The sequence below is a fragment of the Struthio camelus genome, chromosome 1, assembly GCF_040807025.1.
Source record: "Struthio camelus isolate bStrCam1 chromosome 1, bStrCam1.hap1, whole genome shotgun sequence".
In the NCBI taxonomy this organism is placed as follows: domain Eukaryota; kingdom Metazoa; phylum Chordata; class Aves; order Struthioniformes; family Struthionidae; genus Struthio; species Struthio camelus.
Genome location: NC_090942.1, coordinates 52,170,462 through 52,280,497, shown reverse-complemented (window position 1 = coordinate 52,280,497; position 110,036 = coordinate 52,170,462). Strand labels below are relative to the sequence as shown.

At 47.5% G+C, this 110,036-nt stretch overlaps 1 protein-coding gene across 3 annotated transcripts; it reads left to right on the top strand.

Moving 5' to 3' along the window:
- Positions 1-27,075: 27,075 nt before the first annotated feature.
- On the top strand, positions 27,076-78,015 carry NTN4 (netrin 4). Of its 3 annotated transcripts, none has more exons than XM_068938053.1 (10): positions 27,076-27,170; positions 30,302-30,822; positions 50,089-50,367; positions 59,429-59,555; positions 61,581-61,769; positions 67,694-67,907; positions 68,601-68,713; positions 70,529-70,597; positions 72,744-72,914; positions 76,429-78,015. In XM_068938053.1, the coding sequence occupies exons 1-10, from the start codon at positions 27,107-27,109 to the stop codon at positions 76,563-76,565; spliced, it is 1,884 nt and encodes a 627-aa protein (XP_068794154.1). In that variant the 5' UTR covers positions 27,076-27,106; the 3' UTR covers positions 76,566-78,015. The 3 variants fall into 3 exon arrangements, with proteins under 3 accessions (XP_068794154.1, XP_068794144.1, XP_068794164.1); XM_068938043.1 differs by having other exon boundaries at positions 27,092-27,224; XM_068938063.1 differs by lacking the exon at positions 27,076-27,170 and adding an exon at positions 27,739-28,114.
- Positions 78,016-110,036: the final 32,021 nt, after the last annotated feature.

Here is a 110,036-nt window from a genome sequence, read left to right as displayed (position 1 = left end):
AAAAATTGCATAAAGACTTAATGTGGAGATTAATGTGATCGGGCAGAATTTATAAAAAGTCATTCAGTTCTGGGAAGTATAACTGGAGAAAAGGAAGCCAAATATATTGATCTGGGTTTTTGTTGCTCCTCAGGACACACGCAGCCTGTCCAGGGAGCTGGTGGAACGTACCTCTTGTAGAAATTGAGGCCCAGCAGACTTGCATTAAGGTGAGATCCCATGTTGGCAAGTGATAGATGGTACTGTCTCACTGACCTAAAAAAAAAAAAAGCTGTTCATAGAAAAAGTTGCAAAGAGAGAAAGAAACTAAATCAATGCAAGTGAAAAGGCTGGCTAACATAGTCTGAAGGCTGTAGTGAGGTGCTGGTAAGTGAACAAGACACATTTTGTTCCCTAGCCTGTGCCTTGCTTGAGAAAGACACAAAAAAATCCCCAGATGTAGTCCCTGATGGGAGACTGGAGGAGGAGAGTGAAGAAATAGCTGTCAGGGCTAATCGGCCCATGCCTTCCACCTGCAAAATACCTGCACTTGAACAGCAATGCTGTAGTCCGAAAACGTCAACAGAGTAGGTAAAATCAATAAATCACTTAATAACCCTATTATTTGCTTTGTGGATGTGTGCTTTGTCAAAGGCAGAGAAAGTCAGAATCTGCAGCTGGAAGTAGCACTCACAGCACTCACTCTTCCTTCCCCACCAACGAAGGTTAATTACTAGAAGGAGAAATGGAAACTTTGTGGAGAAGGAATTATGATTGGTGATGTAGGCAGGAGTGCACCTCGGGTTTTTTCACATTTTAGCAGTCTTGGAATGGAGGCAATCACACAGATCTGACAGCCTTTCCTCAGGAAACGTTCCTCCAGGAGTTTCACCAGGGGTGCCTGTGTCCAGATTTCTGCAGCAAGCTCATATTCATGAATTACCTTTAACCATGCAGTATGGAGTATAAAATGAGCTTTACTGTCTATTTCCAAGGACCGCCAGCTTACAAAACTAATATCAAGGAAGTGTTCTTCAAGTACTAAAATATACAGTAAGAAAAAAAAAAAGCACATCTGTGAAAATGCACAATCTGTTCAATTTATTTTTCTTTAACTATTTTGTATTTAAAATAATCTATGAAAATTTCTTCTAGGATGGAAAATACTGATCTTCCTGGAGATGCCTTTGTATTTTTGAATTGCCTTCAGTTTTGAAAGTTGGTTGACTGCTGCTAAAAGCTAGTGTTTGGAGTGGTTACTGCGAGTGCATGGATGAACTGTAGCTAATGGTGCTGCATCTTCTGACATTACAGTAGTAACTAGAGTAAGGATGGCTTGCTTCCAAGTGTCTTATTCGTTTTCAGCACTGAATTTGAAATGGGTTCAAAAAGGCTGACAAAAAGGAAATGCAAAACTTGACTGGGCCAAAAGTGACAGACAAATGGCCCAAAAGAGCAAAGAAGTCCATGCTGCATCTGAGTCCTTGGTGGAACTGTACCGGTTTAAGTCCCTGGTGACACACATATCTTAAAACTTCAGATGAAACGATCTGCACCAATACTCTCCTCATTGTCATTCAGGCGAAAGATCTGCAAGTGAGAGGGAATCTAACGTTTGAAGCCAAAAGTGCCTGGTAAAGCATAGCAGTCTGGAGGGAGGCAAGTCGGGGTGACTCCCCAGAGTCAGTTAAAGACTAATGCCGATGGCAACTTTTGCAAACGTGACCAGGTGCAACTCATCTGATATTCCTTGGGACAAAGGGAAGAGCTGATATTATGTCTCCTTATGTGTGAGCAGCTCCACTTTCTGGGTGTGTGTTCATATGGATGTATATATAAAACAAAGAAAAAAAACATTGCAGATGGTGGGCCTTCCCACTTTATGTTATGGAGGCTCCATATATAACTTCTTTTAATAGTGTATGGAAAGCCTTCGCAGCAGCCCACTTCAACAAGTTCCTCTGGAATTACTTTTGAATGGAGAAAAAACATGTAAGGAGAACAAGAAGATGTTTTTCAGACTCTCCAGGAGATGTTTTTGGCTTTTGTACCCTTCATTCCAAGACCGTTGAACACTCATTCCCAGAGCTAAAGCTCTTTCACTGCAGGAGGCTGAATGAGTCCTAAAAAGTGGGCCAGTCCTAAGTTCTCATTGCCATTACTAACCCCTTTTATAATATCTTAGATACCTTTCAGGATTAAGATATTTGTCTGTTAAGCTCTCTGAGGCAAGACCTGTTAAATCATATCTGTAAACTGCAGCATGGGGAATTCTTTACATGTGTAAAATTCCTTCTCGTTCGTTACATATAGGGAGAAACACTTTACAGACTACTCTAAGTGCATAGCAAATAACTCACTAGAACAATGGGAATAGTATATGCAAGCTTTTTAGCCTTAATGATCCTGTTTGGCAACAAAAGTCTGGATGGTTTGACTGGGTTGCTTGAAAGTAACTAAATTAAATGCTGCCTTTTTTCGTCAGCTGGAAGGTTTCTTCTAAGTACCCTACTCCGGTCCTGAAATGTCTTCAGATAAATGAGAAAAAGAAAGGAGGACGAAATAGTGCATAAAGGAGTTTTAAAACTCAAGAAAATGCAGATGAAGGGATTCTGGCTAGCCTAGGGAGGTTCCTGCTCAGGGCGTTGATGCTGGGGACTGCGCAAGGACGATGTGAGACATATTTCTGCACATCCATGTCACCATACCGCAGAAGTAGGGAACATCCATGATAATATTCAGAGGCACGACAAATCATTATCATTTAATATTTATATAGAGAAGCGCCAAGAGATCAGATCAGAACCTGGATTCCCATGTGCTAGAATTTTACACATATGAAGCCAATCTCCTCCCAAAAGCTTGAATCTCTCTCATGAAACTGTACTTGAGACACATGCAACATGAGGAGCTGTATACATCTGTCAGTGCAGAGGTGTGAGCGCTGACAGATCTGCAGTCCCATCAAGCTACATGCATCCTGTGTGCACTCCTGCTGAAACAGAAAATCCTCAGATAAATACATGCCTATATCACATCACTGAGTGGAAGACCCTTCTATTTTCTCTCCTCCAGCACTCCCCCACCAGCATGTCTGTACTGCGGGCTGTGGCAGGGCAGCACCAGGGCTGCTGTGGCCTCTGGGGCCAGATGCAGCCAGGCAGTCTGGTCCATGATCGCCAATATCTGGTGACAGATGTGTCCCTGGACACATCCTTTTTTCCACCTGGAAGTTTTGCCTAGGTGGATTTTCCAACTCCCTGCATTGGTGCTGGGCTTCCCGACCTCTCTCAGGTCTGTGCTCGGCAGGGGTCATCAGCAGGCTCCCTTCCCGGCTGTGGCTGAGTGCCACTGCCCTCCCAGGCGCGTTGTCCCACCTGCAAGTGCTGACGCCCATCACGGGACCCCAGGCATACTATGTCCTTACATGCTCGGAGATGTATGTTGAAAGGTGTGTTTTTAGAGTTACTAGCCATTTTTAAAGAAGCATCTGCTATACTGTGTGTTTCCTCACTGTCTCTTACTCCCTCAGACAAGGAAGAAGCCAAGGTTTTGCAAGCCAAGTCTAATCCTGTTTACCTGGTGCTTTTAACTGCTGTATTACTAGTTCAAAGTGTGCGTGCAAATTTAGAAGCAAGACTAACACAACCTCAGGGTTTGCACTCATCAGATTTCACTAATTAAGCATGTTCAGGCCTGGTCAGTACTTGGATGGAAAGTTGTCAAAAATCTCTCCGTCTCAGCTAGGAGTGGTGTCAGAGACTGCAAGGGATGCACTTCTCTCAGGAACCGATGACTGCCCCAGCCAGGCTCAGCATGGCAGCTCTGAACGTCTGGAGCAGTGGTGGGTTTAATTATTTCCGTAGCACTTTTTTGCTCATTTTCAGGGTGGAGGGGAAAAGCCACCCTGATTTTGAAGTCTAGCACAGGACTACTTAGCATTTAGGTCCCCACGTTCCTATTCAGGGGACAGAGGGGGACTCTGATGCTACAAAGCATCTGTACTGGCTCTCTGCACAGTGTGAATTCCTAAAGCCGTCCCCTGAATACATAATGCAAATGCTAGTAGTTCAGGCTGGGCTGCTGCAGATGCTCTTTTAATCAGATGGGAAATGTGCATTGTTCATTTATGATCATTAAAATACCAACTTTCTTTTTGCTGGAGAAAGGATGTTGATTGAAGGTGTCAGGTTCCCAAGAGGAGAGCTACGCTCTTCCTTCCCATAAACTTCGTCCTACTTCGCCAGCTGGTGCCCATGGTCATCTATGCTGTCGGTATCCACTTCTCATACTTGGGTGAATTTCTCTGAAAAGGGCTAGCATGAGACTTGTGAAGTGCTTCAATAAGACTTCAGGACGAACTGGATCTATCGCTGCATATCTGGTAGCTGAGTTTAGCCCTAAAGAAGTTTTTGCAGCAGCTTGAGGATGGTTCATTACAACAGGAGTGGTTGTAGTAAACCACTTTACGTAGAAGATGGTATTTTGCCAAAAAGAAATGCTCTAAAATTAGAGAAAGGTTAGTGCATATCCATGTAAAACTTTGCAGCAGATTTTCAGCTACGAAGTTTACCAACTCTAAAACTCCCTGCTTATGTCACGAACACAAAGTTCAGACCATCCAGTGACAGAAATATCCACAAGGTCCATGATCTTTGCCGTAAAATCGGTGTCTAGTCTAAGGCAAGCTACGGTCAATGTCTTGAAATCCCAACGCCCTCCTTGTTTCAGCTGAATGTCACTCAAGCTCATACTAAAGCCAAAAAGAGCGATAGGAGGTAAAGGGCAAAGGCAAATTCCTGCCTTCAGCATCGTGCCTGGTACTATCTTTTAACTCTTTGCAAAGAAACATTGTCACATTCATCACACTTTTGAGTGTCAACCTATTTGGCTTTTCAATGGCCAGTAAATAGCAAGAGTCATCTGATAAAAAATGCAAAGTGAAAATCAAGCTTTTGCAAACAATATCTGGTTCTCTTTGCATAATGCTGTCAGATTTAGTAATATCAGTGCTCCACTTGCAGCTAATTGCTAATACTAGGTAAGCAGAAACTATCAGTGTGTTTTCATTTGAACATAAAAAAGCTCTCTCTTCTTTGTTAGTAATGTACATAATTAGCACAGCATTGGCCACATTTTCCATCATTTGCTATAGTTTCTAGGATATCTGATCGAACGAGGCAGCGTACTAGCATAATGACAGTAAATTATAATGACAGAGAGGTCTACTGTGTAGTATTGTAATATTTATTTATTATTTCCATTTCTACTTCTCCCCAGTAAGAAAGTATTCATCAAGAACTTGAGTGCCTTTGGCAATTGTCTTTGTACTGTGTTGTAAAACGCACACTTCTTTCTCAGTTATCATAACTCTCAGAGCAAAGGGACATCTCACTGTCAATGAGTATTTCTATCGCCCCACTGGGAATGCAAAAAAGGAAAAAGAAAGAAGGTCTTAGTGGTATTAGCAGTTTGTCTTTGTAATTATAAACTAGCTTTGCTGTTTCACTGAAATACCAAGATTTCAGCAATAACCCCAAGCTGAGCCAAAGCACGTATGGAAAAGTGTAGCTCCTGCAGGCTGAGACTGTCTCGGCTGCAGCAGGCACATTGCTACCTCAGGCTTTCCAAACAGAGGCATTAGCATGCTTCTGATAATGTGCTGGCCTTGAAGAGGGTTGGGGGGGAAACCTCTCTGTTGTGGATTCCTTCTTCTCCTTTGCTCTGCCCCTGTGGCCTTCAGCTTAATCCAAGAGCCTTGCTGTGAATCCTTACTGTATCCTTACTCTTTCGATACAGGTAAACAGCACCAGGACCGCAATACTTCATTGCTGCCCCTATATCCGTTGCACCTGTAATCTGCAATTACAGTTGCAATTACAATTACGCCTGTAATCTGCATGTGGGGAAGATTTTGCAGGAGGGTCACGGGTGCTTACTAGTCCCATAGGGCATCTGATTTAGGCCTGTGGGTGCCCGGCAGTGGCACTGGGGCAGCGTCAGCTGCTCCCCGAGTCTGCGGGCAGCTCCGTTTCTATCCAGACCCACCAAACACCCACCCTGCGTTATCCTGCAATCAGGCAGCGAGTCGCAAGCTCGCCAAAGCTGATTTTCCCCTCAGCAAAAGGCTCCCGTCTCTGCACAGGGGAAGTGGAGGCCTGGCACCGGAGGAAGCACCCGGCACCCTCTCGACCCATGCGAGGGAGAGGCGGGTGCAGGAGGGCTCCCCCCACCCCAGCCCCACGCCACCCCCTTGATCTCAGGTGGGCTCCCTGGGCCTCGCAGCCCACAGCACGCACTGTCTCCTTTTGTAGACGTGTCAATCAGGATAACTTCCTTGACCAGGCAAATCGCGGCCACTTTTCAGCTGGAAACAATGCTAAAGCTGCAACACGTCATTGTGCTCCAAAGGGATTACACTAGCGGGGCTGTCTGCCTGGCATGATATTATTATATCAATAGGACTTTTCTTTCTCCTGAAAAACGTAAGCTCTGTCATCTTTTAACAAAGAAACCTAATGCCAACCTGCTGCCAGCCGGCACTTTTAGCAAAACACTGCTGCTTTTCTTGGAAAGGGCTAACAAACTGAAGGCTGTTCGGGACCAAAGCGTCAGGGGCTCCGGAGGGGAGAGAGAACTTCAGCAGCCGCCGAGGTTTCTTTTTCCAAATCTACGGTGAACAAACAAAAAAGGTGTTCGTATGAGCAAACCCTGTGGTCTGATGCTAAATCTCTAAATGTAACCTGCCCCTGCCCCGCCAACCTGCTTTGGAGAAGTCCCAGGGACCGCGGGGTCCGCTTCCCTCCGAAGTCGGCAGGGCTCCGCGTTTGGTGCCGCTTGCAAGGACGGGCTCTTGCGCACGGGGCGAGGAGGGGGCTAGCCGTTGTAGCAGCAGAAGAAAAATGGCACTTGCCAAGAAATATCTTTTGCTATTTCAGTCCCGCGGCCGCCAGCGGGCCGCCTGCAGCTGGGGAGCGAGGCCAGCTGGCGCTGGGAGACGAGCCGGGCCCGGCACACATCGCTGCGCGGGGAGCCGGCCGTCTGCTCTCCTGCTAGGCAAGGTGGGTTTTGAAGTCTTTCCTGCCTTTCCCTTGAAGTCACATCTGGCCCAAATGAATTTTCTGTACAACGGCCCAGCTCACGCTTTACCACCTCTGGGTTTTTTTTTTTTTCTGGGAAAAACCCCGGAATCTCATCATTTCCCCGCACTCATTATGGATGCCCCAGACTGCTTTACTAAGGTGTGTAAAGATCCTTCTTTGCACATGCTGCAAGGGCAAACACACGTGTGCCAGTGCGCGCTGGCCTCGTCCCACTCCTACATGCTGCAGAGACCTTCCCTGCTGCCCGACGGGGGGTCACCCGCAGCCAGCGAGTCCCCCCGTTCACATTTATTCCTTTCAGCTTTTGGTTTTGCTGTATTCAACAACTTCTAGAAGCATTTTTTTCCCCTGAAGCAGCGTTTTGCTGCCATTGCCTTGCACTCTCTTCTCTCTGGCTCTAGCTGGGTTATTTATTTCTCATGACATAATTCTAATCAAGTTTCAGAGCGCTTGATTCCTGTAAAGCAGCATGAAAAGCTGTCGCTGCTGTGCCTACTGATTGTGGATTAAAACAAACACGATTCCATCTGGCTACATCAATCTTTCATGTTCGTCCATCTGTGGTTTTGCCTGTCAGTTAAATTCATTTATCATTAGAATAAATCCCTTTCAAAGAAGGGGAAGGGAAAGTGAGGCCATTTGTTGGGCTGAGCTTAATTTAATTTGAGATGCCTGCATGAATCTACCCAAGAAAATTTGTGAGTAAGCATTCCTAGCCCATCCTGGGATAAGTACCAGTTTTCAGAGATATTAAATGTATCTGCTTCCCCAGGAGGACTGGAAGATAAGCCAGACATGTATCTAACAATACAGGAAGGTTGTCTAAGGGATGTGCTGATCGTGTTTATGTTTGTGCATATCAAGAGAAACCCTGCTGAAATCAGCGCATGGCATTGACATAAACCTTGTGTATGCCTCCTTAGGAGGTAATAGGCTCAAAAATGCTTAAGTGACCCCATGTCCAGTTTTCAAAGAAGACCCAGTAGAAGAGGCCAAGATCTTTGGGTACCTGTCACCATCTGTAAACACACCAGTCTACCATTTACGAAAAACAGGAGCTAGGACAAAAAGGGACCTGTTCTGTGTACTTTCTCCTATCAAAAACAGCTATATGAAATCACTTCAGAAACATGTCAGGTTTTCACTTAACCTTATATAAGTTTTTATCCCATTATTTCTACTGAAGAGTTGGACCAGGACATAGCTCTGATGGCCTGAAATTCTCGGTTAGTAGCTTAATACTTAACACCTTATTTTCTCTACTCAGCATGGCTCTTTAGCACAGATATTTCCCTTCCTTCTCTGTTGTTCATCCATATGATGCATTTCCAGAGAATAATCCTCTTCACAGTTTGAAATTGCCTAAGTCAAAGTCTTCTAGCCACAGTCGGTCTGGCAGTTTCTCCATCTCCTTCATCAAGGAGAAGAGTCAGAGAGTCTCTTCTCTGTGCTGCTCCTTGAATACCACCCATGTTTCCTAATTCGATACTCAGTTTCTGCCTCCCCTGAAGGCACCTATGCTCCATGGGTCAGCTTTGTAAAGCTGCTTATATGGCTTGCCTTACAGCTAGGAAGGGACTTGGAGCCCCTACATGTGTCAAAAATCTAGGCGGCCTTGCAATGGAGTATGCCCCTGTGACGCAGCAGAGTGCAGGTCCTTCGGGGACTGCCATCCCGCAGCGGTGCTTGTAGCATGCCCAGGCACCCGCTGCCTCCCAGACCCCGGGAGGGGACCAGAACTGGGCCAGAGAGGCTGGCTGTACACGAGAATAAACTTCTGAACCTCTGAACGTGAATAAGCCATTCAGCTCTGGTTCATTACCACCTTAGTCATTACTTTGCAAATATTTGGACTGCTGCCAGAATTCATCAAAATATTTCTGATTCCAGGAGCGTCAAGAATTCATACCAGCTGTTCATTAGTCACTGATCGCCATTTTAACTCGCACAGCCTAGGAAGAGTCGTCGTTTGCTGAGGGGATCAGCAACAATACTAGGTGACCAGCCACGCATCCTCGGTCACAAAGAGCCATTAATAAAAGATGGGAGCAAACATTTTGTGAGACACCCATAGCTAGAAAATGATTTGTCCAGATAGCCAGCTAATGTTTAAGAAAATAAAAAAACAGCCATCAGGATCACGTCCCCAAATGACACTCCCTGTGTGCTGTGTGGCCAGGCCTGAGTGGCTCTGACCAGCGATGTGCAGAGGGCTGCCCCAGGGTTAAACCTGTGGCTCACTTGCCGCTCAAGACCTTTTTGAGTGGCTACATGGCATTTCAGTGGTACTCCAGGGCCTGAAGTCCGTGTTCAGCAGGGCTCTGAAGCAGAGCCCCTGAATTGGCTCCCACTTTACTGCACTGCTGCTATGTGGGGCTGGCTCATGAGGTGATCCGATGGCTCACCAGGGTTTGAAGACCAGCCTGTACGTTGAGGTGTCGCTGAGCAGGAGCTAGCTGCTTGCTAGCGAGGGCTCCCATTTGAGCACGACAGCCGCAAGGCTCACTGCCAGCCAGGGACAGCACTCCGTGGAACGTCAAGGCAGAAGAGGAGAAGCACCACGATCAAAATAGGGTTTTCAGTCTGACACAGAAGCGCATCAAGGTCCGCAGTATGGGACAGGACACACAAGCCTTGCACAGACAGAGTCCCCAGAGACTTGCACACTTCTCTGAGGCTTTTCTTGAAACCGAGGAGGCTGCAGCAGCTGCTCCTTTTCTGCTTGGATTTGAAACCAGTAAATGGCCATCTCTGATATGTGAAGCTTGGCCAAAGCCAAGCTCTGCCTTGAGTCACTGCATGGTGGTAATGTCAACTGGGACATGGCCTCTCCTGTCAGCTGGCCCCGGCCAGGATCCCTCCTCAAATACAGTCCTTCCCTGTCTGTCTTCGGTGCCCGCGTCTCCTTTATCCCATTGCACGTACTCCTCAACCTTACGAGCTGATCTGCACAACTCTGACTTACCGCTGAGCACCTGCAGGCACTGCCCAGGGGAATAAATTTTGCAAATGGGCACGTTGCCCCATTTAGCTTCCTTCTCTTTTTTTCTGAGCGTTGTTGTGCCAGTGGGATGGTACCTTCTGTCCTGGGACTCCTGAGAATATATAAATGAGGAGGTGACATCTGAGAAATCTCTATGTTAGAAGATTGTGCTTCAATACACGTTATCAGGTGTTTTGGTTTGGGCCATTGACTGCATGTTCCCAGTGCCTAGAGGAATTTTTTTCCATAACTGTCACTCATGCCCATCTTTCACTTCTAAAAGATCTCAAATGGAAAATAACTGAGGAGAAGCTAAATTGTGAAAGTGGAGGTCAGACTACTAAATATTTGTGCAGATGAAAGGAAATTGTCTCTATTACAGGGAGATAAAGAAGGTACAAACATAGGATTTAACTAAATGGCTGATTTTCTCCAGTCATTCAAAAGGAAAGCTTCAATTTCCCTAAAAAGGACAAAAAAGGGGGGAAAAAGTACAGCCCAAGGGAAGGGAGGAAAGAAAGACATTAAAAAAACATGAGACAGTATTTCCCATTATGAAAGGGGCTTTTTGGAGACATAATGCTCAGAACTACATTATTACAAGATTTCATGTGATTCATGACAAATCTCATAGCTGACAGAAAATGCTTGACATAATTCAGTTAATATTACAAAAGGTCTTTGGAACAAGCTAGCACAAGCTTTAAACTTTTATCTTAAGATAAATTAAAATTCTTACACCAAGAGCCCATGATATCGTAAAGACACCACATGTCCCAGCAACATCATGAATGTTACCGTTGTTATGGAAATACTCAAAACCGTTGCTGCGTTTGAGGGATTGTTTTTATTGGCTCCGCTCTTCTTCTGCAAAATAATTTTGAAAAAAAAATTACGAAAAAAAACCCCTTGGGCTTCCTATCCATTCTTGCTTTCAAAAAATACAAGCAATCATTGCTGCCCACTGAATACTGTAAAATCTGCTGTCGTACAGTTCAATGTTAAATCACAATGGGCATCGCTTTTTGCAAAATATTGAGCTTCTGTGCATAGGAGGGCAGAATCAAACCCAGTTTTTTCTTCAGACGGTAAAGCTCAAGAATTAGTTACTGGAAGAAAACATTGTGGCAAGATAGAAAATGTAAATCACTGAGCTGAAGATGAAAGCTGGGAACGAACCTCTCATAATTTCAATCTAACAAACCTCTCAGAGGTTAGCTTTTCTCCAGGCTTTGTTTGAACCTGTGCTCTTGCTTCTGCCTCAGCCTCCCTGGCTAGGCTGGGATCGTCTGAGTACGTCCTTTGTCCCTGTGTACCTGTTCACAAAATGTAGAAATAACATGTTCCACATCTACTTGCAGATATTTAGTGATATGTTGCCGCAGCAACTGGGTACATGGGTGTATGGCAATTAAAATGGTAGATCAAAACAGGTATTACTTTTTGTTGGAACATTTTAGAACAGAATTTCTAGTGAAATGGCTCAAACTGAAAAGCATGCTTTCAGACGATTAGAAAACCTTCTTTATTTCAGCCCAAATAGAATGATAATAAAAACAAGCGACTTTCATTTGAAGGTCCTTTTTGCTGACCTTTCTACACTAGAAAGAAGAACTAAAGAATACAGGGTGGATGATATGCCTCGGTTTAGCTTGCCAAACGGGAAGGGAATATTACTCTGTAGATTGGAGGCTGGGAGGAGAAAGAAATATGGTCCTTTAATTCCCTTTAAAACATATCAAGCAACAAAACTTCTTCTGCTTCCATTCAATCTGGAAAGGGAATCCAGGGTTTGAAATACATTTAAACACATATTTTCATTTCTTCTTAGAAAGAATTATCCTCTTATTAAAATCAGAGAAATTTCAAGCACCTGAACATGTTTGTATGAACTATAAAATCATTTTTCATCTGACCTCATTAGACCCTCTAGCGCTGACATGGCAATCCTCTGCTCAGATCTCTGTATTGAACTGGTGGCTTCATGTTTTTTCCGTTCTCGCTTTCATCTCCTCCTTCTCGTCTTCGTTCTGCAGAACGTTTGCGAATGGCAGCTTGCTTTTCTTGGCTGGCTCTCAGGAGCGTCAATCGACACTGGATCATTGGATCTTGCCCTCTTTGATTTCAATCCTATTTTAAACCCATTAAAAATCCGAATCATTTGTCCTGCACTGTCCCCATTCCTGCTTGGTTTCCAAAAGTGCAGATGCACTTTGGCAATGGCAGTCGAGAGCCAAAATCCCTTTGAGCTGGTGGTGTGAAGCCCATCCTGGCTGTCCCTGCACTTGCAGGAGGCAGCACCATGGCATGGCACCTCCTCACAGCGCCCAAGAGCCGCATTGTGAACCCCCCAAAAAAACTGGTGGTCAGCCTATAAGGAAGACCCCAGGCACCCCGTTTCACTGTGAGGGTCATCCGAAATCAGCTCCCTCAGGCAGCAGATTTCTCCAGGCAGTGCAGCAAGGGGCATCTGGGGCTGATACATTTCAGAGCTGATTTCAAGTTCTCTGTAGACACCTCCATGTCAGGTACACTTGGTTCATTTTTTCAAACGCTAACCTTGCCACTGGGAGAAATAGAGAAATGAGGCTTATGGAAGATTATTCAGTGAAGATTTTATGACATCATTGGCCTCCAGGCCCTTGTTCCCCAGACAGAGGTCTGCAGTGGTCAGTTCAGGACATGGGGAGAATTTCATCAGCTCCTCACACTGCCTGAACCAGCTGCACACGGCCAAATCCTTCCCTTCGGTTACGAGGCAGCTCTCACAGTAAAGCACTGGTCTCCAGTCTGCGAGACTGTTTCTTTTCTTAAATGCCGCCAGCTTACGTCCACAGCTCTGTCCAAGTCTTTCAGTCAGTCCAGCTGTTAGAAATTGCTAAATTTATCCTTTATGAAAGGCTAATAAGTGGTTTCTTATCAGCTCCTATCTCTGCAGATGTTTGGTGATCTCATCTATCAGGAATGTATTCAGAATTTTGTCCAGTGCCAATATTACAAAGCTATAAAAAATATTCTCAGCCTTTTTAATTCCTGGATCATTCTGAATTTTCCTCTTATATGTTACTTAAGCTCTCTCCATGATTTTCTGGTGCTTGCAGTTTTTAAACTGATGAAGAACTTTATCTGAGTCCTAATTCAGTCATTTAGTGTCCCATCTCTGAGAATGATTGGGTGAAGAGACCTGGTGAAGAGTCAAGTAAACCTAGAATGGAAACCTATAGAATTATTTGCCCCTAGTCAGAGAGGTTCCTCAGAGTTTAGTGGCTGGCCTATTTCTTAAAAACGCTTTTGAGCCTGCCTTTTCCTACAGGCCGTTCATTCATTTGCAGCTATATATTTATTTGTTCATGTTAAAGAGATCAGTTTGCAGGTCAGCACATTCTGTCTTATGGTCTGTCAAGCTACAGAAACTGGAAATGGCAGAAGAAATCTTTCCTCTCTCTCTCTCTCAGTGCAGTGATATTTCTATATTACCCATTCTTATGTCTTTTAGTGGAGCTGGAAATTCCCTAAAAGGTGCAAATTCTTTCCTTTCGCTTAGGACTTTTCCCTGATATTCAGTTAGGATGTTCTTTAGCTTGGTTGCATTGTGCACTATACTGTCTTGAACAAGTGTACCACGACTCGTACAACACCAGTTCTGTGTAGAGGGTTTCTCTTCAGTTGTTGTTTACACAGATCAGTTTTAGTTCTTTGTCCACCTTGCAGAAGCCTGTTCTCCCCTCTCATTTTTGCTGCTCTTGTATTTGAATCCCTCAAGCTTGTCAGCGCCTTTCCAGCAATGAGGTCCCGAGACTGTGCTCCGTCCTTTAGGTACTGTCTAGCAAGCTTTTTTAGTATAGACTAGGTCTAAGGGATAAAGTAGATTAATTCACTGTCTATGTGATCAGTGGGCGGTGAGCCCAATCTCCCTGGCATCATAAAACTTAAGCTAAAGGACTAGAGATGAAAGGCTTAGCGATGTTTCAGAGAGTAGGAATGCAATTTCCACTGGGACTAGGGCCACAAATAAACATAACTGTTGCATTTGCTTTTTAGGCATCTTGCCACTGTCTGGTCCATATAGCCCTGAGTTGGCTCTCCATGCTCCCCATTACATGGGTGAGGAGTGCTAGGTGCCCGGGAGCGGGAGCATAGGGCTTAGGACATTAGAGGGATGTCTACATGAGCAGCTAATTTCTCATAATAAGACAGATCAGTTGATTAAGCAGCATCTGTCCTACCTGTGTCCGAGGGTTTTACTTTGGACTGTGATGTCTCTGTCATGCATGTGATTTAAAGCCGCCCGAATTACCAGTCCTTAGTGTGAACCCATGCATCTCCCTGGGCGTGAGGTGCAGCTGATGCTCCTTTGGAGCAGTGCTTCCAGTTTAGTGCTCTTTAAAGGAAATCTAGTTGTTGTGTACCAAAACTGCTCTGCAAATCAAAACAATATGCAAAAAGTAGAAATTATTGGGGAATTTGCTTAAAAACTTCACTATGACCCTTGCAGTGCTGAGACTACCCCCAGGTTTATCTTTCAGATATTTTATGAGTGTAATGGTGCAAACACGCCACTGTACTGCTTGACTTCATAGTTTTCAGATGCTAAGCCCAAATCGGGATAGAAAGGCAGAGATAGTGGTCTCTCCAGCACCTCTTCACAGGCAAACTTCTAGGCACAAGGTTCCACCAACTTCAGTGAGACTATGCCCAGTGATTCAAGCTAAGTATGTGGGTAAGGTTTGAAGAGCTAGGACCTACCCTGGGCAGTTTGGAAAATTACTCCGTCACTGCAATACTGTCCTTGTCTTGTGAAGGAAGGACTTCAGGTCTATCAATAGGACACTTCCCAAAAGGTCTAGACTCATTTTCATAAAGGTAAAAATCACAAAGAGTGATTGTTCCACATTTTGGAGTTCCAGAAATAATCTGGTTTTTGGACTCATACCTTATAGCACAAAGCAAGGGATGTTTTAATGACCTAGACAAGTACTGTCTGTCATGCATTAGCATTTCTTTTATTATTGCATTGACTTGTATTCTTCAGAGGTAATTTCTCCCACACAATTTTATACCGATTTGGCAAAAAAGATACCGGCAGAGAGGAAATCAGAGAAAGACAGACAAGAAGAGTGAGTGAATGAAAGACGCGGGACTGAGAACACAGTTGGAAATCAGGTGTGAGCTAGAGGAGTAGGAATGGTTTTGTGAACCAGAGAGAATTAAAGACCACAATGTCAGGAAATAAAGGATGGATTTAGACTGCAACATGAAAAAAAGCAAGAAGTTTGAGAGTGCAGAAGAAGAACTGGTAGTGAGAAGAAAACAAGAAGAGGAAATCAAGAAAAGACACCATAGAAATGAAAGCTCATTTATGTTTATTTTTCAGCTGAAATAGACCAAATGTTTTCTCCTTATTGTTGGTGGTGAAGAGAGATGATGTTTTGCCTGATCAGTTCAGGACAAGGGGAAAAATCCCTGTCAAAGCTTTTATCCACTGAAAAATGCAGTTTGGAGCTGCTGAAAATATTTGTGGATTAACCACATAGATCTGACTATGATAAGAAATAATGATCTCGAAATGCTGAAATAAACCTTTTCGTGATATGCACAGTAATTTGTATCAGTCATTTGTAACAAAGGCAAAAGTTTAAATTCAAGCAGTAGCCATATCTCAACAGTGACTGCTGTTGGTGTCACCTCTGTGGAAACTACAGTGCATGCAGGATGCATCCTTCAGGATGCAAGAGACTGGGGTCTATTCTGGTTGAGAAGTGGCTGCTCAGGATGAAGCTGAGCAGACTTTTCCTTCTCCTTCAGGAGCTTCTAGGATCCCTCTCCTAAACGTCCTGTGGCCAGTGTGCCCTCTGTCAACAGTCTGTCATTTTACTGATAGGTACTGCAAAATGTCACCCGATCCTCATGATCCCACTGAATGATGTGGAATTAGAGACACACATATTTGCTCCTGAAAGTCTGAGCTGCTTTAAAGAAGATGGAGATCCTCCCTGGAGAATGCCCTCAAAGGAGATCAGGCTTGCCACTGGCAGGGCTGATATTTCCTCCCAGGATAGGGAGAGCGTCTGAAAGACACATCTACCCTGCTGCCTGCAGCATGGTTTAGAGATATCAGAGCTACAGCTTAATACAGGCTAATTTAACTTAATTGCTCAATTTTCAACCAGAGCAGAAGTCATAGGTCCCCCAGCATCTTTCATATATACGCTGGAGCAAGGCAGCTGGAACAGCGTTACTCTGGCTGGCTCCATGGCTGTCTTCCCACTCGATATGTGTCCTGTGTCCATCTACATGCTGAAGAACCAAGGTCACCATATTTAAGAATCTATGAAGCATGATGTTTAAAATCTCCCTGATGATCCAAGCCTGAAAACAGCCAAAGGGTGACTAGGCTAAATGCAGACTCATATGCATAAGCCACTTATAGCCATAGCTCTGTGACATTATGCTGCCATAACAATAAAGACACAGTACATTCCACATTTATGGAATAATTCCACATTTAGTTTAAAGAATTCAAAAGTCTTGCATTTCCACTTACCAGACAGTAATTCATTTAACTACATGGTGCACTCCAGATATTTTTTTTAGAAGTGTGTTAGGTGTATAGGAGAAGAAATTCCCCTTTTTAGGTATATTTTCCATTATGAACTATGCCAACACACAGTGATACTCACACTCAATAATCTCCACCATGAAGTCCAACTACAATGAGCGCGCTTAGGCTAGCGTGAGCCCTTTCTGGCATCAAGTCATTCTATTGCATCCCAATGCAATGGGTTTTACCGCACACATTTTCCTGTACATCATTCTCATAAGGCCCAAAATCTTAAATACGAAATGGCTTTGTCCTCTCTCTGTCAAAAGAAAGAAGATTGCTGTCACAGACCAGAAATAGCCATGATGTCATGCTGCTTGTATGCCCAACAGAAAGCTAAACAATGTCTCGAACACAGTGGAAAGGCTGCCAAGACCCATAGTAAAAGCAGCAGTTGAACTGAGGTTTTGATACTAAGGAAAGGCATGCGGGGATAGACTGGCATGTCTGACGTGTTGGAGTTCAAGGTTTTAAAGACAGCCTCGTGGTTCAGTCAAGAATCGCATCTCTTTACCCTATGCGTTGTTCACATTCTCCTTAGTATATGCATAGTACCTCTTCCAGTGAGGATACTTCCGTCCCCTCAGGTATAAAGAACATAGGAAGCACTAATGATGCTATTGTACCACATGCATTACTTTTTACAGTAACTGTACAAATATTAGTGATTTTGCATAGGAAGAAATAGATGCCTAGCCAAATTCTAGCCTCGTCTGTCTCATAAGAGCTTTAGCTCTCCAGATACATAAAATGGTTTACCTGAGCCCATAAAGAGGCATGACCAGCATACCAGGATTTCTGTTTGCTCTGGAGCATCTACACACCAGCGTGGATATCCTTTTTTGTAACTGAGAGGTTCCAGTACATCTCCAGGCTGTAGTTTCCTGGTTCCCACTATGCCCACTCCGCATGGCAAATCCATAAATGCCGCTGTTACAGCAACGTTTCAGACCCCAAGCTAGTAGAATACAAGATGATGTTGAGTCAGGAGGACAAATTATGCTGCAAATATGACAAATTATGATGCAGTGCCCGGTGCTCCACCACAGCTGTGCTGCCATGGGACCTCTCTCTTAGCCAATGCTGCATGACACTGCCAATGCTGAATGGACTAAAGGACCAAACCACAAAACACTGAATTAAGACTTTATGTGTGTGTGTGTGTGTGTGTGTGTGTGGAAAATGCAGGGTTTCTTCTCGAGTCTCTTGGAAAGAAGCAGCACTGGCAGGAAAACTTCCTAGCAATAGGCATGTTTCGCTGTGCTGGGCTTAGGGGACAGCAGGGTAACAAGACTGGGACTAGTAAAAGTGACTGAGTGACCAAACTGATGATCCAAAGAGAGATTCAAAATCAACGAAATCATCACACAGTTCTCAATAGCTATAAAGTACAGCAAGCAAGGAGTGGAAAGGACCAAGACTGAGGTTTTCCAGCTGAGCAAGTGATTTTAAGTGCCTGGTTTTTGAATGCCCCACCCGAGACACAAGGTTGTGGGTACTCACACACTGAGTTATCTGTGTATGGGTTGTAGGTACTCACACACTGCTGTGGGTACTCACACGTTGTGATGTGTGTTTGTACTCATTTTGGATGCCTGAAAATGTGGACAGTGTCATGTGCTGGAAAGCCTTGGTGGCAAGGTGCAAACTTTCTACTGTTTCTGGTACACTGAAATCAATCATTTAAGTGCAATAACTGCTCTTACTGCCAGGACACAGAGTCACATCAAAAGGAGTAGTTTGAGTCTCTGAAGTTAATGACTTCTTTGGGCTCTTTCTAGTGTGGTAGCTGCATATTTTTTATTTTCTAAAGAGGAGACAAAATAGATCTTCTGTGACATCCTTTCTTCTCCTCAGGGAGGCTTTCCCACCAGCATCATTTCTGTCATACCTTCGCAGGGTCTCTGCTACAGGCAGAGGAATGAGGGCATCAGGCAGTCGTGTCTCTGGCACCCTACCTGCCGACACCGGCCCGGCTCTCAAGCGGTCTTTCCCAGGGCCATAGCTCTTTCCATCGGTTGGCACAAACTGTCTGCCGCGGCTGCACCGCGCGCCCAGTAGGGCTCCTGAGGAAGTGGAGAGCAACGCTCGCAGCATCGCCGAGACCAGCGAGGTGCTTCTATTCCAGCTGCTCATTCAATTAAACCGCATTCACTAAGTCAGTGGTTTTGCACATTTTGCCTGACAGTTATTTCTCTTATGGTTTTAATGGAGTCCAACGAGATCACAAAACATTAAACTCCTCCCCTCAAATGCTGCCGGTGCTGCTCTTTGGGGTAATTTGATTATTTATGTTGACCCACTACTTTTGAAGCAGGTGATTTACAACCACTTTAATCCCCTAAGTTTGCCACGAAAACGCTGCCGGATGCTACTCCGGATGTTTCTAAACTCAGTCTGTCAGATTTTCATCGCTCATCCTGTTGACTTTGCAGACGGAGGCACATTTTTTCATTCTTGATTTCTGCTCACACCTTCCTACCTCGGAATGAGCAGTGATTATAACCGAAGGGTAACAAACCTCATTTAATTCAAATGTAACATAGTCCTCAAACCGTCCTACTTGGGAGGTAGGTTCAGCGGTGCTTCAGTCTTGCAGAAAGCCCTGACTACCCAGTGCCTACTGCTGACTTGGTAAGTTACATTTTAAGCCCATTTTCTAAGTGCTTGGTGTTCTGCGTGGGCATCTCGGGGTCCCTGCGGCTGTCTCGGCGCGATTAGCTTTCCGTTTGGCGCAGTGCAATGGGCTTGCCCAGATCCACAACCGATCGCTTGCCGGTTCCCTGGGGAGCAGCTGGCTGTTTTGTGGAGCAGCTGTGCTCCCTGGGGCGCCCGGCCGCCTCCGCCGCGCCGGTGTTTGGGGGATTACGGAAGAGCGACGCTGAGGAACAGCACCAAAAGGCAAAGCAAAGACGCCGGAGTGGGTGGCACGGCCCTGGCAACACCTGCGCTCTCGTACACGCTGGCTCCTGGGGAAAGGTGCTGCCAGCAGATCCCCGGGATCGGAGGTGGCAGCGAACGTCCTCCCGTCTCGCTGGAGAAGACGTGGAGATGGTGGCACCACACAGTGGTTTCGTCTCCATGCGTGCAGCAACGCCAGCTGGCAGGGGGCACCTCCCGCGGTCACAGTTAACCCCAGCTTGGGGGGATTTAGCTCATTTTACATCGCTGATGTCCCAGGGCAACGCTGAGCGTTACTGCTGTTTCGTCGGAGGCTGAGGACTAGGCTGCGGCGTGCTGGGGCAGCCCGCCGGCTCTCCCCGCTGCTGCCTGCTCTCCGGCGGGAAGCAGGGGCTCTGCTCTGCGCCAGGACCTGCGTTAGCCAAAAAAGAGAGGTGTGCACAGGATCAGCACGGAAAAAACGGGGGAAAAATCAGGTGCAGCCCTGAGTGAGGGTGGCACTGTGAAAGCGATAATAAGCTACATCGTTTTCTGTTGCTGAACGTCGCACCGCTGATCATCCGGCTCTTCACGGCTTGGAAGCAGGCACTATTTCCACATGGTGGATGTGCTATGGGGCGCCTTAAAATGCAAGGCCTTGCCTGGGGGCACACGGGCAAAGACATTTTCTTTGCAGAATAACGCGCTGAAGGGGTGGGGGGGGCAGCAGCGGGGAAGGGGGGGGTACCCAAAGCCCGCTACATTCCCAACAAACAGCAGGGCATTTCTCAGAGAGGGGCTGTCCGAAACGGCAGACGCTCCTCGCCTTGCCCACGTCTCCAGCCGCCGAGGTGCCGGCCGCAGCTGGCTGCTGCGGCTCCCTCGCCGCTCTGCCGGGTCGCCTCTCACCGCTGCCTCTGCTTTCCTTGGTTTCGGAGGCTTTCTGCCGGCTAGATGCTGAAGTTGGCAGCAGCGGCATTCAGGAAGTAGCCAGCAGGTTAATCCCCGTAGTAATTTGTAGTACGCAGGACAGAGCCGACAACTGACGTAGAAAGCATCAGTGCTGCGGGTTTCTATGGCGCCTTAATTTCATCATTGTCTTGATATCTGCATATCAATAACCCAGAAACGTAGGGAACGATGCGGGGCAGAGGTTACACGGGAGCTAACAAAACAATGACGGCAACAATCCAGCAAGCGCAGGTTCTATTGCAAAATTACGCCGACTGCCTACCAACCGTTTCCTTTCTTTAACGAGTCCTCCCCACCTCTTTCTCTCTTTTTCTTTGCTTTTTTTTTTTCCCCTCCTGATTCCCTGTAAATGGAACATGTGCAGATTAGCTGGTTCCCCTTCATTCCTGCTTGTCCAAAATGTGTGGTAAGAAGAGAGCGAGAGAAAGAAAAAGAAAAAAACTCTTAAAATGCCTGGAGCCATAGCTTGTGGATAAAAAACAGCTGCACGTGAAAAATAATTGATGTGCTTTTCAGACTACTACGGTTTGGAGAATAAAATGCCGACTCAACCCTTACTTCCAGAAGGAAGACAGAGCCTAAAAGAAGTATTGTTGAAAATTGGGGGTTTTTTTGTTTTGCTTTTTAGTGATAGATGCACGTAATCTGATGCACCTGGATCCAACACCACATGCAATTCCCTTCTGTACTGGGATCCAGGGCTGTAACCTCCTTCATGTAAAATATCCCTGTCAGGGCATTTTGATGCTGTTAGTGTAGCAGCTGTCAGATCTTCTAGACACCAGGAACAAATCTTAACCCCACCTTTCCCTACCGTGAAGCTGAAGAGAGGGCGGCAAATGGAAATGACACCTGCTCCCACGACCAGGTGACCAATCTCTGCTGGAGTGCAGAGGTCCCTTGGACTGGGGCAGGGAGACCCTTTCCTGCATTAAAGGGACCAATGCTATAACCAGAGGGAAAAAGGGGTCAGCTCTTTGAGAGACTATATAGTAAATGGGCTTGTGCTCGATAAAGGGATTTATTGTTACACACAACGTGCAGAAGTATACCTAAGAGACTGGGGCTGCCTCAGCTTTGGTCCGCTGTATAATGCACTAAGATTTCAGTGAATAACTCCAGGATTTCTTTTTCAGGGTCCCTATTGAACCTTTGCATTTTCCCTCGTGGCAGGCAGAAATAGGGTGCATTCCCTCCTCATTACCGACTTCTGAAGAATAGCGCTATCACTGCCATAATGCCTCTGTGACTTGACTTCCAATTACACTAAATCCCATGAATGTGCTTTCATTCTTGCACGCACACTGGTCTAGCATGCAAAACACTTGTCTCAAAAAAGTCGATCACTGAGTACAGTGAAAAGTAAGGGCACTTTGGTTCCCTCATTTTCCTCATTTGTCCATAGGGTGCTGCCTTACATCAGAACCCAGCTTTAAAAGTAACTTAAACACAGAAATTTGAGGCTTTAATCAGTAATTACAGCCCTGGATTGTCCTTTAGTTTATTTTCATATAGAAAACTTAGGAATCAAGCTGTTTCAAAATATGATGACTCAGTGAAATGTTTTCATTACTCATTTGACGATGGTTGGAAGATTTTCTGTGGTTTACAGAAAGCAGAAAAGCACAAGAATTAACAAAGGGTTTTAACAGAAAAGATTAAAGACGTGGTATCAAAACAGATGAGAGAAGGGTGACATCAGACCTCATCCAAAATCCGCCGATAGTCATCAGACATCAACTTCCATTGACTTCAATGGACTTTGAATCAGAACCATATTATTTTCTTAAAACAAACAAATTTCTGTTGCTGTTAACCAAGTTTTTATAACATTTCTAAATTACGTATCTGGCACATTAACTTCCGTTCACGGCTGGAGGAGCAGATCCTCTCCTCAAAACAGTAATGGCCACCAGATCTGGATCAGTCAAATCTTCCCTGAAGCAGAAAGGGCACTTTCTGCTCATCCAGTAGATCCCTTGTACCGAGCCTTTGCTCTACCTCGTGTGAGACAGTAATGCTTCTCCCTCCACATTTCCCTGGTATTTTGTGTTAGTCACCAGAAACTCTAGGGAAAGGCAAAACAGATGAGTAAAAACTATATGGAGTGAGACGTAGCTGCTATGGGGAAGGAACCTTTGCAAACTGCGGCAGCTCTTCTTTCACAACACATTTTTGCACCAGTGCCAGGTGAGATCCAGACCCCTGTTGCCCCCTCTCTCCCAGCAGTAATCTGCTCCTGAGCAGTGGGCGTGACAAATTCAGTCCTGTGCAGAGGACAACCGAAAGGGGTCCTCAATGAAAAAAAAAAAGATTTAAAAAAAGATAAAAATAAGCAGCTCTAGAGCTAAAGCATGCAATTAATCATTTAATCTAGAATTGCTGTCTTGTAGTTACGTTCATTGGCAGAAAATGCTCCAATCTGGGCTCTCATCTTCCATACTGAAGGGTGACACTCCAGCTGGTAGCACCTGTGCTCCCCGCACAGAGCTGAGCTTGCCTTTCCCGATGCTTGCGGGAGCTTTGAAAACACTGGCAGACGCAAGATGGCACATGTGACGGCGCTGAACATAGGCAGACATATCTGAAGGACTCTATCTGCCCCAAGGGCCTCCTGTTAAACTGTAACAGGAATCCGGCATGCTTACACAGATGCCAATATAGAAAATGGTGATCTTTGAACAGGCCTCTGGTTAAAAAGTAAATCTAATCTTTTGAATTTTTGAGATTTTTATGACAAAAATCTAGGCCAGGCTGATCTAACTGGGCAGTAGGTGAGGTTTTCCACCAAAGTTTTGCTTCTAAAATTAGCTTCACATGCTTGCTTTAAAACGCTAATCCCAGCTCATCCCGACCTTTGGCAGGGGGCTCAGGTGAAGAAATTCACAGCGAATCCTCTCACATCACCTGATGCAGGGGGTCAGCATTTCCTCCTGATGGAAAGGGCTGAAGGACTTCCTTTAGATGTGGGGGACCCCAAAGGGTCGCTAAGGGAACCCATGCAAGGTCTGAGCTGCCTGAGCCCCGTCCCTGAGCACATGTGCCTTTTGGTCTCCTCGAGGCGCAGCGCCCCAAAGCCTCTCCCCAGGGGCACCGTGACACCCTGGAGACCTCTGCCAAAGCAGCGGGCTGTACTCGTCCCTCTGCGTCACCTCCACAGCATCTCTAAGGACGCAGAGCACATCCTCCAGGCCTTGTGACATCTGCTTTTTCCAAGGTACTTTACTGGGACTCCAGCTCACGTCTGGGATCTGCCCCCTGTCCTTCCAACAGGGAGACTTTCATGCACTAGGTTTCTCTTGCGAGGTGCAAGCTGGGCCCGAGCCACAAACACATATATTCAGGGAACATCATTGCTCTTTAAACAGTTCCTAAGCATAAACTGGCAATGGAAACCCCAGACAAAGACAGGTGATCCTCAGATTTCTGGGTATTTTTGTCTATCTGTCTACCTCCAGCCACATCACAGGAATGCCAGCTGGAAACAATCTCATGTTCTCATTCACCAGTAATACAGTATGAACCTATGATCCTATGAAATGAAGAAAGTTTGTGAGATTTGGTCACTCTCTTCCTCATTACTATGTGATTTTCTACTTTAGCAGCTCAAGAGGCATCACTGATGGATAAAGAAAATAAAACTGGGCTGGAACATCTGTTACGTGTGCTCCTCTTCCTACTCACTACTGAATTCCCACCAGCACTGTGAACCAGCAGCAAGCCATGGCTGCCTTGGGAAGATGCCCGCAGCTCATAGCCTTGCCCAGTGCAGCCCTAGGTACTTCTGAGCCCCCAGCTTTGGTGCACTAGTTAACGTGTGTTGGCACACGTCCCATGTGACCTGCTCTCCTGGCTTGCCATGAAGACCCAGGAGGGTGTATCGGAAGGATCTGAGCTGCCTGTGCCTAGGCTGCAGACTGCACAGCCTGCAATGAGCAATACAAGCAGCTGAAAGGAGCAGATGGGTTTTATCAGGTTGCCCAGTTGTTAAGCAGGAAAAAATGTGCAACCCGATTATTTGGCTTGCAAGCACCAAGACACGTGCGCCAGTGGCATCTCAAAGGAGCAGCCTTATGCTGGGAAGGTGAGGATAGTTCACCAGCTCTCTCCATCTCCGCATACTCAGGCTGACTTTTGGGTCTCCTTCCTGGGGTGTCTGCCAATTTTTCTTTATTCTTTCCAGTTTTTCTATGCAATGTGCCCATTTCAACAACATCAGATTCCTGCTCTGGACTACTGTGTGTCCTTACCACACATCCTCTTTCCTGTCCCACTGATCCACCTTTTTCCACTATGTATTTCTCCTTCCATTTTCCCTCCCTGACCATCACTCGTCCCATTCATTTCTGGATCAAGCCCAAGTCTGTGTGCACTCTTCCTCTCCAGCCACTGAGGAATACCACCATCCTCGCCCCGGGACACCATCCATCCATCTATCTCCTCTCTCAGGACTTTTTCTGCAGTTTTTCAGGCCAGATAATCTCCTTCCCTTCTCCCCCAGGGCTTTCTGTAGACCAACCATCCTCTGCCCCAACCATCCCTTTCTTCTCCTTCTCAATGCCTCCCGCTCTTCCTTTCCAGACCGTTAGTTCTCCCTGTTCTCAGACCCCAACTAGCCCTATGCTCCTGATGTCAGGCGGACTCAAGGAGCAGTGAGAGCTCTTGCTCAGGTTTCCCCAGACTTACTAAACACTCCAGCAATTTTGCCTTAGAACCAAGTTACAATATAAGTCATATCCTTGCCTGTCATTTACATTTTCTTTTTCCCAGCCCTGGTGGATGTGACAGCTGCAACTCGGCTGTAACCACATAAACCAGCACTCATCAAACTGCACCAGCATGCAATTCTTCTGCAACACATTTCCCTTTGGCTAGGCGTGACGCAGATACCCTCAAGACCATCCTTTTCCTCTACAGCCACTGATGTGAGGAGATCCAGAAGCACGGGTCCAGGCCTCTCCGCGCCGGGCAGCCCGCAGGACAAGCCTTGGATTAGCCTGCAATCAGCTGCAGGAGGTTAACCGGGCTGCAAACCCCTGTCTAGACGCGCACACGTCCTGTGTTTGTCTGGAAAGCAGGGAAAACGATGGCAGCAATGCAAACAAAGTGCTTTTCTGTTGTATGTAAGTTAGCGCTGAAAAATTAGAAAGTTGACAGGGATCAGCCTACCTGTACTGTTTAAGTTACAGATACAGAGATAACATAGCCCTGTGAGACAACTGTTCGACTGCCATCAGCAGATTATAGACTAAATACCTCTCAGGGAGCATTTTGGTGATTATATGACCCCGAGCAGCCCTGACTGTGCAGCATTTTTTAAATGCATTGCAGAGCGCAGCACGGTGGTCTTAAGATATGATCATGCTGCTTCTAAAACAAAGTCATTCTTAAGTTATCCAAGTCCAAAGTGCAGAGAAAGAAGTATGAAAAATTTCGTAACACTTGCAACATGCTCACCTCCCAGGTTAGATTCAGATAAGTCAAAAAAGTGACTGCTCTCCTCCCTTATTCTCCTTAACGTCCCTGTGCTGAGACCTAAAAAGGTAATGGTCTGGGGGAGAAAACTGGCCATAGCTGTGCCTTTTCTTCTTCGAAGCCCTGCTGCAGAAACCTGAGGCACTGTGACTGCTGCTATTCAACACATCAGACTGTATGGCACTTTCTGGTCCTAAAACGTGTGAACTAAACCACTGACTAGTCCGGGGAGTGAAGGGAAAAGCCTTGTCGTTCACCCGGCTCCACGGCTCGGTCTTGTGCAGTTACTAGAAAGCAGCCAATGAAATGAGAAACGCCTGCAAAGTCGAAATAACTGCTGGAGTTAGCCACTAGCTCAGTCGCTCTTTCAAAACTGAGCTAGACCTCAGAAAACATACATTTCAAAGGTTAACCTCCATTCTGTTTGTGCGTGACAGCATGACTAGACGCAGGAGCTGGCTGGCGCTGGAGCCCGGCCCTGGCCAGGCTGATCCGCAGGCGTCCCCCGGTTTGGAAATACCCTTCTATTTCCCTCGCCGGAAAGGCTTCGGCGAGGCCGGCCGCTGCCGCTGGACCCGCTCGCCCTGCCCAAGGCCAGCAGGACCCTCGCAGCGCCCGGGGCCCGCGCCCGCGGGGCTGGAGGTGCCCTGGGGCGATTTGGGCACTCCGCAGCCCCGTCCTCGCGGCGAGTGCCGGCCCCGCGGTGCGCAGCGCTCCGCACCCGCGGAGCCGGCCGCGCTGCTCCCGGTTTGTGGGAGGAGGGGGGCTCTCCGCCGCTCTGGTTTCCCCCCCCCCCCCATCCCGCCGGGAGCGGCCGGCTGCAGCAGCGCGCTCGGCCGCGGACCCCCCGCGCAGGGGAGGGCCCGGAGGCGGGGCGGTGCGCGGGGGCGGTGCGCGGGGGCGGGGGGGGGCGGGCGGGCGGCGCGGCGGTGCGCGGCGGCGGGGCGGTGCGGTGCGGTGCGCGCCCTGCCGCGCCGCGCCGCGCGGGGCGCTGATGCCGCGCGGGGCCGGGCGCTGCGCGGCGCGGCGGGGCGCGGGCGGCGGGGCGCTGCGCGGCGCGGGGCGGCGGGGCGCGCAGCGCCGGCTCCATGCGCGGCGGCCGGGGGCTCGGCCATGGGGCTCGGCGGGATGTGGCTGGCGCTGCTGCTGGGCTGCGCCGCCGCCGCCGCCTCCGCAGGTGGGTCGCGACCGTCCGACGCTCGGCGTTTTCCGTCCGCGGCCGGCGTACGAGGTACACACAGCGATGTCGCCGTGCATATGCAGGGCTAGAGAGAGGGAGAGAGAGAGACGTATATGTGTGTGCGCAGAGGTGCGCAGGCACCGATCTGATAGATGCTTGTTACAGACGTGTGCACATAGATGTGTGTGTACAAATATATATATATATATATATATATATATATATATACACATATATATATATATAAATATATATGCATGGGTGCCGTGCGTTTGCACACGCGTTTGCAAGAGCCGGGGGCTTTTCCAGCGGCCGGGGCTGCGCTCGCAGGCGGGTGCCCCCTCGGAGCAGACAAAGCCGGGGCGGTGCGGGCACGGCGCGGCGCCCAGGGTGGCGGGGGCCGGCGGGGGCAGCCAGGGGCAGCCGGCCCCGGGGGAGCCGAGGGCGAAGCGGCCGGAGCGGGGGCCGCCGGGCTGCGGCTGCCGCGGGGGCTCCGCGCGGTGCCCGCGGCGCCCTGCGGAGGGGCGGGGGGGGGGGGGGGAGCAGCGGCTGCTCCGAGCTCCGTAAAGTGCTTTTTGTGCAGCTCTTTGACAGCGGTGTCGGGGTGGGCGAAGCGGTGCGCAAGCCGGGCAGGGGTTTTCAAACCCGCTCCCTGCTGCCGCTTAAAAGGCAGCGCAGGATAAACGCTTCGCGCTCCGGTCTCCCCACAGCGGGGTCCCGCAGCGCCGCGGGCAAACTGGGCATAAACAGCTCGCATAACGCTTCCTCGGCTGCTCGCAAGCCGAGCGCCAATTTTCTTCTTTAAAAAGAAGGAGAAAAAAAAAAAACCAGATGGGAAACAAACACATAATCAGGCGCAAGATATAAATGAAACATCACAAGGCAAGTGCTACCAAAATGCTTAAGCAGGAAGCATATGATTTTCCATGGATGTTTTACAGGTGAGTCATGGTATTCACTGCATGCTCTTGCTCATTACTAAAGGTCCCGTTCAGTGGCACGTACAGTATATTGAATGGGAGCAAGTACTTACTTAGGCATAATCATTAGGTGCAAGTAGGGAAAAGCACTTTTTCTGGGGCTGTGGGAGAGCAGTCGTGAGCTTGTGGCTCGCAATGGGGAAATCGTTGTGCTCCGATGTGCCCTGTTACTGAGTCCCGTGGCAGACGGCTTTACACGAGAAAGCTGTCAGCTTTCCTAATGCGTAGCACTCTGCATCCATCACGCTGCCCTACCCAATTCGAGTGGAAACCAAGGGGGTTTTCTCCCTCCCCTTCCCAGCTCTAGGATAGGACGAGGGGTCTGGTCTGCGTGCCCACAGCCTTCCCCAGCTCTTACTGACGCCGAGGTCCACGGCCCCAAATCCGACCCGAAGACGGCTGTCATCAGTGGGCGTGCACGGCCAAGGCTGGAGGGTACCGGGAGCTGGATGCTGCCGGGGCAGCCGAATACCCTCAGCTCGTGGGGACTTGGATGGCACTTCGGTAGCCAGCACCACCCAGCAGGGCTGCAAGCCTTGCGGCAGGGCCCCCCCACGGTCCGGCCCAGGGTCCGGCCACTGGGAACGTCGCCCATGAACCCGGCACCAGGGAAAACCCCTGCCGACCATGAGCCTAACCGCTGCCTCCCTGTGGGCAATAACCTGCGGTGGGCGAAAAACAAGGGGCGCCACAAACGTGGATAATCACCCGGAGCTGTCTCCGGGTCCTGGCTGAGCCCTGCTGTATTTATGTACCCTTTCCCAAATATGCCTTACAATTCAGTGAGTGAGGGAAACGCAGTAAATGTTCTCCTATTTGTTTAGTGGCTAACTGCACTGTGTTACATGTAGCCAAAGAATCCAGGAAAGCAGCCAAATACATAAATTAGGCCAACTTGTGGCAAGCCTAACTGATAATATGATAATAGTACTTACTTACCTACCCCTCAAGAGAGCTGCGTACGTTAGTTAATGTTTATACAATGCTTTGGAAAGGATCTTCAGGAGATAAAAGTGATACTATATAAACTTTACAGTTATATTTGTTTACCTTTCTAGAGTAAAAGTATTCTGCACAGTTGATACAGATCATCTCGGCTATACTTCTACCCATTATATTTTTATAACGATAGGAAACTAATTTCACTGAGTATTTTTGTTCACTAAAAACCTCCCTAGATTGTTTACCCAGTGAAATCCAGAGGCTGGGTTTAGAAATGCTTTCTAATGAGGGCATAACAAGCAGCGGTCCACATCTGTTCTGAATAATCCGTGTAGAAAACCTGCATAGATCGTTGGTGGTAGAAACATTTCATTTCCAGTATGTTTTTCCTTAAGAAGCAGAAGGAGCGGGGAAATCTGTCAGATGCGGAAGGCTTAGTCTCTGCTAGTGCATAGCATAACTGAATTGCAACTATGACATTGCAGACAAAAGACGAATAAAGCCCCAATAAAGGGTTTATTGGATGCTAAACTGAAATGACCTTTGAACATAAGAAAAACGCCAAGAAGAAGCCATAATAATTGGTGCACAAAGCTGACTATGACGGATTGGCCCAGTGATAAAGACGACATTATGCACCTCAAATGTTTTGGCCTGCCCGCATCCAAGTCATCAGAGCCTTTTTTCATGTTAAACGGTTGTGGTTCATAAGTACAGTCTCGAGCTGCTGCTACATTCATTAGCAAAGAGGCGGCGAGCCCCTAATCAGACGTTCCTGGATCGGGAGGGTTAGTTGCTCTGCAGATAGTTTCACCCTGAGCCCCATGGCATTTGTATTTTTCTTTGACACGTCAAATGTGATTTTTACAGAGAGACTTGAACAAACGCCGCAGAGACTCAGTTGCGGGGCATTTTGCCAGCACTGTTTCAACCGAGGATTTCTTTTTTTTTTTTTCTTCCTCCTTTACACACATCGGCGATGAGTTTCCAAAAAATCAAGCGGTACTTAGATTAAATCCTATGGCCTCCGCTGCGGTATGGGGCTGCGGCGAGATTTGGGGTAGAAAAGGAAGCTGGGAAAAAGGTGAGGATGTGTAGAAAGGGAAGATTCCCCGGGAGCCCAATGTGGCGGGTTGAGGTGGGGGGAGAAGCAACGCGGGACGGCCCCGAAAATCACGCCAAACTCTGCTTGACCTCCCCTTGCAGGTGCGAGCGGCGCGGGCGCCCGCTGCGAAAAGGCCTGCAACCCCCGGCTGGGCAACCTGGCGCACGGGCGGGCGCTGCGGACGGACACGGCGTGCGGCGCCGGCGCCCCCGAGCCCTACTGCGCCTACGCCGAGGCGGCCGACCGCAGCTGCGAGCCGCCGGCCTGCGGCCAGTGCAGCGGGGCCCGGGCGGCCCTGGCCCACCCGCCCGCCGCCATGGCCGATTCCCCTTTCCGCCGGCCCCGCACTTGGTGGCAGTCGGCCCAAAACAGCCCCCGGGAGACCATCCGGCTTGACTTGGAGGCCGCCTTTTACTTCACCCACTTGATCCTGGTGTTCAAGTCGCCGCGGCCCGCCGCCATGGTGCTGGAGCGGTCGCAGGACTTCGGGAAGACCTGGAGGCCCTACAAGTATTTCGCCGCTAACTGCTCTGCAACCTTCGGGCTGGAGGACGACGTGATGCGGAAAGGAGCCGTCTGCACTTCTAGATACTCGAGTCCCTTCCCCTGCACTGGAGGAGAGGTAGGTCCACCGGGACTGGGAAGACGGGGAGCCGAGAAAGCTGAGCCCGCGATTCAGCCTCCTTTATAACTTTAATCCTTGCTTTACATCTCTTATTTTACGGTGCCAGCCTCCCTTGCCATCCAATCTATTTCCCTAAGAAACGTCGGCGCTTGTCCTGCCCCTTCCTGCTTTTGCCAGCTTCTGGGAGCTCGTAATCCCATCCTCTTTTCCCGAAAACTTCTTCTCCCATCATCTGGTGAAAAACAACAAGGAGTTTGGGGGGCAGAGAAATGGCACAACTGCTAAAGACACAGATTTGGGTCCTCAGGAAAGACCAAGAAAACCTTGCTCTCGACTGTCTTTTCCAGTTGCTGTAATTGTGGGGTTTTGTGGTAATACAGGTCCATTTAACTTCGACCAAAAATGTAACTGTTTTAAAATTAAAGGCCCCCAAATTCACTTCAACTAGAGATGACCATCACTAAGAAGTAAGAACGCAACCAGCCAAAAAAGCTATTGGCTACGTTGGTACATAGTTCTTCCTAACCAGGTTAATGAGATCGTTAAGGAACCTTATACTTCATCTTTTTTGTCTTTCACACTTATCCTTGAAAAGAATGTGCAAAATGAAGAAAAAAACATATTTACTATGAGGGAAAGTATAAATCTGTGTGAAAAATCAGATTATTTTCAGTATCAGAAACAGTAGGAAATAAGTTATGTATTTGGAGGTCTTACAAATAACATTCTTTCCTTACTTGCCTGAAGCGGCCTGCCCCCCAGTGCCAGAGACCCTCTCCGGGGAGCCATGGCCCTGGGGTTGCCCTCTGGTGTCGGGGATCCCCACTGGTGGTGAGGCATCTCCAGTGACCAGCTCTGGATGTTAAAGGCTGCTCCCTCTAGTGGCCTATTTTAATGAACTTTAGCAGAAAGTTAAATCAAAATTTCCCTCTGATGTAATGCAGAAATGGGCAGGTTTAACTGGTGAATTAAGCTCAGCTCTTTACTTTTAGTCCCTGCTGATTGCTTGCTTTGAGGTGAAGGTCCTGTTCTTGGGGACTGATATTCATGTCCCAGGAAAGTCACCTGTTTAAACCTCTTTGTGCCTTCCCACCATCAGCCTGTCATTTGGAGTCACCCTTATCTGTGATTTGGTTAGGAAGCCACTCGCTGCAGACATAGCTGTTCACCAGAGGATTGCATCTCTTGGAGGAAGAGTCACAGGGAGGCAGCCAACGTCCTGCTTTAGGAGAAGCTGGCCTGTGCCCCGTCAGCTCAAACAGGGATCTCCAGATTTGTCAGACAGGTCCAGGATCGTTGTTTCATTAGCACAGCAAAGGGTTTAAATAAGGTGGTTGGCAGGAGGAAGTAGTATCTTCTCCTCTCCTCCACTCTGTCCTCTCATGACCCGGAAAAGCAGACTAAACTTTCCTTCACAGTGAAATCAGGTCCTCCTAAAACCTGGGTCCTACAAAAAGGCTAAAGGACATGTCCCAGTGGAAATATTGGGCATTTCCAACCTCAGCATTTCCACCAGCCCCTGTCTCCCACTGCCTAAATCATAAGGCTGTACCAATCTTTGATTCAGTGCAGGGACTGAAATTTATAGCTCTCAGCGGCAGTGAATTGCTCCTTTTTTTTTTTTCTTTTGGCCTGCTGGGGCAAGATGTGTTTGGGGTACTCTGACTTGCACACTCCTTTTTCGGCTTTCCCAGGGATCATGCTTAAAGATGAGACTCCAGAGCATAAGTCAGGGCAGTGTCTGCCTTTTTTTCTGTTAGGTCCCGTATAGTTAGCACCCTGATGCAGTTTTCACTGAAATCATCCCTGAGCAGTATGTGCAGACCAGGATGAGGGCTGTGTCTGGCAAGAACCTGTGCAAATACCGTCCTGGGGCTGACTCGTATACAGGTTGGTGCTATGTGTGGGGACAGTGGGATTGAGACTCTTTTTTGTAGAAACCAGTGCTTATTTCAAGAAGGAAAGGGGTTTGGTATTGCATCTGCAGCAGTGTGCTGCAAAATAGGCTCTTTACAGAGCTTGCTCCTGCAGGATCCCTTCTTTTGGCTTCGCTTTAGTTTGCGTTATTGCAAGGAGCCATAAAAGTCAAGATCATTTAATTATTCCAGGCTTTAAACAAATGTCAAGTACAAGGGGCTGGAGCTTATAAGATTTTATGCATATGGCACACTTCAGTTCCCTACACTTAAAAACCACTTGTATTTACCTGCAAAGTAGTAACAGCAACTTTCTGGTGACCAGATGGCGAGCATGCATGCTTAGCAAATATCACATTTAATTTATTACAGTGTGCTACATTCCAGCAATTACTTGTAACTGCCAATAGCAACATGTATCTCACCTAAAGAAACATCAGAGTTTTGTGTTCTGTTTGGAGTTATGCCGTGCTTTACTCCCACTTCTGGTAGCACCTAATTTCAGACATATGGAAACAGTAATTTCACTTGGAACAGTGGTTTCAAATATGCAGTCATTTCAAAGTATCCGCATCTGAAGGGTATTATTTAATTGCAGCTCAGTTGCCACAGTTTTCTTTAAGGCTAACATAATTTCTACAAGTGCTACTGTTTTTTTTTTTTAACTTTTTAATTTTTTTTTTCTATGAAGTAGCAAGTATAACCTGTGCTCCAAACTGTGTGTTACACCTTCTATATGCCACTCTCTCCCACTGCAAACGTTGCAACACCACATGGGCATTTCCAGGCGCAGAGTCAGATGTCGTGGAGATTTTGAACGGCAGGTTTCTGCGCGCTGCTGGCAATTGGGCTCCGGGCACCCAGGACCGCGGATGAGCCATTTGAAAAGCTCACGGGAGGCCTCAGGAGGTGGCTGCTCACCCCTAATGGCACCAGGGCCCAGAAGGCACCTGTGAATATTTGGGCTGCCGATTCCTTGTTTTCCCCCTCTGCAAAGGGAAGGCAGTGCCCAGGGGCCCGTGTTTCTGCTGGGCGTCAGGGCTGGCAGCGAGCCCCGTTCAAAGGCAGCAGCGTGCGGAAGCTGCTAGTGCACAGGGGTCTGTGGCCTCTTTTTAACAAGTCCTATGTGTTAATCTGGATCAGATGAGCATCTGCTTCACTTTTTATTGTTTGCTTTTTTAAGAAAAGAAAAAAAACGGTCTTTTTGCGTTTCTTTTGCCCTTATTATCATGAGTCATTCCTTAGATGCCTCGTCTAATTCTTATGACAAAAACCCTCCCTCATTACAACTTTGCCATGACGTGGATTTTGAAGAGATTTATGATGCCGTCAAAAGCAAGATGCCAAGCCTCTAGGTTCATTTTAAAGACCCAGAGCTCAGTGTTTGTGGGGAAACAAGAGATGTCAAATTAGCTCCAGCAGCTGCTTTTCATCTCTTTTCTTTAATAGACCAGCTCTGTGTTTTCCTTTTTGGTGCTAACACTGGCAGCTGAGCTAGAAGATGTTGACAAAAAGTGATCTGTTTGGGACCTGCCACCTAAGAAAAGGGAGCTACATCTCAGCTGGTGTTCATTTTTCCCCACCTCAGCCCCTCATTTTAGCAACACAGGGTCTCTACAGGGACTCTGCAGGTCTCTACCCTTCCTTGCTGGCTTTCCCAGATGTTGCAGCACCTCTGGGCCTAGTTATCCTCTTGGGATGCAGTCGAGTCACCCGCCCTGAAGCAGGCATGAGCTGGAGGATAAACAGCCTAAAGGCGAGACTGGTGAGGAAAGGGAAAATCCAGAGAGATTTTCTTCAGCAGCTGTCCACCATGCAGAGCAAGGAGGTTGAAGGCTGCGTCGCACAGAATTGGTGTCTTCTCCTCCTCTTGCTTTACGATGAAGTCATTCCTGTTCTACATCAAAGTAGCCTGGAGGAAGATCAAATCCTACAAGTACAATCTGGGAGGAGAGGAATGCCTGGTGCTTAACACAGTGTAGAGTGTATTCATTCAGTAAGGATGTGGAAGCAGGGATTTTTTTAATTGATGGGCAGCAGCATGTACCTGATTCATCAATGTATGACTAGTGCTCAGAATGGTGTGAAAGCATAGATATGTCGCACGAGATATGGCAGAAACATGAAATGTGACCACCGGAAGGAGTAATTTGAGATTTATTTTTTGCATAAAGTTACCATCAACTATAATGTAAGGGGCCAAAGGGAGAGTCTAATTATAGCCATATGCTGGCTTTCAAGAACAATACACTAATGCTCTGGTTTTAGTCTTAAAGGCTTTACTGAGGGAATTAAGCACATGCTTACAGGTAAGCATATGCTTAGAGACTTTACTGAGCTGAACGCTGGCTGGGAGCAGTCCGACTCTTTAATCTGGTCTCAGACGAAGAAGAATCCTTTTAACAGCCAGTGAAGCAATGACTTTTCTCTAAGTATCCAGGAGCTGGACAAAACATCAGAACCCCTCCTTGCTAGGAAGCGAAAAGCCAGATGGTGGGCGCTACTTGCCCAGGCATCCCCAGATACTCAGTGCGTGCTGTTCAGAAGCCCACCTCTAGTTTGGGGCTGCTGTCAGGAGCTCCCTCGGTTAAATGTTTCGGGTCGGACTGTCCCCTGCCATAGGGCTCTTCTGGAGCGAGCAAAGGAGGAGCGGGAAGGAAGACGAAACCCCAGTGCAACCGATGGGGTTTCCAACAAACTCCCAAGATCTGCCAACGGGAGCCATCAGGCTTGCAACACTGTGAAGGGGAGAACACGTTCCTTCCCTGTCAGGGAACAATTTAGGATCAGCTGTGTGCAAAGGGGTCACTGAAGACTTTCCTTATGCTTGATTTAGTGAATTAATTGTTTCACGACAACGGTTCGTTTAGCCTAGGCAGAAACCTCTAAATGCTGCCCGCATATTATCAGTATTTTAAGAGAAAGGCTACGGCCAAGTTTTAGCCTGTGTCATAAGAGTGTGCTACAAATCCAGAGTAATTTCACTGCTTTCCAGGGTGTTACCCCTGAGCCACATTACTGTGAGGAAAATCAGAACTGGATTCACCAGCCAAACATAATCTGATCTAAGTAAACAAGATGCAGAAATAAGCTCTTTCAGCTTCGTGCTCAGACAGGAATGCCATTTTTATTGCTATGCATAAAAGGCTATCTTCCCTCCCATATTTTGGATCATATTAATATTTCTGCCTTTACAGGCTAATCTTAAAATTACCTTTGACTAGATGTCACTGTTAAGGGCTCATGTACGTGAGGCCCTGAGCAGATGTTAATTCTTTAACTGTGAGTGAGAGTGACTGTCCACTCTGCAATGCAATTATCTCATTCACTTTAAATTCCCATCTGTGGTCAATTCAGATTAGCTCGCCTGAGTGTCCCCATTTAGACAAGCTCCAGGATAAAAGAACTTACTGAAGCAGAGTCTCCTTGACAAGATTTTAGTAAATTAGTAACTTGTTTGAGTGTTCCTCAATTCAGAATACTGCTAATAAATCACTTTGAGACTTCAACCATTGTTGCTATTTTCTATTAATAGGAGAAGTGTATTTGCAGCTTGACAATATTCCAGCAACAAATTCTAACATGCTTCCAACTTTTGAAACATCACATGCTGCTGTTTTACTGTGGTGTGTGTGTTTTACTGAGCATTTTATTGATCTCATGTGTCTCCTGTAGCAGAAAACCTTCAAGTGCTCTGCCTTGCACTGTTACTGCGTGCAGCCTGCCTCTGTTCCTGAAGGAGCTGCGCACCAGTCCTACAGGTTTTACCTGAAAATAACTCTGTAGAGCAAAAGTAAATTGTGTCCTGCTAATTAGGAGTTTGGCCCTGATAGACACGGAGCAATTTTAATGCTCACTGACACAAGCAGGAGTTAAAGCTGCTCAGGGTTTTTATTTGGAAGCCTTTATTTTGGATTATAGAAACACTGTGCTGCAGCCTAGAAACTTTTTCACATTTTTTGCCCATCTTTTAGGCTTAAAAAAGTTTGGCTTTAAACTTATGTACCACCTCTTTAGTGTCCTCAGCTGAAGCCGGATCTCCATTGCTCTGAGGATCTAGGATCTCTTGGGCCTGGGAGATTTGAGTTCAGTCACTTGCAGGACTTAGGACTCCACAAACAAACTGTGCACATGTGAAAGAATAACCTCAAAACAGATTTCAGTCCATCAGAGGGTTGCAAACTGTTTTGTTAATGGTTCTGTGCCATTGATGTCTGGACAAGGAGAAAATAAAGGCCCAAACTGGCCACAGGGAAAGTGAGGTCCTGCTGGTGTCTGGTGTTAGCAGTGCACAGGACATATAAGGATACATCGAAGGCAGTATGTTTTCAAGTGCCATCTGTATACTTTGTAGAAGTGCATTTTGAAGAAAAAAAAAACCTCTTTAATAGCATCTTCCTGATCATTCTGGCTGTGGGAAAATGCTCCCTTTTGGGTCTTGTACAAAAGTACTGCAAGAGAAGGAGCTTCCTAATCAGATGGGGACTGGTGGCGACCATGATCATGGCCAGACAGCACCACTTTTTGCATTATCTCAGTGAATTTAGCTAAATGTGGGGCCCCCTATTTCCTAAGCAAAAGGACAAGAATGAGGATTTCTAGTGGAACAGTTAATGGGATGACGTAAGCGAACTAGGCTGGAGTCAAAGAAACGGTGTAGGAACCTAAAAATCTGGCTGCAGCAAGGGTGTCTCTCTGTTCAGCTCCCTCCAGCACTTGGCTTTTCCTTTCGGCAGCTAGGCCCTTTCTTTCAAATCTTTGCATGGGATTTCTGCTTGTTTTAACGTAGCGTGGGGGAGCTTGTGCCTTTCCCTTTGAATAATGGGGCAGCAAAGAGGGGATTCAGGGGAAAATTGGAAACCTGAGCTTAAATTTTGTTTTTTCCTGTGCCTGAGAGGACACAAGACAAGGGCAATTCTGGGCATGCACAGAGGTGAAGCTTCGATATCTGGGGAATTTTACTGTAAAAGGTACCTTCCCTTCAGAGTTTGGGCACCACCAGGGCTGAGCGACAGGACTGCTGTTTTCTGGGGACAAACGCCTGCCTTTCCCTTAGGTTTTCTGTATGTGCAGTAGCATGGGTGATGCTGCCAGACAAGCACCTTGGGCCAGGTTGTAGAAAGCCCTTGTGTCCCCTTGGCAGTCCCGGGGCACTGACATATCCCTTTGCAGGGCTTCCCAGGCATTCAGCATCTCTGAAGGACCAGGGCATGCATGAGATGCTTCCTTCACCCTCCAGGGTAAAGTGATCCTCCATATATTTCCCTTTTTGCAATGAGTCAACAAAAAGGTCTCATCATCTCCTTTTCTCCCTGCCTTTTCTACTGTTTATGGCACTTGGAATTTGGCCCTCTGCTTGGCCAGCTGTTGAAGTGCAGCCACCTCTGGGATGGAGCATGGCCAATGTTTAATAACACGTATCGACAGTCCCCTGGTTAGAACAGCGAGTTTCTAACTATTGCAGATCGGAGCTTCTGGATCAGCCTCCAACTATGGCTAAAACAAATTATTCCTAAGAGGGAGCCTGGCCGGTCTGTGAAAGGGGATATATTGTAGGCTGTCTATAATAGGAGAGAATGGGTTCCATGACTCTGAGAGATCCTTTCCAAACTTATGTCCTTATGTAGGAAGTGAAGAGCACTGTACCCAGATGAAACAAGAGGAATTTGTGTAGGCAGAATTTAATTTTCTAAATTGGCATCTGGCCTTGTTAGCAGGACTATTGCTTCCCTTGAGAAAAGCAGCACGGGATTTTAGTGGTGAAGCCAGAGCCTCTCTTCCAGCACTGCACCCCACTGCTTCGTTTCGCTATTCCTTTTTGGCATGAAAGGAAGACTGGCACACTTATTCAGCTCCCCGTTTGCTGGCTGTAAAGTAGGGCTGCCATGTTTCTCATTGGGATTCCTGGATACAAACGTACACACGGGAAGCGCGGTGAGTCTGACAGAGCTCAGAAGTTTTGGATCAAAACTTCATGTCTGTGGACTTAATCTGTGCATGCACAATGGGTGTTTGCATGAGATTTCCAGTCTATTGACATCCAAAGTGCTAGACAAATGGCAAAGTCCTCAAATTCCACCTGGGCAACATTTCCAGGAGGAAAAGGAGTTAAGGTCCAAAACAAAATTACCATAGATGTATGCAATGACTCAAAATCTACAGCACTAGGCTGAAAGGTGAGGAGTGCTGTTTCTCATGGCCTCTTTGACTGTGCATATTTGCATGTAAGTCAAACCGGTGTTCGTTTTCCTAAAATGAAGTGTAGCACATGGTAAATGAATGGTTTCTACTGTAACAGTAAGCAGCCAGATGCGTAGACACAAAGCCTTTTCATCGAAGACCAGAGCAGTTGCAAAATGTTCTTGACAACAAGTTAGTCCTGGGCTGAAAGAAACCCCCCGATGCTCCAGTACTCCTGCAGGCGCTCTTGCCACAGCACTGGCCTGCTGCCTCGCAGGCTTTTGCAGCGGCGTGCCCTGCTCAGAAGCTGTTAAGGGGGTTTTTCTGCAGCTCTGGGGAGCGAGCCAGCTTTTCTCACAGCACTGCCTATGAACAAGCAAGTCCAGTCCTCTGCCTGGCTCTTGGGATGTAGCTCCAGGTTTTCCTCATTGTCCATGTGCAAAACAGGTACTGCTGGCAGGCCACAACTGAGCACATAAATCTTTGTAGGGATGGGGAAAGGAGAGGAATTGCTGGAGGGAAGAGTGTTTAAATATCATCTTTCTTGCTGGTAGGCCACAGGACTACTTCTTGTTGTCAGCTGAAATGTGCTGGTTCTTTTTCCTATGCGGGATAGTACAGCCTTGAAAACAGTGGTTTTGAAGACAAGATTTCGAAAATGAGAACATTATAATGATTTTTTTCTTTAACAGCGAATATCCAATGACATTATTCATCTGAAGGTTTTTCGTGAGCCAACAAACTGAACGCTTCTGTCTGTGTCTGATGAGAGAAAATAGTGACTAGGCAAAGTAAAGCCATTGTGGGAATAAGCTTCCAGTCCTAGGAACAGCACTGTTAATTGGAGGTGAAGAAATCCAAATACTTTGAGCTGGAGAGATATTTTTGTGATAAGAATATTACTTCTGTGATCACCGTCTGAATGCAGTGTTTCATTTTCATCTAATGAAGTTGTGCAGTGTGATCCTGAAAGGCAGTTGAGAAGATGGCTTGCATCTGACTGCTTGTGGCCAGAGATGTCAGGGGTTCTGGGGAAATCCTGAGGCTCTTGACCAGGTTTTCCTCGTGCCCCTTTCAGCCGCTCACCTGCTGGCTTCGGCTCTTGAGTAACAATTTTCCCCCTACGGTTTGTTACTTTTGAAAAGGGCAGAACCGTGCCTTGAGTTTCCCAAAAAATGTAAGTTGTATTAGTGTAAATTAACCAGTCAAGGCCTCCACAAAGGGCAGTCATTTGAAACAGCTGGATTTTCTTTTTTAAATCTTTGTAAGATCGTGTGACTCTTGGATGGTGAGACAACACATTATTTGCCTTGTTTCATGTGCTGTAAAAGATAGCAGAAGGGCTGTAGGCACAAGCCAAATGACGTCCTTTGTCAAACTATATTAAGTAGTGCTGCTAGCCACAGCAGTGCCGTTTCTGCAGTATCTTGGTGAGCTCAGTGGATGGCTGTTGGTCGTATACGGTGGGTTTCTTTTGCCATTTTGCCATTGCTTGGGGGTATGGATAGAGCGCCTCACGTTGAGGCTGGAAAGACAGGCTCCATTTGCTCGCAGTGATCTTAGAGCTTTCTCTAAGTCTAAGTCACTAAGTCTAAGTTATTCTCCGCAGTAACGGGTCAGGTTCCCCAATTTCTCTTGCTGTTTCATCTCATTCGGATGATGCTGAAGTGCACACTCTGAATGTGCATGTACAGGTCAGGCCTTCCCCTTGAGGAAAAGAGGGACACTTCCCTAGAGTCCACTTCATCTGACAAGCAGACAAATAAAGAAGTGTATCAGAGGAGCTTGTAGGTGATACCTGCCCCATTAAGGCTTATGAACTTCCCACACCATGTCATTTATTTACGGCATCTGCCAAAAGTCTTTTTTTAGCCCAGGGTCACTGCATCTAACCTTGCACATAGCTACTGATGGGTTTCTCTCTTAATAGCTCTTCTGTGTGGGGGGTAATACATCACCATTTGCCAATAAAGGGTACCAGCACCGTGGTTCTAGCAGCTTTCTTCATGGAGGGGAAGTTCACTGGATTTGATTTTGGTAAGGAACAAGACTTTTTATTACAAATTTAGGAGCTTAATATCTTAAAGATACATCTGTCAAATGTGGTTAAAGTTAGCCAGTGGTTGAAAAGTTTTCAGGAGGGACCGATAGACAGACACACAGATAAGCACGCAGTGTAATTGCATAAGTCTTATTTCAGCGGGACACTAACCTGAAAAATATGAGGACCTTACCAAAATGAAACACTCCTCTGCAGACACCGTCCTCCCCTCTGGGAAGAGCCAAAGAGAGAATGTGACTGATGTTGACCAGATTGGTATGGAAAATCCCTGGAAATTAAGTGCCAAAAAAGTAACCAGGAAAGTAAATACCAGCATGGATTTGAGCCTTCAGTAATGAAAATGAAAGACAGTAAAAATCTTATCTATCTGTAGAATATCTCTGTATTCCAGAGGACATGTGTTGACAGGAAATATGTTGGTTATCAGCAGCACTAGGTCTAGTGGTTAGACCATGAGTATGGCAGACAGGCAGCCCAAACAGCGCTCCCTGCTCTGCTTCTACCACCGCTATGTGATTCCAGTTAAATCATATAACTTCTGTGCTTGAGGTCTCCCTCTGTATAAAAGGGTCACCACAGATGTCAGTGCAGGTAGGACTGTCAGTGCTCCCTGTGTGTACCAAATACAATTTATTACTGCAGAGTGAATCTGACCACTTGGCACAGCAGTTCTTGAAACGTGAGTAGTTTACAGGCACTGGTAGATGTGTATGAAGTTGGTAAGATGCTGGTAAGAAGCACAGCTGAAAATGCCATGTGTGTAATCCCACATGTACTTTAGCCCAGCTACACTCATGGTCTAAATTTCAGTTTTGTTGCTCCTGAGGTAAGTCTACTGCAGGCACTAAGCCAAAGCAGCCAGAGTTTTTTAGGTTTACCATCCTCACGTGTACAACAAGACTTTCCTTCAAGTGTCAGTGGGTGCTAGGCCTAATTACTCTTTAATGGAAAGGTGCAGGGAGTTGAGCTGGGAGCAGGCTCAGCTCCAAGGCTCTTCTGCACCTCTGAGGACTAATGGAGGGGCAGGTGGGGGCGCAGCACACGAGCCTGATTGAAAGAGAGTGCGAGAAGGGCATGTGGAGGCACCCTCCTTGAAATGGGAGTACCTGGCTGGTGCTGAATTTCCACAGCTAAATTTAGATTTGACTCGTTCTGCAAATGAAAAAACAGAAAAGCCTAATCAGGCTTTCATGTTGATGATGAGTTTATTGCTCCTAATACAGTTTCTTGGATGGAAGTTGAAAGCAAACGCTGTGGCAGATTGACATTATAGAAAACCCCAGTGGGCACACATATGTTGCATCATTACTATTATCTTTAAACCACCCATTTCTACAAATCAGCCTAATTGCCCCCTGTGAGCTTTCCATAATGCTTAGCAAGGGAAACGATTGCTTTTAACTTTTACATCTATTTAGAAAGAAAGCTTAATTGGCCCAATAAAATTTCCCTGTTAAGCTTCTCCAAATAAGAAAAGCAAAAGTTGAAAGCAGCCGCCACTTCGGGGTAACTCCTCTGCGAGAACGCTTGCTTTTCCCAGGGGAGCCGCGGTGGGAGGGAGGAGGCAGCTGCCCCGAAGGGCTGCAGCGGCACCCTAGGTGGTCGGCAGAGCATCAGGGTGTCCCAGGGGTGCTGAGCACCCACTGCTCCAGCATCAATCAGTGTCCGTTGCATTTCTGTGGGCAGGTAGGGCTCAAGACAGGGAGAGGGGAAGGACGGCGTGAAAGCCCAGGCTAAGCTACAGGAGAAGTGCAGGAACCAAGAAAGCCCATCTGAAAACTAGCGCTGCTGTATTCTGCTCAAGTTTCCTGGATGGAAACGCATCCACGTGCGCTGGGTAACGGATACCCAGGGAAGCTGGCCAGCAGGCTCTGCCGTGGGTCTGCTGCGCACTCGCTCCCTACGTGGCCCGGGCATGGGCAGCGACGCCTGCTGTGCTGGATTTTGCCGCATGTGGAAAGTTCATCTGAGCAGGACATGAACAACATTGCCGGCACACCAGGTGCCCTGCGCGTGCACCCCCGAGACCACGTGCTCACCCTCAGACATACCAGTCCTCCCCGGCTGTCTGTGGACCGGAAATTCTAGAAAAATATCCAGACTCCTCAAATTCCTCCTGGATGCAATTGCTGAGCTTTTCCAAATGCATAATAGCCTCTGCTTTACCCCAGGACACTTACTGTGAGTTACCTAGACACGGTCTTTGGGGCAGGGAGAAGCCATGAGGCAAAGCCAGCTTGCCATATCCCCAGGCAGGTAGCTGGGTGCCCAGGAGCAGAGCAGACGTGGGGAGCTGGTTGTGCCGTGTACGTACAGGGCTCCTGGTTACAGAGGGCTAAGCTTACTGCTCCGCTGAGTGGGGATGTTTGCAGGGGGAATGATAAGATAAGTGTCACGATTTTAACCCTGCTCAGAGTAAGGTGCCCCCCAAGCGCACCTGCAGCATGGAGGGTCTCGGGTGAGGAAATGGTCCTCCTGCAGCAGCCTTGCTTCAAAGCAGCGGTGGAAAATGTGTGGAAGAAAAAGTTCCAGTGGGTAAGCAGGGCCTCAAAACTATCCCCCTTTTTTAAACCAAGAGAATCTTCTGAGATAACTTCAACGATAAGAAAAGAAAAGGTCTTGAGCCCAACCCGCAGGTAAATCGGTGGGTGAAGGTGGTGATGGTGGCAGGCACACAGCTGCTGAGGATGAGGATGAGGATGAGGACGAGGACGAGGACGAGGACGAGGATGAGGACGAGGATGAGGACGAGGACAAGGATGAGGACAAGGATGAGGTGAGCTGGGATGGTGGAAGGGGGACAGCAGAGGGCATAGCACGAAGTACTTCACCTTAAGCAGATAGCTCGGCTGACGTTTGCTTTGCAGTTATTTGCATCTGCGAACGAGGGAGACGAGCAGATGTGTGAGCACAGCTGGAGACCTTGTGGCCGGGAGGTGGGGGGAGAAGGCTCCCAGCCCCCGCTTTGGCATAGCTGTCCCCCAGCTTGCAGCAGGCAGTGTGGAGCATCAACTGGGTGCAGGGCTCAAGGACTCGAGAGAAATGTTTCAGGAGATGAAGGGAATGAGGTCCCAGGTACATTGGCAGAGCTCCACCATGGGCTTTACTGCCTATATTTTCAAAGGATTGTACAAGTACTAAATAAACCACATAGATTCCAATGACATGGAGATTCAACAGAGCCTAATAATACAGGCTATTTAGCTATATTTATTTAGTGCCCACATACCAAGAAACACTGTAGGCTCCTAGTGGAAGCCTTAACATTTCTGTTAAACACTTACCTAGATGTCACATTCCCTCTTATAAGCTGATGCATGTTTCTCATTTTTCAGCTGAGACTGTATTTGGAGAAAATAGCAAACCTTGCATTCTTTTTTTTCGTATTAGAATTTTTTCCGTGTTCTTGTAAAATACATGAAAATGAATAAAAACACTTGCAAAAATCAAATAAAGCAGTACTAAATTTATCAAATGCCCAGGAGCCAAATAGCAGAATCCCTTTTTTAGACAGATCATAGTCAGAGAGCGCTTATAGGTGCGTTTTCACGGACGTGGGTCAGACGATACAGGGGAGAGTGTCATTCTCTTTTGTCTGGTGCTTTTTTTGAAAGAAAATACAGACCATTTCATGCAGTGTTGGTTTTCCATTTTGGTTTTTATTTGCAAACAAACAAAAATGTGGTTATGTTTTTCATACTTGTTTATTACTTTTTTTTCTTGATGTTTTGCTCATTTGTTGGCTTTTTTCCATGTGCGTATGCCTATTCACTTACCCATTCGTTTATTCACTCTTTCGTTTACTAGTTTTTGTTGTCATTTTGCAAATCATCTTCTGATGCCTTCCAGGCTCAGAGGCCGTTCTCCCATTCGGATGTTTGAGCCTGGTACCTCCAGGACTGCGCTGGGGCCCTGGGAAGCGGTACGCACGCAGGGCCAGCAGGTTCGGGCCCCCGCAGCTCTGGCTGGTGGAAGCTCAGCAGTCTAAGATGCACCTATGACTCATCTAGAAAGCTCTGCTAGTGGTAAATCTTTCACCGGTTTTATTGACTTCCTCAGGCAACGTTGACCTCGGAGCTTATTTTGTTGTGTTCTCAGCATCCTTCATTAGCATTTTCCTTCCCACTGTGGATATATATATAAAGCTGTCCTTTCATTGCCTTTCGAGTGTAAACATACTAGGGTACTTCTTGCAAAGGGACTTTTATGTATTTATAAAGCAAGGTCATTATGGTGCAAGCGGTTACTTGAGTGCGCCACGTTCATGGACGCTATTTTATTTATATACCGGACTACATTTTTGCGTCTGGGGAAGAGTGAGTAGCTAAGGCTTCTTGTGCCATTAAGACAAAAAAAAAAAAGTGAAATAATCAACAGATCAAGAGTTGCTCATGACCACATACAAGGAAATGGAAATGCTGTGAAAATTTATTAGAGGGTGTCTATGTTATGATGTGCCCAAACCACAGAGAGCCGGAGCAGTCTGGCTGAAAACCAGAGTATTTTTATGCCGCATTGTGCTCAGGGTGCTACAGGGGCGGTAGCGCTTGGTCTTCTCCCACTGTCTGCCGCAGGTCCCGGCCACCTCCCGTCACTGCGGCGAGGCAGGAGGGCAGCAGTGAGCGGTGTCCGCCCCTGGGGTGCCCGGATGGGGGTGCGTCAGGCTCTGGGCACCCCTCTCCATGGAGCAGAGCCAGCCCATGGAGGTGGCGATGGTGTTCCCTTCTTTTTTTTTTTTTTTTTGCTGAAACTGTTATCTCTTTGTTGGATGTTTTTTGTGGGGGCAAAATTCTCTCTGGCACCACCAGAGAGTATTTGGCTGTGTAGGTAGACCTCTCCCAAGAAGAAAATCCTTGTGTATGTTTAAAATCACTCCCCTGTTAGCACTGATTCGTACAAGCATCTCGTTTACAGGAGACAGGAACCAACAGAGTGTTTCCACGTGGTGTGGAAGGAATGTGTCTTTTGCACGGTAAAAGGAAACATCGATGTGGAAGAGAGGAGTGTGCAAGATTGCCTGATTTGCACAGAAATGCAGCAGGTGCAGCAGAGAAGGGAGACTAGAACTGAGAACAGAGCTGGCAACGTTGGGGACAAACATATGTTTTTGATAGGATACTTTTTGGCATGTCTAGCACAGAAGTGTTGCGGGATTTTAATTTATTACTTGCTGGTTCTACAAAACCAGAATGTGCATTAAGGCATTTACTAAACAGCTGCTGATGTAAAGATCCAGTCCTTTCAACTTCATGTCATCTTCCTAACATTATAATGCTAATTTTTGACATAGTGTCTGTAGGGCCTGTACGCAGAGGCAGATGCTGTAAGATGGTGAGGCTTGCTGAATGCAGGCTTTAAGGATGATCAAGAAGGACGTTCTCTTCTACCTCATTAAACTAGATATCTTCCTTGTATAATCACAGTACAGCTATCTTTGGTAGGACTCTTTGGCAGGACCTTTTCCAGGACTTCTTCTGTATGAAGAATAATTGGCCTTAAAAGAGAGACTTATCAGAGAGGTTTGAGGGAATGTGCGTTTCCCCCTTCAAGTCTGCCAGAATAATTGACTCCATAGCCAAAAGGCTGAAACGTGCCTGAGTCAGCCAAGACTCTGGCTGCAGCTGTCGAGCTGCTGGCGAGGGTTTCTGTCCCTGCTGCTCGAGCCGGGGCTGCGTGTTTTTGGTGTCGCTTTAGTGGGCTAAACCGGGAGGACTTTGAAGAGCTGTCGGGAAGAGGAAGCAGCAGCTCCGGGTTAGTCGTTTCACCTTAAACGGTTGTTTTGACGGCTGTTCCAGGGCTGCTGAAAAGTGCTGGCTCCGAGGTGCCTGTCCAAGCCTCCCGTGGAGCCAGCTGAACCAGGAAAAGGGACGGGGACCTGGTGGCGATGCAGGAGGTTTGGGGGCTGCTGGCTCCCCCGGGCACAGACCCGCTGCTGGGGAGCTGCTCCGGCTGCTCGGGCACCTGCTGGCAATGGGAGGAAGACTGCCAAAACCAGGAGGAAGGTCACAAAAGCCATACCGTAAGGTGCACAAGATAGGCAAGATAAACATGTATGTACGCTGTAAGTTCTTCTCACATCCTGCCTAAATACTTCCTCTGTGCAGTTACAATTAAACAGTATATTGGTTTAGAAGGTTGTCTGATTGGTGTGCTCAGGGGCTGCCAGCAAAGAGCTGTAGGTATAAAAACACAATCAGATTTGCCGTGCAAACCGTGGTTCATTCGCAGACGGCACACCATAGCCCAGGGCCCAGCATTAGGTCTACGGCTGAACCATGAGGTTGTGGGTCCTTGGCAGGGTAGAGCTGCTTCATGTACAAGGACAGTGTGACCCAGGTCATGTGCCAGGATTATTCCCGAGATGGATGGGTTAAATCAGCAAGGTTAACAGGGAAATCCTGCTGGGAAACATGTTCTTGATCCTCTTATGCAGCCTCTGGGCATCCCAGCTCGATTGGCTGGGACAGTGCAGGGAACTGCCATTTGTATGGTGTCTTACATGTTATAGCGGCTGTTTTGTATTTTATTAAAACAGATCTACTAGTATCTGGAGGGGCGTTGGCTGTATTGGCAGTACTGGGACCAGATTCCTCCTGTTATTCTGCCAGGCTTCATATGGCAAAGGGGCCCTGAAGCTGGAGCCGCTGGCCTACCGATTCGAGTTCAGGATGGCTGTGCGTCACTGAAGCGATTCGGGGCAGCCACAGCGAGCTGATGAGAAGCTGGTCTTTGTAGTCCGCCGGGAATTGCAGGCAGCGGTCATGTTTAGCATCACTGTTTTCAAGTAGCCATAAAAAGAAATGTTTGTAACATTTTAGGAATCGAGCTGGAATACTGGCTCCATTGAAACCAGTAGCATAACTCCCCCTCAGTTCCACACGGCCAGGATTTAACTCTCCAAGTGCAAAGGCACTCCAAGTTATTGATTTGCTCACCGCGACTATCTCTGCTAGTTATAAACATCAGTCACGTGCATGGGATGCATGTGCATGGATAAATAAGAGTCACTGAAAAGGATGAGAAGAAAGTCTGTGACTGCATCTAGCATAAGCTGTTCCCATTTATGTGCTTCCTTCACCACTCTGATCTGAATCAGGAAGAACAAAGAATTCTCTGAGATGCGATTTATGTAATCACAAGGAATCCAAAGGGCTAGTTTTTTACTGAAAATTTTCAGCCCTGCATTTTCCATCATCTCCACTAAAAGGAAGCGAATGTCTCAGATGTGGATGTTTTCCAGGGAATTTTCTTTCCATATCTGAAAACATCTTGTGTTCACAAAGCCCCTAATGAGTAAATGTGATCAGAATGACATTGATTTAAATTTGGGTAAATAACAAGCCTTGGGGAGATGTGGAGGAGCTAACGTTTGGGTTTGTGTTCATATCTGCTTAGTATTTTCAATTTTAGGAAAGCGGAAAAGGGGTATGTTCCTGGAAAAGAGCAAAAGGACCTTTTGAGATGTGTTACTATTTATTCATATCCCTCATCAGACTCAGCACGTCTACGCAAGGGGCACACCATCAACCTGCCTTGTCCTCTGACCACCTCTCCCAGCTAGCCTTCTCCCTTTCGCACAGCTTTTAGGGAAAAGTAGCCAAACGCTCACGTATCTCCGGGAGGTACCGTTGGCATCGCGGCGGCGCCTTGGCACAGACCTGCGGCAGCCCGGGGACGGCTGGCAGGAGCGCCTGCACGACTGCTTAGCTTGCACTTGTCAGCGCCCGCCGCTGTGCTGTTCCGTGCGTGCTAACGCACGGGGTCGGGCACCAGGATGTCCAAGCCCCGCTGTCACCAGCGCACGGATCGCTACCGCGTTTGGCAGGCTGACAAGGTGCACAAAAGCACACTGCCACCATTCAGCTCGAGCAATGTAAAAAGCTCTAAATCTCCTTCCAGGCCTTGACAAAACTTCCTCTGGCTGGGACTTGGCAGCTCTGGAAAACAACCAGGCCCCGGCCAGGAGCTCTGCCAGCAGCCGCAGGCTGGGAGAGACGGCAGCCGGCAGGCAACGCCAGCAGTCTGGCGAGCGGGCTGTTATCTCTACTGTACGTGAATCCCGGTAAAATTAAAGGGAAGCCTTCATGAGCTGAAAGAGATCTTCAGTAACAGCAAATTTAAAGAGAGGAGGCTGCAATTTGCTTGAGCGGCCTGGGGGACTAGCTGCCAAGTAGCCAGAGGGCCACGGAGAAGTGGCCCTGCAGCAACCTGCCCACCTCCCATGCCTGAGCAATTGGCACCAGTGATTAAGAGGTTCATTAAGATAGGTTTCCTTCCCATCCTTCTGGGTCCCTTGGAGCCGCCCAGCTCCTCTCCGCAACATGACCCCCTCGGCACCCCGGGTGTGGGCACCCAGTTGTAATATTATAAAGTCGTCAAGCCTTCCGAAACTATTCAGTGAAGAACCATCTAAGTATTTTAAAAGTGTGGACCATAAATCCGATGTACCAGTAACTGATGCGGGTGTCATAGATATGTCATTTTATGTGAATGGTAGTTATATGAATTACATGCCGTTCCTGGTTTCACACTGCAGGCACCTAGACCAACAAGTTGTAAATAAATGTCTTAAAGAAAATTAGTTATTTTTATCTAGTGCTCTCAATTTTCAATTTGAACTAATATTTACTTATTCTATCCAACTGAAGTTAAAATAAAGGCTGGCTGATAAGTATTTGTTTAAACTTAAGAAGCCCCCAACTTTTCTTTCTTTCTTATCTCGGTTTTCTAGACTATCAGCTCGCTGTCACTAATTGCCCCACCTAATCACTTTTCCACGAGGACGCAGCCTGGGACTGATATGCGCCAAATATTTGGAAATCTGAGCTTTATCTGTTAAAAAAAAAAGCCCCCGTTTTGTTGGGGGGAGGGAAGGAAGCAGACTACTAAACACTTTCCCGCCGTATTATGGCCCGGAGGAAGGCCCATCTCTGCGCTGAGCCCCCTGTTCCCGCTGCGGCTGCGACGCGACTGCCTTGGATATCTGTTAACGGGGAAATTTCCGCGGGCATCGGTCGGGCTTCATGCACCCCGGGCAGCCGGAGCTGCGGCTGACACCCTTATTTCCGCTTTCTGTGTTTCCTTCCCCGGCGTCTCTCTGCGCAGGTTATATACCGAGCTCTGTCACCGCCCTACGCGGCCGAGGACCCGTACAGCGCTGAGGCCCAGGAGCAGCTGAAGATCACCAACCTGCGCGTGCGGCTGCTGAAGCGGCAGGGCTGCCCCTGCCGCGCCGAGGGCCTGCCGGCCAAGCCCCCGCAGCTCCTGCACTTCGCCGTCTACGACTTCATCGTGAAAGGCAGCTGCTTCTGCAACGGCCACGCGGACCACTGCGTACCCGTCGCTGGCTTCAGGCCCGTCAAGGCAGCCGGCGTTTTCCACGTGGTAGGTAGACACGGAACAGCGTCGGCACGGCAAGAGGCTAGAGGCTTAAGAATAGTAGGGACAGTATGGTTTGTTGATCCGCGTATACGGTGTTTGACACATGATGCCCTAAATTCAAAACACACTAAGCGAAAGCAGTCTTTAAAAAGGAGGTGGTCCCCAGGAGGGGTTGAGGAACTGCACTTCCCTTGTGTCTTGGTTTAAAGTGCAGTAGGGTCCACCAGGACCCCCTTCCTTCAAGGCTGCAGAAATAGTTACTCCACACCAAGTTAAGTTTTTTTATTTCAGGTGGATCCTTAAAGAAAATTAAAGTCACTGATTCCCTTCTTTCCTCAAATCCTAACCAGCAATAACACAATGTCTAGAAGATGATAAGTACAGGGCATTATCATGACAGATGTTTCCCTGAAGGCTGTAGGGATCTTGCGATTGCCGTTGCTTCTGGAGGTTCCTCAGGTACTGAGTTGGGTCCCAAGCCGAGAGGCGGGAGAGCTGGGTTTTGGCTCTCAGTCCCAGGGCTTTCTGTTGCGCTTTACCTCACATATCTCTGGATAAAAGCCCTAGGCTCTGGTTGCAAGGGAGCTCTCATCACAAGAGCCGTGAGTTCAGATCCTTCGAGACTGACAAAGACCCAAAATCCAGGTCTCCCACATCCTGAAGATATGGCTTATAGCCACCAACCCATTGGAGGAAACACGGGCACTGCAGCAGCCGAAGCGTTTGCCACCGTGATGGTCGGCACCACCAGGTTCAGTGCCAGCTGCGCGGCTTGGCTGGCTGTTCAGGACGTGCCCAGCTCAGCGGCGCCCCAGCAGGGTGCAGATGCCTCCTCGCCCAGGCGCCGAGCCACGAGGAGCAGCAGCGTGCCCACACCCGGGTGCTGCGCAGGCAGGGCTGTCTGCCCTCACCACCAGCAGCTGGTGGAAATCATGTTTTCAAACCTACATACCCACATAGTGCGCTCAGGGCAGGGTCCAAACCTCTCTTGTAAGTACCCAGATGGTTGGGAGTACCCAGTGATCTAATGACGGCTGAAAACCAGCAGAAAATTGCTGTAGTCTCTGGGCTGGGCCCTCTTAAGGTTGTTCTCTCTGCCTGCCTTGGCTGGCTCTGAAAGTACTAGTTTTTCTGGCACAGGAGAGGTAGGGAAGGTCAGGGCAGTTAAACATATTGCATTGAATAAGGTTAAAAAGAGGAAGATCATAAAAACATAAGCCAATTACTAGAGGTAAGAAGCTTGGCGTCTATCCAGCTCTTCAGGGAACTCTCATTTGAGTTGAATTATGGTCTCAAACATGAAGCAGACAGCGTGTTTCTCTTCTAATAGAGCTAGTCTTGCAACATCTTGAAAATATACAAATTTGAAAGCATGCAGTGCTATGATTGATAAGCTCGTTTCAAGTAGCACTACTCTGGTTTTCACAGATGTTCCCTGGGCAACAGTCCTGAAAGAAGCTGTTTTCTTGGGATTATTTCAGTGTGATACAACTGCATGGGAGTGTGCCCCAGCGCACCGCTGAGGGTTATAGTAGAGATGGAGCCAAATATACTTCCAGTACAACTGTAGCCTGTAGAAATAGTAGCGCATAGGTAACAGGGAATGGTGTGGGAAGGAATCAAAGGCCAGGATCACACTGAAAAAACAAATCAAGAAATAGCAGCAAGCCCCCGCTCCAGGCCCTAGGGAACCGGAGAATTAAACTCCAGTTATAAATATTTATGTGGCAGGAGTCCCAAAGGTGAAGTTTCTGCGGTGAAGTTAACTCATGTTGCTGTGTCTCAGAGCTTTCTCTGTGTAACCTGTAAGGGATCAGCCAGCGTAAAGGTCATGTAGCCCCAAGGTTCGCAACAGGGCCCTGCTGTAGGGTCAGGGAAGTGATGTTTCCTCTTCCATTATCATGTTTTTTTTATTTCCAAGAAGATATCAAAACATAGGTGTGTGCAAAAGAGCAGAAAAGGGGCAGAAGATGGTGGGAACTAGGAGAAGTCAAAGAAAATTCTGAGAAGACAGGAACTTTTCAGAGAGGGAGCATTTCTGCAAGTTTCCCCTGAAAAAGTCGTCTACTTAAAAGATAATTCTGAAGAATTGTGGTCGATGGTTCTGGTTTGATATGAGGACTTCAGTCTTAAGTGTTAATTTTAAGGTATCTATATCTATAGGGGGTTATAGCAGAACCCTCATTGTAAAATCAAGGGCAGCAAAAGCTGACACTTACATTTTGCTGTATTATTATATTATTATAAAATTGGACACAGTTTTTGTGCTTGTTTTGACTGGCATGCTCCTGAAGGATACTGCCAAAGGGAGTATCCTTCTCCCTTCTCCCTTCTCCCTTCTCCTTAGGGAGATAGCATCATATTTCAAAACGTTGCAGAACCTTCCAAAAAAAAACTTTTCCAAAAAAGTGTGTGCAAGTTTCCTTCAACCCCTACTTGGTCTCAGCCCAGAGGCAAAATCCTAGCTACAGGCTTGTTTTCAGTTCCTACTTGGCTAGTGAAAGAACTAGATGTGGTACATTTGTTTAGTTGTTTGGCTGATCTGGGGAGTAAGCAGGGGTGTCCTGGTAGCCCTGGCAGTAGCTATCAGGTCTCAGACAGACCTCGCAAAGCACGCTGAAGTATTTCAGTCATCTCACTTGGCAGCCAGGGAGAGATGGTTCGGCAAAGCCGAGCGCAGATCGGTGGAAGCTGGTGGCTGCCACCTGGATGGGGATTTGGTGCAGGACAAATGAACCATGGGGCCAGCAAGCCCTATTCAGCTTGGGACATCAGCTGCTGCTGCTGCAAGGGTTCCTCCCATGATATTGGGATTTCTCTCTTCACGAGCTGCAGAGGAAGCCTGCAAAGAGGACGTGGCTACCTTCCAGCGATGGCCAGGGTGCTGCATGTGGGTAGTATAGTACTGACAGGGCCTGGTTAAATATTTGTGTGCAGAACAAAACTGTCAGGGCGATACAACTACTCTTCCCCCTTCCTCCCAAGCCAGTTATGCAAAGGGTCACTCCCCAAATCTCAACAGCCCAATGCATGCCCGGAAAAAAAGTGTGCAAGAACAAACACACCTCACACCATACCACGCAAAGCAGCTGAATCAGTTTGTGAGCGGGGTTAAATGGCGAAACACCAGTGCAAGCAGAGAAATGGCTTCATGGATACGGGAGATCCCTCCTGATCCTCGGGGGCTGTCAGAAGACTTTTCTCAGGCTGATCCCTAGCGCAGGCAGTACCTCCAGCCGTTCAGTCTTGCAGTGCATGCCCAGGCCTTTACCAGCTAAAGCACCCTTACTGCCCTGTTCTGCACATCTTTTACCTGCCTCGCACAGGGAGTGAGAACAAGTTAACTACCTGGTTTTGTTCTTTCTCTTGTTCTCTTTTTCATCAATGACAGTTTTAATTATATGATACAGTCATTTTATCTTTGCTCTGAGGAAATAGGGAGCTACAACTTATAGAAGAAAAAACATCTGTCTTGCTAGGCAGTGTGAATATTCCTCCCCTTTCCCACATGGCTGACTCAATGGCTGTTATAAATTGTTATCGTGCTAAATGACATCAAAAGATGCGGAAGGTCTTCTCCAGAGTGACTGACAAGATGCCTATTGTACCAGGAATGAAAAAAAAAGATATCCCCCACACCCAGAAACAACAAAACTTTGTATTCTTTCATAAGAACAAGATAGGAGATGAGAGTTTTCTCATGCATAAATTTGGTTGCCTAGTACTTAGGGAAAGAATACCTTACTACATATTAACAACTGCCAGTAATCATAATTTCTAAAATTGGTCCAGTGGTCTGAGTGCAAGATCATTTAAAAGCTATCATTAGAGACTCAGCATGAATGACATGATTTTCCTTTGGGCTGTTATCATGCCCATTTTCCAAGAAAGGAAAGAAAAATAGAAAAAATACAATTTTAGCAGTTCCGGGAAAGTCTACCGAAAACAATTGCCCCTCCCCGCTATTTAGTCTATCTAGTTAGACCATAAGGTCTTTGGGACAGTGACTTCCTTTTACTGTGCATTTGTGTTGGACTCTCTATATAAATGAGTGAGTTCTTGTAATATGAAACAGGTGACTGAATGCATTTCTTTTTCAATACAGAATTTCTTTCTCACTACGCTACATTTTGGAACATGATAAACAGGGGAGAGAGTATTTTATAAGATTTAACCAAGAAAACACATATACTTGCAATCTGAAAGGAAGCATTGGAAGGTAATAATTCAGCAACAAAAGGCTATGGAAGGAAGCATGCCCTAGCAACTGTCTTTGTATATAGAAGTCGGTCGCTCGTTTATCTTACACAAGTCAACTTTTGTAACACTGTTTGCATTATGTCCTCTAATGACTAACGTTGCGACTGGGCTGTCAAGCTAAGAAGGGAAACAGTGTGAAAGTGAACCGGGATGTAAAGACCCCCTGACAAAATGAAAAATGGTATGAAAAAGGATTTTCTGCTTAAATGAGTCAAGAGCCGTGTGAATGGTTAAGGCAGTGAGACAGACTGGGAATTGTGTTTGTGTACTTAGCAATGCTCCATAATGACCCCAAATGGATACGCCTTATAGTTAAATGTAGATTGAGGAGAATGAAAAGGGAGGGGAAAAGTGATCTTTCCATTGTCAATACCTGCGGGTCAAATTCTACCTTCAGAAAGATGCAAGAGCTACTGGAGAAATCGCCGGGGCCGGGTTTACGTTTCCCATCTCTGCCCTGGGCCCTAGCAGAGCGGCAGTCCCTATTTTTCGGCTGGGTTTCTCAGCCCCAGCTTCCCAGCTGCTCTGCAGCGTAACGCGCCGTTCACAGGGCGCCGCAGCCTTGCATCTGGCCGTGTACAGCTCTTCCCATCACGAGTTTCTCCCAAGCGCAGACCGTCTGCTAGCTGCTTTTTGCATGCCACTGCTTCCCTTTTCCTTCTACTACTTCTTCTTGTCCTTTCTATCTCCTATTTTTAGCTGCCACAGTATTTCTTTCTAATAAAAAGAAATCCCTACCTGCTTACGGGCTACAAGAAAGGGCTTGCAAATATTTAGTTCTTTTGTTGTTTCCGCTATGGAAAAATCTTTTCTGTCATACTGGAATTATGCAGAAGAAGAAAGAGGTTTTCTTCAATGGGATAAAGCTGGGCTGGAGAGATTTTTGAAGCAGAGCTGTTGGGGGAGGTAATGGTTATAATGCTATTGAGAGAGAAAAAATACGTGAGCCGGAGGCAAGGTTTTTGAAGTACTTAGGTCGGACTTATCATTACATTTCTGGAAAAAAAGGAACAGGAGAAAGATGATATTAACTAAGCAGTTACAACGTGGAGCACGTTATTAAAGAGCCCCTTTCCCTCCCGTCCATTCAGCTCTTCAGCTCGTTTATCGTCTCTGAAGTCTCTGGGGCAGCTGCTTGCTTCCTCCTACCAGGCGTGTGCGGAGGAGCTACTTCAGCGCTCGGGCCCCGGGCTGCTCGGTTTTTCCCGGCGTCCGTCGGGTGATTTTGCTGCGGGCGGTGGGGCCGGCTGGCCGCTTTCCCTCCGCTGCGTAAGGAGAGGGCCGGCCGCCGCGTGCTGGCTGCAGGCGAGCGGCTGCCCCCGGGGAGCCAGCGTGTTTTAAGCTCCCGCTGCCCTTAACGCCACGGGGACGGGTAGGGGGCGGCGTTTTAGCCAGAGGGCAAAGTCACAGCCAGGACCACAATCTGGGATGTAGAAAGGGAGCGGATGTGTCTAGGCTTTTGCTTCTCCCTGCCTACGAGTACGTGGTCTCGTTTACGGTGTCCAACCCGGGGGACAGGGCCAGGGGAAGCTGGGGCGCCGGGGGGCGAGTCGGGTCCTGCCTCTTCTGCAGCGCGAGATACCCACGAGCATCAAGCGACATAGCCAGAACAGCCATTCCCCGTTCTCTCTCCTTTTTCCCACCTCCCTTTTTCTTTTCCTTTTTTTTCCCCCCACTCGCTCATCCCTTCTGCCTCTTCGTGGTTTCAAGGGCCGAAGGATTTCGCGAGAGCCCCCCCCCTGCTCGGTGCCGGCAGCATTTCCGTCCTGGCCGGTAGCAGCTCCTCGCGTGCAGCGGCTCGACTTTCCCGCTGGCACGGGAACGACCTGCTCTCACCACCCGGGACCCGCAGGCCCCGGAGAAACGGGGCTCACTTAGACCACGCAGCGCTGCCAGCAAAGCGAGGCTCCTCCTGGCGCGAGGCTGCAGTACCGTCAGGCGAAGGGGGGGTGCTCGGCACCGGCAACTTGCCGGCTCTCCTTAATCCGATGGCGAACCTGCACTGGGGTACCTCAGCGCTCGTCCGACACCGGCAGTTACGGAGAAGCCAGAATCGCTGTTTTCTGGGGGTTTTTTTAAAGCTTTTGAGCGAGGCAGCGCGTTTCCGTGCCCCCCAGGAGAACCGCGCGGCGACCGCGGATCAGCGCCGGGAGCGTTACGCGCCGCTCTGCCTCGGCGGCTTGCGAACCGACAGCAGCGGGCGCGAAGGAGGCGCGGAGCGGGGAAGGCGCTTCCCCCGGCGCCCGTCCATCGCCCTGCCGGCGGCGGTCGTGTCCCCGCAGCAAGCCATCCCGGCCTCCCGGCGCCGCGCCGCTGTCTGCGAGTCCTCTCCCACGTCCCTCTCGCTGGGGTACCGGGACTGCCCAAGTGCTGAAGGACCATCTGGTTGTGGCTACAGCTGCGTCTTTACCCACCCTGCTCGCTCGGTCGCCTGCAGGTCGCCTGAAGGCACGTCCCAGGCTGGTGGGTCCGTCTGCTGCAGCGGCTCTGGCAGTCGGGGGAGGAACGAGCTGAAGGATTTTGCTGGGCCCAGACATGGTTCAGGCTCTTGAGCAGCTCAGCAGCCAAAGGGTTTACAAAGAAGTCCTATAAAAAACAGCATTAAAGGGTTAGGGGTTCCGTCAAAAGCACAAGCAGATGGCCACGGGACCCACACGGGTTTGGCGGACTTAGTTTTCCGTGCGGCTGGATGCTTTTGAAGTGTGTATCAAGTAGCTCTATAACATTTGTTTGTTTGTGGACTTTGCCTAAGGAAGATATGAAAGAAAGGCCAGTTTTACTGAAGGGTGCACGTGTAGGAAAGCGAGGGACGTGAGGGTTTGAGAAAAAAAAAAAAAAAAACGCTTTGGAAGTGGCCTGACAGAAAAAATGCAAGTATGAGACACGCTTTGAGAACTAAAGATTCCAGCCGCAAAACTGATGTGCTTTCTGTGTTTTCTTGTTGTTCCTTTCCCAAGTTAGCACACATGGAAGCATACAGTATGATAAGCCAGAGAGACCAACTGATATCCACAGGGACGCCAAAATAGAGCAGAAAACAATGTTATCATAATATTTGCATCTTTAGCTTAGATGCTTCTGGCGTTCTGTCGGGTTGCACCTCTGTCTGCTCACTGCCGAGCCAGCCGGCCTGCTGTGCTGCGTTTTACTTGGGCCTGCTTTAATGATCCGGGCGTGTGAACAGGGCAGGAAAGGATCACTTGAAAAGCTTTTGAATGATTTTGCTGTTTGCGTTGCTGCTGGAAAGTCTTGCAAGGACTTCGGAGGTCAGTTTTAAAGTTTTCTCCGTACCAGTTACTCCTGACGCCTGTGAGATAGCAGCCAAAATCCGTTTCATTAAAAAAAGGAAAAAAGAAAAAGAAAAAGAAAAGCATCGCCGCTAGTCAAGAGCGCGTGGTGCCTGTGCGTGTGCAGCTACGCAACCAGCGGGAGCTGCTGACAACGTGCTCAAGGTCCTTTTCTGCTCCCTTCGCTGCTCGGCTCTCTCACAGCAACCTTCCTCGCGGCAGGTCTCAGCGGCGAGCCGCGCGTTTAGGCAAAGCCTGAGAAACAGCAGATAAAACGGAGCGGCGAGCAGGGTCGCGTAGCAGCAGCCGGGGCACATCCCGCCGCCCGGCTGGCCTCACCGGGCGCCCTGACTGCCGCGTGTCCCTCCCCACAGCCCGAGCACCTGGCGCCTGCCCGGCTCCCCGGCTCAGCGGGGTGTTGGGGGTTTTTTTGGCTTTTTTCCACCACCGCTTTGCACGTCGCTGGTGCAAGGGCACGCAGGGGCGCTGAGCTGCGCCCCGAGCTTGGCCCCGGCTCAGGCGTCTGGAGCGGCTCGGGGCGCTGGAGATCCTCCCTCTCCAGCAAAACTGGGCGGCAAAAGGAAACGCTTCTGGGCGGGTTGACGCAGAAGCTGGTGCCGGTTGCGCCGTGCTGAAATAGGACCAGCTGGTTATAGCGACACGGTGGCCCCGTGGGTGAGAAGATCGCCCTGGCTGCGCGGCCAAGCCGGCTCGCGCCCTCTGCTCCGGGCTGAGGCGCACCGAGTTGCGTCAGGTCTTGATCTCGCAGCAGCTAGGGACCGCCAGGATGCCCTTGCCCGCCGGCTACGTCCTCCTTCCCTCGCGCTTGCCGACGGCGGGATTAATGCCAGCTATGCTGGCTTGCCATCGCTAGTTAGCCCCCTTGCACTAGCTGTTAAATTACCTGCCCGGCACCAGGATCCCTGCCTATAGGGCCCTCATGGTCTTTCTGCCCTCCCTTGTTCTTCTTCTGTGTGGTGCCAAACCTCCGCCTAGGATGAGTACGTATGTGTGTCTCAGGCTTTTTAAATTCTTTACTCTTGTACGCATTTACGTGGGTAATGGCTGGGCACACAGCACGGGGTGCCGAGGCTGCGCGTGCCGTTCCTGCCGTGGTGCAAAGCTGTCCTGGGGCTGGGGAGGGAGAATTAGAGAAAGGGTTTTAACCAAGGAGGGAGGTGGGTCTTGGCTTCTTGTAATCTCTCCTGGAAATTCATGCCGTAGCTGGAACCTCTTGGCTAAAGAAAGATGCTTTTGAGGTCTCAAAAAAAAAAAGTGTGATTACACAATGCTATGGCATGCATACCCACACATAGACATCTATTTGAAATTACAGCTACAGGAATTTTTGCTTTTGACTGAAGCAGACAGCAAGAGAGGCATTATGCTAGCCTTCCTGATAGTTTTTTTAATCGTATTTGGCTATCACAGTACCTCCTGTACCTGGGCATTGCTCATGCCCCAGAGACTCCTCAGGCTTTGCTGTGAGTGATCCTTGCTCTGTTTCCCCTTACTAGGTCCACGGCAAATGCATGTGCAAGCACAACACAGCGGGATCCCATTGCCAGCACTGTGCTCCGCTCTACAATGACCAGCCTTGGCAGGCTGCAGACGGCAAAACCGGAGCCCCCAAAGAGTGTCAGTGTAAGTAGCCAGCTGGAAAAAGCGTCTCCAGAGCAGCTGCAGGGGTGAAACTCTTCCTCCTTGCACACCTTTCCCTTTTGTTGCCAAGAGACAGCAAATATTCAGGTGGCAGGCAGCTGTTGGTGAAATACCTTAGCAAGTGGAGACCCAATGCCACATTCCTGCCCAACGCCCACCGCGTGTTTGCACAGTGGGGACGGCCCTGTTTGCCAAGCGGCTCACTTGGAAATTCTCCCGAGAGCGTGCTATCTGTTTATTTGGCCTTTCTGTGGGATCCAAGCACATCCCCTCGAGATGTGGTCTTCTGTCCCTGGCAGGCTGCAGCTCACCGCGGTGATGTGGAGATGGCGGGGGCGGCGGTGGGGGGTAGGGATGCAGCTGTAGATAAGGAGCGTGTGCACCTTCTCTTCTGGGCCTTTTCCACTCTGGAGTCCAGCCAGCCAGAGCCAAGAGTAGCTGGTGAAGCTGCAGGCGTGCTGGGGATTTGCTTATTTTGCTGTGCTGCTAAGATTTACAATGTTCAGCTATGTGAGCAGCCGTCCAAACTGGAACGGAGAGTTTAGAAATCCCCATGCCGGCTGTTTGCCGTCCTGCCGGGTCTCTCGGTTCACCCACCTTGTCGTCCTCACCATGGGCAGCGCTGACAAATACGTTTGCAGGAGGTCTGGCCTTTCGGTGGCCGTCAGATGTGGGCTCCTCTCGTCCCCTGGGCGCTGGGGCCGAGCTGACTGAGCAGGTCGCTCCAGCGTCAGGAAGAGCCCTGGGCTGTCTGCAGGCAGGAGGATAACCTCTGCGGTGCTGCAGGGCGCTGCTCCGGCGTGAGGGCAGGCTGCGGGGTTTTGGCAGTGGCTGCAACCCAACCAGGGCAGCGCTGTGCTCCTGAGGGTTTGCTGCATCACCGGGGGAAGGTTTGCAGGCACGCTGAGCACTTTTCTGCCGTGGGTATCTTGCTACCAGCACTTAAGCTAGCATTGGCCTTTCTGTCTTCAGTATGGATGTTCCTCAAGGGAGTGACAGCAAATCTGCACATCCACTGGCAATACATGACGCACAGGGGGTGCAATGTATCTCACTAGCTCGTAGGAGCGTAGGCATCTAGACTTCCTCCTCCGCCTGTGCTGCAAAGGGGAGATGCCCACCCTCGAAGCGCCTTTTCCCTCCATGGGGTGCAAGGAGCATCCCGGCAGCACCTGCGCTGCCACCGCCCTGAGCGACGCGGCCGTTCACTAGCGGGGGAGCGAAGCAAGTCGGAGGTCTCCCTCTGCCTCGTCCCACGCGAGTGGTGGTGGGGGTGGCAGAGGGAGGCCAGGGCACGGGTCCGCGTGCTGGCGCTGCGGCTGCCTGAAGCTGCTGCCGGATGGAGAGCTCGGCAGCCTGCAGTTTGTACGTGGTGCAGTAATATTAAATTGCTGTTTCATCCAAATCCAGGGTATGCTTTACAGATCGGTTTAGTCTAAGTCGAGCAGACGCAGGCCCTGCCTCTTGCCCTTGAGCTGCCTTTAGCTGCCAAGCCGTACCTCTCGCTGTCAGGCCAGCAGCTGCTTGTGTACGGACACGTTTTCCTCCAAGCTCCGGCGGCTCAGCCTGAGGGCCATGGTACTCACCTGGCCACCACAGTGACTTTTGAGACCTCGATGTCTCCAGGGCCTCGGAGGTAACCCGTTCTCTGCACAGGCGCAGTGGTGCAGATAATTGAGATGAACCCTTGCATAATCTCTTACACTTTTATTTTGCCACATCAGAAATGAGTTACTGGAGTATGAAGCATGGTGTAGAAATATTTTTGTTTTTCAGAAGTGAAAATAAGCCAATAAAAGAAAAACTAACTTTTCTTAAATGTCACTCCTGGAGGGTGGGAAACGTGGATGAAAATGTCAAGATACCTCAGACATTTGAATCAGTAACATGTCCATAAGTCAGGTCCGCCATTCCAAAATGTGGCTTGGATTTCCATTTATCCTTCATATAAACCAACATCTTGCACTGCTTCAGTAAGTCTTTATGTTCTCTTTGGCTTCGTTGCAGCATGCAAGTGTAATGGGCATGCCGACACTTGTCATTTTGACATGGATGCGTGGCTGGCATCAGGGAATCGCAGTGGCGGCGTCTGTGACAACTGTCAACACAACACTGAAGGGCAGCACTGCCAGCGCTGCAAGCCAGGTTTCTACCGAGACCTTAGAAAGCCTTTCTCTGCCCCGGATGCCTGCAAACGTAAGTCAGCATCCTTTTACTAGTAATAGGCTAGTTAAATAAATAACGGGTACTAAATGAACTGGTTAAATAAATTCTAGTTGAATAGAAGGGTATCAGATTGAAAGGTGAGACCTTTCTGCTCCAGCTCGGAGCAATCTTATTGCTTCAGCAAAGGACAGGGAGCTCTCAGCAATATATTGACTGAATTCCCTTATTGATGCTGTTTGCAAAAGGCAATGGCATGGTCTGCGGGATGAAAGCCTGCAGCGGCTGCTGACAAATCTCTCCTGAGGATCCCTGTAGCTTTGGAGTGGGGGAAGAGAGATGATGCATTGATGTTGTCCAGCTATTTTTGGAAAGCAAAATCCATCTGCGTGTGTCCTTGTTTGGTGATGGCTGAGACCCCAGAAGCAGGGTGCCTCGGCCAAGAGGGGTGCAGTTGATAAATAGCATCGCCCACCAGCATGTGTTCGCAGCGGCAGGTGGATGTGGAGGGAGAAACGGGAACACCAGCTAAGTGATATTCCAGAAAGCGTGACACCAGGGAGGCTAGGCCAGAGGGAATGATTCGGCCACATGTGAAATTAAATATTTCCCAAGCAAAAGCAGCGATCCAAGAGCAAAGCTCTCCAGGGACCTGTGTGAGCCATGGTGACTCATCGTAGGGGACTCCAGATCCCCGAACCACCCTGAGCACATTACATGGGGGAGCTAAATATAGGGGCCCGTCATACTCGCTGCTATGCAGCATATGGCCACCCAACTGACTCACTGGATTTTTTCGGACTGACCCAATCTGGAGCAGAATCTTCACCAGTGGCAGAAAAAAAAATCCCATTCACACCCTGTTTTGTTTATGTCATTCGAGGGGAAACTGAGCATATAATCCTCTTCCAAAAGACTAAACCTGGTTTAAACAAGGAGAAGCTGGCAGCTCCTTCTGATGCCGGGGAGCTGAGCTCTGGGCTTGGATCACACGTGCGGTTTCACTTTCGTCTCGGGACTGCGGCGGGAACTACCTCTTTTATCCGGCTCCCGCTCTGCGGATTATCCTCCTGAGGCTTTCTGAGGCACAGCCAACACGTCAGAGAAATCTTTCTCTTCCTGACCTTTCACTCATGCAAAAGATGAGCGGTAGCATCTGAACTGCATATTTTACAAACCTGACTCTCTGCATGGAAACAGAATTGACCACAGTTTTCCATTACTTGTGTAAATAATTTGTTCACTGCTGTAGTATGTACACAAATTTGATTTTTATACAGTTACTTTAATTACTTTTCAAAGTCCCTTTACCTACTTGTGTATGCTGAAGTCCCAAATCTCCTTATCTGAAATATCAGATACTTTCCCTCCATAATTATTGCCCGAATTTATAGAAGAGCATTTTGTTTTAGAGAGGTTTGGGGGGCTTTTTCTAACTCCCACGAATTCAGCCTTGCTGATTTAAAAAAAAAAAAAAAGACCCCACATTGGATTAGTTGACTTCTGGTAGATAGCACAGGATAAAAAATTGAAATAAACTCTACCTCGGATGCTCAAGTGCTGATATGTGCTTTTACTGTGGCCGTGCTGCCTTCACTAGGATTTTAATTCCTATTGATTTTGACGTGACAGCTCATGTCAGAGATGGGCACATACTTTCTCCAGGCCATTGAAGGCAAATTAAATATTGCCACTGATTTGGATGTGGTCTTCCAGACACCGAAAAATAGCATCCTTCACCTTGGGGGTGGGAGGAGTGGCCAATGTCTCCTACCCACACAGCCCATTGAGGAAATGAAGGTTTACAAGGAGTGCCGTACCGTTTTCCTGGTGCCAAAACTTCCTATGCCAACCCTGCAGATGTCTGGAGGGTCCTAAGGGGAGTCGTGCTGCCTCTCCTGTGTTGGGATCCAGCACAGAGTCACCTTCCTTGCAAAACCAGACACCGACAGAGCTACTGGGATGTATTGCTGCAAAACAGTCACCGTCTCAGAGGGAAGGCAGCCAACAGGGTGTGTGCGCCCAAGTTAAACCAGTGCTAGTTCAATCGGGCCTTACATCACATCATTAGCTATAGGTTAGCCAAATCTCAAGAGACTTGATTAAAAAGTTTATCCCAGCCTTTACTGGCAGGAGGAAGCAGTGGAGATGAGATGATTAATGGATGCTTTCATTGACGTAACGGTGGACGTAAATACTGGTGTAAAGTTATCTGTTTTCTGCATTCGTTTCTAAATCACTGAGCCATGGCATTCTCCTTTCCACACCTTTTTTTTGTTTTCAAAGTGCCACGTGTCTGACATAAAGACCATAATTTTGTTTCCATTGTTTTTACATGTAATTATCCAGTCTCTTTGTGGGCCATAAGGTATTAATAAGCCCTGTATTAATGTATTAATAAACGGCCTGCGCGTTTTCCACAAGCCCTTTCTGGCCTTATAAGCTGCCCTTTCTGCCACTGGTGGAGAAACCAAGCGAGGCAACTTGCAGAGCTGTAGACAAGAGACGTTTTTGCTCATACTCCAGGATTTTCCGGACTCTGTTCCTCATAGCAGGTTAGTGCTATTTGACAAAGCTCCAACTGAACAGCAAATGACTAATGCCTTTTAAATTAAATTATATAAGACTGATTACAGTCTACGCCTGGAACATTTCCAAGGACTGTGTCATGGTTTGCAATAACAAGGGACGTGTGTGATGCCATGTTATTTTGTCAGGGAAAGCCACAGAACTGCCTACTTACTTCTGGCTCGAGTCACCGTTATTGCTCAACTGTAGAGTAGCAATGAAAATTTAAAAATACCAAGGTCAAAGTAAATAGAAGAGTTGTTAAGCCATAATCTTTAAGGATACTTTAAAGATTCTTTCAGGCAAAGAGTGTATAATATTTGCTCAGGAGTAGGTGTGTACCAGATAAAACGAGACATTTACCATTTGAAACAGCAATCTGATTACTCTTTCCCCCCGCCATACCTATTGGTCCTTTTCTTTACATCCCTTCTGAATTTTTAAGTCTCAGCTGCAGTGTAATTGCAGACAATAAATCAGGTTTCATAATTGCTGAGTTTATTTTTGCTTTTAAACTGTAAGTTTTTTATGGTATATATTTGTCATTTCCAAAGGTTAACTGACAGCTCAGGAAACCACAGTGGTATCACCAGTCCAAGGGGTGAAATTCAGCCCCTCTGGCATCCCATTCCCTGGATTTCACTCCTAATCAGTACATCCAAAGCAGGCACAGTTATTCCTTCATATGTGCATAGAAGTTGCATACAGAATATTGCTATAGAGTACAGTGATGTAAAATGGCATGTTAATAACGTTACTCATGAGTCTAAAGAAAAAAATAATGATTAAGCTTTTGGAAGTTTTCTCTTGGGCACAGGCTAATGGACCTACCAAGGGGCTTGGCCTAGGTGGCCCTTCTCTCCCTGCAGCTTCCTCAGTTTTGGTGCCCCAGTGTTTGGGAAACCCTCCAAGAGGGTCGTCCTCACACCTCACGCTGAGTCCCACTCTCTTCACGAGGGCATCCTCTGTGATGTACCAGCCAAAAATCATCTGTAGATGCTTTATCTGCTGTTTTTCCCAACCTCCTTGGGATTGCATCTCATACTACAGGCACTACAGTGAGTTGCAGATTGGGCGAAAGGAGGAAAACATGCTCTAAAATCAACTCTAAATGCGGCAGACTGTAAGATAGCAGTAACTGCAGGCACCAGATTTCACATTGTCTGACCTTTACCATCTTCTTCCTGCCCGCGTACAGAGGCACTTGGCCCTATTGTCATGCAGCTCCGTTATAGCTTGTATAATACATTCACTTTTGAGCTCTAGAGTATCGTTTCTGTGCACGGTGTATAGTGACAGGGTGCACTTTGTTTCTCTGTATGGCTCAGCATGTTTCCACCACAGCACATCACAAATATTTACCATATTATAGATCTACCACCGCTGGTATCCAGATTAATGCCAGTTAGTGTCATACAGTGGCTAGGGCTCCACCCCAAGATACAAGACAGCTTTAATTCATCGACACCTCGACTAGCACTCCTTCCTCCACTGGCCCAGCTGCAAAACAGCCTTGCCTCTACCGGCTACTTTAGCTCATTTTAAAGCCTCTCTTAAGTCAACCGCACTCCAGACAAATAAGGCAAAATTCTGAATTTCAACTCAAAATTCTTTCATAGCCAGGAGCTGCTATTTCACACGTGTGGCAGTTTCTAGAGTGCTTTGAGGTTTCTTCAGGGAGGAACTCTTTCCAAATCTCAGAACAAATTCATGCAGAAGTGATGAAGAGGGAAGAGCACATAAAGAAAAGAAAAACCTTTAGAAAGGCATCTCTTTACAACTTTAGCTGAAAAATACAACCAGCTACATTCTCATTTTTAGTTGCCTTCGGTCCCTTATGAGTCTGATGTTGTGCTCTTCACGATGGCCTTTGTAAGTTTAATTTTCTTTCCTCATCATGGTGCGGCCATCACCATTAAATTTCCCATTAGGCAAAAAATAAATAAATATGAGAAAGCATTGACTGAAATGTGAAAAACTGCACTGGCTTCCAACAGACTCGGGAGTGAAACGCAGCTGAAGCGCATCGAGTCTGTATCGCTGGCTGGTGGGTTTAGCTCAGTGGCTGCAGGAGAACAGAAGAGCGTTAAGTGCTTGATATTTCCCCTGGAGGGGCTGAGGAATGCCATAAATATCCACTGCACCTAGTAGGAAAATAGAGCATTCGGATACGTGTGTCAGGTGTAAACCACTTCACAGACTTCAGGAGAAAGGTATGCAAGTCTCAGAGAGCGCTGTTGAAAACTATGCTATTAGAGGTGCTGGAGTTCACTGCCTGCAGCTAGCTATGCAGTTTGTGGAGAGGCTTTCTAATCTTTTAATTTTATATAATTATATTTAGGGGGGGAATGGAAAGGGTGGGGAAAATGTGGGGATTACTTTGACAAAGATTTTGGAATCACAGTCTCCTCTGTAAGCTGACTGCCAATATTAATTCATCCTTTAATATTTTAACGCTACAGTTCAGGTATGTCAAATCCCTGAAACCACAAAAATGTCATCAGAGCAGATTTAAGTACATGTGCGCAGCGGTAAGTATTTTAAGACAAAGCATAGCTGCGCTACATGCAGTGGCTTTTCTTCCTATTGCCTTCGCAGTTGCAGAATAAAAATATTTGGATCAGAACTGGGTGACAATTTTCCTTCCAAACAAATATTTCACAGGAAATCTCGTTTCCAGTAAATGGGAACTTAGGCAAACGTATTCCAGGGAAATTTTTATTTTTTCCGTCAACCAGATCCCAGAAATCGAACTATTTAGGAAAGTACGGTGTTGTTAGAGTATCCCAGGGGCGTAGTCCTTTGTTTGCTTTAAATGGGCAAATGGAAAACTTCAGACCCCTTTTCCTGGGCATCCTTTCTGATCGGTGAGAGCGGCCGTTTCTCCCACCACGTCCCGATGCTCTTCCGGTTCACCGTTCAGCTGCGAGGGGTCGAGCGAGGCCAAAAGAGCATCCCATCGTCGGGCGGGAATAGCCGCAGATGGCTGCAGCTCCCGCCGCTGACACGCGCTCTGCCCACCCGTGCCCCGGAGTACATACTGCACCGTTGGTGCAGTCAGTCTTTCTTTCATGCTTGGAAGCGATGGCTTTAAAAGCAAAGAAAGAAATCGAAGGCAGGCTTAGGCCAGCCTTCGTTTTAATCAAAATGACCGTTCTGAGGGCGTTTGGTTGGTTGGTGGGTTTTAACCTCCTGGTGGCAGGAGAGTCGCCATTGCTTTGCGGAGCAGTTACCTTCCGATCCCTTTTTGCAATGAAGCCCCCCGGGGTCCCTACCGCCGCAGCTACTCTGACGCGCCCGCCCCGAAGCCGGGCACGCGCCGGCGTAGCGGACCGCGGCCCGCCGCGCCGCCCTGACGATGCCTCTGCCTTCCTTCCCTGTGCCCGCAGCCTGCGCCTGCCACCCCGTGGGCTCGGCCACGCTGCCGCTGGGCCCCCGCACCTTCTGCGACCCCAGCCACGGCGACTGCCCCTGCAAGCCCGGCGTGGCGGGGCCCCGCTGCGACCGCTGCCTCCCGGGCTACTGGGGCTTCGGGCCCTACGGCTGCCGGCCCTGCGACTGCGCCCGCCGCTGCGACCCGCTCACCGGCGACTGCCTCAGCGGGTGAGTCGGGCTGCCCTCGCCCTGCTTTAACGCGCCGTCCGCAGGGCGGCAAGCGGACGCCGCGGGCGGTACACGTCCTTAGGGTTAGCGCCCAGAGTTTTTAGGGCGAAGCGGGAGCGGAGGGCGCGCTTTGTTTGGACGACTAGCAGAGCAGCCCCGGGCGCCGGCACGTCTTGGTGAGTCGTTCTCCGTGCTGGCGTGAACGTATTTGGGGCTAGCGTCTTTGGTAATCTGTGCGGTTTCTTCCCCTCCTGGGGTGAAATGTGAGCCTGGCGGCGGTCTGGGCGAGCAGAGAGCGCAGGCTCAACGGTGTCACCGTTGCAGCTCAGCTTGCGTTGATGGCACTGGACTTACAGTCAGGTTATAGCACGTTTAAGTGACGGTTGCGCATTTTTAAAAATAGCCGGCTGTCTGGATCTTATATCTATCTTCCCCTTTCTCTATACCGATGGTATTTATAGCGTAGAAATTCCTATGGTGCATTTTAAACCAAACATGGGATTCATAATCCACTCTAACAATGATCAGACCGCTCGTTTTCTAAAATTGTTCCTTCTGCCTGTGGGTGTGTAACAAAATCCAGATGTGTGGAGCAAGGTCTAGCTGGAGAACAGATTATTTGTTAGTGGTAGATGGTGCTGTTTTCTGACAGCGTCAGGAGGAAGGCTTACCGTTCCCCTTTCCTCCCAACAGCGCAGACGTAGACTGGCATCACGAAGTGCCTCCTTTCCAGCCGGTGCTCAATGACAGCGAGCCAGCCTGGGGGTGGGAGGATGAGCAAGGATTTTCGGCTCTGCGACACTCTGGTAGGATCGCCGCTTCACACGTGCTTCTCTACCCCTGCTCTCTCGCTAGGAGCCAATACGGAAACAGTCTTTTGCATTGATTTGTGATTAATGCCTTGACAATTAATTGCAGGAGGGAATATGCGTTCCCATATTATGTTCTGCTCAGCCACCTTCTTCCCCTACCAGCCTGAACACCCTTAAGGCTCATTCAGTTAACAGATATTAGGACAGGCAAAATCTAGGCAGATGTTCCAGGCTCAACATCTGGACCCAGTGTTTAGGTGCCAGTAAGGCAACGATTTCCTGCCTGAATCTGTGGCCCAAGCTCTGAATTTGAAGGCTTTTGTAAGCTTAAATCAGACCATTTAATAATTCTGTCGGGTAAGTTTTTTAAGACTCTTTTTGGTTTATTTTGTCCACAACGTTTTAAATGTGTCTTTATATTTACCAGAGCTAATGCGTTTCGTTGGACAACGCAAAAACGTTATTTAGAGCGTGATGCTTGCCACTTAATGGACGGAGGATTAGGAAATTTCTAGATCAGAATTTTTTCCCTCCAATACCCATGACAATTTTGGCGTCAGTTGTAGCTTACAAAACAATTACAGATTGCCTCGTATTTCAGGTACCGTTTCAGTTAGAGAAGTTATTTTCCTCCTGTTCTCTTAGTATGGACACCCCAGGTGCTGTGTGTAGTTGTCGGTAGGCAATCTGGCCCCATGGTGCAGCTCCTCTGCCAGTGAGTGCAGATGGATGACAATGTCTGTCCTCCCTCGAAACCATTACATACAAGCAGGCAAGTGTAATTTCCTGCATTTTCAGAAAGCTGTATGATAAAATCTTGAAAATACAATAATTGAGTTAATTGAAGGGAAAGCACCGTCATTTGTTTGGGCAACTTAATTTTAAATGCTAGCAAGTATGTCATGTTATTCTTTTTTCTAAGATCATGGAAGTCATTAATCTGCCTTAACCTCTACAATATTTCCTTTCAAAATTTTGTCTGGTACATTATGGTGTGGAAAATACCACAGGGAAAGTCATGCTTATTATTTACATCCTAATGCAAAATAATAAGGCCTTTGTTTTCCTTCTCTTTAGACTGTAAAAAAAAAAAAATTGCCCTTGGACTAGGACTGTATATTCAACCTGGATCTGAAAATAGGGCATTTTGCACTGTGCTTGTGTTTTGACTGCGTGAATACACCCTGCTAAGTCAGCCGAGGGGGACTGAGACAGCTCAGCCCTGGTAACCCAGCTAAAACCCCTCTGTAGCACGGAGCCCTGGAGGCCCATAATACAGAATATCATGTCCCTGACTGGGAAGCCCTTGGGCTCTGACCCCAAAGGTGAGTTTGCCACTGGTGAGGAATTAGCTAGAAAGTTGGTGAGGTTTCGCTGCTCTGTAGGAAGATGGGAGCAGCCCGGGTGCAGAGCAAATGAGTATAATTCGGCAGACCTCACCTCGGTTATCACTGATTGTAGGTGAGAAAATCAGAGAAGAATCAGACCCCCAGAACTGTCCACTGGTGACTGCCTCTCCTGAGGCCTTCACAGGGGCATTTTGACCATTTGCCAACTCTCTAAAACATGCGGCTGCAGCTGAGCACAGAGCCCACCAGAAGAGCAATACTGGCAATTTCTCACTGGCATCAGAGGGGCCAAGAGGCCCCCTCAGACGCTCTGTTTTCTCCCCAGCCAGGCTGATCTAACTCCCTAAAGGTGAAGGCAAAGATTATATATCTTTTCACTCTGTCTGTTCCCAAGCTTTTGGTGAAGATGCCCATCTGTTAAGTGCAACACATAGACATTTGCTTCATTTTCTTTCCACAGGTAAATGTGAATGTAAAGAACAAGTTTTAGGGAATCCCAAGGTCTTCTGTGGAATGAAGTACACCTACGGTGAGTTGCTGGGTGAGGTGGATGGAGCATAAAGGAAGGAGTTACAAGTCTGCATAAGAGCAGAGGAACATCAGGGCTACTGCTCGTCCCCCTGAGCTGTCTTAAATCAGTGAGGGCTGAAGAAGGGGTATAACACAGGTTAAGCCTTGTACTGCAGTGCACAAGAGGAGACAGTTATCCCATCAAAGCTCACTGGGTATTTCACAGGACAGTTGTAGTCTGTCTTCATTTTCACTATTTCAGAGATAATTTTCAAGGGGAAATTATAAAGAGAAGTAGAGGTTTATTTGCAGATGTGAAGCTTTGGCTGGTATTTCCTGCCCTCCCAGAGCTCTCCAGGGAGTTTAGCTGCATAAAAGCTTTCCCTGGTGCCAGCCGCTGCTCTCAGAGGTAGTGTCCAGAGCCTGTGGTGGCGAGGGCGCATCCCGTCCCACCGCCGCCTGTGCTCAGTAACAGGTACTGGAGCACTTCAGTCATGCAAACCCGTGGGCTGCTTAGTCTTGAAACAGATCATAGGTCTTTTTCAAATGTCTTCAAATGTATTTCAATGCCAAATAGATGTTGTGGTGCCCGGTTAAGCTTAGTGAAGCATCTTGTTGTATTACCTACCCCTCTCGTTAGCAAAATACCCTTGTGCTGAAATCTCAGGAAATTGCAGGAAAATAGAGATGGAAGGGTCCGTGAGAGGCTGTCTAGGTCTGAGACAGACTTGAAAGCACTATTATTAGAAACGGATTGCTGAAACTGTATCTGCAGACCAGGTGCCCCAAGCACTGTTTAGAAACCACTAAATCTGAATTATACTGAACTGAAGGAGGGACTGTGATCACTGCACAAGACACTCCACTGAGAAAGCTGCTCTGGCAGCCATTAGGAGCTTTGTTTGCAAAACCCCCCCAGGTCTATGCCAGGGAACCAGCTCCTTCGGACCACTGCAGAGCAAGGAATGTTTTTCTAACACTCCCTTCCTTCATAATCTTCCAGAGGTTTTTTGCACCTGTTCCGTCTCGCACTAAAGTTGAAAATGCACGGAGAGATAATCCATACCTCTGCAGGCTGCAGAGCAACCCACAAAGGGAAGTTCAAGGGGCCGCGAGTCATTGAAATATAGCCCTGGCTTAGTGATATTAGGAAAAAATCTGATTCTGCTTTGCTTTGCTTCCTGAATGCGATAGTGACTGTGTTTAATCTTGCAGAAGATAAGAAATTTAAAAAAAAAAGTTACAAAAATGCCAAGTTCATAAATCTTATCTAAAGTGCACTCAGGCTTCCCACCCTTTCATCACTCAACACGCAAAGATGTCTGCTAAACTGGAGAGAGAGATGAATTATGGGGCTCATCATGAGCTTCAGGAGGCCATACTGTAGGAGGAAAGGCTTTCCTATGCTTCACAGCATGCACTCTAAATAAAGCACCACCTTGCATGATACCGAGCACTGTGGGCATCAGTGCAGTCTGGGAGTTGCCCATGCATGGGAGCTGGGCCCAGAGCCTACAACACGCAGAGGCACAGGAAGCTGATTGCCGGCAGTTGCTGGGTCTCCCACTTCTAGCCCATCATATGTGGGAAGCCAAAAGGCTATGGTAACTGTGAGCTCAAAAGTCCCCACAGTTTGCCTCAGTCCATGCCAACATCTCAGCCTCTGCCATTGTTTTGGATTTGGCAGTTCTGCAGAACTGGAGGACCCGCAGCAGGAGCACTCGCCGGGGCAGCCATTCACTTCCCTGCCTTGCTGCTTTGTGCGCAAGGGCCACAGTTTGCAAAGCCTCAGGGTCCATCCTGAAAACCAAGTCTTTCAGCTTGATTTCCGAAAGCACTAAAGAAGCGGAAGACTTTGTTGAGCTCCAGGGGAAAACAGGGCCCTGATGGAAATCACGTCATTGGACGTCTCCTGCTGCCTGCTTGGCAAGTGCAGGGGTCATGGCCAGACTAAGCCAGGGCCTTCCTGCCAACCATGGGGGAGGACCTATGCACTTACCCTATTGCTGTGCCAAGTCGACCCTCAACTCTTCAGCAAAGACCATTAGGCCAATTCCACTATAACGAACCAGTTATTCTCACTGTTTTGCCTAGACCCACATTAGATAAAATAAACTATTGAAAATAGTTTACATTTTCTTGGTTTTGAATTCATGTCTTCCCAGTGATAAAGACGAAAATCTTATCAGCTCATGACAAGGGCTCCCATGCAGAAGTCAATGTGAAGATCAAGAAGGTACTGAAATCTACAAAGCTTAAGATTCTCCGAGGCAAGAGGACTCTCTATCCTGAATCCTGGACTAACAGAGGCTGCACTTGTCCAATCCTTAATCCCGGTAGGTATTTAGTTTTGGCTCTATGAAAAGTACGCTCCCGCCATATTTATACAGAAGTCATTCCTACCCCTCCATCCCCTCATACCAGTGAGCTTAAAAAAAAAAACAGTGTTGATTAAATTACTGGCTTTTGCATCATTTGCATGCCAAAAGCAATCTCTGTCAAATATGGATTTTGTATAGAAAAACTTTTTTCATTCTATGGACTTTCAGAATGAAATTGCTCTTCGTGAAGTGTAATAACAGTATTACCACTTTAACAGTCTCAGTATATCCCCAGATGGAGGTAGATGCATATCACTCCATGACTGTATGACATATTTTCAAAACTGATGCTAATTTGAATCCATATAAACACTCAAATCTAATCTGAGTCGTGCTACGGTTCTGAAGTTATCATCTAATCTCAAGGGAAGATGTCCCTTTGGAAGTAGTATGAATTTGCATCTATAAGGTACAGAGGAAACTGTATTCTTCCTTCTGCAGCAAGAGAAGGAAGCTTCAGCTTCTCTGTTTTTTCTCACCTTCTTTCACTGAAATGAAGTATAATCAATGCTGGTTAAGTAGTGTGTGCAGTCTCCTATAGGGACTGGGAAATGCAGACTCAGGGTTATCTTCAGTAGAGCAAAACTAAGATCCAGTTGACACGCCTCTCTTTATGACTCTGAGATAAACCAAGTTACTAACTAATTCAGATAAAGGATTTTCTTTCTATAGTGTAAACACATCACTTGGAAATCACCCTATCGAAATGCAGACTTCAATACTGAGATTTCCTTTAGATGTACAACATTAGGAACTTCTTTTGGGAGGAAAGGGCTGTCTGCAAGGTTGAATCACGCAGAAGGGTTATTCATTGATGAAATATTTGCAGTCTTTCACCTCCACCGGAGTGACTGTATTTGACTTTGAAGGCAATCTGCCCTGACAGCACAGCTGTAGTCAGGAAGTCTTGTCAGGTGCGAGGGTCAGATGAATCAGCAGTGTTAGGCAGGACTTCACCATTTAAAAACAGGCTTTGGATATGATAAAACACCATAAATCTATAATTAAATAGAAACAGCTGATTCATTTTTCTGTATGCAATGCAAAAGCAAACAAGAAAGCCCAGACAGAGCTGCCTTAATATAAAGCTGAAGACATGCCATGGAAGCTGTCAGAGACCAGATACACAGGGTGGTCCCTCACCTAACGCAAAGCTCTGAGACCCCAATAACTTCAGTGGAGCTTCCCCGGGTTTCCCTAGCAGAGGGTAAGAGAGCACATAATCACATAAGCAATTAAGATCACTGCCACTTGGACATCAGCGAAAGAGTGAAGGTGCAAATGTTGTGCACTGGTTGGCATGCTGGATGTTACCCCCCCGCCTTCTTGATCACTTGCCAAATTGCTGTCATACAACCCAGCCATCAGTTGCCTGGTATTTTAAGCTGCTGGAAAGTGTCTATCAAGAGCCCCCTGGGCTCCTTGCTCAGGTTTGTTACATTTTAGTGGAACAGCCTTTAACTCCGCAGTTCTCCTGTGCAAGTGCTCTTCCACTGTCCTTCAACCCTGGACAGGCTGGTCAGGGCAGGTATCTGCGATGTCACCAGTTCTCACGATTTATGCTGCAAAGCTCGGTGTTTTCATGAAATGCAGCTGCTGGAGTCCCCAAAGTTTACACTCACACATTAATCTCAGCTTTCAAGTTAAGAAGAAATTACAGAGTTTCTAAAATCTCTTGGTTCTAGTAGAAGACTTGAAAACATCGACTGCGAGCGCCTTAAAGATTCACAGTTTTCAAGGAAAAAAAGCAAGAATCCTGAGTGTTTTTCTAAAATCTCATGATTTTCTTAACTACCACATTCATTTCTGGATGGTTGCAATACCATATTAGCAGATTTAACCCTCTCTCAGTAAGAGCTTATGACCTCCAGATGAATAAACCACCAACAGCAGGATAAAAAGCCAAGCTGACATAAAACAATTTCCCAACATAGAGCTTTAATGGAAATCACATCTCCTCAAAACACAGAGGAGGTCAAAGATCAGAATAAAAAAAAAAAGGTTTATTTTTATTCTGTTTCACAGTGCTGAAGTGGTACCAAACAGGCTTTTAAAGATTCTGGCAAGAAATAAAAACTCTAAACGTTTAGCAAATCTCTGCAGGTTTTTGCTCAGATGATGAATGTGCTTAAGAGTCCCACGAGGGGATTTTTACTGCATATACACACACACACACAGAGGCATGCTTGCACACATGCACATAGGGTGAACTTCCAGGAGGATAGTACACATGAAAGTTTTAAATATCTCAGCCACCTTCTAGGGAACAAACTCCCCTCAGCTCTGCCAAGCACAGGCACGAACAAGCAGAGAGTTCCTGTGAGCAGCACAGGGTAAAACTCACAGCTCCAGTCCTGGCTTGTGGCATCCCAGTTATTTGTGTCATTTTATTTTTTTGTGCTTCTATGAAGTCAGATTAAAAATCAAAAAAAAAAAGAAACCTACCACATCAGTAACCGATGAAATATTTGCTTTTTCTCTGGGAGAATGTGTGTCCCATTTCTCTCTCAAGGCAGATAGATTTCCTGTTCTTTGAAGAGTAATGTTTATAACAGAAAGATTGATGTGGCCACCATTAATGTCTTACGAAGCGTAATATTACCATATATATGTATGTCCTGTGTTTACAAGGCAGAAGGGAGTGTGCCCAAAACTCATGAGGAAGGGGTGATGCAGGTCTTGCTTTGCTGATCTCGGTCTACATCTTTGGTTTTTTACCTCTCAGAAAGGCAGGGTCCCATGTACACCAGTCTGCTTGCAGCTTGGACCTGAATCGGGAGAGCTTCTGTGGTCACTCTTGCCGTGTTTCTCTTGGATAGTCTCCTATTTTTTCCCTTGTAATGCCACTCACCTTGTAAGAGTTTACATATGCGCGCATGCTCCAAACCACCACTACATAAATCACTGGAAATGTCATTTCTGAGGAAATGAGATTTACCTTTATAACGAGGTTGAAAAGGAAGTTTGTCTACCCTCTGTGTCTTACTTACCGCATCATGTCAGTCAGATTTTGAGTAAGGCACGAGCATTGTGCTAGCCTGCACAGTCATCGCTGGAGTGAACTGAACCAACCAGTTTCCGGGCCCGGATGTACTGGGGAGGGGGAAGGCAGGTGGCTGCCAAATGAATGTAATATCAGTTCATAAACAAAATGAGAGAAGAACTTGTACTGCCAGCCCCCAGACCTCAACTTCCATTTGTACGTAGCAGTGAGAAAAATCAAAGTTTGTATACTGCATCTCACTGACAGCTAAGCCCCAGGGATTGGTTTTATATAATTACAGATATAAAGACATACAGATATATAAAGAAATCTGCATATATAAATATTTCTGCATGTAATTACTGTTTTCCCAGTCAATATTCAGGCTAACTTTGTAGTATTAAATATGTAGTATTAAATATGTAGTATTAATAGACCTCTTAAGCATTGTGCTGTGCAGCCCCTGACCACTTTGCTGATTTGCAGGCTTGGAATACCTGGTAGCAGGACACGAGGATGTGCGGACCGGCAGACTCGTAGTCAACATGAAAAGCTTTGTCCAGCAGTGGAAGTCAGCCCTCGGAAGAAAGGTTCTGGAGATTTTGAAACGAGACTGCAACTAGAAGTGCACAACTGCCTAAGGTGTTCCTTTATGCACAAAATGCAACCTTCGCAGAGAGAAGACCTCTTGGATGAAAACTGGAATGTAAGAAAATAGTGCCAAAATGTGTAGCGAGGTGTTCCGATTTGTAGGCGCTTGTCTGATTTAACCCTTCCCAGTCAATTTTCATTTACTCTCCTGTAGCTTCTTTGCAAGGCTGCTCGTGTGAGCCCGTGAGCATAGTTATGCTGAGGGAAATCAAAGCAAGGGTGGGTACTTGTCCCGCTCCAGTGCAATTCTGGAATAACTCCTATGAAGCCACACCAGACTCAGTCGTCAGAGAGGCAAAGCAGGCCCAGTGCCACCAGGATAAATCCTGAGTGACTTCCAGAGCAGAAGATGCCCCTCAAATTTACTCCAGTGTGCTGTGGGGAAGAGAGGGCCGCAGTCCCTCATCGCTGCATGCCTTGCGGGGGGCTGCAGGCAAGGTCTGCAGCAGTGGGCAAGAGTGGATTGAATTACTCTGCCTTTGCACAGGCGTGATGAAGGGCAGATCCCATCCAGTGCGTTGTGTTAGAGAAGAGCTGACTCTAGAGGGTGTAATGTCTCTGAGCTTTTGTCCATGAAGGGTTAAAAAAATGAACCTATCCCAATGTAAATATGTCGTTGTATAAAGCACTTTACTACCTGCCACTACATGGTGTGAAAAGTCTAACTGTGCTGGGAAAAGAAGTTGTTGAAGGTGGCACAAAAGAGAAACTTACTGAAACAGAAGCACTCCTGAAGACCCCCAGTGTGGACAGCGTTAACGGTATAAAGGGAACGGCCAGCCTGGCACTGGCCACTCAGAGTATCTGAGGATGCAATTTGAAAGATAATGTATTTGCACTGAAGTCCCAACTTCAGACCAGCACTTGGACTCCATGGGTAGGACTCCAGCGAGACTTCACAAACAGTATAAAACGAAGAAGAGACTGAAATAAAAATGCAATGGCCAGAGGAGAAAGCTCTGCCTACAGGAAAAGGAATGGATTATCAGAATGGAAAGGACTCTCATTCACATATCATAAGCCAGTGATTCATGGTGGGCCTGGAGTTTATTTTATTTTTTTGTTAGTATTTAAAACTGAACATTTGATTTGTTTTCTTCTGTGTTATTGTTTGCAATATATATGGCCATTATACTTCCTCATTAACACCAGTATGGAATATAGCACAGTTTATTGCAGTTTTCAGCACTAAAGTATATCTTTTCTGTAAAGCATCTTTAAACACATTGCATAGAGTATATTTTGTTCGTGAGTATGAGGGAAAAGAAAAGGAAGACGTGCAACATCACAAAAGCCACAAGTCTACCAATCCGCTTTACATATGTATTTTTCTTTCAAGGTCCTGTGGACTCACAAAAATGATACTATTTTGGTAATTTGTTTTTATATCTCATGTATGTAATAAATATAATATGATTTCAACATCTTCATCTCTGGTTACTGCTTACGCCACTGGCAGCATGGTCTTCATGCCTGCGCTAAAGAGCACACAATAAATATGGAAAGTTGTCATGGGACATAATTTGCCCTCTGCAACGTAAAACTCACCCAATGGCAAAAGGCTAGGCAACATGGATGGCTCATAGAAATCCAGTTTCAGGTCTATTCTGGGAGACTTAATTATAAGCCCTTCCTAAAAGAGGGTAATTTCTACCTAAAATTTTTAAAGCTGACCAGATCCTTGCATCCATACAAACCTGATGGCTGGGCTGCAGAGTAGTTTCTGATAGAGAGCAAGTCAGAGATTATTTAAATCATGCTCACTCTCTACATTTGAAACTGTAAAGGGAGAAAAAAGGCCGTGGGAAATGAACACTGTGGCAAAAGGTCTATAAAAACGCCACAAAGTGAAATCAAGCATCAGAAGTGAACAGCCAGAAAGTACAGGTGTAACCTGCAGCATGGGCAGCACCTCCTCGGCTAGCTAGGCGGGCTGTTAATGAGTGACCACCGCAGGAATCAGCTCGCAGCAGTGCTGATTTCCCTTTGGCCAAGGAAAGGCAGAGGAGAGGTAAGGGAAAGACTTCTCCTGCAAGGTCTTCCATCACGCAACCAAGTTCACTTCTTCATGGAAGAGCAGTTTTGGTTTTGGGAAGCCCTGCATTCCTTCAGATCTGTGTAGGTCTGTATGGATCTATAGGGTCTTTCCCTTCACTGTCCTGGCCCTTCCTGCCCCACTGGTAACCGGCAACCCTCATCTTCACCTCCACTCCTCTGCAGCGTTCGGGGTGGCATGTGCTCCTGACGCCCCGGCTCTGCAGACATTGGCCGAGGCAGGGTGGGCTGAGCAGTAGAAGGGCGCCTTCTCAGACCAGTGCCACCAGCCACCAGCCCTCGGCCAGGTTGACTGCCAGCCTCCAACATCTTTCGATTTAAAAGTTTGCAATTTAACATGCTTAACATATTCCTAATCTTATTTTCTTTTAGTGTCATTAAAGATACCTTTAGAGTGATCACTCAACTAATGAACAATCATTAAAGCTGAGGGATGTGAGCAGAGGGACTGCAGGCCCCAGCTGGCTCTAGCACCCCAGTGAATTAGGATGGCCCCGGTGGCTGCTGTGGCGAAAAGTGGGGTTTGCTTACAGCACCTTCTCTGTCCCCGGCTTAGCCTTGGTCGGGGCACTGCCAATTTTACAAAGGCAAAGGAATTTGCTTCCATCAGGGCTTGCTTCTTACCTAGTAAAGCTGGCCATTGGAGATGTCTGTCACAGAATTTTTGTTGAAAGGAGACGTGTTCCTTTACTGTAAGCATGTGAGCAGGAATATCTCTCATCTTCAGACCTGCCAATGCCTCTTTGGATTTTACTTCTGGTACTGCTTACAGGTATTTCCTAGTTCCCTTCAGCTGAGATTCACGTGAATGGACATACCAGATAGCCTGAGCCATAATGGCTGTACAGACCTGTTGCATAGCCTGAGCACACTTTCAGTTTTGAGGCACTCTCTCTATGTATCCAGCAAGATAGCTTTATCATACACCCATCCAGAGCTGGCAATTTGCCAGGGAGTACAACAGTTTTGTACCTAGCTGACACACACAGGGCTATACCAAGCCCTGATCAGTCAGAACTATCTTCCCTGCAGAGCAAGAGACCAGCAATGTGGCTGGGATACACATTCAACTTTTCTAGCCATACATCTTCTATAGCTGTTTCTCTAACGTTACAAAAAATGCATCCTCCCATCTCTGTCCCTTGTTACATTCATTAGCTAGGGTTCGATCAGGGTCCTGGAGATAACTTGGTGATGCACGGCAGAGCTTGCTCTGCTCCTGATGGGTGTCCTGGGAATGCTGTAAAAGCAAGAGGCTACCAGTGTCACCGGATATCCAATGTGGATTTACCCACAGCATTGTGAAAATGAACGGTGAGCTGCAGCTCATCACTAAAGGCCTCGTGGTGCTGTCTGTGCAAAGAACGTGTTAGAAGCAGCTTCAGCCTCCTCTCTCAATGGGGACAACAGGAGAAGACAGGCGTCAGCAAGTGTACATCCAAACTGAGCCAGATGAAAAGGAATAACTCAGAGCTCTGGAAGTGAAAGGGGGATTTAGATCACCTACAAGGCTGGGGGAGTTCAGGTTTGGTGGGACAGTCACTCTCCAGAGACTTTAATTGCCAGATTGGACTTGCACATGAACTCAGCATGACTAGGAAATGGGCTCTTACTCCAGACATGAACCTGGGCTGATTTTATGTCCCTGTGGCAAGGCACAGAGTAGCAGGCCTCAAGTTTGAGTGCTGGCCTGGGGGTCTCAGAGGCCAGAGCTCAGCCACAATAACTCAAGTCTTAAGCAAGCTAGAGACCTTGACTTGTGGATGTGGACTCTGAAGCTGGCTAAGCTGGGCCATAATCACAGCTCACATGTCCCACGGCATGAAGTTTTGTCAAACAGTTTCAAATCACAACTTCCTTGCTCCCATCTTGAGAGTAAATAGGAATGATTTAAAGATAAACCAGCTGCTTTCCAAGCCCACGCTGAAAGAATTAGAAAGCAGTAAACTCTGTAGCTTGCAATGCATTATAATGCAGGGAAACCAGGGACTCCGCACACTGCTGCTTGCAGGATTAATTGAAGGGCAGAGTGAACAGGCCATCCATCAGCAAAGCAGGAAAGCAATCTGACTTCATATAACCCCTCTCTGTTCACATGAGATCACCTCGCAGTGGCAGGACAGCCTGCCAAACTCTTTCGCAGCTTGAAAAGTATGTTTGGACAGCTAAGTTTTTGCAGCTGAGTGAGTTCATGAGTGTAACTTGCCTAATTCATCTTTTTAGTTCTATCTTTTATGTGTATGAGAACATAACATCTTTTCCTGCCTACCTGAACAGCAGATTTGTTGCTTAGTAACTCCAGGAGTAGCAGTGCCTTGGCCAGTCCTGCTGTGCGACAAAAATCAACAGCAGGACAACCAACCCCGTCATAATCATCACTGGCAGCAAGGAACACAACAACCACAAAGGGATCTTTTCTTCCAAAAATGCACCTGCGGCCTTACAGTCAGCAGTGGCTGATGAAGGCAAAGCTGGTGACTTCCCACGGGCCAAGCTGCCCCTCTACAGCCTGTGCTGCTCCCAGCAAGAAGGGAGGAGAAGTGAGCTTTGGGGCTTTGGGGGCCAAAGTGGTGGCAGTGGCCCTGAGAGCTGCACCCAGATGGCAAGTGCTTTCCTGCCACGTGTAGTCTTCAAGCACCTCTGCTTTGCTCTTGAGCTCTGTGTAGGCTCTGAGCATCCCCGTTTCCAGTGAAGGAGGCAAGACCTAGGCAGTGGCTAGGGGCAGAGGTACAGTTTAGGGCCGGCTGCATGACGCCCAGGGCAAGATTGCCCGGCAGCACTGCAGGAACAACGCTCAGCTGGCGATACACACTCTGGTCAGAGGAGTTAAACCAGAGCCAGCCACCTTCACAGCATAGACCTAAAAGAGGCATAGCAAATACAGCCCATCTAGGGTGTTCCCATACGTCTCAAACCTGTATTTCCCCAAGGCACAAACAGGCAACCTTTTCAGCTCTTTGTGGTGGGTTCACACACAAACTCTCAGCAGATGCCTCAGTGCAAAGTAAGTGGAACACCCAGCTCGGATAAAATGCATTAACAAGTCTTCAGTGCCCTCTTCCACAGTGCGTCTTTCTGAGCCTGCCTCTTGTGCCATGAGAGATGTCACGACCAGGTACCACGCTCAACATCTAAGCTGCTGTGCGAGTGAAGCTTTCTCCATTGTCCTCTGCCATGCCTGATACTTGTGGAAGAAAGCAAGCTGAGCCACCCACCTTTGTTCATTACCTTTCTCCAACTTTAAGCCTAGTGTTTGGAGGAGGTGGTACTTCCCTCTTTCCCAGAGATGTCCCAGCATCATCTGTCAGACAGACCACCTTATAGACCCATTTACTTGCAAAGTGCAGATATGATCAGCTTTCCCGCTAGAGCTTTAAAGGGTCTCCTGGGCCAGATGCTCCTGTGCAGCCCATTCTGCAGGGAGTGTGAGGGGATGGACAGCTGAGTGGCTGCTCAATGGGCAAGAGCATGTCTCACTTCAATGTCTCTTGTTTTGTCCTGTTAAAGAGCATCTTTCTCTTTGGACCTCCTCAACAGACACCTCCTCAACATGTCTACAAGGTGTAAGTGCAAGGAGGGACTGAGGAAAATCCATCTGCAGCCCCAGCCACATCTTTGCCTGCAGTCACCACTGGCCATAGGAGGGACTGTGCAGCCTGCAGACCTCAGCAGCATGTCCCCACACCTCCAGGGAGCTATGTTACCCTCATAGAGGATCAGGCTGGCCCAGAAGCCCGCGCTATCTGTGGAGGTGATGAGACACCTACAGAAGGGTCAGGCAGAGCAAGTGTATGATATTTCTCCTGAGTAGTCTGCAGCCTCTGACTGTTTTCAGCTCAGGGAACACCTGAGCCTCGTGTGGTTTGCTCTGTTTTTAACAGAAGCTCCAGGTCTTGCCTTGAACCCTGGCTAATGTTTTGCACCCATGACATCTCCAGCCAGATGTGCACCAGAGGGCACTGGCACCCTTGTACTTGACTGGCCATAGACCCCCGCTCAGGTCAGCGGCCCTCACACCGCCAGTGACACCTCACTGAGGACCTTCTCGTAAAGCCAAATCACTCTTCCCAACTTATAGGCCAAAGTCACTCCCGCTCAAAAGCTCCCATTGCCCCCATGGGGCAGGAGCTGAGGCCCTTTGTGCATCCTGGTTGTCCAGGAGTCGATAGCCCCCCTCGCTGAGGTCACAACGCCCAACCAGCTTGCAGATGGGCAGAGAGGGGCACGTGCTGTGGATCCCCCTCTTTGGCACCTCCCAAATAAGCCCCAGCTCCAGGCCCTGGCAAAACCCCTTCCTGTCTCTGGAGCGCTATGACAGAGCTTGCACGGGGTTCACTGCACGCGCTTGATGCTTGTCGCTGCCATCCGTCGCTGGCTGCAGAGGAAGGCAATCTTCCTTTTACAGTGGAAAATTACAGGCGTGTTTAATATAGTTGCTCCGGCGGGCTAAATCTTCTGGGATGTGACCATGTTACTGAAAATGACTGAACATCTGGTACTACCGGACTGCCTAAATGGAAAGCTGGGCTGGTATGGGTAAACATAACAACTCTGGAACAAATAGCTGCGGTGCATTTTTTTTAATCTTTATTTTTAGTTGTCATATTGACTTCAGTATCAACAGTGGATAGAATAAACATTTCAAAAATGTCCAGTGGCTGCCACTCCAGCATCCAGAGGAGCAATGTCTCCGATAAGGCAAGAGGAGATCGGCTGTCTGTGGGCCTTCTGGGCTGATGTGTTGATTTTTTGATGACGGTGTTTCCAAAGCATGCCCTTGCCCAGGGGTCACAGCTTCTTGCCGCTCTTTTCCCACAGTTCAGCACGGAAATATTACGAATGCATGTTATTGCTCCAAGGGAAGGCGATGAGGCCTCAGAAAGGCTCACAGGCTGGGAAATATACTATATATGGGAAACTTGCTGGTATACTGAAAATGCTAGCATGGTCAAGAGCTAATGTGCCATACTAGGCACCGGGAGAGCAGCTCTGTGTGCCCAGCTGGACTCCAAACCATGCCCATCTCCTCGCTTCTGTAACTCTGGTGGCTTGTTTGCAGCAAAAATCAAGCTCAAGGATATGTTGTGCTCATGGATATGTTGTGATCACAGATGTGTTGTGAGGCCCTGCTGACGCACATAGGCCAGGGAAGACTTTGTCGTACCCAAGTCCTGCTCCCCATAATCTAATCTGCAGTTCGAGGCATCTCCAGGCTCTGCCTGGACACTTCCTGAGCAGTAAAAAGGGCATCAAAGAAGGCTATCAGTCTGCTGAGGGGTGTGTGTGTGAGTGTGCATGTCCACATGGGACTCCTTGCTGCCTCATTTCCCTGACAGCTTTCTCTGCTTATGCCTCTAAGCTCCCTGTGGCCTGGCAGGTTGCTCACACTGCCAGCATTTCTTTCTTTGGTCTGTTCTCTCAGTGTTATATACAGAATTCATATACACTCACAAAGCACAAGACCTGCATTTTAAATCATCTGGAAGGTAGGGCTGGCAAAAGGCCCTTGGATCTATATGAAAATAGATTTGAAGAATTAAATTGCTTCCTAAAACCAGTATCAGCAAAGCTTCCCTAAACTGATTTGCGGTGGATTCCTTTCAGCAGGTGCAAAATCCAGCCAGCTTCTGCATCCTGGCTTGAGACACACATTGAAGTACCGAAACAAAAGCAAAAGAGGTCAAAGTCAAGCAACCATTCATTAGGCTGGCTTTAAGCTTTAAGGACAGGATTAAGGAACTTTCTGTTGCTGTGTCTCCCATGCATGCCTGATTCATGCACATTACCCCTATATAGTTCAGTAGGAGATATTTTTACCTTTACAATCTTTAAAATGCATAGCTGCAAAAAATGCAGTTGCTCTCTGTCTTTGCCCTATGTAGGATTGGGTTTTCCTCTCTTTTGTTTGTACCAGGTGTAACTCACATCTGGACCTCTAGCATTTGCACAGCCCCAGCTTGGCCAAAATTGCCACATAGACTTTCCTAGGGTTTTTTTTGACTAGCGGACCTAGGAGGTAAGGAGATGTTATTTCAGAGGCACAAACACGGCTTGGAGGTTCCCACCACCTAAGGTGAGGTGTCGGTGGCAGGTGCCAATGGGGCGAGGATCCCCCGATGCCCCTGGAACTGGGGGAGAGACCTGCACCCCCTGGTTGTGGGGGGCCCACTAACGCTGCCTGAGGACCAGGGTGACTGCAGGGGAGATCAGTGAGCAAGGTGCCTCTGTAGCTGGAGGAGAGTCACCAAGATGACACAGAGAGAAGAGCAGAGGGCTAAAGCCCCCCTCCATAGGGGCAGGCACCTTAAAGCCGAGCCACAGGAAAGCAGCTGGGACATAGCAGCCTCCCTCGGCACCGGCACAGCTGGAATAGGGGGGGGCCAGTTCGAGGACGCTCTCTCCTGACCCCAAACCTAGGGACGGCTCACCAAAATATACGTAGCAGGTAGCCACTGAAGAAGTTTGAAAGCGCCCACAGGCTGCAGCTATTATGTGCAGATTAAAGGGCACAAAACAACCCTCACCTATGCTACTAAATGCTCGCAGCCCCCGAAACAAGCTAGCTGCGCTCAGGCCGTTTTGGGAATGACCCCAGCCCTCGGTGGGCTGCAGCCGTGCCTGGGGGCTGCTCGGGAGAGCAGGAGGGGACACGGGCCAGAGCCGTGCCAGGACCCACGCTAACAGTTTAACAGTATAGACGATCACGTTCCAGGGCCCGGGAAAGTTTCTGAGAGCTATTTAATCTATTAGCACGGCCGTAGGCCCGGAGAGGCAGCACATCCTGCCCCGTGACCTGGCTCCCGCCGCCGCCAATAGCTACAGAGGCAGGAGGAGAAAAACAACAACAAGAAAACAGAAGCCAAGCTGTTATGCAGCAGAGGGGGGAAAAAAAACATTTTCCTGCTGGCTGCGGGTGACCGGCAGAAACCGTGACGCATGCTGTAAACACGATTCACCGGCACGGCTGTCCGTAAACGGTCGGGTCTCCGTGCTCTTTCCCCCTCGGCAGAATCGTACTTCAACCAAAAAGGTGCCAAAGAGGCTCTTTAAAACACACCGTGGGGGCTGGCTCCTATTTTCCCCGGGGTCCGGGCTGGAGCCCGAAGCCTCACCTTGCCGCATCCATCGGCGCTGCTGTGCCGCTCGGCGCCGAGGCCGGCTCCCGGCCTGCCTCGCGGCGCTGTTTACCCGCGAGCCCTGCCAGCGAGGCCGGAGCGGCTGCGCTGGGGGGGCCGCCGAGCACTTGCAGTCCTGCGCCCCAGCGTAAACAGGATGCCCCTCCCCGGGCTGATAAAAATCAGCGGGACGCTGCCGAACGGCGGGGGGAAAAAGGCTGGATTCCCTCCCGCCTGCGCCCTCGACGCTCGGCGGCTCTGCCAAGCTCTTGTTTTTATCAGCCCAGCACACCCATCGCTGCTCGGGGCTTCCAGGCACACCGGCGGAGCGCACGAGTGCTGCGAGCAGGGGTTGGGAGCCGTGGGTCGGGGACATGCCCAAACCCCAGGCCAGAGGGTTTCTCCGAGCTCCATAAAGCAAGGGGACCTGCGCCCTGGACATGTCTATCTCTCTGCAGGGGCTGCAGAGAAGGGGACTTGCTCAAGCGCAGGTCTGGACCAGATAGTGAAGTTGGCTTGGTTTCTCCCTGACCCGCCTTCACAGGTGCCTTCCGTGCACTTGACCGCTGTGCCTGCATCCCACTTGTAGGGCAGGCATCAAAGCAAAGCCACATGCTCCTAGCGCCTGGGGCACCACTGGTCTCTGCTCGAGATGACTACAAACATGGTGTCCCATGCATGCCATAGACCAGGCTGAGTCCCCTCAAAGGCTCTGGAGCACTGCAGTGACACAGGTGACCAGCTAGCGGTTTCCTTAGATGCATCCACAGGCACACCTGCAAACTGTTCTTCCTTTTCCTTATCTACCAAGGGGGAGAATAAAATATGACCAGCACTGCAATGAGCTTCAAGATCTAAGGATGAGAGGAACAGCATGGGTGACTTCTGCCACAGCCAGATTGCAGCAGGCTCTGTTTCTTCAGCCTCACTCTGTGCTAGTGACTGTTTAACTTTGACACATTAAAGGTAATAACTGCTGAATTCTTCTGAGCAAAAAGCTCTTATAATTGGATAATGGCCACAGAGCATCAGTTGCTGAGTTGCCTACTGCCTGAAGGAAAGCACAAGAATTTTTTTCCACCCACAGACCTATTATGAAGCTGACAAGGTCCTGCTCTCTGCAATTCCCATTAATTTTACTGCTGGGCTTAAAGATTTATGACAGCTTTGTCTGACGCTCGTGAGTCAGACAGGTATTGTTACATGCCAGTATAACCCAGGTAGCAGCCATGGGTTGTTCTCCACAAATGACTGCACTCCAGTCAGGTTGCAGCAGCTTTGGAAAACTCCTAGCTTTTGTACAGGGAAATGCTAAATAACTCAGAATCACCCTGAATTCCAGTCTCCCTTTCCACCCTCAGGGAAGCCCTATATGTTCTGGAGAATAGGGATCAGTGTTTGTCTTATATTCAAACAACAAACAAGCTTAAATCCTTAGAAATCCTTCAATAGCCGGTGAATGATGACATACACCAAGGACATACCATAGCTGTCATTTAAATCCACTGTGATTTGGAAAGAGTCAGGCGTATTACTCAGGAGCAAGGGAGGAGTGATCTGCCTGCATGCTTATTCTTCTGCCTTTCAGGACCCAAGTACCTATAGCTGTGCAATTATATACATACACACACACACACACACACGCATGCATGCACATATATATCTATATATACACATACACACACACACATATAAATGTCAAAAACAGAAAAAAGTAGACTGAAATAGAACTAAAATAATGACAATACAACAGACAATATCGTCAGGAGTTCTTGTTTAGAAGGCTATCCCAGCATTTGTCTGTGGCTTTTGACATATTTAATAGCCATCCAGTTTCTGTCAGCTTGATGCTAGCTTCTAGCTCAAATCCACAGCTGAGACAACTTTTTGCTTCACTCTACAATTTCTGTACTATTATTTGTTGATGCTGTCATCTGGGTTAGCAAAGCAATGTATTCTGGAGCACAATTTGTATGAAGGTATTCTGAAAAATGAACCTGTATGGCAAATCCCTGAGCTGGGAAAAGCCATGATTTTGCATTAGGTCTGGGTTCCTTATGTTAAGCAAGGCTTTTCTGAGTGAATTGCAATGAAGACAGCCAGTTGCTTTGCTAATAACGAACCATGAGAGAGACTCTGATTTCTATAGAGTTTCTTCATTATTTTGAAGTATGCTCATTATTATCATTTGTAGTCAACGAGGATGCATGTGTGGGGAAAGGCTGGGGACTAGCAAAGCTAGCGCATCCCTTCCTCCTCCCAGTTCCCTCCCCTCCAGGCTGCACAGCAATTGCATCCAGCTTGGTGGTGGTACGTCCCAGCAGAGACTGGTGCTGGGTCCTGCCCGGAGAATTTATTCCTCAAAGACTGTAAGGTCTGAGGGTTCTGGGGAGACCAGGGCTGCAGGGAAGAAGCAGCATCTCCTCGGTCATGCTGGGAGGTTATTGTGTTACTTCTCTGGCAGGGAGTAAGGAGTAAGGACTCAGGAGTGGAGCAGCGGTGGGGTGTCATGGCTGGCAGCACTCTTACTTGTTGCAGCTTTGACACAGATTTTCCAGAAGGTAGGACAATGTCTCCTCGCCATAGGACAATGGCTCCTCGCCACTGGCAGGCTGCCCACTGGTGGGAAACACTGCTCCGGCAGACATGGAGCTCACTGAATGACAGCAAAAAAAACAGGTCTTGGGGAGCACTTATGCTAGCACCAAGCCTGCTTGCGACAGCTTGGCTACCATGGACCCTCCCTGTTAAGAACCAGTGATATATTGTAGTAAGGCAGTTCAAACCCTTTATGGCTTTTTAAATTCATCCACCTTCTATTTTCCAGGACACATGAAAGCTGTGATAAAATATAAAGTGTGGATCTGAAGTCCACTGCAGTCTACTTCCTATAGGCTTAGGGAAGGGGGGATCCTTCTACTGAAGGAGTGCAGAGGTTTGAAAACCAGCATAGGTCACCTATTAAAAACTGGAGATGCAATGGATCTTACTTGCTGGGGTTGGGTGATTTTACCCTAAAGACTGGCAAGCTGCTGAGCGCTGACCTCCAGTCCAATTCTCCCCTTACCACTCCTTGAATAAATACTAACTTGGTAATAATGAGCCATAAAGGTTACTGACTCATCCTCTCTCTTCCAGTTAAGGAAATGAATTGATCAATTATCTTAACATCACGCAATGCAAAAAAACCCAAAGATTCCTGTCAACAGATCCACTGCGTTACCCACTGTAAACTGAGAAACAACCTTCAGGTATGAGTTCCCAGACAAAACAACATTATTTGTATGTGTTATAATTAGCACATTGTTTTTGTTGCTGCGCAGTCCTGCGGTTACACGGCCTTCCGCTGTAAACCTGCTCGAACCACGTGACTTAGCCGACGGCTTTGACCTTCTCTCATCAGTGAAATATAATATAAGTTATTTTTGAGAGAGCTGGAGTAGCTGCATGCTTTTTTCCTTGGTGCTGTCATCCAACCGTGCTTGCTTTATTAAGCACAAGGGGAAAGGACAACAGTGGTCCATTGTACTGTGTACCAGGAAATCCTTTTTTTTAATGTGAGGGGCACACATTAAAATCCATTTTTGACTCTGTATCACATATTATGTGACAATTAAAGATTGAACAGACCAGGAATAGTTACCTTCACAGTGCAAACAGACACAAAACAACACAGATAATAAAACCTTTCCTTGACTTTGCCTCCCCCGAGTTCACAGCCTTGAAGCCCTCTGGTATCTGTAGCTGCTGATAGAGTCGCTGCTCGAGGCAAGCCAGCGGCGTACGCTGCCTGCCAGCTCATGTACTGTGCCCTTCCCGTCAGCCCTCGCTGCCCCGGGAAGGTCTCTCCTGGCCCTCGCCACGTCCTTCCTGCGGGGGGCCAGAGCCGGTCCTTAGCACCGCTTTCCTATATCATTTCAGCCAGGCTCAGCTGTCCACAGCAGCGAGGGAAGTGTTAGGGCCCAGCGTGGGCAGCAGCAACAGAGAAGGCGATGATGGCCGAGGGCGATCGTGGCTTCCAGATGGATGGAGCGGCTTGCCGCGGGCACAAGTGCACCCCGCCGTGCGTGCATACCATGTGGAGCATTGTAAGATGCTTAGAAGAGAGCGTGTAAAAATCTCCTTTTCAAAAGAGAGGAGAAATGTGGCAGGCTGGTGGTCAGGAAGAACTACGGAAGGACGCCAAATACGGCAAAAACACCAGAAGTGGGCAAAAAGGACAACTACTCAAAATACACCGCTAAGAACCTAGCAGGAGCTGGTAACCAAGATCCTAGACATTTAAAAGAGCTGAGTTTTCCATAAGTCTTATTTGGCTTGCCAATATAAATCTTCACTCATGCTGCAAAAACTTGAAGGCCTGCATTTCGTGTTCAGAAAGCATTTTCCTTGCATGGGCTGAGGGGCTCACACACTCGGGGAAACCCTGAGCCGTTTTCTTGGCACACACAGCAACTGAGAACTGCACCACCTCCAGCTCCAGTGCCAGAAGACTTGTCTTTTTTTCGGTTCTGCCTCTTGGCCTCATAAAAATTATCACCTCTTCCTATGCACCTTGTTTCACTGATTTCCTTAAGCCGTGGCAGATACAACCTTGCCTGGCGGGCAGTCTCATAGTGCTCCAAAGTGCAGCTATCTGAAGGCAGAAATGGTTTTGCCACCCACGCGATCTTTTTTGCCTGCTTGGGTCAAGGTCCAGCCGGTGCCTACAGGCAGCCCAGCGTGAGCTCCGAGCGATTCCCCGAATGGGCACTGCAGCCTGGCTGGCGTCTCCCGGCTCTTGTTCCCAGGCAGCCGAGGGCAGCGCTCAGCTCCTCGTGGTTGGGGCCACGCTGAAGGTCTGCAGGGCGAATGGCAATGTGCTACCAGGCGCTCTGCGGGAGGTAGGGGATGTGCGGCCATTGCCCTGGAATTTGCATTTAAAGAATTAATAAAAATTCCAGGCCCGAGCTCTTCTGTGAGGTTTATAACCTTGACATTTTTTATCACCCCCTGCCTTGTTTCTTTTTCCCTCTGTGACCAAACAAACCCATACAAATTAGTATTTCAAAGTATGCAATTAGCAATGTGCTCCTGCAGCTATGCAGTTCTCCTGCCACCCAGTTTCCCAATGGGGGAAATCAACAATAAAGAACAAAGAAAAGAATTTGCTGCCCCATATTAATGACTGCTGTTTGAGGACAGCATTTGTATTTTAAATGAATAGCTTGCTGAGGACAAAAAGGTCAGACCTGCATTTTATGGTAGTGATGGAATAGCGAGAGGATGGAAGAAAGCAAGCTGCAAGCAGACAGGCTGAACGACATGCTCTGCTTGCTGCAAGGGCTGAGATCGACACCCGGCCACGCTGAGGCCATGTTTAAGAGTCCAAATACGGGCACAATCCCGCCAGGTGCTGAGGACAGCAGAGGGGATGGAGCACGCTCACATCCCACTCAAGTCACCGAGCTCTGTGGCACAAAGCATGGTTTGGAAACGCTCACGGGGTGCTGCTCAGCCTGGCAATGCCCCCCAAATCCTTCCCCATCTCCTTCTGCAGAGCTGCGCTGTTTCCATTTCTCCGCACATGGGATTTTTCCCCAGCGCTGCACGCCGGCGCTGGTAGCGTGCTCCGTGCCGCCACCACGCTGCCTATGGAAGTGCAGTAAAGACTCTGCCAAGAGCCAGCAAGAAAGCCTGCGCCGGCATGCTGAGCACCGTACCTGCGACTGCGGGCTCTGCTGTCCTCACTTCTGCAACTAGACGGGAGGCAAACTGGGGCTTAAAAATCCAAAGGGAAACCTGACGCTTGTTCAGATGATACTGCAAAATGCCAGTCTTTATCCGTGGGTATCCTTCAGGGGGAAAACTCACTCTGATGGCTCACTGCGCATTCAAGATGAAAATGAGCCAATACGAGCATATTTTTTCTGCAATACAAATGAAATGACCACATTTCATTTCATTTCATTCATAAAGCTAACCATAAAGGGAAGAAACAGCAAAGTCTGCAAATGGGTTCTGGGATTTGTGCATCTGATGGCCTGCGAGAAGCGCCGCACGCGGCTCACAGTGCCCATCCACCCTCCTGCACAGGCTTGGTGCGGCTGCCAGGCTGAGCCGAGAGGGTGGCGGGGGTTTGCGCTGTCCCAGGACCTTCCTGGCCCCTCAGGGAGCATCTTCACTGCTTCGCCCCATGGTGGTGGGGCCATGTGATCCTAGCAAGGGCCAGGGCATCAGTGAAATCCTGCTGGCGGGCTGCCTGGGAGAGTGCGGCGCCTGGCACTTTGCCCCCACCAGCCCTTTCTATTTCTGGAGGTTTTACTCCCAGTGCCCGTTGGGTGCCAAGGGCACCCTGCCACCTCCTTTTTGGGCTCCTTCCTGTTGCTGGTCTCCTGTTCACTGTAGGGCTGCTTTTCCGGGAGACCAGTGGCTCATGGGAGTCTGGCATATTTGCACCCATTTAAGGCCTTCCTTGCAGGGCCAATGTCCTTCTCGCCCCAACCTTGCTGCAAAGCTCCAGGGCAAAGCTTTTGAGGAAAAAGTAGGATGTGTTAAAACTACATGATGGCCGAGCTCTCTTATTTACTATAAGACCGTGAATAACATTTCATTAAGTGCATGTTTCTGCCACCGCAACAAGCCCTTACCTGCGGTTGTGTGTGAAGCACAAATAACCTAAAGGGATCCTACCTGAAGGAAAAATTCCAGTCCCTTGAATAACCTATTAACATTTTTAGCATACATTCAAAACGTTCAATGCAGTAGGGAAGACGTGTTCTGATCTCGGCAGCCTTGGTAATCCATAAGAGGTAAGAAGGAGGACTTCGGCTTTCAATCAGTGACAGCGCGCTGTGCATCCTTGTTTGAAACGTGAGGGTCGGGATAGAATTTGGAAAATCAGCTGGAAAACTAGGAAGGCCTAGGAAATAAATGCATCTTTGAACGGAGCAGTGTTGAATGTATTCCTGGAAAGAACAATTGCAAAACTATGGACTACCCAAAACAGATTAAACCAGTCCTCTAGCCCCCCCAGCCCCCATGTCGTAGCATTGCTGCGGCAGCCGTTATGCAGGGGCACAGAGGTGCCGGTGTTGCCCTCGACATTCGCTCCTGTCTTCTTGCCAGATTCTTGGGCCCCTTTGTGCCTTTCTGGATAGATAAAGGAGTAGCTAAAAAAATATCTCTTTAAACAGGGGTCCTCATGGTACAGGTTAGTCCTTGCCTTGAGTAGAGCTGGCAAATAAGCCTGCTCCTATTGGGGGCCCAGGAGGGGTGGGAAAAGGTGTTATTTCAGGAATCCTCACCATGGCTGGGAGTATTTCAGGCTGTGATGGAGCCAGTGGGAAGCTGGGTGGCGCTGGACGAGGTGAAGGGGCAGAAGAGGAGATGGTCCTCCACAGCCTCATCCTCCTGTGGCAGTGCCCGGCGCACGGTGCAGAGCCCTGGCGCAGGTGTGCCCCACGCCAGCGGCTGGCCCGCGCCGAGCACAGCTGGGACATGCCGATCTGGGCCTCCGCACGGGCCAACACTGGCCCTGGGGGCAGCCAAATGTGCTTGCCAGAGCATGGCTTTCACAGCTTCAGTGGCATTTACTGGGTGCCCTCGTTTCTTCTGGCTCGTAGGACTGGAGCATCCTCGAGTAAAAAGGAGCATCCTATAGTGCAGCGCACCTTTCCTCCCCTTAATGTACCACAAAGCTTCTGGATAAAGAAAATATCTCTTTTGGCCTTGATTTTTTTTAACTCGTATGATCGTGAAATCACATTTCATTTCGGACTTACCCATATCAACAGGAGAAAGGCACATTGGTACAGTTAAACTGCCTTAGGTATGCAGCTTGCAGTTTTGCTTTCTGTCTATGCTTGTAGCAAGGTTTCGCCAAGCTACAGCCAGAATGTCTGATAGTAACACCTTTAAATACTCAGCATAAACTGCTGAAGGTCAGCAAAACAAATTTGCCTGGCACAAACAGGAGAATGGAGGCAGGAATTCTTGTAAATGCTCATAATGCCTCAAACCTGAACTATATTTGCCTTTCTAGCTGGGAAATCATTCTACTTAAAATAGTGCAAGCAGAGAGATGATGGAGAATTTTTTTAGCAGTCTCTGATCCAGATGACATGTATAAATTTTGTTCTGTTGTGGTGGTTTAGAAAAACCGTTTACTTCATTGCCTAAGTAAGTTTTCCATTTTGAGGAAAAGAAAATAAAAACTTCTGGTCTTTCTTTGGACTTTCAGACGCCCTACCATGGGTATGAGGACACCTGATTTGCATCCATTTTACCCCGCATTGCATCAACGTGAATGAAATACATTTGCAGTGTGTAAATAGTTGACTTAGCGTGCCAACTCTGCTTGCATGAATAGATCTTCTTAGCTTCTCTGCCCTTTCCGCTCCATGGCTGCATATATAAATAAAGAAAAGGCCTGATTATATTTGTGGTGGCTAAAATTAAAGATCTGCACTAAAACAAATAAACTAAGCCTTCGCACTTGTCCCCTATCACTTTCTGCTCTTTAAATCACTTGGCTGAGGCATACAACCTGGTGGGAGAACACTATTTTGAGAGAGCGTTAAAACTAGAGCTGCTGGTATGCTCCACCAACAGAAGGGTCTTTTCCAGATATGAAACCTAATGTCTCACAGCTGAGATGCTACAGCCCCCATGTTTGGAGAGAGCTTTTATGCTGTTTTTTATAGTGACTGAGATACCATAAAAAGGGAGAGAGAATGTGTGGCAAATTCACACAGAAGAACACTCGAAAATTAATCTGTTTTGAACAGAAGAAGCCCAGCCACAGATATTTTCTTCCCAAGTTGTCCTTGCTACTGAGGCGCACTCCTTCATCTTCCCTGTTGTTGTTTGAAATGGCCAGTCCCAGAGCTGGCCTGGAGAAGGCCTGGGGTCCCCAGGGCGGCGATTCCACATTTACATTGTTGGGCAAGAGCAAGAGCATTCCACGTTTGCAGAGATTTCAGCTGTGAGGCTGGCTGGTGTTTCTAGGTTTCACACTGAAGTCTGAGGCTCACCTGGGCCCTGCAGTCCGAAGACTGTATCCATAGCAAAGTGCGTCCTTCAGGCAGGTGCACAACAGCAGTCTCATCTAAATGAAGCCTGAGCCTCCGAGGGCCTCGGCGTGTTAACTGGGACAGCGAAAGTCCCAAACAGCAAAGACTTGCCTATATATGAGCCCTTTCTGCCTCTCCCTTGCCCTGACCGCCCCGTCACTGTCATGACTCCTTTGCCCCAGCAAACGTCCACACTGCCTTCACCAGATGCCATATAGCCACAGAAACACTGAGGCTGGTCCGCCCGTGGGCAGCAGACGGTGGTGACCGCGGTGGCTGCTCCATCAACGCTCGCGAGCCTGCACAGCGTGGTGAGGACCCCCGACGAGCTTTTGCAATAAGAAATGCACTGTACCCGCTCTCTCCCCAGGGGATTATTTTGCTTTCTTTTAGGGAGTGGGAGAAAGAGCACAGACAGGAGCTCCAGCTCAGCCCGTCCAGACACCCATTACGCACTCAGGAGTTAAAATTAGGGGTTGAAGGGCACAGCGGAGTCAGCACTGAAGATGGAGGAGGAACCAACACCCTCAGCTCCCAGCCAGTGTCCCTCAGAAGCTCTCTGAGAAGTGCGCCTCCTCCACGGCCTCGTTCAAAAGCCAGCGTTCAAAGAGATGTAGACACCTGATACCTCCACTGAGCTCTTTGCTGTTTGGGCAGCCGGTCGGTGCCTGTGTGCTGTAGCAATCAGCGTCTTTCACTCCTCACATCCTGGTGCTTTTCAGTTTAGCGCCTCCTCCCAGCATGTCAATCCACCTTGCAAACTTTTCGTGTTGCAGAGTCAGGTAAATAAAAGTTACCGTTCACATCCGACTCAAAGCATACGCCCCCTCGCAGAAGTAACCTTCCAGCCGCAGATCTCTGTGTGCCTTCAAGGTGCTCGCCTCCCCATCAGATTAAAGCATGAAGTGCTCAATAAAAGAAGTTCAGCTCGATTTTTTGTATCTTCATTGATTCCTTAGGCGATGCGACCACCCTGGTGTGTGGGCAGAGAAAGACCCGGCGCTAATGCAGTGTTTCATCCTTTCTGTGCTCGCAGTCCTTACAGCAGAAATATTTCTGCTGTGCTAATGGGATTAAAAAGATCAGTATCCAGAGGCTCAGAATTAAGAGCTGTGTTCCAAAATGCCATGCAGTTCTGTTTGCTTTTGTATAAGCCTTACAAATGATTAGCAGACAGAGATCAAAACTTTGACTTTAGTAAATACAAAAATGGATTTGGTACTTTTTTCTTTAACCAAAGTATTTTGAATGTAGGCAAGTTTATTTGTAGGCAAAAGCATTATTGTATCAGACTACAAACTTTTAAACCGACCAGTTCTCTGGCATAATAGTTCTGCTTTTAATCCTTAACAAATAGCAGCAAATCTATGATGTAAACTTAAATATTTGGACGTGTCAGATACAGTGGCTTCTTTGTGAATGAATATTCTTTCTCTGAGAACTGGATCACTGGTAATTAATTATCTCAATGTCTTTGATCTATTTACTTTACGCATATTTCCTCTGTTTTGATTCATTTTTCGCATTTCAGTGGTCTCTCACATTACGTAGCAGTTCCTTCAGTTGAGAAAATTGCTTTTCCCTTTCCCATGGGAGTGAACCAGTGAACTAACTGCTCCTCAGAGATGACAGAGACATTTTTCCTTCTGTGAGCGTGACTGCATTGATTTAAGGAATCTGCCCATATACAGCTGAGGAATTCTGTTTGCTCTTATGAAGCCTCTGTGCACATTTATAGCAAACTGCAAACTCCTATTTGACTGTGAAGCTATTCGTCTTCTCACTCACTTTGAGTCTCAATTGTAAAGGTATAATGGCAGATAGCGATGGCAAAAAATCAGTCATTAAATGTAGTCAGACAGCAACATCACTTCTGTTTCTAAATCTCATGAACAATCTCAAAAAAAAGTCAAATTTCAAGTTTTTTGGAGGGGAGATAGAAGAAATGGGGTATTTGACTCAAGCAATCTACTGATTGCTGACAATAGTTTATTGCCTGCCATTGCAAAAAAAAAATCCTTTTGTTTTGAGGGAAGGTCGCTACATATAGTATTTTTCAGATTGTTCGTGTTGGAATGAATTGCAAAGTTTTCAATTCACTCCTCCCCACAGGCTGCTATTTCTGAGTAGCTGATGTTTTACTTTTAATGATTTAGGTTATTTCACTATATGTGATAGTAAAGGTAGACCTGAGGAGGGAATATCAAATATTTTATGCATTTTTTTTCTTTCTTGAAAAACAACATTGAAAAAGGCACAGCAAACAACCTTTACCTGGAACTACTAAAACCAAATCAGAGCTACTTTCACATCAGAAAGTTATGCCGGAGCCTGGTTTTGGCTTATTATAACCCTGCCCATTTCTGTGTAAATACCTCATCTCAGATGAAGTCAGCCCTGGATTGAGCTATACTGGAGAGATCATGCTGAAGACGAGGAGATCATCAGGGCACATTAGCAAGGACAAGGTTTTGTCACCTTGTCCCTGCAGCAAATAGCCACCGTGTTGGGCCCTGCTGAGGACACCAGGGTGCAGCAAGGACGGGGGGCAAGATGCTCGCCCAGGGATACCTACCTTGTGTGGGGAACACCCTGGGCACTTCATGCACTTCCCATGCCTGGGCAACGGCGTGTACGCACACAGCCCCTATCTTCATCATCCAGCATTGCTGAAATAGGACAAACCTAGAAGGAGCAATTTAAGCTAGAATCAGGCCTGATGCAAAGCTCCCATCTGACTTTTGTGATGTGCTGAGCCAGCCTTTGCTGCTCAGGCTAAACTCTAACCCCAAGTACCTCTACTTCATGCAGTGGCACTTATCTAGCAAATATTCAAAGCTGTGGTGACTGTGGCAGGTTTATCAGGGCCATATTTTTTTAAAGATAAACTATACCCAAGAGATTGCTCAGCACATCAGATGTGTGGACATTTTTCTTCAGCACCAGAGGACAAATCCTCCTGGAGCATGCTCGAACTTCCCTGCTCAATGATTCAATTCAGATGCAACAATATCAGAAAGACCATTTGAACTTTATTAGTTTGATGGTCTATTATAGGCAAGCCTAGAGAGCACAGATCCTTGATTTCCATAAGAATGATTCGCACTCTGCAGATGGAGACCGGAGTTGAGGTCTCATGCCCCTTGGTGTTGCTGCGATGTGACCATGAGCTGGCATCTGTGCTCTGGCGTTGCTGTGTCACCAGTCACCTCTAACATTAGTCTCCTTTCATTGTTCTCCTTGCAGGAAAGGCCAAGATTGATTATCTTCACCCTCCAGGGTGATACTGGGACACAAACAACATGTGATCCCTCTTCAGTGTTTACTGACTGAACAGCTGCCTTGAGCTGCGTCATGAAGCAAATGTATTTGTCTGAGCTCATGAAAGCATGAAATGTCCTCTGTGTTTGATAAAGAGCATAGCAAAAGGATGTTCTGGCCACTGAAGCAGTTTTGGGTTGTGGCTGAGCTGCTACGATGCCCAAGTGCAGGAAGGAGGATGAGATGGCATCACACCAGCTCTCCCATCCTGGAGCCCGCCTGGACTGGGGGTGGCTCACGGCCAGCTCCAGGACTGTCCGCTCTGGGGCTGCCCCTCTGCTCCCTCAGTGGTCCCGCAGGAGGCAGTAACCTCCACAGCTGTAACCCTCTTTCCTCTGGACCTACCTTTCATGCCAGGAGATGGGGCAAGAAAGGCCAGCAGTGGCTGAAGCGACTATGTGTTACGTGTCTACCATGCAAGGGTAGCATCATGGTTTTAAAGCACTCTGCAAGAGGTTAGGCATAAACAACACTGTGGGAAGTATTTCTATACCTATTTATTAGTGGCTTATGCATAGGGGAGTCAAGCGACTTGCCCAGCATTGCAGGAAGACAAGTCTGGAGTTAAAAGAGGATTTGATTTTTCTCTTCCAGACTCTAGCAATCAGACTAGCAGTGGGCAACCTCTCAAAGTCCTGTACCAGGCTGTTTCTTCGTTTCCTACGTTAGAGGTTATGTGCACCGGGAAACATTAAGCAGGAGATGAGAGGCTAGCAGGTGTCAGTACACTCCCAGTGGTATCTTTCTTCTTTGTCAGGGCACAAGACCTGGGAGCTCTTGCCACAGCTCCTCTAAAGATGCTGGAGTGTCCTATTTCTGGCCTTGCAGCAGCTCTGCACTTTGCCATTGCAAACTGAGCATGGGCTGCCGTGGTGCAATTCCCGCGTTAGACCACATAGTTCTACCTCTGAAGGGAAAATTCAAACATCTTATTCCTAACGTGAGAATACATTTGTGCAAAGTTGAACCTCATCCATTTGACTTCTGAGTTCGAGGCTCAGCATGCATTTTATTTCTCTCCCAGGAAAGCTAGGAACTTGGGTGCAATTACTGTAAGTGCTCTCCTTTTAAGCTCATTCTGTGTAGCAGGCTGCAAAAACTCCTTCTGAGCTTAAAGAGAAGATTCGCTTTCAAGACAAATCGTTTATTCTTATGAGACTCTTTTTTCCTAAGAAAAGCCAAGTCTGTGCAAGGTAAAATGTTGGTGTGGTTATCTCAGACTGCCCTCTTATGGTAAAATTTAAAACTGTAGGGATTCTTAGGTTTTCAAAGGTTTCCAAGTTCAGCTGTTGAAAACTCTGGTCTTAAAAATTACTGAACAAAAAGCCAATGGAAATCGTGCTGGCCTGATTCATTTCTGTTTTGCACAGATTCTTCCACCAGTTCGTCTTTGCATGTGTCCAAGTGTCCAAGCATGACTGAAGCCATGTTCAGCAGCTTGGCCACCATCTGCTACATGCGTTCTTCCAGCCTTGCTCCTCTGGCAGAAGCATGCTGGCAGGATGAACTTGTTTTGGAAGCTTTATAACGCACCAGTGCACAAATGCACACATAAACAGTGCTCTTTGTATATGCCAGAAAAGGCCTGACCACAGAAATGTGTTTTTCGTTTAGGACGGAGATTTCCAGTGGCCTCCAAATCCTGGAGAAGTTTATCAAAGCCAGGGCTGGACGCTGACAGGGCTCAGCTGAACCGGCAGCTGAGCTCTCCCCTACTGCAGAAAGCTCAGGAAAACCAGGGCAGCCAAATTGCTGACCACCAAAAAGATCCCAGAGCCCTTCTGGCCTGGCTGCGAATAAACACTGTGACAGGGGAGAGCTCAGCAGCCTTAGCGATCCCAAACGCGAGTGAAAATGACCAGCCAGGAAGGGTGTCTCCGAGCAGGGGAGTTTGCAACCAGCCCCTCAAAACCACTCTGCCCATGTTGGTTGTGGCTGCTTCTCCTCAAGGAGCTCAGCAGGCCTCAGGGCATCAAGGCATTCACGGGGCTATGTGCGAAGGGGACAATTTTTTCACCATTTTAGTGCACGGCTGGGGAGGAACCTGTCTAATCCAAAGATTCCTGGCGACGATTCAGCGTGCAAATATTTAAAAACATAGCAGTCACTCATTTTAAACATGTGCTCTAAATCATGAACGATAGCAGGAGGGCTAGAGCGCAGACTTTCACAGCCATCCTGGCCTTTACAGTCAATGCTGTGGCATCTACCTGGACGTTTGGAGGCTTGTGATGGTGGCGCTCTTAACATCTCATGTCCTACAGCAACGACAGCTGTTAATCTTGATTTAAAGCCTTTCCATCTGTTTTAAGACCTTATAGCGCATTTTGGAGCTCTTCTGAATCCGCCCGCTAGAGGACAGTAAGAGTGTGTCATGTAGCCCATTCTCATCACATCTGAATAGACATGGCTAATGCATGCCCAGGGATGTATCGAAAACAGCAGAAGGAAGTCTGTGTGGACGTAACTGGATGCTGGCATGACATTTTGATATTGAGATCCCAGTCAGAGCTGCCCCATGAGAAGACACAATCCCTTCGCTGTCTTTGGGCTTGCTTTGTAAAGGAGGTAGCCCAAAAAAGTCCTCAAAGTTGTCCCAGCTCAAGTCACCGCTTGTTTCTTTGAGCATAGTACCCTGGGTCTTCTTATAGGTGTGCGGCCATGAAAAAGGCTGAGGACTTCACCTGTAGCTTTACACACACTTGCAAGGCACCAATGCCCAGGCAGAGCAAGGATATAATAGCACCAGCACTAATTGCACTAAATGGTGGCCTGGGGAAAAAGTTCAGTCTTTCCTTTCAGTCTCGTCAGCCCTTCAGAGCATAATATAATCCGTAGATGTATTTACATCCTTCCAGGCAGCACCATCGTTTCCGAGGCAGAGCATTCCCCTGGCGACACCAACTCACACCCTGTTAGAGGGGTGTATATTCCCTGCATGACACTACAGCCCTCTGGAAAGAGTTATTTCCTCTCACAACTGATTTATGGATAGCAAGGTAGCTCAAGAAGGTAAATACATACTTGAGTCAGCTACATTTTTTTTAGTCCCATTTGGCTCACAGCTCTTAATGTATGTTACCTTTCCTGAGTTATGATCTCTTGCATCTCTTTCATTTAGATGTTCAGCCTGGAAAAGCAATACCCTAGACTTTTGATTTCTAAACCAGGAGTAGCATCTGGCTTACACATTACAATCCTGCATGGAGTAAGGAGGGAGCACATTTATATTGCCAAACAAGAACTTTTAAACAGTTCTGAGGATTTGGTGTGAGAAGCAGTTATATTGTATAAATGTTCGCAGAACACCTTCCTTTGAAATCAGAATCTAAACAAGAAACCACTGAGTTGCCAAACCACCAGCATTCAAAATGTGAAACCAATGAGGGAGGAAAAAATTAAAAATCTAGTTCCTTTTTAGTGAGCAGGTGCCCCTGCTGCTAAAACTATTGCTGCCAGGAGGTGCTCCCTTGCATGCTAAATCCTCAGCTTGGGAAATTGGGATATTATCACTGTGCTGGCTCCAGGGGCTTTGAACAAGTCATTTGTCTTCTTCAGCTATCCATTTTCCTGTGCATAAAGTGGAAAGATGATAACTGTTACTTTTATTGCCTTTATCCATCCTAGTGATGGATTCCATGCGTATGGGAACTTTTACAAGTTCTGCTCTGCCTGTGTGGGGAATAAAACATTCAGGCCTTTATTTTCCAGGATATCAGCTCTAGCACATTAAGTCCAGCCTCCAACCCCCACCACACTTCCCTCAAATGACAACAGGTTTGAATATTAAGCATTAAAGCGTGCCTCCCCACCATGCAGCAGGCGCCCTGTGAGGTCCCTGGAGTCCCCCCTCCAGCTGTTTCCTCGTCAAGCTTCTGTGAGCAGCTCATTTCCTGGTTCTTCTCATGTCCTCAGATGCCCTGACTGAGATCTAGCAAGCTGTGATTATTTGCATACGAGATCCACAGTTTTGGTCCAGCCCGTGAGCCAGGCACCTCTCCCCAGCTGCCCTTGGGAACCGTTGAAAAGGTTCAGTGCTGCCCTGGGGATCCTGCAGGCAAAGCAGCAGAGATATGGCCTTTGTGTGTTTTGGCTTTTTGGGGCTGTTTTCCCCCGAGCTGGGCTGGAGACAAGCAGGATGGTGTCTCTCTCCTCATCTTCATCCTTGCAGTTCAGAGGCTCTGACAGCCTTTTGGGAAGGTCGGCAAGGGGCGGCAGCAGCCCAGGAGCATCATACGCTGCCTCCATGTAGGAGGTGGGAAAGCTATGCCCAAGGGACCCCAGGGTAGAGAAAGTTAGGAAAAGGTTTTTCAGTGATTTGAAATATGAAATACATGACCTAATTCCTTGATCTCCTTTCTCTCTCTGACTGCAGTGAACCAGATCTCTCACTTTTGACACTAACTTCCCTATTTTGAAAGAAAAACAAAGCTAGCAAAGCGTGCACATCAGAAGAAAAGTATTTCTTCATTTCTAAGAAATAGTTTCCAAGTAGGCCTGTTCCAAACCTGTTTCAGGGATAAAGAAAGCGTAGGACAAACAGCAAAGCCCTATGCGTAACTCCTCAACGCAGAGCAGGCCAACTCAGCGCAGGGCAACCTGCAGCTCACGCCAGGGCTGAAGAGCTGCCTTCCCTCTAGACTAGCCTCTCATGTGGCCCTGACCAGACGCAAACCTGGGTTTGCCCAGCCTCACCTGGGAGCGTCTGGGGATGTTTGACTTTCTCATACACACCGACATCTGTGAAGTTGGAGTCATTCATATTTCTCAAGTGGTGTGAGAGGCCTGGATGAAAAATGCAATAGAAAGCATCATTTCTTCTCTATAAAGTGAACTAAGTTGCAATTCTTGCTGGACATGTATACCAGGGAGCCTGAACAGATCTAACCTTGAGGTATTTGTCAGTGATCAGGACTAGTAGCTGCAGCTGTGGACCCATAGGGGTCAGTTTACACCAGAAGAAACAAAGTCAGAATTTCATAACAAATGCTAGTTAGTGTTTAACACTAGCTAGCGAAATGGCATGCAAAAAAAAGAATGATCACAAATATTTTTAGTTTTAAAAATAGTCCTGCTAACCAAGGACAGTGTCTAAAAAATCGTACACATCCTCCAGCAGCAGTGACGCCTATGTTTCCCATCAAATGGCCTGGATGTCTTTGCTAATGCCCAGAAACTCCTGCTAGTTTGTATTTCACTTTAAATTATTTTGTTTTAAAGCTTATAATTGTGGTTAGCATCCTTCCGACCACAAAATCTACAGTGGTCACCATTGGAAAGCCCCAATGCTCAACACCGGTTACTGCACCATTTAAGGCCTGTACACTGCAATTCACTGTGTGGGAGCAGACAGGCAAGTCTGTGTGATGCCCCCAATATCGTGCCCAAGATACCACAACGTCTATAATTAGAGCAGGAAATGCCTGTGGCATTGCTATGGCAAACAGCACAAATAATTTCCTTTCTACTGTTGCTTGAGAGAGGCTGCTGCTGAGTTACTGAAGGAATTAGGTTTTTATGAGCCCAGCTGGGTTGCAAGAACAGTGTGATTTTCTCTTTCTGTCTTTGTACTGCACGGTTTGTACTGCTGTTTCATTTCTTGCCTTTCATTTAGCTTATAAGTGTCTCAGTGGAGGGACCACTTTTTTGTACTAGGGTTACAGCACCTATCACAAAGAGACCCCAGTCCCTGGTTAGCACAATTGCAAGAAAACTATTCCAGGTTAATAATGTCCATCCCGTCTGTAACACCGAAGAATAAGCGCTAATCATCCAACATAGCATGGCAAATCTGATCATTATTAGGCCAGCTTTGTCAGTAATTCAAATTAAAACTGATTTCTACAGAGGCCTCCAGTGCATGTTGCTGGGGTCTGAGAGGATTACAATGGTACAGAAGAAATATATTAAACAGGAGTACTTCAAGCCTAGTACTGTAAGTGTTATCCCTTTATTTCCCAGTGTAACTTGCAGAAAAATAGGATTTTTTAATGCCCCATAATACATCCATTTTTTTAAGATTAAGTTCTTGCAGTATAAGAGTAGCACTGTCTTGTTCTCTTACCTCAAAATCCGACCATCAAGTTTGTGACAGTGGGTTGCATGAGCAGGATCCCATCTTGCACAGAAGATAACTCAGTCGTGGAGCACGGGGACCCTTTTTAGAGGTGAGAGAAGTCACTAGCAGAGGTAGGAACTGCCTCTGGACTCCTGATTCCCGGTGCTCCAACAGCAAGCAATAGGACTATAAGGGCCCTCAGGAAATCCTGCTCAGAGACGGGAGTAAATCATTACCAGGTCTTCTCTGATATACTCATCTAATCTATTTTTAAAAAACTCGGTGACAGCGAGTCCATGACTATGCTGGTTTCTACCATGCACTGCTCAACTGCCTGTCCATTTGAATGTTTTTTTCCCTGTATCTAACCTACATTATCTGCATTGAAAATCCTGTAGATTTTTTTCTTACTCCCAACGGCTATGAGGAACAAGTGACTGCCACCTGCTATATAACAAACCTTTGCCTAAGAGAAGACTTCTGTTACCCTTTCCCCACGCTCCTGCCCTACATGTAGTCCATTCATTTCTAGGGTGAACAAATCACTTCCCTTCAGCCTTTCCTAACGGATTGGTTTTTATCTTTTTTCTTGCTCTTTCAGTCTGCCCACCATATTTCTGAAGTGACAGTGCCCACAACTGGATACAGTAGCTGCGCCCTTGCTGGCCCTTGCTGGCAGCAGGGACAACCGAAAAACAGAAGAGTCGCCTCACATCACCTAATTAGCTCATGTTGACTAGCCTCAGGTAGCTCTGTCCCATGAGGAGAGGCTGAGGGACTGGGGCTGGTTCAGCCTGGAGCAGAGACAGCTTTAGGGGGACCCAACAGCAGCCCCCCAGAGCCTACAAGGAGGATATCAAGGAGAGGGAGCCAGGCTCTTCACAGCGGTGCACAATGGGACAACGAGAAATGTCAGGCATAGGCTGAAACGTGACAGGTTATGGCTGAATATAAAAAGAAACTTTTTTCCCCCGTGAGGACAGTCTAGCAGCAGGACAGGGGCCCAGAGAGGTTCAGCAGTCTCCATCCCTGGAGATTTTCAAGACCCAGCTGGCCAAAGGCCCGAGCAACCTGACGTGATCGCACAGCTAACCCTGCTCGGAGCAGGAGGGTTGGACTGCAGACCTCCTGAGGTCCCTTCCAACTGAATTAACCTGTGATTCTGGGATCTCCAGGCGATGACGATGATAAAATCAGATGCATATGTTGGATATGCCTTTCTTCTCAGAGAATATACATTTAAACCTCAAGAAGAGTGATGTTTGAAAATAGGGCTCATGAGGGCATATGGAGGACCTAGTTCAGTACTTTACTTCCCCATCAGTGTATGCCTCAAGGAGAAATCTATCAAAAAGATTAGTTTTGGTGAAAAGTCTAGGAAGTCAGAAAGACACCAGCACTTTGAAATTTAGCTAGTTTTAAAAAGTCAAAGCAGTTTCAAAGGTCTTGCCTGCCAGATGCACTTCACCACCTTCTGTGATTTCATAATCTTATCCTCTCATTTTATTGCATTATTTTCTCACCTTTATTGCATGAAAGGCTCACCTGCACAACGGAGCACCAAAAAGCTAAACAACTGAAGAAAGGAAATAAGCAATGAATCTTATTATATCCAACGTGCTGTTGAGGGTTCAAAGTAAACAAACAGGAAAGACATTTTCTTGAATTGCTTCAAGTTCTAGTAATCTGTGGAGGTAGATGTATCTGCGTTAGGTGAAACATTTTCAGAAACGAGTTTTCAGCTGGCATTCCTTAAAGTAACATCTCAAATCTCTCAGTGCTGCTGCCTACAAACAGCATGACAGTCTGCAACAAGCTCTGGTACTTGAGTATCTTGGCAGTAGAACCATGAAAATTACACCACCACCCCCTTTATGTAAACCAGAGTTTCTCATCTGTTTTGCAACTGCAACTTTTATGAAACTTCTCAGCAATACCACCGAGTGCCTGCAAAATAAACTCTGCTAAATGCCATCATTGTGTAACCAGAAATTATCAAAATCCTAGGTTAGGCTAAAATTTTACATTTTCCCTGTGAACAACAGATGGTGGAGGAAAAAGAAGCCTCCGAACACTTTATTAAAAGTGAAACATGAATGTAAAACATTTCCATGCTAATGTTTTGAAATAGTCTTAAAATAGCTTCAGGTGTATATTTAAAGGAGGAGGAGTGTGTGTGTGTGTGTGTGTGTGTGTGTGTGTGTGTGTGTGTGTGTTTGCGCTCAGGCATGTGCAAGAGAGTGGAAGGAGGCATTATATTCCCTTCCAACATTCCTGCAAAGGACAACCTTCTTGAGCTAAGCGCTGAGACTGATTGGACTTCACAGCATGGAGGTCAAGGATGGACCAGTTGCTCCCTCTGCACCATCTGATGGATATTTTGGAGCAATTATAAACACTGCTCCAAGAACCATTAACTCCTACCAGGTCCTTTCTGGATCAGCAAGGGCATGTCTCACTGAAGGGTACTGAGAGCCTTTTTGATGCATAAGCAAATGACCAGCTTGCAGATATACTTCTCACTATCCATGCAGTGATTTTGGTACTGGATTGACTGGGTGGATGTGAGCTGCTTTGCAGAAAGGCTCACGCTGCACACTGCAAGGCAGGTGGGATTTCTAGGTGGCTGTGCTAGGACTGCCTTCATAAGACCAGGAATAGTGCATTCAGCTGCAGGTGTCCTGCTTCTGGTGACAGGAAAATTCAAACCCAAGTGAAGGAGCACACTCATTCCTCGCTCTAGCCAGGAAGGCACAGTGTATGTACATGGTCCCCAAGTCCTGCTAAAGTTAAAATTCGAAAGGCCAGAGAAAAGCGTTGCCAGAAAAATACCTCCCTTCTGCAGGGCTGACTCCCACTGTTGGAAAGCTGCTTTTCTATGGCTGCAGTCTCTGTAACATAAAAACCCTGAGAATAACCAGGAGAACCTCATGGAGTTGGCTGCCACGGACTGTCTTTGCTCTGCCAGTCCCACCCACTGCCTGGGTGTTTGCTTGGACAAGTCTTAAAATTCCTTCTCTCTCAAGTTGCTTTCCTGCTCCCCTCATGGCACTTTATTTCCCTCTTCCCTGACATGTTGCCAGCCAGGGCTCCCTTGAGCCAACAGGCCAAACCCTGCTGAAACCAAGCTGGATTCCCAGCTTCATCCCCACTCCTCCAGCCTAGCATGGAGGCAGCCTAGGAAGGCATTGCACTAGGAGCTACCTCCTCTTGAGACGTAACATAGCCCATTCAAATCAGCATTATCTGGGGAGGAGACTTTTTCTGTATAGACAAAACATAACTAGCTTTCCAGAAGATTGCTGGAAACATTATTTTCTTTCTTTCTTTTTCTTTTTTTAATGAGGGCTTTCTATTTTGAACAGTCAGCTGTGACCCGGAAGAATTTACTGGTGCTTAGCCCCATGCAGGTAAAGCAGTCAAAGAAGTATGAAAAATAAAATAAAGTAATACCATACACTTCCTCTCCTATCCCCTATGTCCAAATCATCAATTTAAAATGCAGCCTCTTCGCTGTAGGAACTTCCTCTTTCTACATGTTTTTACCAAGTCTAATGGAGGCTGCCTTCGTTCTGTCACATCTCATGTCTTTTGTGTGAGGTTTAACTTGTCCAGCTCCTTCCTTGTCCTCTTTTTATGCTTCTGCAGTGCTGCTTGGTGGCTCCTCACTGACCCCATGAGTCCCTGCAGGGGCCCAGTCATCCAGGCTTGGTGGGGATACACCAACGTCCTGATAGTCCTGATTTAGACAAGCCTTCAGAGCTCTTTCTGCACAAAGCCCGGAGAAACCACCACATGCAGAGCTCCAGGTTTCCAACAGCTCGTTCAGAGGGACAATGTCTATGGCAATGGCACATCTCTCACTGTCTAATCTAGACTTTCTGCCTGGCCCTGCGCAAGCAAGGGACAAAGGCAAGTGGCGGCCCCCATTCACACCATAATCCACAGCACATGACAAATGCACTGCCTCTCCTCAGCTGTACCATCCTCACGCACCCATCTCACCATCTCTAAGCTGGACGTAATGAATGGGAAGCAAGTAAACTATTGTCCAACAGCCAGGAAAATTACACGAAAATTTAATTTTGCAGTCAGCTATCAAGAAGCAAACATTTTCACAGACATACTACTGTTGTTATTTTATGCGTCACTTTCACATTCTGTTTTTGCTTCTGCTCTCTGTAATTTACTCAGCAAGGAAGAAGCGTATAAATTTCCTGTGCATGCTCCGAGCAGTTTTCCCTTGAAAGATCAGATGAGAATGCAGTAAACCAGCGCTCCTTCGGATCAGCACACGAGCAGCAGTATCAGCAGCCGTAATCTGTAGGAAGCAATGAAATTGCATTAACTTGTTATGGGTGTAATTTAGGAAATCTCTCATTGTCACATGCCCTGGAAAATAGCAATCACAAGACCCGCAATAAGTAACAGAGATAGCAGCAGTAGATAACAGTATGTTTACAATTCAAGTTCAAAATAATAATTAAAAAAAAAAAAGCCGAAACAGCCTTTCATTGTTTCCCAGGGCTGGTCTCTCGCAACTTGAAATAAAGTACTGGAGCAACGCGCTGTTTTCTAGGGGTTAATGTTACATTAATCAGAACTGACAAGCATGAAAATCACGCTTTGTTGTCTTTAAATTGCTAATTTAAGATTGAAATCTAAAACGCTTAAGCACCGATCGTTAACACAGACGCTCAAGTGAAAACCAAATACAATCTTCTCTTCTAGACTCACTACGCAATTGTTTTACATTTGGTTGAGAAAAGAAATGCAAAGTCTGCAACTAAATCCTAATGCGTCGTTCAAGTGTTTCCACTCAAAGACATTCTTTGGCTAAACTTCAACGAATTGTACTACAGTTTAATTTAAACGCAGCATTTGCACAGGCATTTACATCTGAAGGCAGGAACGCTGTCATTGAATTATGCAGTGTAATGGCAGCAATAACTCCCCAAAATCCACATAACTTTTTTGCACATACTATTTTTCCAGCTGCCGAGGTATTTTAATGAGCTGCTTCTGACTGAGATAGCAAGCAAGGTCTGAGACACCCATAACAAAAAGCTTATTTAAAAAAGCTTATTAAAGCTTTAAAAACCTATTTAAGGGTACAGTCCACATTCAGTGCAATGAAGGCAGACACCAGATCAAAATAAAGAAAAAAAAAAGTCACCAAATGTGTGGATACAAAGTATACAGAAAAGCATACAGTAGCAAAAAAAAAGAGGGAAAGGATAAACATGTCCTTCTAACTTTTAAATGTAATTAAACTGTGTTCAGGGCCAAATCAAGCCCAATTTCATTTGCAAGTTTGAAAAACTGCAGGTAGATCTACTCACAGACACAGCTCCCACTGAAGTCCATGGACATACACACTTACAGTTGAAATAAGTTGAAGCTGGATTTTCAGCTTAGCTCAAGCTGAAATAAACTCTATGGGCCCAGATCATTTCTGTAATTCCAAACCAAACCCATTAGTGCATCTGGTTTGATTTGGTCTCTCGTGAGGAAAGAGAAATAACGACATTTGTGATAGAGTCACACTCTATCTCCGTCAGAGACCTGGGAGGGTGAGACGAGGAGGAGGGCTGGAGGGAAGGCAAGCTGTGCACTTATTCTTCCCACTGAAGAGCCAGTGAACTACAGCAGCTATGATATCCAGCCTCCAGAATAGAGAGTGACACATTTATCACATCTGAGCACTTTGCTTTCTTTGCAATTACAGTAAAGCAGCAATGAACTATGCAGACATACTCACCACATCCATTGACCTCTATGGGAGATCCATAGCAAGTCTTAGGGCAGAATTTGCTACACAAAAGACTTGTTAAGACACAA

Excerpts from the sequence above, each read along its gene's own strand:
- NTN4 (XM_068938043.1), top strand. The coding sequence starts at position 27,107 with ATGGGGCTCGGCGGGATGTGGCTGGCGCTGCTGCTGGGCTGCGCCGCC. Across the intron at positions 30,823-50,088 it reads TCCCCTGCACTGGAGGAGAG|GTTATATACCGAGCTCTGTC; the intron begins GTAGGTCCACCG and ends CTCTCTGCGCAG. Across the intron at positions 68,714-70,528 it reads TTCGGCTCTGCGACACTCTG|GTAAATGTGAATGTAAAGAA; the intron begins GTAGGATCGCCG and ends TTCTTTCCACAG.